Source organism: Malaclemys terrapin, chromosome 8 (assembly GCF_027887155.1).
Source record: "Malaclemys terrapin pileata isolate rMalTer1 chromosome 8, rMalTer1.hap1, whole genome shotgun sequence".
Taxonomy (NCBI): domain Eukaryota; kingdom Metazoa; phylum Chordata; order Testudines; family Emydidae; genus Malaclemys; species Malaclemys terrapin.
In genome coordinates, this window is record NC_071512.1 from 72,989,502 (window position 1) to 73,117,747 (window position 128,246).

General features: G+C 40.8%; 2 protein-coding genes across 4 annotated transcripts; both read right to left on the reverse strand.

Moving 5' to 3' along the window:
• Positions 1-450: 450 nt before the first annotated feature.
• Positions 451-46,957, reverse strand: LOC128842450 (putative ferric-chelate reductase 1). The gene is given in 18 exon segments (XM_054038473.1): positions 451-1,702; positions 2,711-2,736; positions 2,835-2,972; positions 4,877-4,935; positions 7,103-7,200; positions 8,543-8,629; positions 12,866-12,978; positions 16,683-16,796; positions 17,414-17,555; positions 20,488-20,589; positions 23,119-23,304; positions 25,088-25,189; positions 33,019-33,103; positions 33,556-33,647; positions 35,391-35,527; positions 36,482-36,680; positions 46,780-46,860; positions 46,862-46,957. Coding segments are annotated over 18 exon segments (1,908 nt in total). The 5' UTR covers positions 46,919-46,957; the 3' UTR covers positions 451-1,612.
• Positions 46,958-53,088: 6,131 nt separating this feature from the next.
• AGL (amylo-alpha-1, 6-glucosidase, 4-alpha-glucanotransferase) lies at positions 53,089-116,823 on the reverse strand. 3 transcript variants are annotated; one of them, XM_054036531.1, is made up of 34 exons: positions 116,715-116,823; positions 116,193-116,342; positions 112,208-112,418; positions 110,822-110,988; positions 109,455-109,658; positions 103,199-103,380; positions 102,854-102,965; positions 101,967-102,087; positions 101,634-101,736; positions 101,434-101,531; positions 99,718-99,857; positions 97,005-97,192; positions 91,303-91,426; positions 90,506-90,669; positions 89,797-89,898; positions 89,382-89,537; positions 89,150-89,300; positions 87,611-87,735; positions 87,401-87,513; positions 87,102-87,236; positions 86,134-86,264; positions 84,206-84,342; positions 79,300-79,433; positions 77,866-78,041; positions 75,394-75,496; positions 73,663-73,888; positions 72,992-73,103; positions 72,556-72,691; positions 66,091-66,203; positions 63,089-63,300; positions 62,467-62,564; positions 61,779-61,866; positions 61,549-61,682; positions 53,089-56,615 (listed from the first exon to the last, which is right to left on the reverse strand). In XM_054036531.1, exons 2-34 carry the CDS (start codon positions 116,272-116,274, stop codon positions 56,498-56,500), a joined length of 4,596 nt encoding a protein of 1,531 aa, XP_053892506.1. In that variant the 5' UTR covers positions 116,275-116,342; positions 116,715-116,823; the 3' UTR covers positions 53,089-56,497. The 3 variants fall into 3 exon arrangements, with proteins under 3 accessions (XP_053892506.1, XP_053892504.1, XP_053892505.1); XM_054036529.1 differs by lacking the exon at positions 116,715-116,823 and adding an exon at positions 116,421-116,592; XM_054036530.1 differs by lacking the exons at positions 91,303-91,426; positions 116,715-116,823 and adding exons at positions 91,795-91,918; positions 116,421-116,592.
• Positions 116,824-128,246: the final 11,423 nt, after the last annotated feature.

The following is a 128,246-nucleotide window of genomic DNA, read 5'->3' on the forward strand; positions in this document are numbered from 1 at the left end:
CTCTCAAAAGGATAATACATCATCCACCTTGTCTCTCTCATATCCTAGGACCAACATGGCTACAACACTGCATAAAACAGTTGTATGCAGTGATATTGCTTTATTATCTCAGCAGTGACAAAAGGGATAATATATTATTGCATAAAAGCTGCAATCCTATAAATTCCATAAAGCCATTTTTCATCCAAAGGCCTATAGCATAATAATCAATGGGTTCTTCTAAGTTTAAGGTACATTGTGTCATTCTTTTGAACACTGTTTTTAATATCTTAAGTGTTATAAATATATTTCAGCAAAAATTCAAAAGTAACCATCATGGGCCAAATCCCATTGAAGTTCAGTGGGACCATTCATATGAGGCAGGTGAGCAGGATTTGGGCCCTATATACTTTCTATCCAGTAGATGACTATATAATATGGCTACACAACTGAAGGTTATGGACTAGTTAGCCTGTTCTGAGACCTGCTTTATTATTCATCATATGTACATTGCATTATAAAAACTACAATCAATTAATAAAAAAGAAGCTTATATAGAGTACATCATGGGTTCTGGGACCTTTACAATTTTCAAAACATAGCTGCATTTTAAATCTCATGTTCCTGTTTTCAGACTAAAAAAGAAAGTTATGAGCATTTGAAAACAAGGAATTATATTAGAAATACCCATTAAATCTGAACAAGCATGAACACAGCCAGGCACTGACTATAGGTCGGATCCTGCACCATGTAAGTCAGAGGGAGTTTTTTGGTTGACATCACTGGGAACAGAAGCCTACAGTAGTCTGGGAATAGGTCTGCACAGGAGCTGGAAGGTTTAAATTCCAGCTTGAGGAGACTTAGCTAAGCTAGCTCTGAGTAAGCTAGCATGCTAAAAAAAAAAAAAAGAAGTATGGCCACTGTGGCATGAGAGACCAAGACCATATGTATGTACTCAGTGTAGCTACCTTGTTCTGCTGCTTGTGCAGCCATGATGATGCTTCTGTTTTTTTGAGTGCTAACTTGATCAGAGACAGCACAGGTCTATCTCCTTGAGCTGGAATTACACCTTCCAGCTCCTGTGTAGACATGCTCTGTGGCCCTGACCTTGTACTGGGAACCTTGCCGATGGACCTCTGAGCCTGCACTGAGCCTCACTGAAATCCTGAAGCCAACAGGACTCTGGTGGGCATAGAGATTTGCCTGTGCAGTTCAGTCTAAATTAGTCATATGAAAATCAGGTCCTCAACTTTTTCTCTATACAAACAAATCCTCTCTTGTTAAAGATGGAAACATCGACAAAGGTTAGAAAGGAGTGTAATATGAAACAACTGTGAACACCTAGCATTTATATATTGCCTTCTTACCTTTCATGTCAGAAATAATTATCTGTATCATACTATACTGTGTAGAACATCTCCAATAAGTAGCTAATGGAATCTCATTTATAAAAATTATTTTCAATTATTGTGTAGAAAATGATAATGTGTCAATTAGAGAACATAAAATATTATTTATAAACAATTAAAAACTTGCTAACACATCTATTCAGTGTTCATTTTTTTTGTATTTACTCTAGAAGTGTCTCAAGATAGGAATAATCTTCATTCCTCCAAGATAAGTTCTGTCCATTTTAGGATTTTCCAATTCCCACAAGCAGTGCTATTAAAAATGCCAGGTTTCCACATGTATATATTAAAAATAGAACCATTTCATTTTTTACCTAGAAAGGATAAAAACATTAAAAGAGAATTATTAAAAGAAATATAAAATTAAATTCTATTGGTACATCAGTTTTAGTAACAGCCCAAGTATGTACTAAGCAGCTGTATCAGTTTTCTGTTTGTTGATAATTAAATAGAATTGATAAGTTCAATACACACTTGGCAACACTAGAAGGAATTTAGAGAAGGAGTCACTCTGAAGAAGACTGGGAAAAGAGAAAAGAGCATAAGCTGTGTGTCTAATTGAAAATGCTTGAGGGTTTTAAGTACAGGTAACCAGATTGTAATTATCCAAATTAGAATTTGAACAGGGTACTGGGGTTAGAAACTCTACACTTGCAAAAAGTTTCAGAGGATATTTTGGGATCATATCACAGTTTGCCTCTCATCTGAAAGAGAGCACCTCTAGCAACAGTGTCCCCAGCTCTCACTGTCACTTATGCAGTGCCACTTCACTGCCACCAATTGAAAACTCAACCCAAAGAGAAAGTTAAGAGGTGACCTGACCACAGTCTAAGTACCTATATGGAGAAGATTTATGATAGTAGAGTGCTCTTTAGTCTAGCAGAAAAGATATAAGATCCAATGGTTGAAATGTAAAGCTAGACACATTAAGACTGAAAATAAGGTGCAAATTTGTAAAAGCGATTGTAATTAATCAATGGAGCAACTTACTAAGTGATGTGAAGGATTCTACATCACTTGAAGTCGTTAAATCAAGATTGGAGGTCTTTTGAAAATATGCACTAAGGGCCTGACGTAGGAGGCTAAACTAGGTGATCATAATTCAGGCCTTAAAAAAAATAAATCTATGAATTCATCTTCCTGCAGCACCCTGGATTTTGTGTGGTGGTTTCCCATTTGAGTATTGACTCAGCTTAACTCCAGTTAACTCAAGAGATCTGACAAGATCACATCCCAAAGTGATGCAAAATGTATTTTCAGTGGTATGAAAAATAAAACATTTTACACCTCATTAGTGTTTTAAAATGTGATATCAACATTACCTTCCTATGTGAATCTTCATATTTCTCTGAAAAATATAACCAAGAAAATTACGAGTCTTCATTTTACTTCTTGCCTTTGCTAAAAGAAAAACATTTCTTCATATGAATTGTGGCTGAGCTTTACCTTTCTTTTTCAACCAAGCATTTGCATCAAGCATTATGTACACTAATGCCTCCCATCCTACAAATCCTCCCATAGTTTTGACCATCCATCGGCTGGGAGATGGGTCAAGCATCTGCAGTCCCAGAAATATGACAGCAACTAAAGAGCAACAAAACAAAGCAACACACACTTGATATAAAACCATTTATCATTATGGACTCCATTCACAATTTCAATAGACATTTTCATTTTTTAAGTGTGATTGTTTGATCTGGAAATATTATTCAGAAGCTTGGAAAGCAGCATTAATAATGGTGATGTAACCCACTAGTAGGTGTATTTTACAGATCCTCTGTGCCCAACCTACAGAGGATATGAATCAGGTACAGCTCAAGCTGTATAAACTTCTGCCCCTGGCCCCCATTTAATTCCCTGTGTGTCAGCCAAGATGATATGCCCTAAAAGCAGATAGTTAACTCCTGACCTCAGTGCTTTGATCCTATGGAGACTGGGTAAGTAAATGCCACAAGTGGAGTAGCAGGGCATTGCACTTGGAAGAAAGAGAGAAGAGCTGATGAGAGTCTTCTTCATTCAGGAAAGCACTTAACCACTAAATGCTCTGAGTGCAGCATGTGGAGCCAGGGCTTGGGGAGTAGGATGGGTGCTTATTCAGCAATTCAGAAGTGCCTAGAGGCCCCCCTGTCACACACAGATACTAATGACTCTTCTATCTCCAGTTCATGGCACTCCCTACCACTCCTGACTCTAATGGCCCTGTGAGGATGATGTGTACTGGTTACTGTTAGAAAAGTAATCACTTCCATATGTAAAAGCATCCATATGCTCCAGTTTCATGCCAATGCAACATTTGGTAAAACAAATTCAATTAATGTTCTAAAAATGTGTAAGGTGTTATAATTTCTTTACTTTTGCTGAGTTTTTTGTGCTTAAAAATTCATGACTCAAGTTGAATCCGTGCATTACCTGTATGTTCAAAATATAATTAAGGCAAACAAAATAGAGAACATTAAGAATTAACTTTAGATGACACAAGAACCCACGTTAATTATTAGTCATAATTATAATCATCATCATCTTCACTATTATTGCACTTTACATCGGAAGACCTTTCAATGCTAATTAAGTTTAAATACTTGTGAAGTAAGAGCTTGATATAGCACCCATTGTCTTTCAATTGACCTCAGTGGACTCTGAATCAGGATCTTTGTAATATTTTAAGCAATTTGCAGTGGGGCAACTGAGAACAGAGAAATTAAGACACTTGCTCAAGGTAACACAGCAAATTGGTGGGAGAGCTGGGAACAGAATGCAGGAATCCTGACAAATGGACATCCCTCCTCCCCCATGGAAAATGTCAATGTAAATGACAAAAATTGTTTTTGTTGAAATTTTCCACTAATAGTTTTGACCTACTGGTGAAAACTGGCTGAAAACCACAATACTTTAATTTGGAAATGCACACCTCATTGAAGTTGTAGTTTAAGTTCATGTCCCCATTCTCCTCTCCAAACAGGATTCTTTGGTCAGACTGCATCTCCCGTGATGCACCAAAAATCTCTCATCTTGATGCATCAGTGGAGTCCCATGTCTGGTGTACCATGGGAGATGCAGTCAAGTTTGGGAGCTTAGCTGAAAGAGGAAAATGGGGACATTAGGTAACTGAACTACAACTCTGATGAGAACTGCAGTAGCATTTCTCAATTGAATTATTTCATATTTTAGCCAAAACTGACAACTGAAAACTTTCAAAGTGTTTAAATGAAAAATTCTGTAGGAAGCAGATGTTTTTTTATTAAACTACTTTTTTGTGAAAAGTAGTTTAATAAAAAACAATTTTGTCAAACACAGTTTTGATGAAATTTTTTCAACCAGTCCTTATCCTGACTCCCAGACCTGCCTCCTCTGAAAAATTGATCAATAAGATGAATATTAAAAATGGAATTATAAACTCAGTTCAATAGTTCTAGTCTGAATATATGGGCACTCCAAAGGGGAATCTATAGTAGTTATATGAACATTATTTAAATATTAAAACAACTCACCGGCCAGGACTTTTATGACAAAAGCATTTAGAGCATGAAACCAGTTAAAAATAAATCTCCTGTTGGTACAATAGAAATGATGTGTTAAATATTATTCTTTTATGAGACAGTAGTGTGACATAGTAAAATTTTATTTCAAAAACACAGACAGTGAATAATATGCCAGACTAGTTTTTCAAAACTCTTGAGATAATAAATCCCTCAGGGAAACACTGTAGGTTCTTAAGGGTGTTAGATGCCTTTAGATCATTTTTCAACTGAACGCCAGGAAAGAAATGGCAGATGGCTCACATAGGAGGGATTTCCCTGTAGAGAACTGCAAAAGGCACTTCTCATTAAAAAAAAAAAAAACACAATTGTTTTTGCAGTCTGTTACTGAATGCTTATTATGCTGTACACAAGAAGTAGCCTTTTCAAGATCCTCTCATCTTCTCCCACTTTTTGCAGTTTCCTCCTGCTGCCCTCCTCATCCTTCTAGACACTCACACTCTTTACCTCCCAAAGATTGCTCACTTGCCTTTTACAATCCAATTCCAAATTATAGTTCTTATCTGGTAGGTACCAGTAGAGAATGTCCAGAGTCTGATAAATCCATCACATATTACTTGTTGTGACCCTAAAACTTCAAGATTCATTGTTCTCTCAAATGCATGAAAAATATAATTAACACTCCCCAAATTTCAAGGGTGTCTGAATACGGAGTTTTGGCTCTGACTCATCTGTAGTAGAAAGATGTATTATCAAGAGTGGACTGGAAGAGAGCTATGCAATGAAGTGAGATGTCAATTTTTTGTAAGTGAAAATACAAGAGCTGATGAATCTGAGCTATCATTCCAATTTGTGGTTTAAGTGAACGAGCCAAACAACACACTTGAGTCAAAATCTTTTATGGATAACAAATAAGTTGTTGCCGATCCTAAAAGGCTCACAGAGCTCTTTGGTCTAAATGAAAACTAATATGACCTTGTATCCAAAGGTAGGTACACCAATGACTACTTCAGCTACCACCCATTAGCATTGCTTAAAACAGTGACAGCAAAATCTTGGGTAAGCTGCTTTCCTAACATCCAAAAGCAATCATCAGTCATGCAATAGCTTGTTAATTCTGCATGGGTTGGATTTATCAGAAGAAGGCCATGGGCAGATCATGTGCACCAGCTTGTCAAAGTACGCCACTTGTTCTAGGGAGAGGCCACTGTAGTAGCAATCTGGGTTTAGGGGTTATGTTCCCACAGCTCTTATCTGATCATGTAGAAGGGTGAAGGAGTGTCAGACCCACCTTAATCCTCTGTCATATTGAGACTCTGGCCACATTGGAGTGTGTGTGGGGGGGGGGGGGCAGGGCAAGCCTTCTGATATTGATAAGCAAGCAGGCATGGAGGAGCGGAAAGGTACACAGAATGGGACAAGCCACACTCACCAGACAGTGTGGTGGAGAGGAAGATCATCCTCAAATAGGGGGAAGTATCTTATTGCCACCACACAGACCCTGGGTGGAGCAGGGAGGATATTTTTAATTGGACTGGTTTCCTTTCCCTTCTTTTTAATATAGGAAGAAGGCTGGTAAGACTTAGTATTTGTTTCTGCTGCTTGGCTTTTAGGGTTATTTTGTTTGTTTACCATGTGCTAAGTCTAGCTTGCCCCCCTAGTTTGCTGGAGGACCTCCAGGCTGTATATGGAAAGGATTGGATTGTTGCATCTTTAACAAAGTCTCTTTCTCCAGAATAGTGAATTAGTTGTTGAGTTCTGTAGGTCTTCACAAAACCAAACAATAAGAGTTTTAAACAGTCTCAGTGAAAATCTCTTCCTTTCCTCATTGACTCTTGTGATAGCACCATTCCACTAGTTCTCCATTCAGTCTTCCAGCATAGACAGGATGTGAATTTCTAATAGCAAAAAGTAGCAGAAAACACCCAAACTCCAAGCATACAAAACTCTTATGTAGATTACCTTTAAAAGGGAGTGAAAGCCATAGTGACAACACTTATTTTTCTATTTTGTTGCAAAGAAGCCCTGCGTAAATCCCAGAAGTGAGCAGCTGGATTTAAAGGACTGTCTCCTCATGACATTGCACGCTTCTTTGCTCCAACTAACTTCCAGCAAATCATCACTTCATGATTTGGCTTTAAAAATCCTATATACAATGTGCGCTCCAACTTTGTAAGTCTTTTTAATAAATGCCCAGGTTTAAAAGTCCATTCTATTGGATCACTTAGATGTACATACCTTTTACTTTGAGGAGAAGGCCGAAAAAAAGCTATCACTGGTTGAAAGAAAGAAAGAATCATGACAATGCATCCGATGACAGCATGGGCTTCTGCATCCTATGGAAGAGATCAGCACATAGCATTGATGTCTGGGATTTGGTTTCTTAATCGCTACTTTTAAAGATGCTTCCTGACAACTTAGGGCCGAATCACGCTCTCAGTTATACCAGAATAAAACTGGAATGACTCCACTGAAGTCAAAGAAGTCACTCCAGATTTATTCTGGTCCAACTGGAAGTAGAATCTGGCCCTTAAATTTCACTGTAAATCCATCAAAGGGCCAGTGTATAGTAATGAATCTTTAAATTTATTTTTCCTTGCAGAAATCTATAGTTTTAGCTCCACATTATGTAAAGTATTGAAATAAGTTCCACACTCCCCCACAAAGATGGGGAAACAAAGCAGACTGATAATGCAAGTAATAATAATAATAATCAGAATCTCTTATCCTAACCCTTTTCCTCCAAACTTTAGGTAATACTGGTTATGCTGAGCAGCATTTTTTGTTAAAGGAAAACTGTGTTTTGATAGGAAAAAGTAAAAATAGGGTCATGTGTTACAGTATGTTACATGGTGAGATAAGAAACACATTACAGACAGGGAGTTAGGTAAGTAGCTATATGGCCCTGATCCTGTAAAGGGATCTGCACGTGCACACCTTTACTCCCACAGCAGTCCCATTGCCATCAGTGGCACTCTGCTCAGGAGAAAGGAGTGAAGTAATCCCTTTGCAGGATCAGGACCTGTAATTGCAACATGAATTACACAACCTGGATTCCAGAGCTGAAGCTTCACCAGGTTGTGAGAAGTTCTGATTCAGGGTAATTACATAGATAGCCCCGTCATAGATGTGATGTTTGGACACAAACTTTCCAAAAGTTTCAGGGCTTCAGAGGGTTTGGCTCTAAGCCTCTGATTCAGGCTGATCTCTGACAAGAATAAGGTAAGCAGATTTCCATGATAGGGAAAGAAGGCATGTATATAGCTGAGATGTGAAACAAACAAGGAGAGCTAAGAGGTGAAATGTTGAAGACAGAACAGATAGAGAAATTACTTTATCAGTTACTCAGTACATCATAATGGCAAGAAATAAAGGGGATCATAGAATCATAGGGTTAGAAGGTACCACCAGGGTCATCTAGTCTAACCCCCGGCCAAACTGCAGGATGTGTTGTGTCTAGAATATGACTAACATGACGAGAGATTATATTGCATAAGAACAATTTTCTTAAACTAGCAAAAGGGCATAACAATCTAACAGCAGTGGGTTGTACACTGGAAGGTCTTTAGTGAACACTCAGTTCTGTATTTACATTTGAAGACACAAAAATGAGAAGAAAATATTTTCTATAATGTGTTAACCAAGAAAGTTGGTGGGGAGAAACTGGGTAAAACTTACATTAGCCCATCCCATTACTGCTACAAAGGCCAGTACAAAGGCAGTTATTGTTTCTGCGACAGTTATCACCATCAGAGACAAATGAATCTAAGTAAAAACAGATTACAGGTTATTAAACTCATCCATAGTATATATTAATGTGTTTGTTATTTTGTTGCAATAGTACAAGTTGAAGAATTTTTATGTTAGTATATAACTGAAAAAGTTCAGTTGGTTAGATATTGGAAATTTGTAAGAGGTTGTAAGCCTGTTAACCTTAATATATATGGTTAGAGACAAAGTTGGTTAAGGTTCACTTAAAGAGGTGAAAAATATTATTCTACTTCTGCCTTTGATTATCCATTGATTAATGCAGCTTCACCTATCTGTGTGTCTTGTCTGAACATAGAATTTCTTTCATTTTTAATGGCACCACTAAAAGACAGTGTATTAGTTAGTGTTTGACAACTAGCTTCTTTATAAACAGTTTGCAAAATGTCTCTCTGCAGGTCAATGAATTAACTCCTTTTATTGCCAATATTTGAATTTCTAAAAAACTCCCATACAGCAGGTCACACGATTAAGTAGCAGAAATTGAATTCTTGGGTTTACCAGCCTATCCCAAACTATTAAAATATCTGTAACTAACATACTTATCAAACCAAGGGCTTACATTTAATTAATAATTTCAGAAATCTACATAAAGCAAAAGGAGAGAATTTTGCCTCTGAGGAGGAAGTAAAGATACTAAAAATGGTCAGCCTACTTTCTATGGAGACTTCCATTATGAGCAAAGGGGAAAAGAAAATAAAACTATGCCATGGAGTATGTTACATTCAAAACTAAGGTCAACATTTTCAGATCAATGGGAGTTGTGGAAGATCAGTTTTGAACCTCTGAAAATTGGGTCAGTAATTATGCAATAGATCCATAGCTGGTGTAAATTGTCGCAGCTCCTTTGATTTCAGTGGAGCTCTGATAATTTTCACCAGCTGAAGAACTGCCCCAAGATGTCCAACTCTGGGTACCAAAGGGCCTCACAGATTGTATACCCTCATGCCAAAGTCACTGGGACCATCTGGGTTGGTGCTTTCCTGGGTGAGTAAGGGTTGTACAATCTAGCCCCAAATTAGAACATTTTGCTTTAAGTGATCTCTGTGAAACTGAAAACTGTAGTGTGAGAAACCAAACAGCTTAGTCCAGCTGGTGAGAAGATAATCCCAGCAGCTGGGAGACAGGGAGGAATGGGGTACAGTTCAGCTGCTATGGTACTCTTTGTAAAGTTTATATATTCTCTGTCTCCATCTGCTGGTAGCACTATGTAACACCACCCTTGGTTAGCATATCAGGTTCTGAGGCAATTCAGTCTACTCAGCAAAAAACATAGCTAATGACGCTATACAACAGGGGTGGGCAAACTTTTTGGCCTGAGGGCCACATCACGTTTTGGAAATAGTATGGAAGGCTGGTTAGGGGAGGCTGTGCCTCCTGCAACAACCAGGCATGGCCCGACCCCTGCTCCCTATCCCCTCTCCCGCTTCTTGCCCCCTGACAGCACCCCCTGGGACTCCTGCTCCATCCAACCCTCCTGTTCCCTGATGGTCCCCCCCACCCAGGACCCCTGCCTCATCCATCCCTCCCGCTCCATCCCCTGACTGCCCCTGAAACACCCACCCCTGACTGCCCCCTGCTGCCCCATCCAACCCCCCCCCTTCCTGATTGCCCCTGGGGACCCCTGCACCCATTCAACCCCCTGTTCCCCGCCCTCTGACCACCGACCCTTATCCACACCCCCACCCCAAACTTCCCTGCCCTCTATCCAACCCCCCCCGCTCCTTGTCCCCTGACTGCCCCCCACCACCCCATCCAATCCCCCCCTCCTTCCTGACTGCCCCCCGGAATCCCTGCCCCCATTCAACCCCCCTGTTCCCTGACCACCCCAACCCCTATCCACACCCCAAACTCCCCTGCTCCCTGCCCCCTTACCGCGCTGCCTGGAGCACCGGTGGCTGGCGGTGCTACAGCCACACCACCTGGCTGGAGCCAGCCACGCCACAGCGCAACACAGAGCACCGGGTCAGGCTGGGCTCTGCAGCTGCGCTGCCCGGCCACCCAGAGCATTGCGCCAGCGGTGTGGTAGGCTGAGGGTGAGGGCTAGCCTCCCGGGCCAGGAGCTCAGGGGCCGGGCAGGAAAGTCCTGTGTGCTGGATGTGGCCTGCAGGCCGTAGTTTGCCCACCTCTGCCATACAATGTTCAAATTATCTTCATCTCCCTGTTCACATCATGTCATACATATATAACCCAAGCAATGCATTGGGCACCTTTATGGTTTCAAGATGTGTATGGTTTTCTAACCAGAGAAACACTTTTTGACTGCTATGTCAACTGCACGAAAATAAGCATATTTCTGTCTGCACCATTTTCCAAAAAAGGGAAAAATCTGGTTCCAATACACAGTAATAGCATGTAGAACGGGAGTGTCACATTCATTATACAAAGAAGGCTGAATTATGTTTAACTGTGCTCCACAGCAAGAGCCTACAAATTTAGGGTGATATATTGGCCTTGACTCATGGCAGAACTCCCACTGATGACAACTGACCACTTGGGTGTGCAATTGCTCAATTTCTATGATAATCATGGTAACTACATGTCCAAATTAGGCATGAGAGGGCATGGCTACATTTGAAAAATATGGCCCTTAAGTGCCATTGTTAAGCTTCAGAATCAACATAAGTTAAATAAATAAGGCAGTTCATGCCTGTCTTAGCTGCCATTTCAGGCTGAGAAGAACAGCACTACATTGTTCTGCATTGGGAAGGCTATCTTCTCAACCACATGGACTTGGGCTAGGACTTCCATAGACTCCTTTAAAAAAAGTTCATAACCTGGGATTTTTCAATGAAAGCTTCCTTTCTCAAGAACCTGAATCTACCATGATCATCAAATAAATACATTTAATGGTCAAGAGTCTGACCAACACCCCTGGGATTAAGAGATCCTCCAGGATAACAGCTTCTTGTGAATCATGTCAAGTAAATGCATCACTCTGAACACTCCGGGCAGCACAGTCACTGTGTATTAATTTTACTACACAGAGGTCTATTGCACCGAGAAGGAAACTTTCAATGAGACTTCCCATAGAAGTGTGTGACAATCTTTTGATAGCAGTACCTTCCATTGAACAGTTGTGAATAGCCATAACTTAGACACATGAAATACAAAATAACTTATAACAATTCAGCTAATAGCTGTGGTCGAACCACCAAATTAAGGCAATAAATTCAGAGCTTGTTCTTAACTTCCATGCTTGCGATGAGGCATTACAAGTCATGTGTCTATGATGACCCTCTTTAATTTCTTTAGTAATAGTGTGGAAATTCAAACAAAATTTCGTTAAGAGTGATTATTTTACAACTTTAGATCCAAGGTTGGCACCACTGCAGGAAGGGGAGGCAAAGGTGGTTCTAAGCCACCTGTTATACCTTCTCTAACCCTGAGAGCATATGGGTGCAAAAATGGTTCCCCGGCAAAAATTAGAGCTGCCACAGAGGTACTAGAGTGCACTGTCATCCAGCTCTACCCCCTCACACTATTGACATGCCTATTCCTTAGTCTGGAATAAACCCTACAAAAAGAGGAGAGCAAGAGGTGTAACCTGGCATTCTTTATATCATGCAAGAACTTTCCTGTGTTGGTCTTTTATTTCCTATAGCACATTGATCTCATTTTCTCCTTCTTGTTAACCAAAACAATGTCATGCATATGATTGTGATGTTCTGTGGTATTCAACATTGTTTAAATACTCTCTTCAAACATTAGAGCTGGTCAAACTATTCATAATGAATAATATTTGCTACACATTTAGTCTCTTTGTAGGCTAGTGAATCATTCTACTTTGTTTTGAGTGCTACCAACCCTGTTTTTTGTTAATATAGTCATTGTTCATAACCATTTACGGAATACAAAGGTTCCAGATGTTTTTTTCTAATAAATGGGATGACCTATGCATTTTGAGAGTGTGTGTACACATACTTCCCTTTGATCAGTTATTGTTTAGAAATGGCTTCTCCAGTTCCACTGCAAAATGATAGAAGAAATAGAGAAAACAATCTTATCAGAGTTTCTTTTTACTCGTTTGCCCATTGTATCATTTCATTTTGCCAGTGATGGTGTTATAGTCATTGATAAAAACAACGAGGCGTCCTTGTGGCACCTTAGAGACTAACAAATTTATTTGGGCATAAGTTTTTGTGGGCCAGAACCCACTTCATCAGATGAATGAAGTGAAAAATACACTCTGAAACTAGTAATTGATAGTTTTTGTTCCATTTATTTACATACCTGAAACCAAATATCTTTGCCAAGGAGAGTTTTTCCGATAGCATTCTTCAAATACCTAGCAAATATCATTCCTATACTTCCTGTGGTCATCCAGGCTATCAGCATCAGGGCCCCTTATGAAAAACCAAGACAATGAATAGATGATATGTTCAAATTCTAAACAGTAATTCCAATCCACTCCTAATTAAAAAAAAATTGAAATCATACCTTCAGGCAGTACTAAGCAAGTAGAAAACACGGGCAAGTGTATGTGTTAGCACAACAATAATGTTGCACTTCAAGCTTACAAGGTGCTGAGCACTCTTGCCACAATCCAGCAAAGCCTCAAGAATGTGCTTAACTAGGAGCATATAGGTAATTCCATTGACTTCAATGAGACTGCTCAAGTTTTCAAGTGCTTTGTTGGATAGAAGCCAGACTACTTAGGTCTTTCCCTAAAGGATTCTCTCTTTTAGTGTAATTAAGCTAGTGTGCTAACATTCTCTCTCTTTCTTTCAAACTAAATAATAAACACTTGTTTTTCATTGCTAAGAGGGAAGCTCCACAGTTCTGTTTCTTCCAGCAATAACATGACAGTACGCCTCTCCCCTGATATAACGCGCTCCGATATAACACGAATTCAGATATAACACGGTATATCTGGAGGGAGGAGGGCGGAGTTAGGGCGGGGCCGGGGCCGGGGAAATGGGTGGGGTCAGGGCCCCGTGGAGGGTCCTCTTTTTTTATTTGTTACATATGGTAACCCTATTTAAACCCCTCAGGCAGGAGCAGGGGAACCACCCTGTTACACATGGTAAGATTTTTTTTGGCTCTTGAAGACAGCGTTATATTGGGGTAGAGGTGTATTATTACGGCTGTTAGAGAGAGGTGTGTAATAGAACAAACTTTATTTTAAATGTTAATAATATTCCTTTAACACTGAAACTCTCACGCTAGGGGTTATCTAAACAAACAATTAGACTTCAGAAAGCTGTGGTTTGACTCTAGCCCTCACTAACCTACTACAGTGTAACTTCGTCTACTCTGGGGAGGCATATTAACAATTTGTTAGAGTGCTTTGATCTAGTCTTCTTTGAAACAGAACTAAATCAAAGCTCATGGGCAGATTGTTAGTTCACATCAGCAGGGTGCACACGAACAGTTACACTGCAGCAGGCTAGTGCAGCTAATGTCTCACCCCAGCTTGGAGTGAACTAAACATTTGCATAGACAAGCCAGAGGTCAAATGCAGATAGAAATGAGGCTTTACAAATTGTCAAAAACTCTAGTTCCTTTAGGCTGCACTTGTAGCCAAATGGCTTATTTTGCAAAAGTGGAAACACAGTTTGTCTCTAGGAGTCAGAGACTGGTATAAAACTTATCAGAAATTGCAGCCCTTGAAAAACTCATACAAATGGCAAGAACTCAAAAAGTTGCAGGATTGATGCAACTTTCTTTTAGTTACAGACTTTGCTATGTAATTGTATTTTATATACAAGTCTTTGCTGCTGGGGGAATTCTGCGCCACTGCGCAATGCAGGATTTTGCAGAAATTAACGTTGTGTATGTAGAAATGGGCTGCAGTGCTGCTGGCTGCCACTAGGGATTACTGGACCCAGCAGAGCCCAGCTGGCATGTAGAAGACACTGCCAGGGAGAGGGGGAGAGAGCTAGAGGGTTCCTGACAGCTGCAGTTCCCAGCATGTCCTGAGGGAAGGAGAGAGCGGTGCACAGGAAACTCCGTGCAAGCCTGGGACCGAGCATCAGGCTGTTTCTCCCTCTGGATCCCTGGGCTCTGGAGGGTGGCGGTGAGGAGGGTGAGTGTCTGGGCTGGGGGGCCTTGGCTGGGCTCTGTGGTGTGTGGATATCTGGGCAAAGGGGGGGCCCATGGCTGGGCTCTGTGTGTGTGTGGGGGGATGCGGGTATCTGGCCTGGGAGGCCCCCGTGACTGGGCTTGGATGGGGAGGGGATTCGGGTTTATTGGCTGCGGGGGGGTGTTCCATGGCTGGGCTCTGGGGGGGAGGAGTTGTGGGTGTCTGGCCCCCTAGCTGGGCTGTGGGGGTGGGGTGAAAGGGGCAGAGAAACAGGAGTTGTCATAGGGGTTTCTTTAACTGTCTACTCCTGGGGGAATTTTTATGTATTTCTGCATTGTTACAGACATACTTGTTGACAGGTATTTTGAAATAATTTACCAAGATAAATATTATGTAGCATTATTTTGACAAATAAAATTTGCAGAATTTTTAATTTTTTCACACAGAACTTTTAATTTTTGGGTGCACAATGCCCCCAGGAGTAACAAGTATAAGTGATAAATGATTCACCCACTGGGTCATTATACATTTCTAACCTCTCTTTCTCTCTCTCTCAGTTCTTTTCTCTAAACCTGTTTCTGAGCCTGAGTCTCTGTAGGGGGATCTCTCTCCTCTCCCTGGTACTCTCTTCTTTTCTAAGCCTCTCTTTATAGCCATCTTCTTTCCTACACTAGACATACACAGCAGTGATTTTTACTTGACAATGTCACAAAATGTGTCTCTTTGTTACTCTGTAAAAATGAAGATTTAATAACAAAAATCGAGGTGATTAATATGACCAGGTACATTATCATGAAAGAACCATATAATTTTCCTGAATTTTAATCCAGCTGTACAGTTAATGTCTAGAACTGTGCCATTCCTAGGAAACAGTTAGATATCCTTTGTTGTAAATCTGTTATTGTCATATTTTGTAACATATTGAAGATATTCTGTATAGAGAAATCCAAGTTGTCAAGATCAAAGCTCTCTGTGGAGCATAAACCAGAAAAAACAAATGTTCAAATAGATTTTGGAATATCTAAAATCCATATATTTCTATTTTGTATCGTTTAGTTAAAGATTAATCTTCTTTTTATCTTTAATGACTGCAACTGATCTTCCTTGAAACAGACTGGAAGTGTATTATAAACACCCTTTAAAAACTACTGTGCTCTATATTTCAAAATACTTTTCCCAGAACTAAAACTATCATGTTATTTTTGAAAGATCACACAAGAAAGATCAGATTATGAATGAGCTCTGGAAAATTAAAGGTAATTTGTTGTGTGGTGGAAAATCAATTTTAAAATTGTCTAGATCACTGTAAAATAACTCATAACTGATACAGAGGATTATCAACTATATAATATGAATTCTTTACTCTAAGTTTCTTGTACGAGTTCCTGCTCAACTTTATTATTATTTAGCCTTTTTTACTGTGTCAGCTACAGAAGATAATTACTTCCCATAGTATAGACACAGACCTTCAATAAAGCCATGCTAATTTACATCTGCTCAGGATCTGGTTCAGTGTGTGTGTGTGTGTGTGCAGTTTATACGCCCCCCCTCCCCCGCCCCAACATGTGGAGATAAATACCCATGTGATAAATTAGAGAATCATCTGATCACTTGCAGAACAATATAATAAATAAATTCATCGTGCACCTTTGGCTTCCTCTCCTATCCTCTTCCCCCTAACTCAGTAATCCATCTACTCTAAGACTTATTCTAGTAGTCCAATCCACTGAGCAACTTTAAAAAATGGCAGCGGTTTGATGTCCTCCTTCTCCCAAATGTGGAATTTCCCCATCGCACCCCTCTAAGATGGGTGAAATTCAGCAGCAGTGACCGATTTTCTATACATAAAAATAAATGACTTTAAAGTCCAATATGATTTGAAGCTGCAGGACTAGAAATGGGAGCCTTATTTCATAAGAAAGGATGTGAGTGTGAGCATATCTATGAAAAACCATACACTTTCCCCCTTACAAGGAAGGAATGGATAGTTGATTCATCCAGTTACTTTCTTTAAAATATTCTTACCATGAGCCTTAATAATAGAAGGTGTAGAACTGGTGCCACCTACTGCTTCATAGCTTGAAATGTTCACTTTCTGAGGAGTGATAAAGGGTGTCCTAGGATGCTTCTGTATCTGTCCTGAAAACATTAAGCAACCATTATTCAAGCTGTTGGCTCTTTAAATAAATTAAATTAATATTTCTTTATATTTTTGTACATATTTTAACTCAGTAGCATGACCCATTAAGTATGGCCAGGGAATGGGACTCAGGAGTCCTGGGTTCTATTCCTAGCTCTGCCACTGATTTCTGTGTGACCTTTGGTAAGCTACCAACTTCTATTTTCTCTCCCACCCTCTCTTGTTTATTTAGACTAAGCTCTTTGGTGCAGAGACTGTCTGTACAATGCCTATCACCATGGGGCTGTCATCTTGCAGGTGGTCTCTTTGTGTTGCTCTTATACAAGCAATAAAAAAAAAAGACAAATACACTTGGAAAGAATATATTTTTTTCCAATAGTGTAAGCTTCACATGTATCAAGCTGCTGCCATCATGTCAGCATGTTATCTTCTCAGACCAAAAAAAATCTGTTATCCTGATCACATTTCAAACCTCCACAAAATATATATGTGTGTGTGTGTGTGTGTGTGTGTGTGTGTGTGTGTGTATGTATGTATGTATGTATATATATATATGCGCACACCACCTCAATTGTTAGTCTTCCATTTGGACATTGCATGATAAGGCAACACTCACCAGCTGATGATGGTCCCTGGGCCAGAAATATGAAGTACAAATTGCTGGCAGCTTTTGACTGAGTCGATATGGGATTTCTTGTAATGAAAGAGCAGTTGATGATTCCATTGTTAAAGGAAGTCATTATGCTCTGAACATCACCCTAAAACCAGAATATCTGTAATTATTACATAGAACAGGGGTCGGCAACCTTTGGCACATGGCTCACCAGGGTAAGCACCCTGGCGGACCAGGCTGGTTTGTTTACCGGGCGCGTCCACAGGTTCGGCTGATCGCGGTTCGCCGTCCCAGGCCACTGGGGGCTGCGGGAAGCGGCGCAGGCCAAGGGATGTGCTGGCTGCCACTTCCCGCCGCCCCCATTGGCCTAGAGCAGCAAACCGTGGCCAGTGAGAGCCACGATTGGCTGAACCTGAGGACGCAGCAGGTAAACAAACTGGCGAGCAATGTCAGGGTGCTTACCCTGGCGAGCCGTGTGCTAAAGGTTGCCGACCCCGACATAGAACATTCATCATACAGCAATAAACAAATAGTATTCTTGCCAGCAAGTTAAAGAAGTATGGGCTGGATGAATGGACTGTAAGGTGGATAGAAAGCTGGCTAGATCATCGGGCTCAATGGGTAGTGATCAATGGCTCCATGTCTAGTTGGCAGCCGGTATCAAGTGGAGTGCCCCGAGGGTCAGTCCTGGGGCCGGTTTTGTTCAATATCTTCATTAATGATCTGGAGGATGGCGTGGATTGCACCCTCAGCAAGGTTGCAGATGACACTAAACTGAGAGGAGTGGTAGATATGCTGGAAGGTAGGGATAGGATACAGAGGGACCTAGATAAATTAGAGGATTGGGCCAAAAGAAATCTGACAAGTGCAGAGTCCTGCACTTAGGATGGAAGAATCTCATGCACTGCTACAGACTAGGGACCTAGTGGCTAGGCAGCAGTTCTGCAGAAAAGGACCTAGGGGTTATGGTGGACGAGAAGCTGGATATGAGTCAACAGTGTGCCCTGGTTGCCAAAAAGGCTATTGGCATTTTGGGCTGTATAAGTAGGGGCATTGCCAGCAGATTGAGTGATGTGATCATTCCCCTCTATTCGGCATTGGTGAGGCCTCATCTGGAGTACTGTGTCCAGTTTTGGGCCCCACACTACAAGGAGGATGTGGAAAAATTGGAAAGAGTCCAGCGGAGGGCAACAAAATGATTAGGGGGCTGGAGCACATGATTTATGAGGAGCGGCTGAGGGAACTGGGATTATTTAGTCTGCAGAAGAGAAGAATGAGGGGGGATATGATAGCTGCTTTCAACTACCTGAAAGGGGGTTCCAAAGAGGATGGATCTAGACTGTTCTCAGTGGTACCAGATGATAGAACAAGGAGTAATGGTCTCAAGTTGCAGTGGGAGAGGTTTAGGAAAAACTTCATCTAGGAAGGTGGTGAAGCACTGGAATGGGTTATCTAGGGAGGTGGTGGAATCTCCTTTCTTAAAGGTTTTTAAGGTCAGGCTTGACAAAGCACTGGCTGGGATGATTTAGTTGGGGATTAGGTCCTGCTTTGAGCAGGGGGTTGGACTAGATGACCTCCTGAGGTCCCTTCCAACTGTGATATTCTATGATTCTATGTTCAGCAGAAATAGCATCTACCTCATCAATTGCTAATTACAAAATTATGTGCTATTAGTAAAGAGTCATTTATGGATTTGCACCACGTTACAACTTTAAGTAAACAGTGATTCAACAATGCTGGGCTTTTTAGTTTTTCTTTACTAGTGCTCAAGGGCCTTATTCTGAATACATGCACCTGAGAAATTTTAATCAAGGGAGAAATCCCATTCTCTTCATTGGAAATACCCATGTGAATATGGGATTACTCATGTGAGCAGGTATTCACATGCACAAATATGTGCAGGATTAGACCCAAAACTATGATCATTTAGTTAAAATGTGTCATTTCTTTAACTTGACACAAATAAAATATGTATATTGCTCTTCCCCAGTGTGTTAACTATGACATCAGAGCTTAGAGCAGTGGCGGGCAACCTGCGGCCCATGGTCCGCAGATGGCCCATCCGGGTAATCCACTGGCGGGCCGCAAGACAATTTGTTTCCATTGACCATCCACAGGCACGGCCGCCCGCAGTTCCCAATGGCTGTGGTTCGTCAGTCCCAGCCAATGGGAGCTGCGGGAAGCGGCGTGGGCTGCAGGGGCATGCTGGCCGCTGCTTCCCGCAGCTCCCATTGGCTGGGAATGGTGAACCATGGCAACTGGGAGCTGCAGGTGGCCATGCCTGCGGATGGTCAATGTAAACAAACTGTCTCGCGGTCTGCTAGCAGATTACCCTGATGGGTCATGTGCGCCCGTGGGCTGCCCACCACTGGCTTAGGGTCTCATTCCCCTGGACACTCATATCAATGTAAATTAGGAATAACTAGAAAGAAGTCAGTGGGGTCAACTAGAGTATAGTTAATAGTAGATATTCATAACTGATATACAAAAGCATGAAATCTCTGATGTAGCCTATTCCAGAAGATATATTGATTATTCCTTTGCTAATAATTTTTTTCTGATATAAGTACTAAAAAAGTAAAACCAACATTTATACACTTGTCTTAATTTTTTTTTAAATGTACTTTTTCCCACTCTGCTGAAGGAGGCATAAACAACATGATTCTGTTTACTAGGCTTACATTTTTGATTACGGTATTTAAATATTTAGCAGACTATTACTTGATTTAAGTTTTACTGCATAAATCAATGGCTGATCCACTTTTTTTTCTCTCCTGTCTAGCTTGGTCTCTGACTAGCCATTAGTCTTTGCTAATACCAACTCAGAGCAGAGCCAGGAGAAAAGCTTATGTAGATGATCCAAATCAATTTTAAGGGATAAACTCTGTTCAGAGGAAAATTATATTGCTAGCTTTCGATACGATAGTTCACAGTTTGATTATCTTATCATCCTGTCTGGAATTCAGCTCTGATATTGTAGCTCAGCAACAACTCTGCAATAAAAAGCATGCAACAATAAAAAATATGAAATAGCGTTGTTCTACACATACATACAACATAATCTGAAATTAAATTACCAGCGACAAACCGTTGGGACTAGTTTGTCCAGTTGAAAAGGCATGTTGAACTTCTATTTGTCCTGTTGCATTCTTACCACAGATATAAATGTCGTCATTCCCCTGGAAAAGCACAGATTTGCCCATGTCAGTGGTGATTGAGTAAAGTTGCATGCAGATCTTACACAGGGAAATCTTACACAATCTTTGACTGGAGTTTCAGGTGCACCAAGACTATGGAATTTGAGCACCATCATAGTAATAAAATCAAAACCCAAATGATATTTGAGGGTACCACTACATTAGAGACAATTGGCATATGGTCCAGTAGCTTTGCACCTTAAATATAATCTTCCATTCAGTTTCTTGCAAAGGAGCAATAGTTAGAGCATGTGTATAGCATGTTCCACTCTCAACACACAAGCCTTTTTTCCACTGTAGCTCTAAAGAAGCCACTGCAACAATGATCTCCCTTTACAAATAACCTTTCATTCCAATCTAAGGCCCCTATGCTTTAAAAGATCTCTGTAACTAAAGTAAGTCAGTGTATCTGGAGGAACTACATCATCAGCTTTTCATTTTGGAGGAAAAAAATTTCGAAAAGATGTTTTTATATTTTTTTCCACCACTTTTCACATGTCTGTGTTAAAAATGCAATTTATTGATCAAGGCCAGATTTTAAACCATGACAGCTTAAAGTTAGGTTCCTAAATCCATATGTTGGTACTTATATAAATGGCCAAGCACCCAATGAATTCAATGGGAGGCAGCTCAGAACTTCTGAAAATTTGTCTACTCAGAACGTGATTTAGCAAAACACTTGAGCATGTTAACTTAAGTCCTTTGCTAAATTGGAGTCTTATTTAGGTGCATAACTTTAGACTCCTATTTTTGAAAATCTTGTCCCACAGCTGTTTGAGTTGCAGATGTCCATAACACTATACTTTAACAAAAAAAAAGAAAAAAAAAAAAAAGATTATTGGGATGTATCACTTAAAGGATGTAGTGCCACGTCAGCACACGGCAAGCACAATGGTAATCAAGTTCCCTAATAGTAAGACATTAGTTACGTTTAAAGGCCAAATTCTGTATTGACTCAGACTGATACCCCATTCAAATTGACTTCAGAGTGTAAGTGCTGAATTGGGTGATAGAATTATAACTATGGAGCAGAAAAAATATCAAGAAAAATGAAATCTCATAATGCCAATTAACTGGAATTTGTATCTGGGGTGCACAGAACTGTAATATTATAACAGTGTTTGTTATTCAGGTAATGTGCTACCGTGCTTCATGATTTCTTAGAATTTTGAAATATTATAGATGACAATTTCCTAACTCAAAAAAAGTGATGCATCCAACATGGGGGAATTCCATACTAGACCTTATAATGACACATAAAGAGGAACTGATCACAGAATTAAAAATTAATGGTAGCATAGGTACAAGTGATCATAAGTTGTGATCATAATGTGAAAAAAGAATAAAGTACAGACCAATAATACATATACTTGGTACTTTAAAAAGGCCAATTTCACAAAGTTGAAAGCAATTATGGGCCAAATCAGCTAGGAAGAAGAATGTTATCAGAAAAAGGTAAATGATAATTGGGAATTATCTGGATTAGAGGGGAAGTTAAGGCAGCGATAAAATCTAAAACAAATGGAAGAAAGGGGAAGTTGATAGTAATGAATATAAATCAGAAGCAAGGAATTATACAACACTGAAAAGGGAAACAAAGGGACACAGAAAAATATGTAGCCATTAGAGTTAAGGATAATAAGGTGTTTCGTAATTGAATTAGGAACAAAAAGAATCCTAACAATGATATTTTCCCATTGCTAGATGGAAATGGTAGAATTATCATTGATAATGCAGAAAAGGCAGAAGTGTTCAATAAACATTTCTGTTCTGTATTTGGGGAAAGAATAGCTGATGCAGTTATATTGGATGATGATGATGATGATAATAACAACACTCTTTCCATTCCATTGGTATCTAATGAGGATGCTAACAGCAGCTACTAAAGTTATACATTTTAAAATCAGCATGCCCAGATAACTCGCACCCAAGAGTTTTAAAAGAGTTGGCTGGGAACCCTGCTGGACCATTAATGTTGATTTTCAATAAGTCTTGGATCACTGGGAAGTTCCAGAAGCCTGGAAGAAAGCTGGTGTTGTGCCAATATTTAAAAAGTATAAATAGTATAACCCCAGTAATTATAGGTCTACAACGTCTGACACAATCAAATGACTAGACAAATTGAGACTGGAAATAAAGTGTAAATTTTAGGTTAATTAACCACTGGAACAATTTACCAAGTGTCATGGCGGATCCTTCATCATTGACATCTTTTAAATCAAGATGGAATGTTTTTCTAAATGATATGTTCTAGGAACTAATTTAAGGAAGTTCTATGCCCTGTGTTATACAGGAGGGCAGAAGAGATGATCAAATAGGTCCATTCTGGCCTTGGAATCTGAATAATCAACACTCTTACAAGCTTTGCTAAACATAGTGGAACTCTCCTGCTCTACAGGTCTCCCCTTTCTCTCCACTGTAATCACTGAATAGTTTGTTGTCAAGTTTCCACAGTTTGCAAAACAGAACTTTGTTGTTGTTCCAATAGTGTATTCAGTGATAGTATCTTACCATTTGTGTATCATCAGAAAACCCAATGGCTATATATCCATCAGAAAGGCCGCTCATTTCAAATTTAAAAGCATCACCACCTAGTGACTCAGAAGACATGAAATAACAATTTGGATCATCCAGATTACACCCAGCAGGACTGATGAAACAGAACTTCTGTGTGCCACAGCCTTCACGTCCAGAGGTCTGTAATTTGCAACAACATGAAAAACTATTAGATTGTAAATTAATTTACCAATATTAATTAGGCAATATTATCTAAATGAAGCTACAGTCTCCTATTTACCAAACCAAAACCTCACTTTCAACTCTTCAGCTGTTAGGAGAAAGAAAATAGGTGGATCTATATGTAGAACTCTTGCCATCTTAAAGAACATTAAATATCACCATATCCCCTTATGCTTATGCTTATGCGGGGGAGGGATAGCTCAGTGGTTTGAGCATTGGCCTGCTAAATCTAGGGTTATGAGCTCAATTCTTGAGGGGACCACTTAGGAATCTGGGGCAAAATCAAAATTGGTCCTGCTAGTGAAGGCAGGGGGTTGGACTAGATGACCTTTCAAAGTCCCTTCCAGTTCTAGGCAATGGAATATCTCCATTATTTATTTTATTTTATTTATTTAATAGGGAGTAACTGTGTATCTCAGATATTTTGTTGTTGTAACTCTGGGGAGATGCTGGCTTTTGGATTGCCTGCAACTCTTCAGCTGTTCGGAACATTTCCCTCTTTTTTATTCTTTTCTGCCTTGCCACTTCCTTATTCAGGGTTGGCATGACCATATCTATTGGACAAGCTCCATGTTTTATGAAAATATGCTTATGAGTGTGAATATAATGTAACTGGAATATGCTTTATGCAAAAGGTATCTTGTAAGGTGTCATTACAAAGCTTATAGTCTACTGACTGTGTTCACCCTATTGGTAGGTATGTATCATTCTTGTATCTGAAGCTAGAAATATGAAGTATAACTCTGAAGTCCTATTGTAATTATGCAAAGTGTGGGCCATTAATGGTGGTTTGGAAGCTTGATACAACAAATTGTCCTAGTCAATGGGAGCTAAATGGCTCTTTTTACTTGCAAACCTCCCTGGGTACGTGCGGGCCAGCCCTGGAAGAATGAGGTCTCACAGGATATGTGACCAGGTCACAGGATACCGGAATCCATCTTAAACCTGGTCCTTTTCCATTTAGAAGGAGGGGCAGGGATCCAGAGAGACAAAGGGTTCCTGTCTTGTGCCAAAGCTATAAAAGGGGGTGGAGCAGAAAAAAGGGGGCTGCCAGTCATGAGAAAACCCCTAGTGACCACCTGAGCTGGAACTAACAAGGACTGTACCAGGAGAAAGGATTGGACCCAGACTAGGAAGGACTCTAGTCTGTGAAAGAAACTTACTGGAACATCTCTGAGGGTGGGATTTACCTGTTACCAGTTTCTTAATGTATTAGGCTTAGACTTGTGTGCTTTTGCTTTATTTTGCTTGTGACTTACTTTGTTCTGTCTGTTATTACTTGAACCATTTAAATCCTACTTTTTATACTTAATAAAATAACTTTTGTTTATTAATTAACCCAGAGTAAGTGATTACTGGTATTTAAATATTTAGCAGACTATTACTTGATTTAAGTTTTACTGCATAAATCAATGGCTGATCCACTTTTTTTTCTCTCCCGTCTAGCTTGGTCTCTGACTAGCTATTAGTCTTTGCTAATACCAACTCAGAGCAGAGCCAGGAGAAAAGCTTATGTAGATGATCCAAATCAATTTTAAGGGATAAACTCTGTTCAGAGGAAAATTATATTGCTAGCTTTCGATACGATAGTTCACAGTTTGATGATCTTATCATCCTGTCTGGAATTCAGCACTGATATTGTAGCTCAGCAACAACTCTGCAATAAAAAGCATGCAACAATAAAAAATATGAAATAGCGTTGTTCTACACACACATACAACATAATCTGGAATTAAATTACCAGCGACAAACCGTTGGGACTAGTTCGTCCAGTTGAAAAGCCATGTTGAACTTCTATTTGTCCTGTTGCATTCTTACCATAGATATAAATGTCGTCATTCCCCTGGAAAAGCACAGATTTGCCCATGTCAGTGGTGATTGAGTAAAGCTGCATGCAGATCTTACACAGGGAAATCTTACACAATCTTTGACTGGAGTTTCAGGTGCACCAAGACTATGGAATTTGAGCACCATCATAGTAATAAAATCAAAACCCAAATGATATTTGAGGGTACCACTACATTAGAGACAATTGGCATATGGTCCAGTAGCTTTGCACCTTAAATATAATCTTCCATTCAGTTTCTTGCAAAGGAGCAATAGTTAGAGCATGTGTATAGCATGTTCCACTCTCAACACACAAGCCTTTTTTCCACTGTAGCTCTAAAGAAGCCACTGCAACAATGATCTCCCTTTACAAATAACCTTTCATTCCAATCTAAGGCCCCTATGCTTTAAAAGATCTCTGTAACTAAAGTAAGTCAGTGTACCTGGAGGAACTACATCATCAGCTTTTCATTTTGGAGGAAAAAAATTTCGAAAAGATGTTTTTATATTTTTTTCCACCACTTTTCATGTCTGTGTTAAAAATGCAATTTATTGATCAAGGCCAGATTTTAAACCATGACAGCTTAAAGTTAGGTTCCTAAATCCATATGTTGGTACTTATATAAATGGCCAAGCACCCAATGAATTCAATGGGAGGCAGCTCAGAACTTCTGAAAATTTGTCTACTCAGAACGTGATTTAGCAAAACACTTGAGCATGTTAACTTAAGTCCTTTGCTAAATTGGAGTCTTATTTAGGTGCATAACTTTAGACTCCTATTTTTGAAAATCTTGTCCCACAGCTGTTTGAGTTGCAGATGTCCATAACACTATACTTTAACAAAAAAAAAGAAAAAAAAAAAGATTATTGGGATGTATCACTTAAAGGATGTAGTGCCACGTCAGCACACGGCAAGCACAATGGTAATCAAGTTCCCTAATAGTAAGACATGAGTTACGTTTAAAGGCCAAATTCTGTATTGACTCAGACTGATACCCCATTCAAATTGACTTCAGAGTGTAAGTGCTGAATTGGGTGATAGAATTATAACTATGGAGCAGAAAAAATATCAAGAAAAATGAAATCTCATAATGCCAATTAACTGGAATTTGTATCTGGGGTGCACAGAACTGTAATATTATAACAGTGTTTGTTATTCAGGTAATGTGCTACCGTGCTTCATGATTTCTTAGAATTTTGAAATATTATAGATGACAATTTCCTAACTCAAAAAAAGTGATGCATCCAACATGGGGGAATTCCATACTAGACCTTATAATGACACATAAAGAGGAACTGATCACAGAATTAAAAATTAATGGTAGCATAGGTACAAGTGATCATAAGTTGTGATCATAATGTGAAAAAAGAATAAAGTACAGACCAATAATACATATACTTGGTACTTTAAAAAGGCCAATTTCACAAAGTTGAAAGCAATTATGGGCCAAATCAGCTAGGAAGAAGAATGTTATCAGAAAAAGGTAAATGATAATTGGGAATTATCTGGATTAGAGGGGAAGTTAAGGCAGCGATAAAATCTAAAACAAATGGAAGAAAGGGGAAGTTGATAGTAATGAATATAAATCAGAAGCAAGGAATTATACAACACTGAAAAGGGAAACAAAGGGACACAGAAAAATATGTAGCCATTAGAGTTAAGGATAATAAGGTGTTTCGTAATTGAATTAGGAACAAAAAGAATCCTAACAATGATATTTTCCCATTGCTAGATGGAAATGGTAGAATTATCATTGATAATGCAGAAAAGGCAGAAGTGTTCAATAAACATTTCTGTTCTGTATTTGGGGAAAGAATAGCTGATGCAGTTATATTAGATGATGATGATGACGATAATAACAACACTCTTTCCATTCCATTGGTATCTAATGAGGATGCTAACAGCAGCTACTAAAGTTATACATTTTAAAATCAGCATGCCCAGATAACTCGCACCCAAGAGTTTTAAAAGAGTTGGCTGGGAACCCTGCTGGACCATTAATGTTGATTTTCAATAAGTCTTGGATCACTGGGAAGTTCCAGAAGCCTGGAAGAAAGCTGGTGTTGTGCCAATATTTAAAAAGTATAAATAGTATAACCCCAGTAATTATAGGTCTACAACGTCTGACACAATCCAATGACTAGACAAATTGAGACTGGAAATAAAGTGTAAATTTTAGGTTAGTTAACCACTGGAACAATTTACCAAGTGTCATGGCGGATCCTTCATCATTGACATCTTTTAAATCAAGATGGAATGTTTTTCTAAATGATATGTTCTAGGAACTAATTTAAGTTGGGGGTCGTCTTATACGCCCAGTCGTCTTATACGCCGGAAAATACGGTAATACCTGGGGGAGCAAACAGCTGTACATCTCTCTCTCTCTCTCAGTGCTATAGAGGGCGGACAATTTATGAGTTTACCCTGTATAAGCTTTATATAGAGTAAAATGGATTTATTTGGGGTTTGGATCCCATTGGAAACTGGGTGTCTGGGTGCTGGAGATAGGTGACTTGCTGAGCAGTTTTTGGTTAAAGTCTGCAGTTTTGGGTGCGTGGATCAGACCTGGATCTGTGTTGCAGCAGGCTAGTGTGTCTGGCTCAACAAGGTAGGGTTCCGGAGTCCCAAGCTGGCAGGGGAAACAGGCTCAGAGGTAACTTCAGCACAACAAGTGACAGTCCCAAGGGGGTCTCTGTGACCAAATCCGTCACACAACCATATTTCCCTATGCTTAGAATAGGGAGTAACTGTGTATCTCAGATATTTTGTTGTTGTAACTCTGGGGAGATGCTGGCTTTTGGATTGCCTGTAACTCTGCAGCTGTTTTGGAACATTTTCCTCATTTATCTTCTTCTTCTTCCTTGCCACTTCCTTATTCAGGGTTGGCGTGACCATATCTATTGGACAAGCTTTCCAGGTTGGCTGTTCAAGGCTGACACCCTTGGTATGAAACTGGAGTTTCCCTGCTCCTAGGTGAGCTGCCTACCAAACTCCACTTGCCCCAGCAAGACTTGTTTTCAGGCAGTCTTTATTTGCCTTGATGTCTTCGTCATGGGACCTCTGTGGCATTTTATAGCGGTAGCCCCAGCACCAGCCATCCCACCACACCCTGTTCAGAGATGCTGCCAGTTGGTCTGCAACTTCTTATTGGATATTTGCAGCTGTCCTGCATCTACAGGATGTTCCCCTAATTGCTACCTGGGGACATGCCTGATGGGAGATGATTGCTTCTTCACAGGTTCCTACATTCTATCCGTAACCCCTAAAACAAATAATTTTTAGACAAGACTTTAACACACTAGAAGTGGTTTTGATTCACCTTTTAGTTTATGCTATAGATTTCAGTCTTGGCAAGGAGCAGGCATGGGCCAGGAACAGGCTGTCACAGCCTGCCAAAGAGCAATGGAGGCTCAAGAGCACCTCCATGCCCAATGCCTGCAGGATTGAAGGGGTTCCTGAAATAGAAGGCAGAGCCTATGGACCAGCTGCTAAGCCAGGCTACATCCTCTGGAACCCATCTACCCCCTGCCCTGGTAGAGGGGAATGGTTCTAGTCCTCCTTTAAATGAGGAAGGCTAATGGATCCAGGGGAGATGGTTCCCCACTCCCTTCCTTAATTTTTATTTCTTATTTTAAAAAGTATAAACATAAAAAGTTGTTAAACAGTAATGTGAATATTCATGTTAGTTTTATTTGTCTGCTGTTCTTTGGGGCCTACAGTATTATCAACCCCAAATGTTCAAAAATCATGAATCAGGCTCATCAAAAATCATGAGATTGGCTTTAAAATCACAAGATTACATAAAAATGATAGATCTGGAGTTCTTTTTATTTTCCTTCTGCTTTTTGAGTCTTTAGGGTGCACTGGGATCACATTACTCCATAGCCAAAAGAGCTAGAAGCAGGGCCAGTGCAACCATTTAGGCCAACTAGGTGGTTGCCTAGGGCGCCAAGATTTGGGGGTGCCAAAAAGCGGTGCCCCCATTTTTTTTTTTTTTACAGTGGCTGCTGCACTGGGAGGGAGAGGGAGTCTGAGCCGCCGGCAGGCAGCCCAGGGGTTCCCCTGGGTCAGCATGCCGCCGGCAGCCCAGGGGTTCCCCGAGTCAGAGCTGCTGCACGGATCCCCGGACTGGGGGGTGGGAAGCTGCCGCATGGCTCCCCAGGCTGGGGAGGGGAGCTGCCACGGGGGGGGGGCCTCGGCAGGGGGTGGAGCTACCACGGGGGGGCGCTTCTGGGGGGGGCAGGGAGCTGCTGCAGGGCTGAGGGGGAGGGCGCAAGGTGGAAGTTTCGTCTACGGGGCGAAACTTCCTTGCACCAGCCCGGTCTAGAAGCTTACTTTTTCTTTAAGGATGAATGCTGAAATAATCAGAACTGGGGCTTTAAAGAAAATAATTATCATGAGACTTGACAAAATCATGAGAGTTGGCAACACTGGGCCTAGAACACCATCTCCAACATAATTGCCCTGCATTACTGGAGAATGAAGATGGCTCTTAGCCACACAAGTTACAACTCTGTGTGGCTTCCATGTATAAACAACACTGCTGCCACATGGCTCATTTAGCGTCCTGCAGGGGCCTCCTTTCTGCTCCCTAACACTGTGTGATGCTGCTGCTGACTCCTGACTGCATACAGTATTCACTTGCATTGTGTGTGTGATATTACTGACACCCACAACTACTACACTTTGTTTAGAGTCTTTCCTCCTGCTTTGGCCCTTGGGGGCAGGTGTTCCCAATCCCTGCTCATCACTCCTTCATTATGCCCCCAAAAACAACTTAATGAAACTGTTCTAGAGCCAACCTCTCATTTTAAACACACCTTTGTTTTATTTAGGAAACTGATTTCTAAAACAACAAATAGGAAATTTCAACCATAAATTCTACTATTGATCATGGGCTCGTACAGGTGATCCAAAATCCTCCCAGTACATTGCACCCACCTACTCTGGGGTTTCTACACTGAAACCAGTGCCAGACCAGATGTGAGAGAAATTTAAAAAAAAACTGTGCTGACTTGTTCTATGACAGGCACTCACTGACTAATTAACAAATCTAATCTAGTGGGATCCGACCCATATGTGGTTTTCACATTCACTTTGTTTTTTAAATACAGTAACTCCTCACTTAACATTGTAGTTATGTTCCTGAAAAATGCAACTTTAAGTGAAACGATGTTAAACTAATCCAATTTTCCCATAAGATTTAATGTAAATGCAGGGGGTGAGGTTCCAAGGAAATTTTTTGGGGGCAGACAAAAGGCATTATATACTGTACTGTGGTGGGGAGGTGCCCCTGGCTTACCCCTGGGGCTCAGGGCTGGGAGTGCAGAGTCTGGGAGGGAGTTAGGGTGCAGGAGGGCGCTCAGGGTGGGGGTGCGGGAGGAGGCTCAGGGCTGGAGCAGGCAGGAGGTGCAGAGCACTTACCTGGGGCAGCTCCTGTTTGGTGCAGGTGGTGTGCAGATGGCTCTGCACAGCGCAGCAGCACCGCTCCCATGGCCATGATTCTGGGAGCTGTCCCCTCCTCCCTGTCAGGCATTGCCACCCAGAATGCAGGGGCTTTAGGGGCTGCAGGGCCCTGGGCTAAGGGGGCCCCGGGGCCCCGGCCTGCAGCTCTAAAACCCCTTTCGGAATGCAGCCCTGCAAGCACGGGCCAGAGGACTCAGGAGGAGCAGGGGCAGCCACACAGCCAGCGGCCGGAGAGAAGTGGCTCTTTTCCCTCAGGGTCTTCCCATCAGGATGTGCTTCTTGGGAAGCCAGTTTCTATTCACTTGGATGAATGATAGTCTCTCCTCATTCCCTGGGGAGAGTCGTGTACCTGTCAGAGACTATACTGCCCGGTGCACTGAAGAGGTGCTCCAAATGCCGGCATGATGGTGGATAGGAGAGGTGGGCGACAGCCAGCTGATGCAATGTTGGTCGCACATCCCTCTTCAACTGCCAGCAGTGAAGAGTGTCGGAGCCTCCTGGTGGGGATGATGCTGTGGCCTATGTTTTGGAGAGCCACAAGCAATGACTTCTGCCACCATGCTTCCCAGGTGATTTTTAAAGTAGGTTATGGCTGCCTCAGCATCCCTGTTATCTGAGATGAAGGAAGCCATGGTGCTTTCAATCAGGGGTTGAGACATGTTGCCATCAAATACTGCTGCTTTTTTTTGATGGCTTGGAGATGTCAATTACCCAGAAGAGCAGACAGCACGACTCCCCAGTGCTTTTGCTCTGTTGATGGAAGAGGGTCTCCATGTGTCAGTTCTCTCTCCAGCAGGCACAGCAAGGGAATTTCTTGGTTGATTCCCACATCACTCCCTCTGACCAGCTTTATAGCCTCACCAAAATGCCATTGGATGTTGATTAGCTTCTAGAGTAGTCAGCAGAAGGGTACAACACTTGCACAGCTTCTCAGTGCTTAAAAGTTGGGGGAGTTTGCCAGGGGTCAGTCCCTCGGCCAAAAATAAATAAGTAAATACAAATTGAGCCAGGCCACTTGAAGCACAGTCTTACCAAAACTGCTGCCCCCAAGATTGTGATGACTCCCCACTTTTAGCATGGCTTTTCTCTCTGCCCATACAGACATTCCAGCAGGTAAAAGATGGTGTTCCATCTGGTCATCACCTCCTGCTTCATCTGGTGGCCTGGCAGAAAGAGTGAGCCTGTGGCTGTGTAAGGTTGTGTCACACTTCCCAGAATCAGCTGATGTGGCTGCAGATCTTCCTGGTTGTTGAGAGCAGTGCCTGGACTGGGCATCCCCTTTCAGAAATTCCCTTACAAACCAGACTGAGGCAGAGAGCAAGGCAAGGAACATGCTGGAAACTACAAACATGCACAGCCTTTGTGATATTTAATTCACTGTTTGCTGCCACAACTTCAGCAGAGAGAGCGAGGGGCCTTAGCCACTCCTCTGAGAGAGCACACAGGTTCTCCATGTCCCTGCAAGTGTGCGGCTGTTCAAAATCACCCCCCTACAGTGAGGTATGCTGCTGACTGAGGGCATACCTGTTGCCTGTGCTGCTGCTGCTTCTGCTAACATAGTCAGTTGCCTGAACACCGGTCCACATGTCAATGGTGAGATGCAACCCCCTACCTTCAGAATTACCCAGGACATGCTGCATTAAAAAAAAAAGCAATGGAGACAGATGACTTGAAGCTTTAAAATTCAGCTTGTGTGACTATATGGTCACACTAAGTCCTGTATGTTTGATTGCCTTCTGAGGATTAGAGAGTAGAGAGAGAAGAGCCTTTAGCAGGGCCCGCTAATCTAGTTCTGTATTGGATGGATGGCATTGGTAGAAATGGACCGGAGGTTCCGCACATCAGCTCTGAGTATTAAGGCAGCAGTTTAAAGAATAGACCCTCCAGGTGGACAGTGACAGCGACAGAAATCTGAGGGAATGCCATGAGTGCAGACAGGAGGGTTTCTGTACATGAGAAGCTAATTTAATTGGTTTGAGATAGGTCTGTTTCAGACAGAGGCTATACAATCTTTCCTCATGCAACTCTATCAAATTACCTCAATCCTGGTCTACAACATCTCTTAAATTAAGACCGACAATTGCAGATTTTGCCCAAGAGGCAACTGCTATAATAGTTATATTTACAATTAAGTAATACTACCATCATTATCATAAAGGTATTTAAAATGGACTAAAAGCAAATTAAACATCTAAGTTTAAATTTAGTTTACAGTATTTGATTAGAAAACATAATAATCTTTGAAGGAGTTTAGCTCTAATAAAACCTCTAACCAAAAGTTTCCTGGAAAAATTGCCCCAAATTCATTCATATGATTCACTGTTATGTATATTTGTGAAACAATATATTCACAATAATATCAAAATGAAACAACTTACTGAGTCAACAGAGGAACTGGAAGACACAAGAGTTTGACTTCTGACATTAGTCCAGAAAACACTCACATTCTGAACAACAGTTGCTCTGGAAACAAAACAAACACCAAACACATCGTTTTGAACCATTATTTGGGGAAATGTTCTGATAAGGCACTAGTAATGTTTCTAGATATATGATAGACATCTTGCTGGCAGTAATCAATACTGACTTTTTCAAATAGATAGAGGCATTTACCTTCAGAGATGGAAGTGGGATTTAATTTTAAGGGTGTTCATTGTTCGGGAAAACATTGTTCAGTAACTACTTATGATAAGACAAAACTATGAAAAGATGAAACCTCATCTTGCCAGCATATCTTAAAAGTATTAGAAATGAAACATAAAGGCCAGGAGGTACTAAAAATGATGGGCAAATCTCAAATCACTGTCAGTACAATATTGCTAAGGGTAAATCCTTTGCAAAATCTAACAGATTTTATTCCTTCTGCAAATTAATTTGTTTATGAAATGTTAGTATATTAGGAATCATAAATGTACCTGAATTGTACATTTCCTGTGCCTGATGGTGCTACCCAAATTGCTGTTACATTTTTCTTGCTGTTGCGATCTGTGTGACTCACTGAAGAATTCTGCAATTAAAAACCAAGGTGAATGCTCAAGTGAAAGAAAGTAATGCACTTTTCCCCCTGAAATATCATGAGGTCCTCCTCTCATTGAAGCAGTGATCCAGGATATTAACTAGTTCAAGCTGGCTGACTTTTAGAGCTTCCACTCATCCTTTCATTCTGAGCCAGCTATTCCCTTTGAACAGTACAGTGTTCTTCCCATAGGGTGACCAGACAGCAAGTATGAAAAATCGGGATGGGGGGAGGGGGAAGGCAGGCAGTTTCCTCTGACACCATTATATTGCTGAGTGACCAGCAGCTATTGGGCTGGAAAGAAAAATACGAAGTCCCCTGTCCAGTGGCCAGAGGGGCAAGAATCCTACAGTGGCTCCCAAACATTTATCTCCTCCCTTGACAGTAAAAACATCTCACCCAAACTGCCTTCTCTTTGAAGATAATCCTTAAACTCTTTCAATTGCAATTGCCTGAAATCAAAGATAAGTAGGTGGAATCACAGGGGTATGTTCCCCATTAATGCTGTAACACCTATACCTGGTAGCTAAGTTCAAAGAAGCACTTTGAATCTGAATGGAGGCCACAGTGCTAGAAAACAAGACTAGCTACATACCTAGTAATTGTGCTTTTTCACAGAAATAGAAAATAACATGTGCAATTGTTTACACTCACTCTGAAACATGACAAAAAAAAATACTCCGCTTGATTCTCTGGGCCCAGATGATTTGCAAAGCTGGCTGTTAGAACAAACTAGGCACATTTGATGCAGAAATCACTGAGACACAAATCTGGATCTCCAAGATGCAGTTCTCAGGGCTTGTCTACACTTAGGGTACATCTATACTTACCTCAGGGTTCAGCGGTAAGCAATCAATCTTCTGGGATTGATTTATCGCGTCTTGTCTAGACGCGATAAATCGATCCTGGAAGTGCTTGCCGTCGACACCGGTACTCCTGGTCTGAGAGAGGAGTACGCGGAGTCGACGGGGAAGCCTGCCTGCTGCATGTGGACCCGCGGTAAGTACCTTGTAGATTGAACTAAGATACTTCGACTTCAGCTATGTCATTCACGTAGCTGAAGTTGCATATCTTAGTTCGAACTGGGGGGTTAGTGTGGACTAGCCCATAGAGTAATTATTCCTGAAAAAGTCCACGGGTCAAGTTTTTTCAACAATGACAAAAGGCTTTTCAAAGGCAAATACCAAAAGAATTTTTTGATTAAATGAAAAAAAATTAGTCTTGTTTTAAATCAAATAGTTTTGTACTTTGGTTTCATTTTCAACCCTCCTCCCATCAGTTTTTTTGTTAGTTTGTTTTCTCTCCTGTCCCCTTTTTTCCTCTTATAGGGGAAACCAAAAAGGGAGAGGGGGAAACCAAGAAAGAGGAGTGGGGGAGCACTCAAACCCAGAAACTTTCCTGCTTTTCAAAAACTGAAATTTCTGTTTTAAAATTTTGAAATATTTTGAAAACATTTAAAAAGTATTTCCCACAAAAATTGTTACCTTTGCAAACCAGCCCTATTTGTTATTACTTTCACAGACATTAGTCTACATCACAGAAAAACTAGCATATATCTTCTATTTTTAAAGTGATTTAGCACAATTAAACACTTTTTAGAAAACATGAAGCTGCCTCCAGATCACATTTAGTGTCACCTCTAATGCAAAAACAAAATATTTATCATGTCTTTTACACAATGCAAGGAAAATAACTTATGAGTTCAACAAACTAGTTTAAAATGTGACCACATACCTGAACTTGGTTACACAAAAGACCTTGCGTGTTTGGATCTATGATTTGAAAAGTACCAACAATACCATCTCCGCTAACTGCTTGGGCCTGCAGTAAAAATCCTTTAAAAGTGGAATTGTCAATTCCTTGTAGAGTCACTGAGGGAAAAAGATATGGAAGTTACTTAAAATAGTCAATTTAAATATTAGCTACTTGTCACTCACTCTCTGTCATGTCATTGTCTAATGATGATGATGACCTGAAGAAGAGCTCTGTGTAAACTCAAAAGCGTGTCTCTCTCACCAACAGAAACTGATCCAAAGATATTACCTCACCAACCTTGTCTCTCTAATATCCTGGGACTGACATGGCTACAACAACACTGCATACAACATAAGACAGTGAAAGTAATAACCACTTATAGCATCGTTCAGCTTCGGATCACCTTTCTAAGGAATAGTATGGCTTGCTTCCACACCTCTTACCAGACAGACAGACGGTTTGATTCTAGCTGAATTTTGTATTGTTTGTGAAAATGTGTATTGCATTCTGAACATATGAACCTTGATAATGAAGGAAATAAGAATTGCAGACTGCGGATTGGACCCCTTAATTCTGTATTATCAGTTACTTACAATAGCAGATTTCCTGCAAGCAGAATGTTTGTAATTTTGTGATCTACAAATACAAAGAACTATATATAAAGGCTGAGAGAGAGCTATGTGCTTTTACTTTAGTTATGTAAATACACCTAAAGACCATGAAAGGCACATTTTAAACCTATCTAAAACCAAAACCAAAAGCAATAAAATAGGACACATGGCTAAATCAAACAGAGATTAACTAGAGGCTTGCAGGAGGTTGTTGCACTGTGAACAGGGATCAGTCTTGTCTCATGTTGTTGGAATTCTGAAGGCTAGACTACTGGGGGAGAGCACAAGACATTGTAAAAACTACAGTGGTATTCTGGTTCTGCACAGCACAATGTAATATCACTGAAACAGCCACAGTCAGTGAGCTGAAATAACGAGCCTCTTTGATATTTCTTTAAAAATTTTACATTAATTTAAATCCCATCCAGACACTCCAAATTATTCAAAGTTCTAATTTACCTGTGATCTTGTTTCCTGGGTCAAATGAAGTGCTGGATATGGAGATCCTGTAAGGTGCTGAGGTAGTTTGGGAAACAAAGTTACCATGACTAGGTAACATAGAATCACAAGCTGGGTTGATTTTTCCATCTGGAAAACCAAGGACTCTTGCAGAAAACACCGCACAAAAAAGAGAGAGACAGTAAACCCAGTCTTCCATCTGTAGGGAAGAAGAAAACAATTAAAAAACAAACACACACAGGTACTTGCTGAAATTCTATTTGCATACCAATAGTCGCATATAGGAATTTTGCATATGCATGACATGTAGGGCCTGGTTCACTTGCTTTTAATGGAAGTCATTAAGAGTTTCATATTAAGCAAAAAACCCAACTTAATAACATTTTATCAATTTTTCACTCCTAGGTGGCTTCAGACTTCTGATCATACCTAAATAGGACAAACCTGGAAACACTTCCATCTCACAAGATGTGAGACAATATAGGACAATATTTTTAAACGATTAAAAATCATTATTCTAGAAAGGAATACAATTACAATAATAATATAAATATAAACTTGTTGAAGCAAGACCTTTACACCGACTAGATATCTCATTTCCAAAGTAGGCTTGGTAACACTCTTCAGTCTATATCCACATTCTCAAACAACCACTGAATACTATAATTGGTCCATCAGTTTGGTCAGAAACATATTCTACAGAAAAAGCCAACCAACCAATATTCTGTAAGCAGTCCTAAGTGAAGTGGTTTTTGTGACGAAGTGGGGGATTTTCTTATCTTTTCGTGGTTTTCCAATGGTTTGCATGCAGAGGGAGTGGGACTCAGTGCCCCTGGGTGTTATTGGTTTAACGAGGTGAGGGGAGAGGGAGTTTGTTGTTGCAGAGGACCGGAGAGAGAACTTGGGACCCAGCCGATGGCCTAGAGGAGGGACACCCCAGCGATGACCCTCACCGGAGACCCAGCTCAGGAGTCGCAGCCAGTTCTGGCCAGTGGAAGGACAATGGGCTGCGAAGAGAGGACCCCATGACCTAACCAGCCAGTTCCAGCCAGAGGGGGGCAGAGAGGAGAGGAGGCCCAGAGGACCCTGTTTACCTGGAAAGAAGACAATGGACAGAGGCGGGACCTGGGGCCAATGATATCAGATGCCCAGCTGGGAATCAGAGGGGTTCTGGGCTGGAGAGGGGGAGCAGGCAGAACCCACCTGGATGCAGGGGAGATTGGGATGTGCTGTGCTGAGCTGAGGGAGCCCAGGCCTGAGGATCAGAGAGTTTCCTGTGCTATGTTCAGTCGCTCAATAAACCCTCCTGTTTTACGCTGGCTGAGAGTCACTCCGGTCTAGAGAACAGCTGCTAAATAGGACACAAATACAGCTCATCGCACACACATCATACACAACTTAGACATGGCTTCACTCTTTGAGCCTAATGCAACCATCCCAAACTCAGGTCAATTATACGGTGGAGGGGACAAAGAGTCGATTCCAACAATGACCTTCATCCCATGACCTACATTTACATTGCTATGTCTCAAAATAATTACTTAAATAACACAATAAACTAGAGGATCTCAATGTGTCATTTCTCCATGCCAAGCTTATTGCACAAACCAGGGGCTCCTTGCACACCCCACAAGCTGCATCCACAACCCTCCCATCCCCCTCTATTTCAGGGACTCCCTGCAGCTCCCCCATATCAGATGCTCTGTTTTGTCTCCTATTCTTCCCTCATCCCCTACCAGGGTCCCCCATTTTCGCCTGTATGCTAGTGGCTCAGTGTGCACCCCCACAATTCCTGCGGTGCCCTCCATTTCCCTCTCCTGAATCCAAAAGAAGGGGTTTTATGTTCCTTCCCACCTTCTCCCCCCATGCCAGGGGCTCTGTGTGTCCCCCATTCCCTCTTCTGTGTATCAAGGTCCCACATTTCCTCTTACCATGAGTATTTGTCTGGGAGATAAGACATTCAAGGTGTCAACATGCTAAACTCTATTGGATGATGAACAGGGATATTGTTATGTTGGAAGGTGTTAATAGGTGCATTCAAGCGGTTGTTTATCTGTAGACAATTTCAGGGGTGCCTGAAGCTGTGGCTGTGCTAAACAGATGGCAGAGGCTCCATATGCCCCCCGCCCACATTTTGCCTCTTTCAGTTTTCCTCAAAGTCAACAGAGTTGTACTCACATGCCCTGAAATTTTGCAATTGATCAGATGCAGTGTTCAGAAGTATCAGAAGAGTAGCCGTGTTAGTCTGAATCTGTAAAAAGCAACAGAGGGTCCTGTGGCACCTTTAAGACTAAAGGTGCCACAGGACCCTCTGTTGCTTTTTACAGTGTTCAGAAGTTATTGCAATTACAGACAGAGAGAGAAATGCCAACAAGCTGAACGTAAGCCAATAATTAAGCCTTATAGGTGTGCATGTATAAATATACGTCAAACTGATTACCGATCTGTGTTTTCATAAAACACTTTTGTAGTATGTGTATTATTAGCAATAATATAAATATTTAACTTGCTATATCTCTAGGCTTGGTAGGATTAGAATTTTATTGGTAAATGTCAGGAAACATCAATTTCACCGTACATACACACAGTGATGAAAAAACATTTCCACCAGTAATAATCAAATTGTACATATATATAAAGTAATGCTGCTTGAGAACTTACTAGAGTTTGATTTAAGGATATTTACTTTGTATATCTTGATATGGGATGTTGACACTCAACCCCCATCACCATGCAGTATAGCTGCCCTGACGTGCAGCACACACTGCACAGCACACCAGACAGGACATACACAAATCTGATTGTACTGTTGCCCACTCCACTGTTCCCCTTTTTTCTTTTCAATAAATATTTTTTTTTCTTTTCAATAAATGGATTCTTTGGCATTGAAAATATTCTTTATTATTGCATAAAGTAAAAGACTCCTTAGCCCAGGAAATAAACAGGCACTGCAAGTCTGCTTGTCTGCTAAGCAGACACTGATTCCTAAAGATTGGAACTACTGCACTTCACTCCCGTGCAGGGCACCAGATATCACTGCTGGTTTTCAGCCTCAAATTGCTCCCCCAAGGCATCCCTAATCCTTGCAGCCCCGCCCTGGGACCCTGTAATAGCCCTGCTCTCTGGCTGTGCAAATTCAGCCTCCAGGTGTTGAACCTCGGAGGTCCATGCCTGAGTGAAGCTTTCACCCCTCCCTTCACAAATATTATGGAGAGCACAGCACGCAGATATAACTGCGGGGATGCTGCTTTCGGCCAAGTCCAGCTTCCCGTACAGAGATCGCCAGCGGGCCTTTAAACAGCCAACGGCACACTCCACAGTCATTCGGCACCGGCTCAGCCTGTAGTTGAACCGTTCCTTGCTGCTGTCAAGGCTCCCTGTGTAGGGTTTCATGAGCCACGGCATTAATGGGTAAGCGGGATCTCCAAGGATCACAATGGGCATTTCAACTTCCCCTACCGTGATTTTCCGCTCTGGGAAAAAAGTCCCGGCCTGCATCTTCCTGAACAGCCAAGTGTTCTGAAAGATGCGTGTGTCATGCACCTTTCCAGGCCAGCCTGTGTTAATGTCAATGAAACGCCCACGGTGATCCACAAGCGCCTGGAGAACCATAGAGAAATACCCCTTCCGATTAACGTACTCGGATCCTAGGTGGGGTGGTGCCAGAATAGGAATGTGCGTCCCATCTATCGCCTCTCCACAGTTAGGGAACCCCATTTGTGCAAAGCCATCCACTATTTCCTGCACGTTACCCAGAGTCACGGTTCTTCTGAGTAGGATGCGATTAATGGCCTTGCAAACTTGCATCAACACGATTCCGACGGTCGACTTTCCCACTCCAAACTGGTTTGCAACTGACCGGTAGCTGTCTGGAGTTGCCAGCTTCCAGATTGCAAAAGCCACCCACTTCTCCACTGGCAGGGCAGCTCTCAATCTTGTATCCTTGCGCCGCAAGGTGGGGGCAAGCTCCTCACACAGTCCCATGACAGTGGCTTTTCTCATCCGAAAGTTCTGCAGCCACTGCTCGTCATCCCAGACTTCCATGATGATGTGATCCCACCACTCGATGCTTGTTTCCCAAACCCAAAAGCAGCGTTCCACGGTGCTAAGCATGGCCGTGAATGCCACAAGCAATTTCGTGTCGTACGCGTTACGTGTCTCGATAGCATCGTCGGAATCCTCACCCTCACTCTCCCTGTCACTTTGGATCTTAAGGAATAGTTCGATAGCCAAACATGATGTGCTGGCGAGACTCGTCAGCATACGCCTCAGCAGTTCGGACTCCATTTCCCGCAGACAGATCGCGCTGCACAGAAACCGTTGAAGGATGGCGCCTAAGGTGGACGGAAACAAAGGGATTTCTGGGATGCAAAGCGATGCATCACGGGGCATTGGGACAGGACCCAGAATCCCCCACACCCACGCCCCCTTCCCACAACCCACGGCGGCAGAATGGGAAAAGGTGCTCTGTGGGATAGCTGCCCATAATGCACCGCTCCCAATAGCGCTGCAATTGCCACAAATGTGGCCACGATAGTGCGCTGGGCAGCTGTCAGTGTGGACAGACTGCAGCGCTCTCCCTACTCAGCTGCACGAAGTCAGGTTTAACTCACAGCGCTGTACATCTGCAAGTGTAGCCAAGGCCTCAGAGTGGTAGCTGTGTTAGTCTGTAACAGCAAAAAGAACAAGGAGTACTTGTGGCACCTTAGAGACTAACAAAACAGAAGTGGGTTTTAGCCCACGAAAGCTTATGCTCAAATAAATTTGTTAGTCTCTAAGGTGCCACAAGTACTCCTCGGTCTTTTTGTTTATAAACAGAAGCAGGGTGATTAAGATAACAAAAGGCTTGTCATTAAATTAAATTAAGGATCATTAGATGATCCTGAAAGCATTGCCAGGCACTCCAGTTAAAAGGTAGGAAATAAAGGGTAGGAATAAATGGTGAGAATGGAGAGAGGTAAATAGGGGTGTTCCCCAAGAGTCTGTACTGGCACCTGTGCTGGTCAACATATTCATAAATAGGATGACCATATTTCCCTATCCTGAATATGGGACACTGGGTAAAATTACTCATATTCAAGCAAGTTCAAAAGCAATCAATCAGAACTATGCAGTACAAAATTCAAATTAACATCAAGTTGACTGAGCCCGTTAAAAAGAAATACTGAGTGTGATGTTCCCCTGGTGTTATCTGGACCGGTGATCTACTAGGTCACTCTAATCTTCGATTCTGGGAGCCAGCATTATCCTGCTCTGCTGTGAGAACCCCCACTCCCGGGCTGTTCACGCACAGCCTCTAACATGTAAGCTGCTCCCAGCTACGTGAGTGAGCACTTTTGGCCAGCTGCTGCTTGGATTATGCAACCAAATGGTGCTAGCCAATATCTCCAGTCCCAGACACAACCCTAGGAACCTCTGTCTTGCAGTGTCCAGTTATGCCCACTGGACGTTGCAAGCTTATATGAGTTCATCAATTTAACAAAGAAATTGATATGTACCAAACTTGTTATCTCAACGGGAGTCTCTGACACACTTCAAACCAAATGCACTGCTTCAGGTAGAATAAACAAACAAATTTATTAACTATAAAAGATAGATTTTAAGTGATTATAGGTCAAAGTGCAACCAGTCAGATGTGGTTAAATGAAATAAAAGCAAAACGCATTCTAAGCTGATCTTAATACTTTCAGTGCCCTTACAAACTTAGATGCATCTCACTACAGGCTGGCTGGTTGCCCTTCAGTCAGGCTCTCCCCTTTGATCAGCGCTTCAGTCACTTGGTGGTGGTATCTGTAGATGGAGATGGCAAACGTCTCTCCCTTTTATCATGTTCTTTCTTCCCTCTTGGCTTTGCCCCCCACCCCTTCAGAGTCAGGTGAGCATTACCTCATCGTAGTCCCAAAGTGACCAAGGGAAGGGGGATGACTCACTCAAGAGTCCTACAGATCCTTTGTTGCTGTCTAGGCCAGTGTCCTTTGTTCCTGTGAGGCTGGGCTGGGTTTATCCCATACATGCCCTGATGAGCTGTGAACTGCCCCTCTGATCCTGGAGAGTTTTGCCTGGGCTTGTTTTAAGCCATGAGGACACAATTTCAGCTTCATAATTTACATAAATTACAACCTATAGCATTACTATAACAGTGGATCATGAGCCTTCCGAAGACACCCGACATGACAAACTTTGCATTGGATACCAGACAATCATATTATAAGGATGAACATGGGGGTACAGGGTATTCCCCTGAGGTACAGAGTGTCACACTGAGTAGTTGGATTCTTTTTATTTACCTTATCTTTTTATCTTTAAGGTTTTAGGGTTCACACGGGGAGGGGTGACACACACACATACTCCTATACACACACCTCTTTCACACGGGGGGGCTGACCAACTGACCCTCCCTTCCCAGCACTTTCCACCCTCCATGCCTGCCTGGGCCCCTCAGACGGATCCATCTCTCCTGGCTTCCTGAGGAGGTAGGGTGTGTGTGTGTGTGTGTGTGTGTGTGTGTGTGATCACATGCCCCCTCCCCAGATTTCTGTCAGGTTCAAACCAGAATGTCGCCAGCAGCAGCCTTTTGGCACTGTGTGGGAAGGAAGGGACAGGAGCTGCTTCCAGCTGCAGGGGAGGAGGAGGTGGAAGGGATGACCTGGCTCGTGTCTTTGCAGAGCTCATCTCTTCCCCCCCACCCCCACCCCCCTGTGGCTGGAAGCAGCTTGTCCCTTCCTGCCCACACAGTGTGGAAAGGCAGGTAACCCCTCCAGGCTGCTGCTGATCATCTCCTGTCCCCCAGCTATAGCATGGGCAGGAAAGGGTTAAGCCCTAAGGATGCATTGTACACTAGGGCTCAGGGAACCTGACTGCAGGGGCTTCAGTGAACTGGGGCAGAGAGATGGCTCAGCAGGTGAGGGTGCCTAGAGAATGGAGCAGTCCCATGCTCCCTAGAGGGCAGGACCCGGGGGTGTGTGTGTGTGTGTGTGAAGAGGGTGCTAAGCCCCTGCCCAGGGGCCTGCTGTGGAGCTTGCAAGTTCAGGGCATGAACAAGCTGGAAATCGCCCCTCCCCACCCATCACTCCAGAACTTAGCTGTGCCAGCGCTGTGTGGGGTTTGGCACATACAGGGCTCGCCCCCTCCTGACCAAAGGGTCTTGGGCTTTCCTGGGGTGTAAGCCCAGCCAGAGGCAGTGGAGGAAGGAAGGAGCCTGCCAGCCAGGCTGTTGGTGAGCTGAGCACTCCGACCAGGGGCCGGTTCTCTGCACAGCACTGGGAGCGGGATACGCTCCACCTGTGGGTGGGGGTGGGGGGATATGGAGGAGCAGCAGGGCTGGTAGGGGGGAAGGGGCAAAACAGGGAGAGGACAGCGAGAGGGGGAGCATGTAAAGGGCCAATGAGTGGGCAGCAGAGACGACATGTAACTGGCCCGCTGCCTGGTGCCTGCCCGCACTCATCAGCCACTGCAGCTCACAGCACGCAGCCAGTGCCGGCTGGAAACAGGACAGTGGTCAGGGCCCTGCTAGCCAACAGCCAGCATGCAGTGGGGGCTGCGCTCACAGACCAGCATGGGGGAGCGGCCAGCCCTATGTGCTGCATCTTCGCCCCACCACTAGCCTTGCACACCCACTCCCATCAGCATCCACTGGACCCGCCCCCCCCCCCACACACTCATTGCTAGTGGGCTGGTGAGCAGGATCCAGCAAGTAGCAGGATGCTCCAGTACTGATGGAGGGAGACAGAAAATACAGGACAAGTTGCCCGTTTTTAAGAAAGTCAGGACACCTGCAGAAGGGCTTAAATAAAGGACAGTCCCTTTAAAAACAGGACATCTGATCACCCTATTCATAAATTATCTGGAAAAAGGGGTAAACAGTGAATTGGCAAAATTTGCAGGTGATACAAAATTGTTCAAAATAGTTTAATCCAAAACTGACTGCAAAGAGTTACAAAGGGATCTCACAAAACTGGGTGACTGGGCAACACAATGGCAGATGAAATTCAATGTTCATAAATGCAAAGTAATGCACATTAGAAAATATAATCCCAACTATACATATAAAATGACAGGATCTAAATTAGCTGTTACCAATCAAGAAAGAAAACTTGGAGTCATTGTGGATAATTCTCTGAAAACATCTGTTCAATGTGCAGTGGCAATCAAAAAAGCTAACAGAATATTGGGAATCATTATGAAAGGGATAGATAATAAGACAGAAAATATCATATATTGGCTCTATATAAATCCATGGTATGCCAACATATTGAATACTGCATGCAGATTTGGTCACCTCATCTCAAAAAAGATATATTGCATTTAGAAAAGGTACAGAGAAGGGCAACACAAATGATTAGGGGTATGGAACACCTTCTGTATGAGGAAAGATTAAAAAGACTGGGACTTTTCACCTTGGAAGAGATGACTAAGGAGGGGGATCTGATAGAGGTCTATAAAATCAAGAATGGTGTGGAAAAATTGAATAGGGAAATGTTGTTTACTCCTTCATATAACCCAAAAACCAGGAGTCACCCAATAAAAGTAATAGGCAGCAGATTTAAAACAAACAAAAAATATTTCTTCGCAGTCAACCTGTGGAACTCCTTGCCAGGGGATGTTGTGAAGGTCAAAACTATAACAGGGTTCCAATAAAAACTAGATAAGTTCATGGAGGATAGGTCCATCAATGGCTATTACCCAGGGTGGGCAGGGATGCAACACCATGTTTTGCGTGTCCCTAGCCTCTGTTTGCCAGAAGCTGGGAGTGGGCGACAGGGGATGAATCATCTGAGGATTCCCTGCTCTGTTCTTTCCCTCTGAGGCATCTGGTATTGGCCACTTTGGGCTAGATGGACCATTGGTCTTACCCAGTATGGCCATTATGATGTTCTTATATAGAACCCAGATTTATCTGCCTTCTCCCCCTCCTCCCCTTCCCCGACTGTAACCCGCTAGACCCCACTCCCCTACCAGAGCTGAGAGAGACCCCAGGAGTCCTGATGGGGTCTCTCTCTCTCTCCAGAGTTATTAACAAAATAAGAATATACATTAACATTTTAAACCTAACCAGTGTCCCTTAAGTGACTTGCCACAAGATGTCAGAACATGGTAGTATTAGAGCTGAGTGGGTTTAATATTTATTTATTTTTCTTTCTTTTATATAGGAATTAGATACAGTACTCCTATCACCTAATTGCTAAGTTATCTGCCAAAAAACTAGAGTTTTCAAGTGCCTAAGTATCACCTGGAATCATGGTTAAAGTCTCCATCCCCCCAAATATGAGATGGAATCCCTGCCACAAGCCCTCTCCACTTTCACCATTCAAAAGAAACGGAGCCATGCATGGATTTGCAAAACTGCAAGTGACCCCTGAAGAGACAGCATCAAAACAGCTCTTAGGGTCAATCCAACTACAACCAAAGCTGTTCAGGAGCCCAGTTTTCCCCTCTCAGTATTGCCCCCACAGTGATTTTCCCACTTGCTATCAGCAAGTTTGCTTCCTTGCTTGTTCTGTTGTGTACTTGAACTTGCCTTGTATGACATCCTGGTTACTAAAGTGAACAATATAAAAGTTATAATTAGCCAGAAGTACCTGTACCTTACACCCAAGTAGTGTTTTAAAATTAATCTTTTTTTTCCCCATTAGAAGTGGACTTTGCCACATTGTAAGACGAATTTATTCCTTTGATCTCTGATGCACACAACTGCACTTTGATACAAACTGGAGACTCAACCAACCCATACACACACTTCAGTTTTAACATTTTAGTGAGCACAGGCCTGATCCTGAGGTACTGGGCACACTCAAGTCTCACTAAAGTCAACAGGTAAGGAGCGTCCTCACCTTCCAAGAGCCACTCAGGACCTCCCAGGATAGAGCTCTCAAGCATTCAGAGGAAAAGCCCACAAGCTCTGAAGCTGGCATCACAACACAAGACAAACCCAGCTCCCCATCCTCGAGGTTTAAACAAGACAAGCTGCATCTGCTTTCCTCACAGACCCGAAATGCGTCTCTGGCTGACAAGCACCTAGCCCGCGGCTGCTGCCCAAGCACACAACGCGTGCTCAGACCTACACCGGTTCATGGGCTTGCGTTCAAACCGGACGGTCTAGATGCGAATCCAGATGGGTGGACCGCTACTCATTCAGATCCCTGCTCCCTTCAGCAGCCCTCAGATACCACAGCTGTGAGGGATGGACAGACAGACCCCACTGGGTCTTAGCAGCCCCCCATGGTGCTGGACTGGCACTAACCGCCGGGGTTGCCACCAGCAGCCCCTCTCCTGCCCGGGGCTGGCCCCGCGCCTCTTACCCCTGCCCGGCTGCGTCTCTCCCCTTGGTTGCCGCGGGCTGCAGACTGGCACCGCCCGTCAGGGGAGGACAGACGAGGGGCCCCAGGGCGGCGGAAGCTCCGCGAGCGATAGGCGTGGCCGGAGCCAGCGGAGCCGCATTCCAGCCGGAGAGGTACTGCCCCGCCCGGCCGCAGGGACCGCAAGGAGCTGCGCCTCGTCTGCACAGGCAGCTCGGGGGTGAAGGGCGCACAGCATCGCGCCTTACCCCAGCCCAGCACGCCCAAGCCAGGGGAGGCGGGGACACCGAGCTGCTGGGAGCAGCGTCACCCCCGCAGGGGCAAATGTGGACCCGAGTGCCCTGCTTGGCGCGAGGAGAGACACAAAACCTCTAACCGGAGGGGACGGGGATAGGGTGACCAGACGCAAGTGTGAAAAATGGGGACGGGGTGGGGGGTAATAGGCGCGTATATAAGACAATGCCCCAAATATCGAGACTGTCCCTATAAAATCGGGACATCCGGTCACCCTAGCCAAGGAGCCAAGGAGGGGGGGAACCCTCCTGCACCGTACTGCTGCCGCATGGGGGCGCCACCACCCAGGGTAGAACCGCCCCTAGGGCTAAAAGCTAGTAGGAAGGAGGAAAGCACAACGATAGTGCAGAGGCCCTGTCCTCCAGCCAGAGGGGGCCCCTGCTGCCTTCATTCCAGGGAGCAGGGGAGGACCCCTCCCTTTCGGCCAGACAACCAGGCCGGGGATATAAAGGAAGGGAAGGGATGCTACGTAATAGTACAATACAAACAAAAGGGAAAACGCCTTAAGCTAACCTTGCCTCAGATTACAGTACGCAACCTCGAGGATAGACAATAGGAACGACTGATTAGAAAGGTAATTTCTCTAGTGAACTTGTTAAAACACGTTAGAATTTACATGGACAAAATTGCTCAATACTAAACCTAGCCATTATTTTGATGTTTATTACAAACTTAGCAGGAGCTGGACTATACAAAAATGATCTTTGCTCTAACCCCAGTTCCCCTCTTTGCTCCATCTGAGGCAAGTACTCTTATCAAGTACTATTAAGATAATAGGCAAACACTTTGAAATAGAATAGTTGATTAGTAGCTATTTATGAACTATGCCAGATTTCTCAGGCACCTATTTTCAGATTGCTATAAGCCTGTAAAAGGTTTAGGAGTGCTGCCACTCGTCAAGGTATAGCCTACACTAACTTAATGATAAGAGCGGGATAGACAGTTTTCTGATGGAAGATATTTAAAAGGGTAAGCATTCCACAGGAATGTGACAATTTTGTGAAAACCTGATGGGAACTAGGCAAGGTTTCCCTGCACACCTGCTAGGAGTCTGGGGTAGCATAGGGAGACTCAGAAAAGTTTCAGAAAGGTCAAAAAGTGTCACTGGCTTTTTCCAAAACAAAATTTTGAGATTTCATTCCAATTTGGAACTATTGTTTCTGAAATTTCAGAATTGCCCAAGGAACAGGAATTCCAGTTTCTGTCTGCCTTTCTAATTTACAAAGTGTCACTAATAGAGCAAACTCAGTTTGCTTAAAGTACTTGCTTCAGTACAGTTAGAAAGGACTGCGAAAAAAATCACCTTTATGAATTCACAGGGAGGGGGCAGAGTCCAAATAAAAACCTTGAGACATTGAGGCAGGCTCGACCTAAGTCAAAACTATCCACAATATGAAATTCCCCTTATCAAGACATGCAGGGGAATAAAATCTATTCCCATGTCTGTGTTTCAATGCGAAGGCCACAATTTTAGGGTACGTTAACACACCTTCCCCTGGCCCGCCGCCAAACCCCCCCCCCCCAAAAACAAAACAAAAAACCTCCAGGCATTACCACTATCTGTAAAATGTGGGTAATGATACCTTCTTTGGAGGAGTACCTGTACTTTGAGATCTACTATTACATATATTTAGGTCCACTGTGCTGTTAAAAGTCTCCATGTCAAATAACCAATCTTCAGGGTTGCCTTTCAGCCTAACGCCAAGGATTGAGCCCAACGCTGAGGCCAGGTCAACACTACAAAATTTTGGTGGCTGAGCAACGGCACTGGAGAGGCGGTGGGAGAGAGAAATCACACCGAACTCAGATAGGTATGTTGGCAAAAATCCTCATGTTGGCACAGCTTATAGCAGCAGAAATCTTTGTGCTGGCATAGTTTAGGGTAGTTGGGGAGATAGTTTAACTACACCAAATAATTCTTGCTGCTGGTATAAGCTGAATCTACACTAAGGGTTTTTGGCAGTATAGCTGTACTGAAAACTAGTGATTGGTCAGACCCACAGCATCTTAGAAACAGCTCAAACTATGTCTCGATTATTCAAGTGGGAGAGTGGGGCAACAACCACAACAGAATGGCTGCTGCCTCCCCTGAGGGCATAATATACAAGAATGGGGCATGAGTAGGGCCCTACCAAAGTCACAACCATGAAAAACATCAGAGAATGAAATCTAGTCTTTTGGGTACTTTTATCCTATACTATAGGGATTTCACTGAGGGAGACCAGTGTTTCTCAAATTGGGGGTCCTGACCCAAAAGAGTTGCAGGAGGGCCACAAGGTTATTTTAGGGGGTGTCAGTTTTGCCACCCTACTACTGTAGGGGTATGCTCCCCCCCACTCCTTTTTGGGTCAGGACCCCTATAATTACACACTGACGTTTCAGAGTTAAATAGGTGAAATTTACCATTTTAAAAATCCTTTGACCGTGAAATTGACCAAAATGGACCCTGAAGTTGGTAGGGATCTAGGTATATCAACTCTCCTCTCCCTCTTCCAACAGCCTCGTCATAGGTGGTCTTTCCCCTGCTGGTCCAGTTGAACATCCCCCCCAGGTGAAATGGGGAGGGGGGGGGGGAGAAGATAATGTATTGTCAAATGAAAGAGGGCTAAGTAAACCAGGTCACACAGAAATAGTTTTCATAAAATTAACGAGACTTTAAAAACTTTTCACTGAAACATCAAAAAGCTGGTTGAAACCCCTTCCCCAGCAAATTCAATTTGACTAGCTTTAAAACAGTAACAGGAATGTCACATGATTTACGTTAACACTGAATTTTTGGTGTTTTATAAGTAAGATTTTGATGGAAAGACTACTGAGTTCAACATCATCACAATAGGATCCAGTGCTTACTAAAAGAAAAGACCTCACTATTTATAGGGAGATCATGAACATATTAAGGCCTGCACAGGGGTTCTGTGGGAAACCGTTTTCTTGATCTTTTTGCAGGATCGGAGGCTTAGCTGAATAGAATTACTTTTGCAGCGCTGAGTGTTTTCAAGATTCCAGTCATCCATTCATAAGTGGTCCCATTCTTACTTGAAGTTATTCCTTGCATGTGTCCTCTGTTTAGACTGCAAAGTGATATTATTTATGAAACACTATTTTCCAACAGATATATTGCAGCTCTGTAGTGAATGCAATAATAAAAAAGTTGTAATATGAAATGGTCAGCACATTGGAATGAGTTAAGGCTGCCATAACCTTATTCTTATCCCTATTACTCTTGCCTTTGCAGCATACTTATATTTTGACTTTACAATGTATCCGTTTACATTGTCTCACTGCGAAGGTACACAATAAAATATGAATTTTAGTTGATCGGTTTCTATTAAGACAAAGATTTTCACAAGATAGGGATCTTAAAGATGTTCTCTCAGGGAGAGAAAGCACAGCTAACTACACCTATTGCCATAGTCAGTGGATGCGGAGATACAGAAAACATATACAAATGTTTCATCATGGAAAACAAAGTACTAACCCTGGTTTGAGTTTATGGTATAAGCGTGTAATCGCATGAGCATTTAAAGTGAACTACAGAGTGGCATATTTCACATTGCTTACTAACAGAACATGTAAACGAAAAAGAGCTCTAGTATTTATAGCTGATACAAAAGAGATTAGGTATTTGTTTCTTTTGGAGAGGCAAAAAAAATAAAATAAAAAAAAATAGTACTCTCGGCAAAGCTTTTGCCATGCCATACAATTTTTCCATCATTAAGGACCAAAGAATAATATTTTTACATTTGGTTCGAATTATAGTCACTTACATATTATGTATACTGTAAGCCACTCTCAACCACTACCTGTATATTCAAATGTGCAATAAAAAGTTATCTGCCCTTCTGAGTAGTATGCCCAAACTTTAGTCAACAATACAAAACTTACACCTATAATCAATTGTACACATTGTCCTTTGCTTGAACGGCACGCAATAGATATAATTATTTAAAAAAATGTGACCATTGAATTTTGTATTTCTCCTTCTCCCTTTTCCCTCTTTGCCCCCTACACCTTTCAACAAAATACCCCTCTGCCCCTCAAAAAAAAAAAAAAAAATACAAAGTGAGAGGCAAATACTCTCAGAAGCAAATGGTCATTTGTGCTATCTCCAGAAGAACTGCAAAGTATAGTTAAAGAAACCAATGCACAGCATCTAGCAGGATACAGTTCACAGGTTGGGAAATATTCAAGGAAGGAAGTACATTTACTGGAGAATGCCTAAAGGTGATACAACGAAGTCTGCATAGATGGCTCAAAAAAAAAAAAAATAATAATAAAAAAAAAGGACAAAACCCTCTTGATATTTAGCTTCAGTCAGGAACCAAAACTGTGAGGTTCTCATCAACCTTAAAAAGGGATTCTATTTCCATTCCTTTGCCTCTCCACTTCTCTGTTAGAGTTTATTAAATGGAGATAGTAACTTGTACCTCACAAAGCTTTGGAAAGCCATCTTTCTGATGGGCTGAGAAATAAGGCTGAAATGCAAGATAAACCAATGGCACATGTTTCATGTAGTCTTATTTCCATTTACTTGTGATTTAGGATTTAAATCACAAGTTTCTATATATGAAAAGACTAGTTAATAATTGTGCTCTTTTGAAAAACTGTATTAGTAACTGGATACCAATTCATACACAGTAATATGTTTTGACTATTGGTATAAGACTATTGTACAATATTTCCTGGAGTCTCACATTCTAGAAGTAGTCATGATATAAAGAAAACTGTCTCCCAATTTAGCTTAATTACCTTATGGTAATCTTGCTTAGTTTTAGGGAAAGCCCTCAGAAGGTTCATCTAACCTGTATCAGAATCAAAAACCCAAAGAGAAATTAGTTTTACCAACCATACAATTCCTACACTTCATTTTAATGGAAATCTTCTTTTCTTTAGGTCAAAAGCTTATGTGACTGGGTATTTTCTTCCTTGGCAAAAGAACCTGAAGTTAAACACCTTCATTTACCATTTGGGACTTCACACAGCAACTTACATGATGAAGATGTGTCCATTAAAGGGTTTTACAACAGCGTATGTTACAGATTGCTATCCTCATTGTTTTTTGGTAATTTGTAATAGTGTTGTTTCAATTTAGATATTTGGATACAGACTTAATGCACTTAAGCACATAAGCATAATGGGTCATTAGCTAGATATTCATACTAGCTATGTGTGAAAAAAGTGAACTACAGAATGATGCTTTATATCTTCAGCTTAAACAATGGAAATAAGCAGTTCATTTCTGCTGTTAAATAAGAGGATTTCAAGATTTTCAAACAGCAACAATTGTAAAAAAGATTTTCCATTAACAGTTTAAGATCTAAAAATTACTGTTGTGGAACGCCAGTGACAAAGTAAGAAAAACACAACTTTGTTAAATATTTTTATTTTATGCTCTTCACAGACAAATGAAGAATTACATTTTTCTAAATTCAGAAGTTGCTATGCTAAACAGACTCAATCTTTTTATTTTATATTACAACATGCAGTACTAGAATGATTCCTTGTTTTAAATATTTTCTCAAATTATCCATTTTTGATCAGTAAAAACCTATTAAAAGAATGAAAACATTAGAAATAATACAGATTACTTGAATTGACAAAAAAGATCTGGTGAAGCAATGCCAGTAGGTCTCTGCTCCATAGCATACAGACCAAGAAACAGATTGTGAACTTTGTACCTCTACCATGTACCATTCAGTTTACCTACAAAAATAAGTATTTAACTGACCGCAAGTTTGAGTGATTAAGTTTTACAGTATATTATACCACGGTGTTAGTGTCACGATGGTTCAGGATCAGTCAACATTTCTACAATACAGCCAGCTATTTTTAAAGGTGATTATAACTTGGGTGTATACAGTATCGGGGGTAGACGCGTTAGTCTGTATCCACAGAAACAACAAGGAGTCCGGTAGCACCTAAAAGACAAACAGATTTATTTGGGCATAAGCTTTCGTACGTAAAAAAACCTCACTGCATCTGAAGTGAGGTTTTTTACTCACGAAAGCTTATGCCCAAATAAATCTGTTTGTCTTTAAGGTGCCACCGGACTCCTTGTTGTTTTTTGGGCTGTATACAGTTTACTTGGTGCTGAAGCCCAACAAAATAAAATATTAGATCAACAGTTCTCTCTTCCCTCTACCCCCCAAAATTAAATACAAGTCATACACTATTCATTTTTAATATGTTCAGAAGAAAATTTTGACTTCCTCACTTCATTCTTAAGTTGTCCAGTCTGACCAAAAGCATCGAAAGTGTTTGAGATCAAAGCAAGAAGGATTGAATAGTAATTTAAAATCTAAATTTTCTTGTTTCCATGGGCAAAACCAGCCCATAATATATAATTTTACTTACTTTATTCTTAAAAGTATATATGTCACTAGAATTACATTTAGTTAATCAGTGCAGAAATAGCATTTTAAACATGCATCTATTTGCAAAATTCATAATTAGCATAATGTATATATCTGTGTACATCTCTGTGATTTCTCTTTTTAAATATTTTAATATTAAGTTAAAAATAAACTAGCAATGAGAAATGTGTATTATGTTCGTGTCAACAGTGCAATTCACAAAACTTTTTAAAGTTAGCCATGATAGAATGGAAAGTTTTGAAGCATCATTTCTCCCAAATATTTCTTACATTTAGAGATTGTTATTGCAGTTAATATAATCCCAATCTATTTAGAACAATAATAGCTCTTCAAACTTCTTTCCAATTTCAAGAGAGACTTACTGAATAAATCCCCCTCCCCCAAAGTTATCCCACTGTACACTTTCCAATTCTACCCACAGTAATGAAGAGCTAAACTAGAAATAAACCCATAATTTTATGGGAAAGCAGTAACTTCTTACGTTCCTTATGTATCATTATTAAATGTTTCAATAATAAAACTGTCTGAATTTCCTCAAATGCACACAGAAACACGTAAAATAGCATGCTGATTTATGACCGCATATAAATGCGGTCCTTTACTGGGCTGTTGCTGACTTTTCAACAAATACAGCTAGTCAAAAAACTGTACTTGAGAATGAAAATAATCTGGATCCTTATTTTGAAATCCTGATTATGAAAGGTATAAAGAATGAGATATTCTTTAAATAACAGAACAATGAATCATTTTCCTTTCAACTTACGTTTCTGTCTCATCTCTTATGCAATCTGTCAGGCTAGAAGACAAAGTTTCCTAAAGAATCCATTTCAAACTGCTCACAACCTGAGCACAATAGAAAATCTGAACGAGAAATTTCCTTTAAGCATCACTTCCAATTATTTGAACCCATATTAAGGAAAGACAATTATATAAAAATTTAAGAACAACACACTAATAATACAGAGTGACCTATAACCAATTACTAAACTATGAGTTCTATTCAACTAAAAACTCTGTATCGGGAAAGCATGATATTGCCTCATGTACCCGAACTAGCATGTCACACAAATAAAAAACAGTGGTTAGATTAAAGAAGTGAATATGACCAAGTGATCTGAGTAGTGCAACTGTAACCAATGAAGTACCATAAATTTAAATGATAACCTGAACAAAATTAAACTCTGGCTTCTAGAAAATAAATCTCTGAAATCCATCACAAATAAAACTGCACTGGACTTTTAGCTTTAATCCGTTTGCCTAAATGCTTCTCTCAACAGTTTTTTCTTAAATACACCTGTAACTGTATATTCTCATGAAGTAAGTAGATATGTGCCAACACCACATTTTAAATGTGTTGGGTAAATTTTAAAACATGAATGTAAAATATATATGAACGACAGAACAATAAGAAGTAGGGAAAATTTGTATTTGGGGGGAGGGATAACTCAGTGGTTTGAGCATTGGCCTGCTAAATCTAGGGTTGTGAGTTCAATCCTTGAGGGGGCCACTTAGGGATCTGGGGCAAAATCACTACTTGGTCCTGATAGTGAAGGCAGGGAGCTGGACTCGATGACCTTTCAAGGTCCCTTACAGTTTTAGGAGCTAGGATATCTCCAATCTGTATTGTCAGCCCATTTCTTCTACAATGTAATGCTGTACTTCCTTCTGTGATGTTGAGGACATTACTGGTCAATCTAGCTGTTGTCTATTCATTATTTTAGGGACCGACAGAAGATTCAAATGGATACATTTCCCACTCCATCCATGTACCCAAATTTTTGAAAAGGTTGGATTGAGATCAGGTAAAGGTATGTGTGTGTCTATATATTACAGAACAAATGCTTTTATGGAAGTAACATTCAAGGGAAGAATAGCAACAGGCAGCTGTCAGTACCCTTGCTCTTATTAGCATCACATCTGAAGACTTTGGAATCAGACTGCCCCCTTTCTGCAACTGGGGTGAAACCCTGACCCCGCTGAAGACAAAAGGAGTTTTTCAATTGACTTCAGTAGAGCCAGAATTTCACCCCCCCAGGGAAGAAGACTACTCGAAGCAAGGGCTGAAATATATTTACAATTCTTTCAAATTCATCATTAAGTTAGCACCCAACCCTGTGGGCTCCTGGATCCTTTGACCTCACCTGATATATGTACAGGCCATTGCATGATAAAGTCTTTCTTCCGGTTTCCTACTGGTGGAACAAATTTGTTGACAGATGTACATTATTTTAAACCAAATTAAATTCAAGAAATACAATTTGGCCATATGGTCCACAACACAAAAAATAACCTAAAAAGTATCTCACACAGGATACATCCACGTCATTGCTCAGAATTACAGTCTTCAAATTTCATTTAAAGTTTGTGAAGATATTAATTTACTACCATTATCTGTAAAGAGTGAAAACTTTATTTTTTTAATGGAGTGTTCAATTGAACATGGAAGAGAAGAAATTGTTAGGAAAAGCCACACAGTTCATCACAGAGGGACAAAACACTAATGAAAGTGCAATCTATGAAATGCATGACTGCGGCAGAAAACACATCATACTACCTATACCTGTACAATCTATTCTCCCCCATGATGAGCGTGCATAGCATCTACTGACTAAGAGAAAATATGGAAAAGAGAACCCCATGAGTTTAAACTCAGATTTTTGGAACCACTTGGCATTCATATTCTAATTTGGAACTAGACTATTCTTCTAACATCTTGCTATACAGGATATAGTTTAATTTAGTATGTGTACAAATCAAAAGCTATTTTAAATGCATTTGTGTACATTCTCCAAGTTGCTGCTTTATAAGCTTTTCTGTATCAAGTGTATATATATTCATACTAATGACTTGATTTACAGAAGTGCTGAGCAGCACTCTTAAATACCTCTTCTGTGAATGGGAGATACAGATACTAAGCACCTTTGAAAAAAATCAGACCATAGTTATTTAAGTGACTGTGCAAAACATTTTCACTACAGTATGAGCAAACTGTTCATTTGTACCTTTTGAATACAAGTACATAGCAAATTTTACCAAGTAATCAAAGCCAACTTTTACAAGTCATAAAGAACCTCAAGGATAACAGCAATTGACCAGGCTTGTGATTCACAGCTGAATGGACAATATTGCCCATTTTCATTTGTCAGCTCTGGAAGCCCCTTCCAGGATGACCTGACCAAAAAAAATAAATAAAAAAGTTAAAAAATCCCAGTGTAAAATATGATTAATACTATATTTCATAACAAATTAAAAGAACATTTCTCTTGTAGGATTATACTTCTAACATGTTTTAAAAGTATGAGTCAATTAAACCAAGTGTACAAAAGAAGAAATGCCAAACACAATGAAATAAATATAAGAGCATTAACATATGACAAGGTACACGGTAATACTAAAACATGCGTATGTTGCAGGAGCTTCCTGAGACTCCAGGCGGGGGAGCCTTCAATAACCTGAGAAGTACAGGTTATCCTTGCAGTGTGACTGAAATAATGAAATCAGCATGATTTTGTGCATGCACATAAGGTTCTTACTAGCCTGAGTGGTGTTTTTATCCATGCTATTTATGAAAGTGTATTTCAAGCTGTTATAAGATTTCCAAATTAAATGGTAAGTCTAGTTATTTTAAATAAAATTCTATTTTTCACTTCTCCCTTCAGTTTTTCATTAACTGAATGAAATAAAGCAGGGGTCAGCAACCTTTCAGCAGTGGTGTGCCGAATCTTCATTTATACACTCTAATTTAAGGCTTCGCGTGCCGGTAATACATTTTAACGGTTTTTAGACGGTCTCTCTAGAAGTCTATAATATATAACCAAACTACTGTTATATGTAAAGTAAACAAGGTTTTCAAAATGTTTCAGAAGCTTTATTTAAAATTAAATTAAAATGCAGATCTTATCAGTTTAGTGTGATCCTTGCCCTTGCTTTTCCTTGCTGAGTTTTCCAATATCTGGCACGTATTTGGATACTTTAAGCTGCAGACAGGCTTCTGAGTGATCAGTTGTTAACCGGCTCCGAGAGGGACAGAGGACAGATTTCAAGTGTGAAAATACCTGTTCACACAGGTATGTGCATCCAAATGCTGAAAGCATTGCAAATGCAGTTTTCTTCAAACAGTTAAATTTCACTGGCAGGGACGTCCAGCAGGTCAGAATAGAGAACCCATGATCTCTCTCGTTAGCTTCAAGTGCGTTCCGCAGATCCACAAACTTTGATGTCCACAATTCTGAGCTTTTTAACCGAATGAGTTGCATTTCAAAATCTTCAACACCCATCCCCTGAAATACAGACAAATCCAAGTCGCTTTCGTTGAACTTTTCAGATTTAATTAGAAAGAAAGCATTGGGCCAAATCGCTGGAAATCTTGAAATCTGTCAGAAAATTCGGATACCAGTTCTTGCATGTACTTTCCAATCTCATCGACACTGACAGTGCAACGTGTCGATAGCTCTTTTATGTGTTGAAAGTAGCGGAAAGTAGAAGTTTGAATATCCCTAGAAAAAACTGCTAGTTTCACAACAAATGCTTTCCAGGCTTCATAAAGATCCAGAACTGTTTGCCCTGCACTCTGGAGACAGAGGTTGAGTTCCTTCAGGTGAGCAGTGATATCAGTTAGGAACATGAGCTTACACAGCCATTAGTCATCATCCAGTTCGGGGTAGTTTTGTTCTTTTTCCTACAAAAAGGCCTTGATTGCCTCAAAACAGTTTACAAAGCGCACCAAAACCTTGCCACGACTTAGCCACCGAATGTTGCTGTGAAGTGGGATGTCATTATAAGCACTGTCCATCTCTTCTAGCAGTGCCTGAAACGGTCTGCGAGTCAAAGCAGATCGAGCAACAAGGAAATTCAAAATTTGCATCACTGTATTCATCACATTATTAAGCTCTGAATTAGAAATTTTTGCACACAGGTTTTCTTGATGGATGATACAGTGAAATTTGACTGTCGGATGGCCAATTTGATCTTCAAGTAACTTTACAAATCCCTTCTGTTTTCCAACCATGGCAGGAGCACCATCTGTTGTCACACAAAATATTTTTCTGATGTCAACTCCTCGTTCTTCAAAAAGGTTTACAAAACTTTCCAGTATATCTTCCCCGTTTGTTGTGCCATGCAGGGGTTTTAGGCAACAAAGTTCCTCTTGGATTTCATCGGAAGCAAAGTATCTTGCAACAATTGCCAAACGTGGAACATAGTTTGTATCCACGCATCAACTGCAACACTAAACACTGCTGTGTCTTTCAATGCAGTCGTCTGCTTTTCCTTAATGTTTTCTGCCATTTCACTTATGCATCTCTCAACTGTTCTGGCAGAGACGGGCAGTTCTTTTATTCTAGATATGATTGTATCTTTATTTGGCAAATCATTGAACAAAATCTCTGAACTGCTGAGAAAAACTTTTTATATATTCCCCATCTGTAAACGGCTTTCCGTTTTTTGCAATGCACTGTGCAATCTTGTAACTTCCTTCTGTAGCTTGATTTTTACTTACATTTAAACTTCTAAAAAACACTGCTTTGCTTCTCATAGGCTGCTACTGCCTTTTTGATTGATTCAGTCTTGTCTGCTTCATCAAGAAAGGTTCTTGTGCTTTGTTTCAAAATGTCGAACACTTGATGTGCGACAAACAACACTTTCATAACAGAAAGCACAAATAGCACTGTCCTTCTTTTCAATAAAACCAAATGCATCTGTCCAAGCAGGCTGAAATGATCGAACATCTAGCTTTGCTTTCTTAGGAGCTGCCATTTTGTCAAATGTTCCCTTCAACTCTCAGTGGGAAAAAAAATGGCAATAGAAGGCAGGCACAAGGTCCAAGGCAGTGTGGTCTAAGATAAGCAATTTTAAGATGGGGTGCTGAGCTGCACCCCCTCTTGCCTGGCGTGCAACCCTCACTGTCCCAGGCTGGGGACAGTGGGCCACAGCAGGGAGGCTGAAGAGGACTGATCCAAGGCCAGGAGCAGATCCCAGGGTGGCTTGCTGGGACTCCAGGCCCGAAAGCAGGCTGAGTAAGGGCTGGAAACCAAGGTTGGAAGCTGAGGTGAGTGGAGTAGGTGGCTGGTAGGCCTGAAGGCCTGGACCCTGCAAGGGAGCCTCCAACCGGAAGCAAGGTGAGTGGAGCTGCGCGGTAGGGACCCCTGCTGGCGAGGGGCCAGCAGCCAGAACCCTAGAGCAGCGACTGGCTTGGCCTGCCGCCACTCTGGGGTTTCTGCCCCCAGCTCCTGCTAGCTGAGGTCTCAGCCCGCTGCCAGCCTGGGGTTCCTTCACCCAGGCCGGCAACGGGTGCTGAGTGGGACCAGTGGCGGGACCCGGCTGGCAAGGGGCCAGCAGCGGGAACTCCAGAGCGGGGCGGGCTGAGCGTCTCAGCCCAACCCCATTCTGGGGTTTTCACCAGCGGCTCCTGCCAGCCGGGGTCTCAGCCCGCTGCCAGCTTGGGGTTCCTTCCCCCCAGGCCAGCAGCGGGTGCTGAGTTGAACCCGCGGCGGGTCCCGCAGGAGCCGGCAGGGAACTCCAGAGTGGGCGGCTCAGCCCACGCCGCGTGCCAGGAAAAGTCGGCTCGCATGCCAACTTTGGCACGCGTAACGTAGGTTGCCGACCCCTGAAATAAAGTATCTGAGAACCAAAGGAAATGTTGAGAGCTGCTTTTAGACATTAACGATAACACAGGAAAATAAAACCACAGATTGCCCATCATAGACATCCCAAGGCCACAAGTTTCGGCACTACCAATTCTACTTTTTGTTTGGTCATTGGATTTTGAGGTTGAGGATGGTGCTGGTCCTTTTGGCCTTTCATCTTCACTGGACGCTAGCCGTAAACTATGATGAATTAACCATTCCTACAAATTCCCAATATTAGATTTTTTAGGTGCTATTCCTAAGTAACCTAACTGCCATTATGATGCTATGAAAAAAAAACTTCCTAGGCCTCAGCTAATTTGGCCCCAATGTGAAAAATTGCTTCCTTCTCCCTAACACAGGCAATTGGTCAGACCCACAGTTCTTATACTACTATATGCTTCTATATAACTACAGGAAGAGTGGGTTCAAATAAAATGGAGTAAGAGGCTTGAGAAACCCCATGCAAGGGTTTGAATTGATAATGGTGGGGAACAAGGAGTCAGTTAACTCCCATCTCCCTCTGGCTGGCCAATGGGTGGCAGAGCACACATGGGGAAGGAGAACACTCCCCCCATTTTATTCTAAAACTGTCCAGAATGTTGCAGGTCCAATCAAGTCTCCCACCCATTAAACTGGGTGGGTGGCATATTGAAGGATCTCTGTATATCTAGAAATGCTTTGCGAGGGGTGAAAATGGGAATTATTCAGAATTATAGTGGAGAAGAAAAAGTGTATAGAGAAAAAATATTGCAGGAAGAACAGGGAAGGACTAAAGAGCGGACAAGAGAATAAAAGACCAGGGGGAAAATTAGGGAAAGCCATATGCACTGTAGGAGAGTAAATGCCTCTGTTTTCTTAATGAAGTAATATTTCCATTGTGCAGTGAAGAGATGAGTTTCTGAAATGCAGTTCTATAGTAATGATTAACTGGCACATTCACGTGACCTACCCAATCAACTTCAGAAGTTATGCAATCGTTAAATTGTATAAAATGGGGTTATTTCCTTACATTATTTAACCTGTTGTGATCAGCCCTCAGACTGTTGAAAAATATAGCTCGAGCAGTTTTGAAAGTACACATCCATATTTTTTCTTCTGCATCACATTTTTTGTAAGTAGTCTTGCAATTTAGACCTCAAATTCTGTTTTCTCTTAATAAATATTTTCTATTTATTCTTCTCCATGACTGATTTTAAAATTGCTCTCACTTTGTGATAGGGCAGATATTAAATATTTCAGATAAAAAAAAGCAGTAATGTTTAGCCTATTTTGAAGGCTGATGTAGGATTTAAATGGCACACTGTATAGTGGTGACTTTTACACTCAGAAAACACCAAATCACTGGTGCTTATTTTGTAGGTCTTAAATGCTCAAAAACATTTTTTGAAGAAAGTTTGTGTGTGTCTATATCTTTTATATGCAACTGGACATTGGACACCACTAGTTTGGATTAATATTTTAACTGTATGATGACCTACCTCTCAAGATGAACATAATGGCGAGAGAGAACATTCTTAATCAAAACCACAGTCTTTGCGTACATCTCTGGACCAATTAACCTGGAAAAGTACAACTTTGCACGAAGGAAATATCCAATAGGCCAGAGCCATTCCTAAACAAAAAGATACAAGAGATAATATAATAGCTATCAATTTCAGATATCAACAGACTTTAATTTAATGTGAAACTCAGGAATTTTAGAGCTTACAGGTCCCTGATGGTAATTAAAACCTTTGGCAACATTGTAGTGGTCACTGTCCAGGGCATTATCATATACTCCACAGTAAACCATATCACTGTAAGAAAGTAAAGGATTTAGACAAGGCAACAAGTTAAATAAAATTTATACAATGTATTAGAGAAATAACTCAAAATAATATGAATTCACATGGTTAGATGGTACTCAGCACAGCACAAGGGAGACAGTAAGGAAGGACCATTATATCGTGGCCCTAACAAGATAATTATAGAATTAATATTCTTCAGTTGTTAGTTTATGCAAGACCTATTGAACTCTATGTTCAGTCCATAACTATAGTATATTGGTCACAATTCTGTCATAACTTATGCTCAAAATTCTATGTGCTGCCTTTTTTCAAACTAATACTGTATTGCCAGTTTTATTAGAAGTTTTTGAAAATTTAATGACCAACTTCTAATGGGAGCAAAATAGTAAATAAAATTGTGATTTTGTAAATAACTAAATGAATCTGAACTGGCTTTAGAACGGCTAAATAATCTTGACTAAAATAAATATATTCTATACTGTAATTAGCTAGTGCATTTCTTGAGGTATTCTTAATGAATGAAACATATCAAAGTGAACTTTATACTGTTAGTCTGGTTACATGATTAAAACTATACATACTACACATAATGATCTCTAATATGCTTACTCTGGATCCAACGTTTTCATGCCCAGTGGGCCAAGCAACTTTTCCTCTGCTATCTCAAGAGCTTTCCAGGCTTTCTCAGGACTGAATATCTCAGGGGCCTGGCAGAATAACAGAGATTTAATCAATGAACTTTGCATTTAAAAAATTAGTATTGTTTATGAAATCAACAAACTGCATAGTGCATTTCAAACATTTCTATTACTTTTCAATATGCTCATGGAGAAAACTACAGCCCTTTATAATAGATATAAAATGTATCAGGACTCCTCAAAAATTCCATAAAGAAATTAAACAAAACAAAAAAGGCAATTTTCAGTAGCACCGTGCAAACGCATCTTCAATACAGGAAGTTCCTTTTTATAATTATCCTAATGACACATTAGTTAGCAGGCCTAAACATAATTAGGCAAGTCCTTTGGAAGAGGTTCTAGATGGGCTGATGCTGAAAGTTTATTTAAAAAAAAAAAAAAAAAAAAATCCACTACTCCATTAAAGATACAAGTGTATTCCAAGCAATGGGTCCCTCCTGGTTTACCCCATGCAAATGGGCCCCCTCAAGTTTAGTTCAATTCAATCAAAATAGTTAAAGGAGCTGTGACTATGAACATGTTTTTCCACTCACCACAACCATTGCTATAGTAAAATTTGGCCTGAGCTGGTAATCGCACCAAGGACTTGAAGCTCCATAGCTGTCCTTGTATATGCCACGCTTGTGAACCAGATTTGGATGTTTTTCATTAGCATCTGCTGGGTTCTCAGAGACAAAGAACAGCTTTTCAAAGTGCCCTTGAATCTTCCTGTTCCACTCGTCATATGTGATGGTTTCTTTTTTTCCTGAAAAATGTTAATATACAGGATTTGTTTTCTAGCAATAAGTCTACTCTTCTCCTTAGTTTTGTAAATATTACTGACTCTTGCATACTTGAAGTCTTAAGAAACTTCTACGGCTGCTGATAAAATAAGGAATGGCCATTATAATGTGTAGATTAGTACACCTCTACCTTGATATAATGCTGTCCTCGGGAGCCAAAAAAATCATACTGCGTTACAAGTGAAACCGTGTTATATCGAACTTGCTTTGATCCATCGGAGTGCGCAGCTCCCCTCCCCCCAGGAGCACTGCTTTACCGCGTTATATCCGAATTCATGTTATATTGGGTCGCGTTATATCGGGGTAGAGGTGTATAAAAGTGAAAACTGAAGGTTATGCCAATGGCCCCCAAAATGCTTTCAAGGATATCCAGGTTATCTAGATTCAAAAGCTGGTGTGGGAAATTCTTTTCCCTTTTCCTGAGATAGTGTGGATTGAAATCTTATCAATATTGGGAATAAAACAATATTAGGGGAGTAGATTTTAAACATGGCTTAATACTGGTTCAGGCCCAAAGAGTTTTGCCTGGCTAGTCTGGATGGGGAGTAGTCATTTTAAGAAATGGTGTAGTCAAACCAGGCTCTACTAGTTAGCTTGTTGTCTAGCACATGGTTATGCCTCATTCAGACTAACCAGAAAATAGTGTTTAAACTGTTATTATGAACTAGTTTTTAAATAGAATTTAGGTTTTTTTAAACTGTTGCATCAAGATGGACAAAAGCTAAGTGAATCCAAGGCCAGGGGCTGGGAGGGGGTAAATGTTGTATTTTTTGCTGAAAAATGAGATGTAAAAGATCTTGTTTTATATCGGTTTATGCCCAGTCTGTCTTCCTCTGGGGTGTGATTTAAACATAGACCAACTATGAATGCATCAGATCTGCTTGGTTTTTTAGTAGTAGTAGTAGCCTCTGTTATATAGAACAATTGTTAAACTGCTCTGTGAATAAATCTCTAGTTTTTCAGGACACATTTTGACATGGCAACAGACTACTTCTTTTACAACAACTAGCATAGATACCTGTCAATATTTAAGAGACTCCTTAAGGTTAAGTATTTATCATTTTCCCACCCTTGTCCCTCTAAAAATCTCAGTTCAATGAAGCTAAAAGGTGTTCCTATTCTCCACAAATATCCCTTTTAAAGCCTTTCAGTGCTGTCTGGTACCCACCGCAAACTGACTAAAGGATAGATTATCTGGTCTGCTTAGTGTTCAATGCAAAAGGTGCGGACAAGGCCACAACCTTCCACTTGGAGATTCTCCTGAGGTAAGGGAAAATAGAGTTTTGCTGAAGTAAGTACTACTGAATTTCGTTCAATGTCACTTTGACCATGTCACCCCTCTCTTTGCATCTCTCCACTGGGTCCCTCTTCTCTACTGTATCAAACATAAGATACTTGTTTTCACTTTTGGGGCCCTTCGCGGCCAACTCCCACCCTATCATCTCTCATTCAGTATTGAAATGTCAACTCCAATCAGCAGGTACGGGGCTGGGTTGGGGGAGGGGTGCCTCTCCCGTCGGTGGCAGGTCCAGGGCTGGGGGAAGATGCATCTCTCCCTGTCGCAGCCCTGAGCGCCTACAAGGCGCTTAATAGGCTGCTGCACAGCTGCGCAGCTTGGAGGGACTTAGAATGTAACACCAATAAAACTTTTCTCCCCAACTATGTGGTTTATCAAAAGCATGTTACGAATATAGTTGGTTGCTTTGTAGAAGATCTTTTACTTGTAAGAAATCAGCCAAAAGAAAGCAAAAAAACAGAAGGGCAACTGAAGCCATATGTTAGATTCCATCTGCAATATTTCTATTTTTGTAGTATTATGTTGTAGGCAATTTCTAGAAACTAAGCCTTGACATGAATTAAACAAGCAGACAGGCCAGAGATTGTGGATGGAAATTAAGGCTAATTTTAAAATAAATTTGTAGGTCATCAGGAGCTGCATGCACTTTAAGCTCTTGTCAGTGATTCAAGTTACCTACAGTAGGGTGAAGCATACAAATGAAACAAACTGGGCTCTGGGAACACAGCTATGTGTGGTACCTGAGGTAGCAAATCAGGGAAGGAGCTGCAGATATTATAAATCAAAATGGTAAGCAATTTTTATCAAGTACTGAATCATACACAGTCCCACTCAAGCCATGGATTAAAAAGTTTAAAAGAAAAATTAGTCATTAATTACATGATTAAATAAAAGCTGAAATATCTAGGATGACAGATGCTGATGGCAGTGTTTTTTCTGTATTTTGTAGTACTGCATAAAGGAACAGTTAAAACAGTTGCTTCCCAAGATTAATCATTATTTTGTTAAGAGGTTTTAAACAGCTTACATATTCAGTTTCAGTAATATGTACTGAATTCTCCCCAGAAACTATCGTGAGAAGAGCATACAGTACAAACAACTAAAAAATAATCTTTCACTTAACTCTTAAGAGGTCTTATAACTCCTGTCATAACCAGCTCAAACTAACAAGTGAATTCATAACCATATCGGTACCCTACAGAAGCAGAAAGCTGGGCTAGTGAGGTTTAGTTATATACTCTACAAAAAAGTGTGTTTTGTGGGCTTTGCATAGATTTTGCTACTTAGATGCAAAAACAACAATTAGCCTTATCCAGAGTTTTATGAACACCCATTCCCCAAACATAAATGTTTAATAAAATGTTCATAAGGTAGACAGATTGCAAGACAATATTGACCCTGGTTCAATTATTATGGTTCTACACCGATCACACATTTGTGAGATAAGCCTGCTTACCATGCCTTTTTATGTTGACTCCCTGATAAGGAAACACTTTTTTCTTTGACAACTCCAGCAGCCAACGAATAGTTGATTTACACAGGCCAACAATTTCCACAGCAGATCCATCTCTAAGATGAAAAAAGAACAGCTACTCATTTTAAGAAGAAACTTAAATGAAGATATTAGGTCACAGACTTTTTATGCAGATACCAACATTTGAGGATTTCCCCCCCCCATGAATATATTCAAATCTCTAAAAAACAAGGATTAATTACTGTCCAGTTTAAACTCACATTTAATGCTCTAGAAAGTGAAACTTCTTGACAAATCATTAACATATCCCCCTTCCATATACAGAGGCAGATACCATTCCTGATGTCCTTCCCAGACACTTTCCATTACCTCCCAGCATCTGTGATGAGCCCAACCCAACTTGCTCTAACTGAATACTTCAATCTTCAATTTCTGCCAAAAACTGGAAACACAAATGACTATTGTGGGCAAAAAGGAGATTTAGCTGCCAGTCATCCAAATATTGACAGCATCATATCACTTTCAATTTTCTCCTAGTGGCCTCATGTACGTATTAAAATAAGTTGGGATGGGGAGAGCAACAGTCTCACCAGACAGGCCTGAGGAAGAAAAACAAAATGACCAACATGATTCTCTGAAAAGCAGAGAGCTACTCAAATGGCATCCCATCTAACTCAGCGAGAGTCCATCTGTGGAAGGGCTTGATGCGCTCCAGGTAGAAAGCCAGGGTGCGCCTGATATCTAGAGTGTACAGCTGCCTCTCCTCATTGGTCATGTGAGGCTTTGGACAGAACACTGAAAGGAAGATATCCTGGTTGACATGGATGTGCGATACCACGTTTGGCAGGAAGGCCGGATAGGGCTGCAGCTGGACCTTGTCATTGTAGAATACTGTGAATGGGGGCTCCGAAGTGAGGGCTTTAATTTCAGAGACATCTCTCCGAGGTCATAGATACAAGGAATGCAACCTTCCATGACAAATGAGAAAGGGAACAAGTCATAGGCTCAAAGGGCGGACCCGTGAGCCTGGAGAAGACCAGGTTGAGGTCCCATTGCGGAACTGGATCCCAGATCAGCAGAAAGAGTCTTCCAAAGCCTTTCAGAAACCTGATTGACATCTTATGCGAGAACACTGATCTACCGTGGATGCGAGGATGGAAGGCTGATATGGCAACCAGGTGCATCTTGATCGAAGAGAAGGCAAGAAACCCTGATGCTTTTAGTGAAGCAGGTAATCCAGGATGGACTGCAGAGATGACCGGGTTGGGGAAATATTCCACTCCAACGCCCAGGAGGAGAAACGCTTTCACTTTGCCGGATACGTTGTTCTGGTGGAAGGCTTTCTACTCTTCAAGAAAACCTGCTGTACCTGACCAGAGCAAGCTTGTTCCTCTGGATTCAGCCACGCAGCATCCAAACTGTGAGGTGGTGAGAGGCGAGGTTTGGGTGCAGGAGTCAACCGTGATCCTGCAAGAGTAGGTCTGAGAAGCTGGGAAGTGGCCACAGGGCTGCAACAGCCATGTCCATGAGCACGCCGAACCAATGGTGGTGAGGTCATGCTGGGGCGATCATAATGACCCGTGCCTGGTCCATCTTGATTTTTCGAGAGGACTTTGCTGATGATCAGAATTGGTGGGAAGATGATCATCAGGTCTCCTGACCAAGACAGGAGAAAGACATCGGAGAGTGAGCCTCTGCCGAGGCCTCAAAGAGAAAACTGATGACCCTTTCTGTTCTGTCTGGTGGCAAACAGGCCCACGCGGGGAGCTCCCTACTTCTGAAAGAGCATTCTGACTACCTCTAAACACCTGCACCACCCGACCGGACAGCTGGGGCAGTGTACTGAGATGCGCTCCCCAACTGAGGTTGGACGCATCTGAAATCAGGGAGACAGTGGGTCGCAAATGGCACACCTTCCAACACCAGAACTGGGTCAGACCACCCGAGAGGCAGAACGATAAGTACACCTGGGGAGGGATTGTGATGACCTTGTCTAGGTGATGTCTGGCTGGGGAATAGAGCAATGCCAGCCACAACTGGATGAGACGCAGCCTGAGTCTCGCACGTTGGACAACGTAGGTGTATGCTGCCATGTGCCCCAATAGTCTGAGCCAGACCCTGACCATGGTGAGCGGATGGGCTGTGATGCTGGCAATCAGATTTGACATTGCCCTGAACCTGGCCTCTGGCAGGAATGCTCTGGCTCAGATAGATTTTTATCGGAGCAGTGCTCGACTCTATCTGTTGGACTAGGATCAATGTTGATTTTTGTTTATTAATAGGCCGAGAGCTTGAAAAGGAACGTCTCGATGCTGTGGTGGACCTGGACCCTGGAGCGGCCCTGGATGAGCCAGTCATTGAGGTATGGGTAGATCTGGATACCCCAATGTCTAAAGTAGGCCTCCACTACCGACATGCATTTAATAAACACCCTTGGCACCATTGCTAGGCCAAAAGGTAGCAGTGCAAATTGGTAGTGGGCAGTCTCAACTACGAAACGTAGGAACCATCTGTGTCTGAAATATCAATATGTGGAAGTAAGTGTCTTTCAGGTCGAGAGCGGCGTACCAGTCTCCCAGATCCAGGGAAAGAATGATGGAGACCAAGGAGACTATGCGGAACTTCAATTTCTTAAGATACTTGAGGCTCCACAGGTCGAAGATGGGGTGTAGACCCCCCTGGGCTTTTGGGATCAAAAAAATAGCAGGAGTAAAACCCTTTCCCCCCTCAAGTGCAGAGGGACTTCCTCCACAGCTCCCACCTGCAGAAGGCTCTGCACCTCCTGAGCAAGCAGATGCTCATGAGAAGGGTCCCTGAAGAGGGACGGGGAGGAAGGGTGGGATAGAAATAAACTGGAGGGCATATCCCCCTGCAACTGTGCTGAGGACCAATGTTATAGAGGCTCAGGCGGGGAGGCAGGATCCAGGACACAGGCAGGAAGGTCGCCCTCACGCGCACCCTCAAAATGCCGGCTTGTTATCCACTTGGTTACGGGTGAAGCTCAAGTGAGGTGAGGGTGTCAGCTGCTGGCCTTGCCAGTGCTTATAGCTTTTTCCTTCTTGCAGAAGGGCGCTGATCAAGGTTGGTTCCTAAACCTGTTGTGGCTTAAACCACTTCCTTGCCGGCCCTGGCATGAAAAGGCCCAGGGAGTGCAAGGTAACCCTTGAATCTTTCAGGCCATATAATTTACTGTCTGTTTGCTCTGAAAACAGTGCCAGGCCATCGAATGGGAGGACCTGGATGGATTGTTGAACCTCCATCGAGAGGCCTGATGACTGCAACCAGGATGCGCGCCTCACAGAAATGGCTGAAGCTACGATCCAGGCCACAGAGTCTGCCATATCTGAGGCTGTTTAGAGGGCTGCCCTGGCCACAGCTCTGCCTTCATCTAGGATAACCAGGAATTCCTTCCCGGGCTCTTCTGGCAGCAAATCTGCCAACTTGGCCATAATATTTGGCAGTCCATAATCATAATGACCAAGCAAAGCCTGACAGTTGGCCACTCTCAGCTGCAGACTAGACGTAGAATAAATTTTTCAACCAAAAAGATCAAGCCTCTTTGCCTCCTTGTTCTTAGGTGTCGATCCTGGTTGGCCCTGTCCATCATGTTCATTGGCTGCCGACAACCAGTGAGCTTGGGGCAGGGTGGGTATAAAAATACTCATACCCCTTAGCGGGGATGTAGTATTTTCTTTCCATCGGCTTGGAAATGGGGGCAGGGAGGAGGGTGTCTGTCACAGGGCCTTAGTAGTTTTTACCACTCCTTCGTGCACTGGCAATGCCACCTTGGGGAGGGCAGCTGCACTTAGAACATTGAACAGGTAGTCTCAGGATTCCACCAGTTCCTCAGCTTCCAGCCCCAGGTTTGAGGCGACCTTCCTCAAAAGCTCCTTGGGGGCCCTTGCATCATCCGAACTGAGTGAGAGGGCCCTGCTATCGCCTCATCAGGTGAAGATGATCAGGAAGCAGGTCTGCCAACTCCACTACTTCTGCTAGGAGAGCCTCGGCTGAGGCGGGTTGACCCCGACTCTGCATCTGAATCAGGGCAGGAGACTGTTGCAGATTGTCTTTGTAGATGTCCCAGAGACCGGACCAAGCCCTGCGATGGGTGGGGAAACCCCCAGGGGTTCCATAGTTGCAGGGGGCTGGCCACTGGCATTGGGGCCATGCTGCCACTGGTGGCCCAGAGGGAAATGCCAATGCCCTTGGTGGGTGGCTGTGGCCTGTTGGCAGGTTCTCCTCCTCGCTGTCCAAGGGAGAGACTTGTCTGGGGATCAGGACAATACCGAGGCCACCTGTCTACCCCGATCCCGTCGGCTCTGGCCATGGACCTCCATTGAGGACCTGTATGGGGGCAATGGCTCTCAGCGCCGTGAGCCTGGTGATCAGTGGCTCGTCCTTAGAGAGTGATGCCGCTCCATAGATCATGAGTAGGAATGAGAGCGAGAAGACCGACGTCATGCCCGCAGTGAACCATACCGGCGATCTGGCAACCAGTGATGGGGTTCCAGGGACCGACGTCTTGACCCTCCGGAATGGTGCTGTGAGAGCGGCTCTGGTGCTCCTGGCACCAGGGCTCTAGGGGTGTCACGCCTCTGTGGGTCTGCGCCAGACCGCTGGCAATTGACACCTACAGCCTGAGGAATGCTGCCTAGAGTCTGGGGTCAGAAACTGGCAGGTAACCTGACCCGGTGGCACTGTTCCAGTGAGCACTGGCTGGGCACCCTGTGCAGCAAAGAACAGTGCCGCAGTAATGGTGACCGCTGGAAGGGTCCCAAGGAAGGTTTATCCCTTGAATGGGGTCTCTCAGTGGCTGGCGTGGACAGCACTGGAAGGGACAGATGTCCTTAGTGGCCTGAAAGGCCTCTGGTGTAGACAGCACCACCAGGTGCTGAGTGCCTCTGCCCCTTTCCAAGGTGGTAGGTGGGTCTTGAAGTGGGCTTGACAGTTCAGTGGGAGTCTGAGCCTGGCCACTGTCCGGAGGGGAAGAGCTGCCCCGAACAGGTCTTTGCTCTCCTCCAGCTCTCTCTTTCCCTTTACAGGACATCGGAGAACACCCCCTCCCGGCCTTTCTTTGCTTTTTAGCTGGTACCGGGATGGGGATTGGTGCCAGTCGGAGGTCGCTGCTGGCAGCGCGTTCCACACCAAGGCCACAGTGCTTGGAGCAGAGTCCAATTTCGTCGGCTCCAAGGCCGGTGCGAGGGCCGACTCTGTAAGGAACACTCGGAGACGAATGTTCGGCTCCTTTCTGGTCTGTGGCCTGAAGATCTTGCTGATGTGACACTTGTCGCTCACGTGGGTTTCCCCTAAACACTTGCAGCTTCTATGGGGATCACTGACTGGCATGGGCTTTTTGCAACAGTCACAAGGTTTGAAGCCTGGGGACCAGGGCATGCCCCATCCCTAGGCTGAGTCCCATATGGGACTAATTATTTATAGTTTAACACTAAGGGAATCATTAACTATACAACCTTAAACAACTATATACAACAAATTCACTACTAGACACAATAGAGACAGGAAATCATGCCGAAGCAAGGAGATGTTCCAGCATCATCACTGGTGGAAAGAAGGAACTGAGGGAAGATGGAGCCCGCAGTGCTTCTTATTACTGGTGCAAATGTGTGCCACTCCAGAGGGTGCCAGAGCTGGTCCCCTACGGATATTACTGAGGGAAAAATATCTGGCACCAGTGAATGTAGCGAGCACACACACCAACAGTGTAATGGACATGAGCAAGGTCTCAAAGAGCCACCAAACAGACATTGTATTCGATTTTGTGGAAAGACACTGAAAGCTTTGCAATAATAGTTCAAATACCTTTCCTTGCCTTGCACAACTGCAACTGATCTGAGCAACCTTATTTCTCCTGTCCTGTGTCTGCATCAGTTTACAGGCATATAGTAACATTTTTTTAAAATGTTTCATCTATCTAAAATTGAATAGATGTCAGCAGAATACAGAGCTTTCACTGACAACATTTTAATATTAGCATTAGGGAAGGAGGATAAGAAAGAAACTTGCAAATATTTCAAGTTCTACATATGGTAGCACTCAAATCCCACAACAAGCATCAACATAGAATATTACTGGGTATTTTCTCAACATCTAAATAGTTAACTTTGCTAATTATTTAGTGCTACAGCAGTGTAATTTACATTAGACATGAAGAGTTAACATTATATTTGACTAGAATATTGAACAAAGTATGTCAACAGATTATATGTTTTGCAATGTTCTTTTCCTCTGAATCTGCATGATACACAGAAGGTTTCTGTTAATGTTTTATAATAGTCAAATAGAATTCAGAAGGGTCTGGAATATTTCACATATCACTCTTCATGTTTTATTACTGGTGGCATAGGAACCAAAAGCAAGGATCTCGCTATGCAAGAGGCTAAACTTTGACTTATTCTAAAGTTATACAATACAGCTTATAGTTTGTACCTTGGAGTAGCTGGAATTCCTTTGTTGCGAGCTCTATCACTCTCCCCCATTTTATCCATCCATGTGCCACAATTAAAGCGGTTCCCTCCAAAGACAAAACCAGTTTCATGGTCGACACCTACAGTCACATTAAAACCTACCCAGCAAGAAAATCAGAATGAAGTAAGCTTGTTTCTAAAGAACCACTGAAAGAAAAAGACGAAGGTCTTCCTAGAACCACCACGTACATTTTTGTAATGGATATGCTAATATTATTTACAGAGTACTCATGCCAGAATAGCTGAAATTAAAGTGTTAACATGTATATTTATAATATTACATTGTTAGATGCACTGAATGTAAAAATAGTTTTGCAGAAATTAGCTTAACTAAAAGAAAAAATCTGTACAACAATTTTACTCACATATAAGCAAGTTAAGTAACACGAGTTACTTACCTTCATCCCTCATATTTCGATCTAACTGCGGACCAGCATTCCTTTCTCGGAATTCTATGCCTTGCATGTGTTGTTGCATAGCTTCCTGTATTACTTCATACAGTGGTTGGTCCTGGTTTGTTTGTTTGTGTGACAAGGGAGAAAGACAAAGAGGCTGTATGTAATATTCAGATAAGTACTTTAACTTTTCAGATTACTATACTTTACAAACAATCCAACAGAAATTCAATCAGAGTTGGCCAATTTTTTTTTTAAATTGAAATTTCAAATGTTGAAAAATTGGAGAACACTAGAAATAAAACTGGTGACTTTATGCCCTTGTTTCAAAAAAGTTTTATTCTCCACCATCTGTGTGCTTGATACGAGTCATCAAACTGTGTGACAAATAACCAAAATGTGGAACATCCCTGTTTTACTGCACATTCCACCATAAATGAGAGAGAATTTTTATAGCTATATAATCTTCCATATAATGGAAGCCCTCCATTAATAAGCAAACACTGTCCCTCAAAATACTACGAATGCTGTCCCCGGTAAAAGCTAACCTCTGCAAAAATATTTCTTTGAGTGGGAGAACGTGCTGAATAGTGATTCTTTTGTTTTTTTGGGATTTAATTTACTTATAATTATGTTTGTAGTATGTAAACATCTTATCAGAAATTAAACTTTACCAATGTGCCTGCAGGCTGAGCAGGAGAATCATCTGTAGGATACATTCTGGAAACAGGACACTTGAGAATGTCTGTGCCATTTGGGACAATTTTACAGTAATCCTGTATACACTGAAGCCACCACCACACAGCATCACGGCAATTGAATCTGGCATGGGTCCCTTGGCCAAGCAGATTGGGAATAAGACCATGTCTCATGGTACTAGCAAATGCTAAAATTATGTTCCTTAAAAACAAAAACAAAAAAATCCGATATACACTGTATTGGTTTTCAAGGTAGTGAAAGTTCCAAGTAGTAAACTAAAAAATACAATATATTTTTATACCAAGATATGTTGGGGGGCAAATTAGGATTGAATGGCAAATGTCAACATCCTGGTGTTTCATGGCACAAAGGTGACTACACATAATACAAGCTTTTAACCGTCCATATACTCAGTAATGCCAACCAATGCAAACATGGCAGGATATATTTAAAGGTGTATGCTCAACCTTTCACCCCCCCCCAAATACCTTCATTATATAGCAGAGTTCTAAACAGAACTGTGTTTTGGAATGCTTAACATTTCAGCCGCATTTTATATCGACTTTAAAATTAATATTGAGTGCTTAATCCTAAACGTATTTTTCCTAATCTGTTGTTTTTTTACAAATACAGGAATCTCATAACTGAATAAAACCAAGTTCCTTAGCAAAGTTCAAAAGGAATGCCTGATCATGTATGTGACACTCCCAAGTGGTATTATCTTCTGATCCTTTCAAAAAGGGAAAGGAGGCAATGGGGGAAAAATTTATCATATATACGAGAGAATTTCTGATTACAGGGATCAGTCTCGGACTCTTTACATCAGGCAAAACCTCCATTGACTTTAGTGGGAGTTTTACCTAAAGGTATAATCTTGTAATGGCATTTAATACTACAGACCCTTACATTACTGGAATCCTATTGTCTTTAAGAGGAATTACAGGCTGGTATAAGGGACCATACTAGCAGATCCCTTTGCAACAACAGAATCTAAGAGTGCTGCAGAGTGAGGCTAGTAGTTACTTGACCCTTTCATTGGCTTTATATTTCCATAACCAAAAGTAAATACATACACAAGTCTTCATTGAGAATGAGTTAATTTGAGAAATCCATACTTTCATTCTCAGTTCAATTCAGTACCAATATTTCATTGCAAAAAATTAAAACTGACTAGTGGAAAAGACATGCCCACAAACTTATGTTTATTTGTTAGGTTTTAGACTTCCATTGCACATACAAAATTTAGTTTGCAATGATCCACAAAACACTGACTTCCAGCTTTGATAGCTGTATTAGGTATCTCCACAAAACACACCTCCCCATACCTCAAATCTGATTGCAAAGAGATTCTCAAATCCGCTGTTCTCCAATACTGATACAAGTATTTTATATCGAAATAAAAACCCGTAGCAGATACATTTCATTCAAACTTAGTATGAGCACTATAATGTGCTGGAGAAGTTATGCATATAAAAAAAATGGAATAGGTGCTTCACACCAACATTTAAAAACAACTGAGATGCATGGTAAGTATTTTGTAGTTCTATCTGCTAAGAATTCAAAAAAGGCCTAATGCCACAGTAAATAAGAGAGCATTTCAATTGTTTCAGAAAAAAAAGTAAGCTTTCTTCCAGTTATATATAGAAAGCGAGAAATCTTTCAAGATGGATTAATATCTATGAAGACTGTTATACATTCATTCTTACCTTGCTTCTAAATAACGCCCAGTAATCAACATTAGACCTCTCAGTGCAATAAAGGTATCCCTTCCCCAGCAGCGGAAAATGCCAGATGAAAAATGTGGTAAACCTAAAGAGTAAACATGATGAACTAAGTCATTAGACTGTTTAATATGAAAATTCTACACATGTGCACACACACACCCTGGGCCAGCAGCAGCAGTTTGGGTGTGTGGGAGAGGGCTCAGGGCTAGGGGTTGGGGGATGCTTACCTAAGGGGGGGGGGTGCCAGCTCCCATTGGCATGATCCTGCAGCTCCTAGGCAAAGGAGCCAAAGGGCTCCATGCGCTGCCCGTGCCCTCAGGCCCCACACCCGCAGCTCCCATTGGCTGTGGCTCCTGGCCAATGGGAGCTGTGCAGCCAGCGCTTGTGGCAGGAGCAGCGCGTGGATCCCCCATCCCCTCCACTGCCACGGAGCTGCAGAGACACATGGGGTAGGGAGCTCCAGCCAGCCCTGCCAAACCCCATCCCCCCAGAACCAGCAGGGGTCCTGGGCCACCTCCCCCAGCACCTATGTCACCCTGGACCGCCTCCACCCCCAGAGCACCACTGGGCCTCTGCCCAAGTTTTAGTTAAGGGTATACAATAAAAGTCAGGGACAGGTCACGGGCCGTGAATTTTTGTTTACTGCACATGACCTGTCCATGACTTTTACTAAAAATACCAGTGACTAAAAAGGTAGCCTTATTTATGACATATGATACACACTGTACAGCATGTGCTCACTTTCTAAATAATGCACTTTAAATGTGTGTGTGTGTAAACCACTCAGGATCAAAAATTCTTTAAAGAAAATTCACCTGCAGAACATTACAAAAATATATGTTATGTATAGTTTCATTACATGCAGAGTCCCATGCTTTCTACAACTGCCCTACTGAATGCTGGAGGTGGGGAGAGTGTTCCCTTTGCTGCAGGCACTTAGGGCCCCCCCATTTCAAAAGCAAATGGAAGAACAGTTGGGTAGAATTATGCGGACATGGAATTTTCAGTTCACAAAACAATTCAGGGATCGTTTGCCACAGAAGTCACGGGAGCTTGCTATAGAATTAAGGTCAGTATGAAGCAGGATACAAAGTTCTGAATATATCTTTGCTGGAAACAAAGCATTTTGAGTCTTAAAAAGTATAATGGTCATACTTTTGTTTTAACTTAATTAGGAAAAAAAAATCTTTCATTACTTGTTCTTCTAGAATGAAGAAAAACCCATTTCAATAAGGTTTAAAACCTATAAAATGTAGAGAGATGTAAAAAAGAAAACCCAAAACACTTTTATAAACAGAGGTGAAACTTATTGAAAGAAACAAAGGCAAACATATTTCCCAGAATAACTGTGTTTATATTTAGAAACTGTCAGATTTTAGACATTCTAAAATATACCAGACAGACAAATATATCTGGAAATATGTAAATTACATTCATTCAGGAAATTGCACATACTACTCTATGCTTTATTCTTCTGAACACGTATATTTTTAAAGATTGCTTATAACTGCAGCAAAAAGTGATCCAAAATCAGGAACAATTAATCTCAATTTAGTAGAAATTGCACTAAACAATCTGCCTCTGCCATTCAACCCTGGTCCTCTCTCTCAATTACTTTCTAGGCAGCTAACTAACTTAATTAGTTTGGAAACCACATACTTACTATCTCCTCCTAAAACCAGGGTTACTATCTTGTTGAATGAGTTTTCTGGAGCTGAATGCTGGATTCTGCCATGCTCAAGTTCTAATTTTTGTCACAGACCTGCAATTTCCGCATGACAATTTAAGGAGCTATTTTACCAAGAATTTCCATTTCTATTTCATGTCCAGCTGGGGAAAGTCAGTTCTCTAGATATTTGGTGGAATTAGTGACCACTTGAAGTCAAGATCAAATGTGGCAAGTTTTTAACAAAAGCGAATAAAGATTATACTGTTAGCAAGAATGTTTTTAGTTCAACAGGGATTAAAAAAAAGTTCAAGAGGTGACAGTTGCGGAAAATAAAAACATAGTTAAAGCGATAAACTAGAAATCTTATGGGAAGTGTTCCACAATGTATTTCAACTGCTGAAGAGTTACAGGGAAAGAGAACATAATTCTGGAACTCAAAAGGTCTCAGAATATGATAGAGTAGCTCAAGTTGCTTATAGTTGAAGACATAGCAAAAGTGAAATTCTTCACAAGCCTTCCTTCAACATCAATAGCAGAAACATTGCCTGGTTATGCTTCTCTCAGACAAACAAAACAAACCCAAGAATAAAAAAACCTTCACATTAAACAGAGCTGATTAATGCAGTGGAAAGTAAACAGCTACTGACAAAGAAACAGTATTTTTTATTTGGTCTCTAAACATCATGGTCCCGGCACATTGATCTTGCTGTCTACACATTTCTAAGTAGTTGCACTGTTTTGTAAGACAACCTGCTTCCACAATCATAGAATCAGTCCTTACTTACCAGCTGCTAAGGAAACACAGCATTGTTCTTTCTCTTTTGTGATTTCATTCATCCTATAGGGGACATCATGTAAAGCAGGAGACAGATTTGGCAGAGAAGGATATTTTCCTATCCCACACATCTGGACTGAACCCAAGGAAAGGTGTTTAACAAATGTTGATCCATTCTGAACAAAGCTGTAATCAAAGTAGTTGAATTGAAAAAAACAAAAACAAAATCTCTTTTCAAATTCAGCAACTTCACTGTTAAAAGTTCACCCATTTCCCCCCTTGCCTAGTTTAAAAACCCGCTTCATAAGGGTGCTCCAGTTGCAAAATACTGTAATGATTTTCAAAAGTGAGTTCCTAATATTAAGTCATAAATTTTTAATGCCAATGGGAGCTGCTGAGTTCATAGCACTTGAAAAATCAGGCCATTTATTTAGGTGCCTAAAGATAAATCTGAGCCCCTAATTTCAGGTACCCATTTTTTTTCCTTCCAAATCTTGGCCTTTACTTTTATGTTAATTTTAAAAAAATTATTTATATTGAAAGGAGACGATAAAACATTCTGGTATTTTATTACCTAGTTGATCCTAAAGCAAAGAAAAATCTCAACTCTACACAAAGTATTTTAAAATTCAACTATATTTAAAAAGATGATACATTTAAATTATTTTTATTAATTTGTGCCTGGGTCTACATGCTTGACTAGTACAACATAAACAACAACACCCCCCCACCCCCCGAAAAAATAACAAAACACCAATATCAGATATCAAAACTGTTCCAAGATGGAGAGGGTATCTGTTTTTACAGGAAATTAATGTTAGCCATGTTTAAAAACAGAAAAGAATAGAAACAAAACAAAACGAGAAAAGGGACAATTACAAAAAAATGAAGAAAAGGCAGCCTTTCAAGACTGGAAGACGGACACTTGTTTAATGTCTCATTCCCTATTATTGCACTGCCAGCATTAGCTGCAAATCCAAGTCCTGGAGCAACAATAAATTACTGACCTTCTAGTCCAATGTTCATAATTTTCCCTTGGTGAAAACTGTATGTACCTTCTATCAGCTTTATGCTTTTCCATTGGCCAACATGAATATTTATTTTTGCCTTACACCAGTGTATCTTCTTGTACATCAGTACTATTATGCAGGCGGCCATATAGTTTAGGAATTGTGTTAGGCAGCTGAGATAGACCTAACAGAAGACACTGCATTTGTGCATTTAACATTTGCAATGGATTGAAAGATTAATAAGGAGAGCACCTTTTTTTGGATTCTAATCAGATTATTGCAGTTTCAAGGAAGACAAAATTTTGGCCAGAAAACTTTTAGTGCCTTTTAAGTAAGCATATGTAAAGTGTTTAAAGGACTATCCTGATGCACAAATGATAATACAACATAATGTAAACATACACATACATTTCTTTCAACACTATTAGACATACCTAGACATCTGACTCCATGCCAGATCTAGAAGAGTTGTGTATGCACCCACTAATATGGCATCAAAGTAACATGGGATAAGATAACGTGGAATCTGCTTTAGGTAGACGAACATGGCCTTCAACCATTTACCGACCTATTAGAATAATATTTTTGTACGTTAACAAATCCTGAATGCAGTAAAGGCTACTTTCAGGGAATTAATACTATGGCAATCATGTTTTGCACTGGAAAACAGGTAGAATTCCTGTTACAGTTTGCTTACACTTTTCAGGCCCCTATTATGTTTTTTGTATTATAGGCAGGACTGGTAGCACCACCTATTCCAGTTGGCAGAAACTTCCCATTATAAATCCTGCTTTCAGTTGCTTGTAATTTTGCCACACTTTAACCATTCACACTGAAGTTTTCCATGCCACACGTCTTCCTCAGAATGAAATTTTTTTTGTATGTTTCAGCCAAATTGGTTCCGCTGTTTCAGAGAATGAGGCTAGGAAAAATTGTTGCTTTGTAATGTTTTAAAAAAAATTCTGGACACCTTTTATTTGAGATGCTTTAGAGACTGTGCTTTGGAGCAGGGACTTGAAATTTGGCAGGGAGTGGCCTTTCTGTCAGGGATGTGCCCTTTGCTGTTCCTGTGAAAAACTGCCCAAATTTGGCCAAGTTATAAGCCTTTGAAAAAAATCAAAGTTTGCACATGCGCACCAGAGATTAAGAATTTAGCAGTGTATCCACAATAAAGCATGCTCAGACCCCTCACAGGTCCTAGTTCTAACCAAACTACACATTCACCAGCCCACAGAGCGACTGAGAATGTTTCACAGCAGGTGTAGAGAGGTTCACTTTCCTTGTAATTGCTGCTCTGGTTCAGGTCAGGGCACTAGAACCAAGAGAAGGGAGTTTCTCTCTTCAGTGCTCTTAATGAAATCAGTTTAACTTCAGTATCCTGAAAGATTATGAAGCAAATAATCAACCAATTTGTAAACACCTAGAAGATAATAAGGTGATTAGTAAGTTAACATGGATTTGTCAAGAACAAATCATGTCATACCAACCCAATGACTTTCTTTGATAGAGTAACAAGCCATATGGATGGGGGGGAAGTGGGCACATAACTGGTTGGAAAACCATTCCCAGAAAGTAATCATCAGTGTTTCACAGTCAAGATGGAAGGGCATATCAAGTGGGGTCCTGCAGGGTTTGTTCCTGGTTATGGTTCTTTTCAATATCTTCATCAACGATTTAGATAATGTCAGAGAGTACACTTATAAAGTTTGTGGATGATACCAAGCTGGGAGGAACTGCAAGTGTTTTGGAAGATAGGATTAAAAATCAAAATGACCTGGACAAACTGAAGAAATGGTCTGAAGTAAACAGAATGAAATTCAATAAGGACTAATGCAAAGTACTCCACTTGGGAAGGAACAACCCCATTGAACACATACACAGTGGGAAATTCCTAGGGAGTCATGAGTACCGTGGAAAGGGATCTGGACGTCATAAGGGATCACAAGCTAAATATGAGTCAACAGAATTACTGTTGCAAAAAAAAAAAAAAAAAAAAAAAAAAAAAAAAAAAAAAAAAAAAGCGATCATCATTCTGGGATGTATTAGCGGGAGTGTTGTAAGCCAGACACGAAAAGTAAAAGTAATTCTTCCACTCTACTTCATGCTGATAAGACCTCAGCTGGAATAGTGTGTCCAGTTCTGGGCATCACATTTCAGGAAAGATGTGGACAAATTGTAGAAAGTCCAGAGGAGAGCAACAAAAATGATTAAAGGTCTAGAAAATATGACCTATGAGGAAAGATTGAAAAAGTTGGGTTTAGTCTAGAGAAGAGAAGACTGATGGGGGATATAACAGGTTTCAAGTACATAAAAGGTTATTACAAGGAAAAAGGGTGAAAAATTGTTCTCATTAGCCTCTGAGGGTAGGACAAGAAGCAATAGATTTAAATTGCATCAAGGGAGGTTAAGGTTGGACATCAGAAAAAGCTTCCTAAATGTACATGTAGTTAAACACAAATTGCCATGGGAGGTTGTGGAATCTCCATCATTTGAGGTTTTTAAGAACAGGTCAGACAAATAACGGTCAGGAATTGTCTAGTTATTACATAGTCCTGCCTTGAGTGCAGGGGACTGGATTAGATGACCTACTGAGGTCCCTTCCAGGCCTTCACTTCTATAATCCCCCTGCTCGTGCCCAGGCAGGATGGCAGAGGAAGAAGCTGACTGAATCAAATGTAGAGAGGACAAGAAACGAACTGGGGGAAGAGCCAAAGGGAGTAGATTGGGACAAGGAGCCTGGTAGAACTGGGACTAAAGACTGGGAGGGAGGAGAGAAACTGTGACCTAAGGGGGGCGGGGAGAAGAAGAGGAGGGCTGATTGGGCAAGGACACCAACGAGAGCCAGTCAGGGAAATGGGGTTGGGGAGAGGAAATAGATTGGTGAATGAGCTGTGGGGATGATCAAGGTCAGAGTAATGGGGAGACAAATCTGACAAGGAGCCAGGGGTTGAGGAGAGAACTGGACTGACTGAGCAAAGAGACTGGGCCTAATTGCATGAGACGCCTGGAATTGGGAGTCAGTGTGTGGGGGCAGAGGAGACACAGATTGGATAAAGGGACGGGAATGTGGCGGAAATAGATTGGGATAAGAACCCTGAGGATTGGAGACTAGGATTGGGTAGGAAAAGAGACTAGGACTGGGAAAGGGAAAGATTGGAGGGGATGGGGCGGAGTCAATCTTGTAGTGGTGCAGAAGGGGCCGTCACCACAAGAGCATGCTCTTTTCTAGAGCCTGGACTGAACTCAAGATTCTTGGGGCTCATCATTCCTCTGCGGTCAGCAAGTATCTGTGAAACCCACTGGCAGAGTGTCTCTCTCACTCCCCCTCTAATGCTGGTCAATACAAAGGATGACAACCTACTACTGCTATTAGTTACTCCATGAGCTCAAGTGGCAGAGGTTTGTGAAGTCGATCTAAAGGTTCCAGCCTTACAGATAAAAAACACATTGGTATCAATAGGATGCACATAATGGAATTTGTTTTTACAGTTGGCTTTTATAAAACTTTTGATATTAGGCATAACAAACCCTATGTTAAAACATTAAGGTTACAAAATCAAGCACTCAAAAGTTATGCCAGAATTAAGGTTATGTGTATGCATTATGATAGTCTTCAATTATATGATCATGTACTACTTTTTCAATGAAGTAAAGTGAAGGTTAGGATTATAACAGGGTTTAAAAGAGAACTAGATAAATTCATGGAGTTTAATTCCTTAATGGCTATTAGCCAGGATGGGTAAGGAATGGTGTCCCTAGCTTGTGTTTGTCAGAGGGTGGAGATGGATGGCAGAAGAGAGATCACTTGATCATTACCTGTTAGGTTCACTCCCTCTGGGGCACCTGGCATTGGCCACTGTCGGTAGACAGGATACTGGGCTGGATGGATCTTTGGTCTGACCCAGTATGGCCATTTTTATGTTCAATTGGACTACTAACTCATTCAGTGCATAGGATGGATAGTGGTCAGTTAATGAGCAGCTATTCAATATTTTATTTTCTCCTCATTGTTGAGTGTGTTGCCCTATACCTTATTTACTGCACACTATTCAACCTTGTTCTGAAAACAGAATTATTAATTTCCACTTGACCTTTTAATGATGCTCATCAATATGGTATCTGAGTATGTCACAAAATTATTTTCATAACACTCGTGTGAAATGAGGGGGATAGTATTATGAATTGAGTAACAGAGATTAAGGTAAAAAATATCCACTAATTTTGGGCATCCAATGATAGACACCTAGGATCTGATTTTTTCAGAGTACCTAGCATTATAACACTTTATATATTCAAAGCACAGGGGTCCAAATCAGACCCTAGGGTCTGAAGTCTGGAAACCAGAAAATGAGGCACACAATTGTGACCACTTGTTTGGTTTAAGTGACTTGACTAGCACCACATAGCAACTCTGTGGCAGAGACAGAGATAGATTCCAATTCCTCTGGACAATATTCAACTGTCCTACCCGTCCCTTTTCTTACTGCAATCCCCTGCCACATTCACTACATTTCTTTCAATTTCTCCAACAAATGAAGTAGGGATCCTACAGACGGCAGCCTCCTTTCACTTCACAAATTCGTTCACTGATTCATCCCCAAAGCAGGTCCCCTGTGTAACCTTCATTCTGGCATTTCTTATCCGTTGAGTGATCGACTTTGCCATGTTCTTTTAACTTAGTTTGTTTGTGTGAGATATTTATATATTCAGGCCCTGACCCTGCAGATATTTCCCTTTAGGCTTATGTTTAAATTTATTTTGAGGCAGAAGGGGTGGGGGGAACTTTCAGGCCTTCTTTATACAATAAAAAAGGAACAAACGTTTTCCACTCCCTCTTCGAAGATTTCCTTTAACTCGAATGGGAGAGACATATTAGTGCTCCATCTCCTCTGTGGTCTAAATGGCTACCTAAATGAAGATGCCTGCACCAGGAGTAGCTTTTAGATAAGTATGATTGATATCAGGGGTGGCCAAACCCTGGCTCGCGAACTGCACATGGCTCTTTTACTGTTAAAGTGCGGCTCGCAGAAACACTTCCCCATTCTCCACCTACCAGACTGGGGTGGGGTGGGGTGGGAGGGAGCTCAGGACCTCTGCCTTGCAGCAGGATGGTGGGGTAGGGCCTTTTGCCCAGTGGTGAGGGGATGGGGGGGGGTCTCGGGGCTTCAGCAGGAGCGGGGCTGAAGCCCCAAGCCCTGTAAGGTGTGCCCCGGCTCTTGAACTTCTGAAAATTGTCATATGCGGTTCAGAGGGTCAGTAAGTTTGGTCACCCCGATCTATATGGGAACAGTTACCTATCAATAAGTGAAAGGAAAATCATCACTTAATAAATGTACTTACTTCTGCACAGGCTCCTGCACGTGAAATTAGACGGTCACTGACGTAGTCAATCATCCAATCCCCAGATCTCAAATTACCACAAAAAGGATGACCCAAATCATTTTTTGGTCTAATGTCTGCCATCACTGACATTAATCCTGAAAATCAAAACATACAGCACACTGTATTACTGGCCACATGATTATCACAACCTGGAATTCCAGTTTCAAGGAGTAAATCCAACGTTGCAGGTCTGAACAATTATGAACCAGAGCTGGACCAGCAATACATTTTTTAACCTGATGTCATTTTTCTTCATATGTTCTAAAGGCTAGATGGAGCTTTAGGGCCCAATTCAGCAAAGCACTTAAGCATATGCTTAACTAACTTTAGGCATGTGCTGAAGTCCCACTGGAGTTCAAAAATATTCAAGCCTATGCCTAAGTATTTTGAAGAACTAGGTTTGTAAGCTGCTGTGCACTGCTTAGCAGAGACAGAGTGGGTGAGGTGATATCTTTTATTGGACCAAATTCTGTTGGTCAAAGAGACAAGCTTTCGAGCTACACAGAGCTCTTCTTCAGGTCTGAGAAAGGTACGCCAAATCTCACAGCTAAATACAAGATGTAACAGATTGTTTAGCATAAGTAGTTAACACAATATTCTAAGGCAGTGTTGTGCAAACTGTGGGGCGCGCACCCCCAGGGAACATTGGGGATGGGGAAGCAGAGATGCCAGACAGCTCATGCCAGCCCCACACGGCAAGGCCCAGGCCAGCCCCCTGGGGGGACAGGGAGGGAGCGTCACCACCACACCAACTCATCTCAGGGGGCTACCCAACCTGTGGGTTAGTGTGCTGTGCCGATTTACGCTCCCGGCAGCCTCCACACCCAACACTGCCTCTGTTCCCAGAGACCATCACACGCACCTTCCTCCACCCTGAAAACCTACGGGGGAGAAGGGGCAGGTATTGGCCCTGCCCTACTGGTGCAGCCTGGCTGTAAGATTCAAGCGGCCCACTGTTGAGAAAGCCTTGACTGTGCAGTAATGGAGGGGGAGCACAGACAGATTCTGTTAACGGGGGGGAGGGTGCGCAAACAGATTCCATTAATGATGGGCGGGGAAGCTTCTGGAAACATTTGTGCACCATTGTTCTAAAGGACCATTTAAGGTGAAGAGGCCAGTTAACACCCCTGAAGTCACAGGACAAAAAAAAAAAAAAAAAAAAAAAAAAAAGGAGGGGAGTTAGTGGGTTACAGATTGTTGTAATGAGACATAAATCCAGTTCTTTATTAAGAAGATGAGTTTTAGTTATGGATTAAAGCTCCCAGGCCAGTTAGCAGAAACGGGACATTCTGAGACAGGAAATAGATTGGTGGGCTCCTTCAGCTGTGCGGTAGCGACATGCAGCTCTAGCTTGATTGTACAATGAGAAGGAGCTATGGCTCACTGGACCCACAGTAAGTTTGAGACAAAATACTGTGTAATCACAGAGCCCATGCGTCTTTATGGCTTAAAATCTAAGTCAGATAATTATAAAATACATCACAATGGCATTCAGATGTTAAAATGACAGCTATTACTGACACTTCATGTAATAGGTAATATTTGTGGATTTTAGATAAGGTCGTTTCTGACTAGAGGTGTACTTAAACAGGTTTTAAAGTATTCCCAAAAGTCAGATTACCACAGTTTGACTGTAAATTAAATATTTTAACTCATCCTCTACCCCAATAGTAAAAGATGTTTCTTGATTCAGTATCTTGCCTCCATTTGCTTGTTACTCTCTTTCAAGTACATATTGCATAGACCAAGCAGAAGCAACTTGGTCTTTTCTATTTGAAAAGCAAACAGTGCACAAAATCTAACACTATTTGACCTTTTAGATCTAGATTGAGATGATTCATTCTCCTCTTTTTCCTCCACCCAAGAAAGCACACATGAATTTTTACCTTGCAAGCCTGCATACTTAAGGGGAGACCAGTTTGGTATGTTATAACATCCGCCACCATCCTCTTGTTCCTCAGCATCACACCGATACAGTACTTGATTCAAATCAGCCAAGGTTAATTTAGAAGCAATACTGGGAAAGGGAAAAAACCCAATACTGATAACTAACTGTATAACGGACATCAACTTCATGAAGAATTCTGGATTTGGTCTAGGCCAAGCTATTTTTAAAAAGGGATGCTTACAGTTAGACTCCATGTTTAGGCTCCTGAAACCAGGGCCTGATTTTCAAGGGTGCCAAGCACCTTGCAGCTATCACTGACTTTAAAAATCTGGCCACTTATTTAGTAACCATAGCATGGATTTAAGAGTAACTATGGGCTCCTTTTAAAAAGAAACAACAAACAAAACAAACCTCCCCTTTTTGTCCTTATTCTTTTACAAGATTTAAAATGAGCTTACTTCTTTCCACAATGTTAACTATACACTAGATCTCTTTTATCATTGCAAATAAGTACAGAAAACACTAAGTAAATGATCACAGATTTCAATATTATTCAACTAAAAGTGATAAATCTTTTCTCCACAAAAGCACAATGTAGTATCCACTGGTTTTTGGATTGCTATGCGAGTTTCTTTTAAGAAAGCCACTTAGATGGAATTAGTAACCTACGCAGCATGTTGACAACAAAGTCATCGGAACACCTTGCTGCAGGATGTAAAGTTTCCTGGTATAAAATCTACTGCCAGCAGCAAACACACAGAACTACTCATGTGAAAGAGGAGGACTTTTTAAAAGTCTGAACCACTACTTTCTGTATAGAGCAGTAAGATAGCTAAACAGTTGTTCATACATTAACCAAAACAGACGCAGAATTTGGCAAAGAATTGTCACTCATTAGCATTTGCAGGCTGATCTCTGCCTCTAATCCAGCTCTCTACTATATGTACTCTAACAAGGCACACTTACGAAGAAAAAAGATTTTTTAATATAGGTGCTGAACGGTCATCGGGAAGACTTCCAGATTTAAAGTGAGGACTGAACTGGATCAGGTGATTACGGAGTACACCGACAGCCTCTTGTGCCTTCGGGTCGAGACTAACTCTGTAAATATCAATGCACAAGTTGTAGAAGTTAGCACCTCCAACCACTATTTTTTGAAGTAACAGAATTAACAGACTGAAAAAAAAACACCCCTCCAGTGTATTTAATTTAGTGCAGCCAATTGACACACATTTAGTAAGTTGATAATCATCATCATCATATACCTGAATATTATCACACTTCCTGGTGTTAAGTTTTCAAATTCTATTTCTTGAACAAATTCATTGGGACCTTTTATGGCAGTTCCAGCTTGCTTTATAATTTTACTTTCTTGGATCTTAGAAAAGAAGAAACAGTTGAAACTATAATGAATTCAGTTTTCCTTCTCTGAAAAATTGTTGCATCTACTAATATAGAGAAAAGATTGTAGTTACCTGGATGTGTTCTCTGATTTCCACTGTGTAATTAGGTAATCCGTTGATAAAATGCTCATCTTTTTTATAAGGACTAACATTTCTCTCAATAGTTCTAGCCTCAAGTACTACCTCTTCAATTTTGCCTATAAACAGTTAAATCACATATCATAACTCTTAAAATACATACACGCAAACAAAATTATTGTTAGTGAATATAAATACATAAATAAATAAATAAAAGGTATTCTTGGTTTTAAAATAAGTTTAAATCTTGCTTGAAACACAAACTAAACAAAATTTTTGAGTTTAGCTATAGAAAATGCATGTCTCAATTACACAGTTAAATTACTAAATACATTTGACAGATCTGAAAGGAATTTTATATATTTATCTATCTATCTACTCTGTACATTACAGTGACTCAATCTTGATTGATTAAACATGTTCACTATACACTTATTGGCCATAATGTAATCTAAGATAGAACTTTCCTAACTCACAATGAGTTATGGGGATATATCAGTCATGAAATTACGAATAAGGGCTTGACCCAGCAGTATTAAACCCAACAGGTGACTTGCTAGATATGACTATCTATTTGGGGGTTCTGAATTGGGCAAAGCTCTGCACCACTTCCCAAACAGCAGTCACAGATCTTATTTTAAACAGAAGACATCAGTTTTTAAATACACAGAGCAACCACATTGACATTCAAGACCTTATTTGCTCTATCCATTCATGATCTAAAAACTAAGCCTTCAATGCTGCAACCACTTACACACGTGCTTAACTTTAAGCATTTTAGCAGTTCCATTGACTTCAGTGGAACTACCATGTGAGGAAAGTCAAGCAAGTGAAGAAATGTTTGCAGATTTGGGTCCTTACTAAAGGTTAATATGAAAAATTGCAATGGCTCCTTCAGAAATGTTACACCAGGTCAGATCAAATATCCACTTCAATGCAGAAGGCTCAATTATCTAATGCTGTCTACTGTAAGTCTTATGGACCTGCAAAAATACATATCTACAATTTATTGTGCCAGTTCTTACTCACTTGGATGCTTCTTTTTAAACTACCACTTTCCAACCAACTTAAACCCACACATCAAAAATTTTTTACCTATAACTACTAGTAACACTTAATACTGTAAAATGAGATATTAAGATTGCTGTATACGGACAAAAAAGAAAAAAGACACTTTTCATATAGTCAGTTCCAGTGGTTTTCTGCTTGAGTTAATTAGTTTTCCCTGTTTGTTTGGCTCATTCGCAAACAGCAAGAAAGGAAATGAAATCACAACATTTCCATGGGGATATTGGGGCAGATGACTCATCTTTTTTAAAGTCAAAAGTGATTTCTTCAAGTTGGTGTCCCTTTAACTATTTGTGATGCATAGATATTAAAGCATATAAAAGGTACCTAATGTTGCGTACTGATCACATAACTTTCAACAACTAGACTCATCCTGACAAGTATGGAGTCTGTCAATCACTCAGTTTCAGCTTTAAACTTAAATTTCCTTGATATTGTCAACTCTTCAAAAACAGGTTTGAATACCTGGGATGCACATTTGAGGCACTTCTTTGCTGTAGGAGGAGGTTTTAGGATCTCTGAAAGCAGTACGAGACACAGCCACTACAGACTGGTGTGTGTTAGGACAATGCCTAGTCACTGCTACTATATCTTCATCAACTTGATCCACAAACACCTACAAAATACATAAATTAACACACATTCTTATTCTGAAAATAAATTTAAATGAGTGAAACATTTTACTTCAATTTCTTGCCTGAATGAAGCCTTTGGCTCCCAGCTCTTGGTGCAGCCTGTTCATGGCCAGCCTTCCTGCTATAATTCCAGTTTGGAAATTAACTTCACCAGGAGTAGAGGGTGTTGCTGCTGGATTCCATTTGGCATAAAACCTCTCTTCAGAGACTACAGAAATCTACAAATAAATTAAACTTTAGCCATACATCAACTATTCTGAAAAAATAATTGGAAATACCATATTTTACTTACACACACACAATATTACAAATTCATTTTTCACTGATATAGTGAAATAGCTAATAAGATATCTACTTGAAATTTTAAATGAGTAAGTCACCCAAGTTATTGTATATACTTTAATATGTGTGTTCCAGTATTATAGTAGTGATTCACTTAAAAAAAAACACTTGAAGTTTTAAAGAGGAGAGACAGACCTGGTGTGGTACTAGCTCATCATAGCCTTTGGTGCTTCCTGTAGCACAGCATGCCATGGACACAATCATTGAGCTGGGAAGAGCATCATACTCAGATCGGTGCTATTGATAAGAATAAAGACAGTAAAATGAACCCAGTCTATCATCATCTTATTTCCTTCCAAACACATAGATACAGCACATAGAAAACCCAGTTTTACAGAAGAACTCATTGTTTATCGATGTGCTTATCACACTGTAATCACAGATTAAAACTTCAACAGGCTTTTATTTAAAACAAACAAGCAAATAAAATCATCACATGAGGCTTAAAAGAGCAGAGCTCCTAACAATGTCAACTCAATCCCCAGCAATCTTCCTTCGATCCTCCCACTATTACCCACTCTATCCTTCCCAGGATAAGTTTGAGAGAACAGGTGAACAGGCAAACATTATTAGGTTCATAATAACTGGACATGCAAGAGTCAAAACAGGATATATTTAGTAGCTTTTATTCTTCTCTCCCAAAAGGGACAGAAGGTTGAAAGGCAGTGGGAACTACTGTACAATTCCACTTATTTCATGCAACCTTTTAACTACAGTCATGTCTTTCCAAAACACCATTCAACAGTAATTTCATTTTACATAACCCTTATGAATTGGCATGACTGAATCACAGTACAAAAAACATGTATTTAACATGAAAATCTAACATAACTTAAGTGCTCACCTGAATAGGACATTCATTATCATGTGTAACATCCATGAACAGTGCATGTGCAATAGCTGGCATTAAAGGTCTCAAACGCGGCTGAACAAAAGACCCAACTGGTTCTCCTCCAAAGCGGTAAACTAATCTTCCCTCTTCATGACTGTTATATGCACTCATTGCCTCTACAGAACAAAACTTGCATGAGTGTTCACAGGAGAATTACTACCATAACTAAAGGATGTCCAATAAAGAGATTATAATAAATGGTTTTACATTTGGCATGTTAAATAATCAAAGATATTAACGGAGAATATGAATAGAACATTAAACTTTAATTATAGGCAGTGTGTCCATAATTTGAGGGCATCCACTATGTAGTTTATCATCGCGTGTTAGGGTGGAAGAGGGAATTTTTTTAAAAAAAAGTTAGGATCCCCTTTCCAAGGTCCACCAGGCTTCAGAGGAGGTGATCAACTAATTAAAAACAAAACAAAACCAAAAACAAAAACACCCACCAATCAGCAGGAAGTATGGGAAAGCTATGCCACAAATATCCCTACCTTTCCCGATTGAGATATATATATTACAATTCCTTTTAGGCCTCTTACACTTGGGATGCATCTTTCAGTTTATGATGCAATAACATACTTAAATAGATAAAACAAACCATAATATTAAATGCATCTTTGAGCACTTGTTAAATACATGAAATATGATAAATTGTGCACGTTCAATACATGACATTTTCTTCATAAATGGCATACCATACATGCAGTGTCAGAGGTGATGGGGAACCACACACATAGCAAGCCTACCTCTTATTAAGGAGCTAAGGCCCAATCTAGTCACAAAGATATTGTCCAACTCCTCACTTCCTGTGAACAGCTCAGCCACTACATACAAATCAGCACGCAGTTTTCTAGCTGTGTCCAGCATGTACTGCAAAAAGCACAGCCAAGGAAGCCACAGAAAAGGAAAAGGCAGAACAGAAAAAAGGAAAGGATACAAGGCTAGGCATGGATTGGGCAGCAGGGAAATACCATGCAGCAGAGACAAAATGGAAAGCCAAAATAGGAAGAAACCAAACAAGTTCAATTGTACAAAAGTTAACAAATTGAAAAAGCCGAATCAGGAATAGAAGGATACAACAGATGGAGGAGTTAAAAGAAAAAGGAAGAAGGAAAGATGTTTGAATTTGCAAAGGACAAACATACAAGAAGAATAAAAAACAAACCAATGTTAGTTTCACATTAAAAACTTTGAACCATATATAGCAATCCTATATGGCTTTCAGGTGTCTATTGTACCTCTAATAAGACTGGTAATTCCCAGGCGGTTGACAAAGACATTGTCAATGTGCTCACTGCCCGTGAAGAGTTCAGCTATCACATAAAGGTTAGGTCTGACTGACCTGGCTGCTGCTAGCATCTCCTATAGATCATAATAAACTTTTTAATTATCTTCATCGAAAGCCCCTTGAAACCTAGGCATATACCATAATATATTAATATGCATGCTAACCATACATAGTTGAGTTCTTAAACAATTTTGTTCAAGAAAACAAAAATATACTGAATTCAATAAATATACAATATTTATTGCAAAAAAGCCATGGTGTGCTTGTGAACATTTACAAGATCTGATATGGTTTTGATAAAGATTATTCGGAAAGCCTCTTTAACCTGGTGCTTTTCCAGTGGGTGGGGGGGGGGGTGGGGAAATCCAGAGGGACAGAACAAAGTGAAGAGAAGAGCCATCATGAAGAATCCCCTAGCTACCACCTAAGCTGGAGAAATGTGCAAAAAAAAAAAAAAATTCGCATCAGTTCTACCACCATTTCTACCACCATTTCAGCTAAACCAGAGGTAGGCCTGGTCTATGCTAGAAAATTAGTTCAGTGTAAATACATTGCTCAAGGTATGAAAAATTCACATTCCTGAGAAGTGCTGATAAGTCAACCTAAGATCCAGACTAGATAGCACATGGGGATCGATATGAAAATCCAGAGGTGGATAAGGAATTGGTTAATGGGGAGAATGCAGCGGGTCGTATTAAAGGGTGAACTGTCGGGTTGGAGGGAGGTTACTAGTGGAGTGCCTCAAGGTTCGGTTTTGGGACCCATTTTATTTAATCTATTTATAACTGACCTCGGGACCGATTGCAGGAGTGGGCTGATAAAGTTTGCGGATGATACGAAGGTGGGAGGCGTTGTAAATTCGGAGGAGGATAGGGATATCCTGCAGGGAGACTTGAATGAGCTTGTGAATTGGAGTATCAGAAATAGGATGAAATTTAATAGTAAAAAGTGTAAGGTAATGCATTTGGGGATGACTAATAACAATTTTAGTTACAAGATGGGGACGCATTGGTTAGAAGTAACGGAAGAGGAGAAGGACCTAGGGGTCCTCGTAGACCGCAGGATGACTATGAGTCAACAATGCGACGTGGCGGTGAAAAAAGCCAATGCTGTCTTGGGATGCATTAGGCGAGGTATATCTAGTAGGGATAAGGAGGTCCTGCTCCCGTTGTACAAGGCGCTGGTGAGACCTCACTTGGAGTACTGTGTGCAGTTCTGGTCTCCCATGTTTAAAAAAGATGAACTCAAACTGGAACGGGTGCAGAGAAGGGCCACTAGGATGATCAGAGGAATGGAAAACCTGTCGTATGAAAAGAGACTAGAGGAGCTTGGGTTGTTTAGTCTGACAAAGCGAAGGCTGAGGGGGGATATGATTGCTATCTTTAAATATATTAGAGGGATTAATACAAGGGAGGGAGAAGAATTATTCCAGCTTAGTACTAATGTGGATACGAGAACGAATGGATATAAACTGGCCGTGGGGAAGTTCAGGCTTGAAATTAGACGAAGGTTTTTGACCGTCAGAGGGGTGAAATATTGGAACGGCCTTCCGAGGGAAACGGTGGGGGCGACGGACCTGTCTGGTTTTAAGATTAAGTTAGATAAATTTATGGAGGGAATGGTTTAATGGTAAAACATAGTAGTCAAGGAAAACCAAACAATGGTAGGTAAATCGTATAATGGCTGACAGGGGTCAGGCTGGTGACTCTTGCCTATATGCTCGGGGTCTGACTGATCGCCATTTTTGGGGTCGGGAAGGAATTTTCCTCCAGGGCAGATTGGCCGAGCCTCTGGAGGTTTTTCGCCTTCCTCCGCAGCATGGGGCAGGGATCTCTAGCAGGAGGGTCTCTGCCGATTGAAGTCACCTAAAACAGGATTGGGGACTTCAACAGCAGAGTCCAGGGAAGGGGTAGGGACGGTTTTATGGCCTGCAGCATGCAGGGGGTCAGACTAGATGATCATAATGGTCCCTTCTGACCTTAAAGTCTATGAGTCTATGAGAATAATTTGAAAACTCTCACAGGATTTTTAGTCAAACTACTTCAAACTTTAGGGGGTTTTTTGCTTGTTTTTGTCAATACCTTTTAAACTCAATTGCATGAACAAACATTTGGGAGGAAAGATCTCTGTTTAAGATACAACACCAATACTTAAATTAAGGGTGAGAAAGTTCCCATTCTAGTCCTCTGCACCTTCAAGGACCAAAAGCAGAGAAAATGAGATTTCATATTTCTAAGGCCCAGTCTACAGCTAGAAACTGTACTGATTTAATTTAAATAATTTCTAAACTGATTTAAATCTGTGCAACACCTGTCTGTGGACATTCTGAAATCAGTTTAAGAGGGCCTCATATTAGTTTAGCTTAATTTACTAAGAAACTGCATTAACATCTAAGCATGTCACACAAAGGGGTTGCATCCGCTTAACTAAATTGATTTAGAATCTAATTTTGTTATATTAGTGCAGCTGTTTGTGTAGAAAAGTCCTAAGGTAAAAAAAGAAAGAAAAAAAAAAAAAAAAAAAAAAAACACAAGCAGAACCCTTAAAAATAACCTTTTCAAACTATATTGTTGTAGGTTATACTTTACCAATTGTGAAAGGCTACAATGAAACACAGTTTAGGTCGGCAACAAGAGTTTACATTATAGGAAACACTAACAGAACTATGAAAAGCTGCTGAAAACGAATTCATGGTCATTTGCACCCACTGTTGCTGAAAAATGACATTTGTGACACTCAGTACTGGACTTGATATATCCATGTCTACTCTGGAGAAATGTGCAAAAAAAAAAAAAAAAAAAAAAATTCGCATCAGTTCTACCACCATTTCAGCTAAACCAGAGGTAGGCCTGGTCTATGCTAGAAAATTAGTTCAGTGTAAATACATTGCTCAAGGTATGAAAAATTCACATTCCTGAGAAGTGCTGATAAGTCAACCTAAGATCCAGACTAGATAGCACTAGGTTGATGGAAGACTTCTTCTGTTGACCTAGCTACTGCCTCTTGGAGGTGGATTAACTACACTGATGGGAGAACCCCTCCAGTTGGTGTAAGCAGAATCTACAGAGAAGTGCTACAGTAGCGCAGCTGTGCCATTGTAGTATTTTAAGAGTAGACATACCCTTATACAAGAGTCTCATGGCTATGCCTTCTTTTATGAGCAGTTCAGTTAAACCTGCTGAAAAGCAGGTCTAATTCAAATGGTGTAACAGCACGTCTAGCTGTGGGAGGCTTGTCTGCACAATGGCTCCCAGGAGGGTGAGAACTGGTTTAACTGAATCAATATTTTGTTTCCCCAAATGCAGAAAAGATTTATAGATCTGCAATTAGTTTCAATCCTGCTTTGATACAGTCATCAGAAAAATAACTATTGTGAAAATATTCATTAACTAGACTTTAATTGGAAAAAATGCATCTGGGAGAACTAGTTGGATAGCCACTCACACTATGCTAGATCAGACACAGCTTTGAAAAAAAAAAATTCCATAGTAATCTAAAACAAAATAATTAGATTCAAGTGTCAAAATATTAATTCACTATGACGTTGTGCAGTCTATATGGTTTTATAAAAACATGATAAGTGAATATAATGTAACTGGATATGCTTCATGCAAAAGGTCTCTTGTAAGGTATCGTTACAAAGCTTATAATGTACTGAGTGTGATCACCCTATTTGTATAAATGTACCACTCTTGTATCTAAAACTAGAAATATAAAATATAACTCTGAGGGCCTACTGTAATTATGCAAAGTGTGGGCCATTAATGGTGGTTTGGAATCTTGATGACTCCGATTAACCAGGACCATTGTCTGCAGATGGCTGTGTTTTACCTGTGAGTCTTCCTGTATATCGGTGTGCTGGCAAGTGGGTAATGAAGTCTTGCAGTGACATGTGATGTCACCTGAACTGGAATCCATCTTTAACCTGGTGCTTTTCCAGTGGGTGGGGGGGGGGTGGGGAAATCCAGAGGGACAGAACAAAGTGAAGAGAAGAGCCATCATGAAGAATCCCCTAGCTACCACCTAAGCTGGAACAAGAGCTGTACCAGGGGAAAGAATTGCGCCCAGGCCTGGAAGGTGTCCAGTCTGAGGAAAAAAATTACTGAAGCATCTCTGAGGGTGAGATTATCTGTATTTAGTTTGATTAGACATAGATTTGCGCATTTTATTTTATTTTGCTTGGTAACTTTGTTCTGTCTGTTACTACTTGGAACCACTTAAATCCTACTTTCTGTATTTAATAAAATCACTTTTTACTTAGTAATTAACTCAGAGTGTGTATTAATACCTGAGGGAGCAAACAACTGTGCATCTCTCTCTATCAGTGTTATAGAGAGCGAACAATTTGAGTTTACTCTGCATAAGCTTTAAACAGGGTAAAACAGATTTATTTGGGTTTAGACCCCATTGGGAGTTGGGCATCTGAGTGCTATAGACAAGCACACTTCTGTGAGCTGTTTTCAGGTAAACCTGCAGCTTTGGGGCAGGTAATTCAGACCCTGGATCTGTGTTGGAGCAGACGGGAGTGTCTGGCTCAGCAAGACAGGGTGCTGGAGTCCTGAGCTAGCAGGGAAAACAGGAATAGAAGTAGTCCTGGCACATCGGTTGACAGCTCCCAAGGGGGGTTCTGTGATCCAACCCGTCACATTCACAAAGGACAACACCAATTACAATAAGTTACATAGGAATAGCCTATATTGTTTAAGAATGATTTTGTCTTGAGGAGAGAAGGCACTCATCAGAAAGTAGAAAAAAAATAGACAAACTTCAAGGAATTTCATACCACACCTAAAACAATATTCTCTGACATAAAGCTCTGTGACTGGAGATACAGAGGGTATGGCTCTAAAACACTTGAATCCAGCTAGCACAAGTAACAATAATAGTGAAGACAGTACAATCATAGGCTTCAGCACAGGTAGTTCAAGCCTGGCATAGACCCCAGATATGCACTCAGCTCACTAGCCTGTTGTGAACCCTGTGCTGGCTTTCATTGCTATTGTTATCTGCATTACCTGGATTCAAGCTAGCTTGGATAGGCTAATGCATGAGCAATTTTTGCTATGCGGACATACACAGGCTTCCATCACAAACAGCACTGTGAATCTTATTTCACAGACAAAAACAACTTTTTGATAAAAATGCCTAGTCTTTCCACACCTCAGCTACATGAAGAGGGGTTGAGTGACAGTTGTCAAGACGTACTCCATGGAAATATTTGGCAGTAATTTCAGTGTATTTTTTCATATGTGCCCACAGATAAGGGCAGTCTTCTGGTTTATTTCCATAGCGCAGTTTGACACTATCTCCCCAGCAAATAAGTTCTCTTCTTAGGTAAACATTTGAACCTGTAAAGAAAAGAAATTCATTTAGCTACAATACACCACTGGTACCACGTGCATATGACACATTGAGTTTATGGCTAGAGAAATAAAAAAATTAATATTAAATCAAGATTCTTAACTATACCATATCAACTCCCAAATTATGTACTGTACACTAAATTACAGCTCCCCATATCAGATTATATTAAAGGTGCATTTAAGATCTCTACTGATATTTATATAGTTCTATAAACAAACCAATTTGTATTTTAAATTTCAAATAAGGTACAACAATGGTACATTAAATGGAATAAAAGAAAACGGTACACTGGGCATTAAAATTAATAGCACTTCAAACTCCATGAAAGGTCTCCCTTTCTCTTCAATCTTTTCCATATTTTCAGTTATCGACAAAACAATAATTCAAATACTGACAGCAAATATTGACAGTGAACAGGTTCATACTGACATCTCTGTGTGTAATATAAACAGCCTCAATTTTAAAATTTAATCTATTTTAGCAGCAGTTTCTATTCCTATTAATCTAGAGTTACATTTTGAAAAAGCATCTATGTCACTGAGATGACTTTGAAAATTGTACTCCTAACCTGTTTCATTTATTCACTTATTGCAGTCTTTCAGATGTGATCAGTATAAGTTTTAAAGTCACAATGTATCTGTAAAGGATGCTCCACTCCAATGCAAAACATGCGATTTTCTACTATTTTAACAAGGCACAGCCCTTGAAGATTTAATTACAAGTATTTTGTCAGAGTCAGACAAGGAAAAAGGTATTTATGATCTATTGAAGACATCCAAGAAGGCTACAGAAGCTACTTTGATATTCAGTATTGGCTGTCAAGTCAGTTGGGTAATTGCTTACAATCATGCACAAGGAACATATTGTTTGTCAAATGCAGAGTCATTTGAAATAAGGAGTTCTGATGGTCTGATGATTGCTTTCATTCTACAATAACCTCTTATTCTCACTGTTCTACTCAGTTAGCAAAGTCAAAAATGTTGAGTCATGAACCATAAGGAAAACTTTCTGCACACACTTGAGAAACTAATGCTGCGTCACTTCAAACATCTCCTTCTGCTATTTCTGTGGTTGTGCCTCATTGTGAATTTTTTCCCTCCAAACATTTCGGTCCTAGCAAGTACCTGTTAACTGCTATCACAGAAAAAGGAGAGCTATGACACACTGACAGCCTGCACTGCAGTTACCTGTGCATCACCACACGATGTCTGATCAATGGAAGTGTGCAAGTCATGGGGTTAGTGGCCCCTTAAGGCAAACTGGTTTAATGGAGAATACAAAGGTTTGTCATATATTGAGACACAAGTATCTTAAAACACCCGGGTGAAATCCTGGAACCCCCAAATTCAATGGTAAAACTCCCATTGATTTCAAATGGGGCCAACATTTCACCCATTTAGTGAAAACTAGACAATGGGAGACAACTGCACTAGCCAAATACGTGTATATTTGCCAACAGGAAAGGTCAGCCAACTGAAGAATGAGTAAAAAAAAAAAAAAATATTAATTCCACACTGGACAAACATGTATTATCTTCAGCTATGCCTTGACTTTTAAAGAGAATATATACAGAAAAAAAGGAAGTCAATTATTCTGCAACAATTAAGAACTACATACTAAAAGTGCCTATTGGCAGAACTCTGACAGGCACTCAGTAAATTTATGAGTCTCCCTTTAAGAGTGAACAGTTGCCAGCTAGATTTACGGAGCTTCCCCACTCCTTCCTTTAGCACTGACATCAATGTTCTCAGTTTAGTCGTTAGCAAAACTTCCAGAGGGGGTAGGGAATAAGAGAATCCAAGATCAGAGACCAGACTGTGCAGGTGAAGATACAGTTTGGTTCCTGAACTGGAATTAAAACTCCACTGCACTAGACAAAAACTTTCACTGCTCTGAGTTTTCTCCAAATAAATTCTCCGATCACCTGTAGCTTTTATTTTAAGACAATTGTGGGGTGGAGGGTATCTTGAAGGCAAAACTGAGGATCTGGCCCTCAAAGTTTGAATGTATTTGAGTTATCTATATAGAAAAATGCAGTGAGAATAAAAAAGTGGGGGAAAATATTATGTTCAGTTCTCCTATCTCAAATGCCAGGAAAGACATGTTTAAACTTAAATTGCATCCCTTCAAGTAGAGACATTAAGCATAGAAAATTTCATTTAAAAAAAGTGAAGGTCTCAGAAAATCACGATCATAACGTAAGCCCATTCTTACCTATTCCGAAAGTAAAGTGTTTTGCAGCTTAAACTATAGTAGGTACTACCAGTGTTTGCTATAAACATGGAAAGATAACTTTTCATTCTCTGGATGCTGTTGACTGTTATCTACATTGAAAGACTCGTTCTCTAAATCTGGACAAATTTTTAGTGTCACTACCATGCTGAATGGGAACACAAATGCTATATACTGGCACAATTTTCAATTAAAATTTGGAACTGTGTTGAGATAGATCCAGAAAAATGCCCTTTTTGCTTTGTTTATAAAGTGATTTGAAGTTCAGTTCACAAACCTGGTTCAGCAAAGTTTCTCAGAGGATCGTCTCCCATTACCCAACCGTTATGAGCCAAGAAGTGACAGGCTTTATCAGGCTGATGCATCAGAAGTTCTTCTTCTTCCAAGGTCATTTCTTTAAATGGGTAAGTAAAGTATCTAGAGATTGCACAAATACTTATTTTAAAGTGCATTTTAGTTTGTCTTAATTTTTGAAGACAACTGAAATACCTCCTCCCTTATATCAACCAATAAGTTGCATGAAGACCTAGTTTTTATTCATTGTAAAAAGTATCTGCTATTGCTAAAACATAAATGAAGGGCTGTTTTCTGTTTTGCAACATAGCTGGATAACTTGGGATGACAAGATAAACTGCTGAAATGTGATCGTCTTCAAAATATCAGTGAACTAAGGCCCATATTTTTAAAAGTATGTAGGTGTTTACAGACAATGGAATTTAGGCTCCTAAATGCCTAGCTCTCTTTTGAAAATTAGATTTAGACACCTAAATCAGTTATGGATTGCACCACTGAGCACAGCAATGCCTAAATACCTTTCAAAAATCTGGATTTAAGATCCCAAACCTGCAAACACTCATGCATATCCTTAATTTTATGCATGTAAGCAGTTCAATTTAAGTTTTATTCCATATTCCAAATTATGCGCAATAAGTAGGGATTTTGGGTCATTGTATCCTCTCTACTGTACTGCACTGTACAGCAGGACTGCACTATTTCCACACTAATGCAAAGATCTAACAGCACCACACAACGGATCCCCTGCACACCCGATTTCCCTCAGGCTGCACTTCACACCCTTGCAAAGCTCCACTATGCAGCTTATGTGGCAAGGGCAATGTTGTGTAATTTTCCTTGGTCCCCTCAGATGAGCGCTATATGAACACCATGCAAAATCCCTTGGATTTCAATGGAGTCCTGAACACTATACTGTCTTCTATAGAGACATCTGATGCCCACTATTTTGGGGGTAGGATTTTACCCAAAATTCTTATCAAGTTCAGTCATTGCTAACGAAGTTGCTAACAAAGCTTTATCAGTGCTTAGTCTTACTAAGTGACCATTTGTCCATCTGTGTGGGTAAGGGAGGAGGGGAAAGATGGGGAAAGAGCTGCGAAGGCTTAAGAATTAGCTCAGAATGTGAACTACTGGCCTGCAGAATTTCATTTTCAAAACAGAAGATTTTAGTCTTAAAATTAGAGTAGCTATGAAGCCAATTACTATAAGTAAGGCATATGATGTGGTTATGATAAAAAGGTGAGGTTTAGTTTTTACTGAATTTTGCATTCACCTCATCAGAGATGGTCTCTCCTCCATAAGTGCAACTTGCACAAGCAATTTACAAGAGAAACACTAACCCTCGCTGAAATAAAGCTGAAGTTCCAAATTCATACTTCCTCAATTAAAATAAGTTCCACATAGTTTGGTTTCTAAGATATAAGGCCTGATTCTTCTCTTCTTACACAGTTGTTACTCCATTGACCTAAGGGGAGTTACTCCTAACTTATATCAGTGTAAAGGTCAAATCCTGCAAGATGTTCAGCAGGACTGCTGAAGTTCATGACAGTGATCACTTCCATGTAGGACCTGGCCTTAAAGATGATCAGAGTCAGGCCGATAATATTGTATATAACATCAAATCTAAAAGTTCTAGTAAATCGAAGAAAGTAGAACATTTTTTAAATGGGTTTTTGAGAGGAAGATAAAGACATAATACCTGGTAACTAAAGGGTATTTCCTACTAACAGAACCCTGTTTAGGACCATGGTCAGCCAGTCTCTCATAAACCACAGTCTCCAGAAGACAAGTGACTGCCTAGAAGTACATTAAATTAAGTGTTATTTCAATAAAATATAATAAATTATTATTTATAATAGAAAGCAAGAATTCAATATTTAAGTGCAACATTAATAAGACCTGCTCTTGATGGTAGGCAGTTTGCTGGAACTGCTCAGCATTTAATTCTTCAATTTTCTTTTGGAACCAGTTACAGCATTCTTCTATTGCAGCTGGCCCATTGCTAAACAAGAGAAAAAACAGCAATTAAAAGCCATTAGGTTCAGATATCACTATACACCTGTCTAAAGCTCCTAAATTTTAAAAATACATATATTTATAATCAAAGGTAACTCAAATATTGATGAATGAAAATTCTAATTCCCTCCCCCATTCAGAGCATATCATCATACTGGATTTTTCAGTTTAAAGTTAAGGTTCAGTTTCTCTTGTACAAACCCAATATTACAGTACCTATGTGGTATGAATGTTGCCAATGCGATATTCATGTCTACAGTACAGCCAAGTCGCTTATATTCAGGATCCTGAATTATTTGAAGATGTTGGTTTGGATCAGATTTAGTTTTCCTGTTACCTGAAGAAAAAAATTGAGAACAAAATGTTGTAGAGTGGAAGTTTACAACACACAGAATAAATCTTAAAGAATACAGTTTTTGCTGTTCCAGTTTACCTAGAAACTGAAATATAGACAATAAGGGAGAAAAAACAGGTCTAATGAAGTTAATTGCAAAAACACGCATTGACTTCAGTCGGGTCAGGATTTCAGCTCAATTCTTAGACAAAGTAGTCTTTAAAGTACTTGTCAATTGTGAATATTGATGAAAGATACAAAAATAAAGTTTGTCAGAATTGATAGTGTTCAAGATGAATACATGCTCAGATGCAAACCAAACAGAAAACCAACACCAAAAAAACCCTCCCCCCCCCCCACCAACAAAATCAACTATACTCTGTGGGTTTCTTGCAATACTGTCCACTAACTACTACTAACCTGTCTCATATGTTGTACTATTTTAGATATTTGTATTGTAATATGGAGACTATTTCAGAAGAATTATATATCTAATTTTCCATGCTCTAGCATGAATTAAATTGTGGAAAACACACACACACAAACACAAACATACGTTTTCAATTCCTACTTTCTTCTACCAAAGCTTTTTTGTAGATGAATGAGCTGACAAACTATTGCCTTCAACACATCGTCTAAGTTAAGACTTCCCACATTGTTTTTTCCTGCCCATTGTGTTTATCGTTTACATACAAGGTTTGCCCAACACCAAATAAACATAACACACTGAAGTATAAGGATTACTTATGTGTAACAGGTATGTTTTTACCTTGAGTCAGAAGGGTTTTAAATTGCTGCACAGCTTTGTTAACATCTACTTGGAAAAATTCCCATAGTTTTATCTTGGGATAAATATCCTCCCAAATTATTTTACGGATACACTGTTAAAAAAAAAAAAAAAAAGTTACTTTTATAATACGCAAGTCCTATAAAACTATTAAATGTTGCCATTAAAAAAATAAGCTCTTCAGGGCAGGAACTGTCTTCCTATATGTTTGAAAAACATCAGCACATTTTAAGCACTACCACAATATAAATAACTAAACATTTCTTCATCCAGTTACATTGTTTATTATTATTACAAAGTAAAATGCTATATTTCTCATTTACTTACATTCAGGTGATGGTCATTTTCAATTGAAGGAGGCAGCCCCTTATCTCTGTATTTCCCTTCAGCCACACTACAGCTTAAATGCCAGAGAGCCCTGTCTAATATCCAGGCTGGTTTCAGATGGGGAGAATTTACAAGATTATAACCACATTCTGGATGCACCCTAATCCATTCGCTGTTAGCAGCTTATTTAAGAAGAGGAGAAAAAAAATAATTAAACAAGATGAATTATTTAACTGTTTCATACAAACATCTTAGGACCAAAACTTTAGGATAGCACAGGAGGTAAAATCAATTCCTTTTCCAATGGAAGGTCTGACTTCAATTAATGCAGAATCAGGCCATGTGAAAGCTTGTATTCCACTAACATCTTTGATAGGACTATAAAAAGTCAGTAGACAAACAGGTATCACTTCTAGTATAGCAGAGAGAATTTTACACTTTTTGTTGCAAAATAACACACAAAGTGGTTGCTGGGCATTATTTCTCTCAGAATAGCCCCCTTGATATGTTTAAGATCAAGAATATCATTTCTCCCCAAGTACGGTGCTAAAAATGGCCTAAAGATACAAGATGTTCCAAAGGAACAGAACCTTTAGAGTAGTGATTTAGATGCCTGGGAGGGTAGAGGAAAGGTGAACCCAGAGTGGAGGATTTATATATGACCCTATGCTGTAAATAAACTTATCAGGCCACTGGACTAGATGAGGTGATGGGAAGGGAGACAAATCATAAATCTTCACTACAGAACACTGCTACAGAGTAATAAGCACATCCTTCCCTCTGGTGCATGCAGCAAGCTGAATGACAGTTCAAGTAAGACTCCATCACCACTCCTGTTTTCTAAGACAAAGCTATGCAGTAGCATTCTGTGGCAGCATAGAAAAAAACACTGATTTTTCTTTTAAATAAAATTAAAAATGAACACAATACAGAAATCAAGGAGTCCTTATCACAGAATTTGAGTACAACCCACTGCAGTATACACAGGGCTACGCCTGTAGTAACAGTGGGTACACTTAAAGGGTGGAAGAGATTATAAATCACTGGGGGAATATGGAAGAGGAGAAAAGAAAGCATCTAATTCCCATTTCTTCATTTCTCTTTCCTCATGGAAAAGTCCTAGTCAGAGTTTCATAGAAAATTATTATTTTCATGGGATCTTTTGAACTAGTCTATGTAATTTAATAGAGCATTATAATTGCCATAGAATGGCTCAACAACCAAACAAAAATTATCACTATTAAATTCTACAGGGTTTTTCTGGGAGCAATTTCATTCAACATTATTGGTTTAACCTCTGTATAATTCTTACAGGACTTTTAGATATGGGTTTTCTTAGCACTGAATTGTTTTAGTAGAGTCATGGGAGACTGAAGTAAATCAAATGTGGTACCTAACTCAAAGAAAGAGGAAAAAGGGATGGTGTCAGTTACTATCCACAAGTAATTTTCTAACCTTGGTAAACAAGTGGAATAAATATTAAGGAAGAGTCAAAATCCCCTACATCACAATGGAACCACAAACATGGGCTGATTAATAAAAACTACTAACTGTTTTTGAGGATTTGTTGGGGGTTTTTTGGGGAGGGATGACCTTGCACGCCCTAATGCTTTATAGAAATACGCTTATGAAAGTAAATATGACATAACTGGAATATGTTTTATGCTAGATGTGACGTTGTGCAGTCTATATGGTTTTATAAAAACATGATAATAAGTGAATATAACGTAACTGGGATATGCTTTATGCAAAAGGTCTCTTGTAAGGTATCATTACAAAGTTTATAATCTACTGAGTGTGATCATCCAATTTGTATAAATGTACCACTCGTATCTAAAACTAGAAATAAAAAAATATAACTGAGGGCCTATTGTAATTATGTAAAGTGTGGTCCATTAACGATGGTTTGGAATCTCGATGACTCCCATTGTCTGCAGATGGCTGTGTTTACCTGTGAGTCTTCCTGTATGTGTGTGTGCTGGCAAGTGAGTGATGAATCTTGCAGTGACATGTGATCATGTCACCTGAGCTGGAATCCATCTTTAACCTGGTGCTTTTCCAGTGAGGGGGGGTGGAAACCCAGAGGGACAAAGGGTTCCCGCCTTATGCAAAAGATATATAAAGGGGTGGAAGAGAACAAAGGGGAGAGAGGAGCCATCATGAAGAATCCCCTAGCTATCACCTGAGCTGCAACAAGAGCTGTACCAGGGGAAAAGAATTGTACCCAGGCCTGGAAGGTGTCCAGTCTGAGAAAAAACTTACTGAAGCATCTCTGAGGGGGAGATTATCTGTATTCAGTTTGATTAGGCATAGATTTGCGCATTTTATTTTGCTTGGTGACTTACTTTGTTCTGTCTGTTACTACTTGGAACCACTTAAATCCTACTGTCTGTATTTAATAAAAATCATTTTTTATTTAGTAATTTACTTAGAGTATGTATTAATAGCTGGGGGAGCAAACAACTGTGCATCTCTCTCTATCAGTGTTATAAAGGGCGAACAATTTATGAGTTTGCCCTGCATAAGCTTTATGCAGGGTAAAACGGATTTATCTGGGTTTAGACCCCATTGGGAGTTGGGCATCTGAGTGCTAAAGACAAGCACACTTCTGTGAGCTGTTTTCAGATAAACTTGCAGCTTTGGGGCAAGTGATTCAGACCCTGGGTCCGTGTTGGAGCAGATGGGAGAGTCTGGCTCAGCAAGACAGGGTGCTGGAGTCCTGAGCTGGCAGGGAAAACAGGAGCAGAGGTAGTCTTTGCACATCAGGTGGCAGCTCCCAAGGGGGTTTCTGTAATCTAACCCATCACACTAGATATGCCATGTAACATATCTTTGCAAAGGTTAGGATCTACTGAATATATTCATCCTATTTGTATGCATGTGTCATTTTTATATTTGAAGTTATGAAGATTGGCTATGTATTTGTTTACTTCTAAGTAGCCTCAGTGAAGCATTTGGTCAGCTTCTTGAGAAAGGACTATTCTCAGTAAGTGCCCAGTCAAGAAACACTTAGCTGACATTGGACTTTAGGAGACGCCAATCCACATCTGAGTTTTCCTGGGAACGTTCAAACTAACATGTAAACAATGATTCAGCTTTTTGCAGGCCAACGCCATTCAGACACATGTGATTTGCCCAGGTGGCTACAGACTCCATCCTGTTACTATGATTTAGTACAGGAGAACAAAGGGGTTTCCGCCCACAAGAGATAGAATATAAAAGGCCCTGGAAACCCCTCCATTTTGTCTTCAGCTGGCTCTCCACTCCAAAGAGATGCTTGAAAGAAAATAGAACAAAAGACAATAACTACGGGGAGGGGGGAGTGATTGCTGGACCCAGACTAGGAAGGAGTCTAGTCTGTGAAAGAAGCTTATTGGAAGATCTGAGGGTGAGATTTACCTGCATTTAGTTTCCTACTGTATTAGGCTTAGACTTGCGTTTTTTGTTTTATTTTGCTTGGTAATTTACTTTGTTGTATCTGTTATTACCTGGAACCACTTAAATCCTACTTTTTATACTTAACATTACTTTTTGCTTATTAACCCAGAACAAGTAATTAATACCTGGGGGAAGCAAACAGCTGTGCGCATCTCTCTCTATTAGTGTTACAGAGGGCAAACCATTTATGAGTTTACCCTGTATAAGCTTTATACAGAGTAAAATGGATTTATTTGGGGGTTTGGATCCCATTGGGAACTGGGTGTCTGGGTGCTAGAGGCAGGAGCACTTCTTAAGCTGTTTTAAGTTAAGTCTGCAGCTTTTGGGGGATGTGGTTCAGACCTAGGTCCATGTTTGCAGTAGGCTAGCATGTCTGGCTCAACAAGACAGGGTACTGAAGTCCCAAGCTGCCAGGGAAAATGGGCTCAAAGGTAGTCTCAGCACATCAGGTGGCAGTCCCAAGGGGGTTTCTGTGACCGAATCCGTCACAGGGGGTTGGTTTCTTTTTTATATCAAAGGAAAAGAAACAGAACTACTGCTCACCCTATAGTATGTATAGTTCTTTCTTGTTCAAAGTGACCTTTACCATTTCATCTCAATATCATTTAGAACTTGGCATTGACTATTTGACCTTTATAAATATGGAACTCTGCCATCCACAACTAAAAGCAGCCTGCTCACTTGAAAGTACCACAATGCAACATTACCTCGGGCCTTTAAAAACTTCACTTGTAAATATTTTATTCGGGGTTTTATTCAATATATATACACATACTACCTCAGACATCTGTATGAAAAAAATTTTTTTTTTCTTTAAAAAGCGAAGTTATCCTATTCTGCATAGATGAGCAAAAAGCATGATAGATGCTTCTAAGAAAGACTTCTCCTTTTGCCTCAGAAATGGTTGATTCTTTCCAACAAAATATAAGGCAGCAAAAGGACAACTTTTCACTTGATTCTGAGAAACTGCCTTTCTAGCCTACAGAGGGGAAATGAAAACATTTCTAATCACTGCGATAAAGGAATTGCTTTGAAGATTAATCCTCTCAATAATTGGAATTTAGTGAGAGAAACTTGTTTCTAGAGAAACACTAGACATACAGCATTATGCTTGACAAACTATTCTTGTTTTGTGAAATGAAATAGATGGGAAAATATATGTACATCTGATTAGACAAATTCACAGATGTAGTAGTATATTCACCATAATATAAACTTCATTTAAAAAAAAAAAAAAAAAGGAAGGAAGAAAGAAAAGAAAAGAGGAAGGAAGAAGTTTACTAGCCCATTTTGTTGTGAAGATTAGTTTCAGAACTGAAATTAATGCAATGTTGTCTTTTTGAGTGTGAAGCCAGATGCACAAACAATAGCACTCAGACTTTTCCCTTTCATCTCAAATAAGTGTTGACTCTGATGAATAGTTTGATTTATCACAAAAATTTAAGTGCTACTGAAGACATTCTGGTTGTTTCCCATTTCCCTAAACTGTAATGCACATACACGCTAGGCAGCGAAAGACGACAGAATTGATAAACAGGGCTGATAGCTAGAGAATGGTGCAGGAGAACTGTGGTTACAGCTGTTAAAATATAAAATTTTCATCTGGTGTTGTGAGGACATTATAAGGCCCCAGTCCTGCAAACACACAAATTACACACATGCATGTGAAGTTGTAGAATCAGGGCCCAAATTTTTAATCTATATTTGTAAAAAAAGCTTATTGTGACAAGAATACCAGACTAGGCCAGTAGCCTTTGTTGTGTGCGAGAATAGCTAGCTCAAAAGAAATAAACTGCAAGTTTTGTTTGCTTTACACGGAGCTGCATTTCATTTAAAAAAAATGATTGTGACACTAACATGTTTAACCATTTTATTGCTGATCCTGTTATCAGACATTCAATTATTTAAGAGTACTGCATGGAACTAAGCCTGCTTTTTTGAATATGCAAACGGCTAAATAGTCTATCAAAATTATTTTAATTAGTCAAATAATTATTAAGAAGCTTCCTAAAAGAGGCTTAGAATTAAAAATATTCCAACTGAAATCTTTTTCACCAACTTATATAAAAAAAGAACCACCACCAATATTAATTTATCAGCAGCAAACAAAATAAAATCATGGAACCTTTTAAAATGCATGAATATCTAACCAAGCAGTTTTTAATGGCTGAGAATATATGATCTATTTTTGCACTATTATGTGGAATAATTAGACTTCATAATTATTGGGATACAAAATTGATCCTGTTACTAATGTCGAGATCATATTTCTTGAACGTGTCTTCTTTTAGAAGTATTATATGGACCTGTTCCATACCTTCTCTCACCATCACCCACATTCACCCCCACTTCTGCTTTTCTTTCTTCCTCCCTCCCTCTGATAATAGTATCCTAAAGTTGGTGTGTTTTTTTTTTAAAACAGCGAAGAACATTACATTTGTTACACAGTGTAATCCAGTGAATTTATGCCTGAACAATGACCTGCGCTATATATAAATAGTTAGTATTATGAAAATATAGACATGCATATTGGTGTTCTATAAATAGAAACAATGTATGAGGATCTCCTTAGATTTTTAATGCTTTAAGCACCGAAAAAGAATTCTCATTTTAATAGACAACTCTCCCTGACAGACACAAGAGATACCCTAGACTTAAGGGGTTCAGAAGACAGATAAAGAACAAATTCCTTAAAAAGCCTTTTAAAAGGTCTATTCAAGGGAAAAAAATCATGGAATAGTGGAATAACCAGAATAGCTTTGACTGTGTTACTGAGTTGGCAATAAAAAGCACCAAGATAGTATAACAAAAATCATACCAGTATGATTGTAGACTACATCTGTTATACAAAGCATATTCCATTCATTTTTCATTTTTTCCACTAGGTTTCCTATATTGCTCCAAGTACACTTTTTATTTGGGCTTGAAAAGTCAGGATTTACTTCTAACTGATCAGCCAGAGAGTAACATGATCTAGATAATCCAAGTTTTTGCAATGGTGTAAAATGAATCATGTTGTAACCTACAAAAATGACAAGGAAACCATTTGTTAATACAAGAAAAACGTTACAATGAAGATGAGGAAATTCTATGATAAACTGTATAATCACAGTATGTACTGAAAACAAAAAACTTTTCACATAACTAAGGAAAGGTGTTTTTTTTTTGGGGGGGGGGGGGGGGGGGCGCAAACTACGGCCTGTGAGCCACATCCGGCCTGCAGGACCGTCCTGCCCAGCCTCTGAGCCCCTGGCCTGGGAGGCTCGGCCAGGCCCCTCCCCCGCAGCCTCAGCTCGCTCACACTGTTGCAATGCTCTGGGTGGTGGGGCTGTGAGCTCCTCGGGCAACGCAGCTGCAGAGCCTGGCCTGACTCTCTGAGTTGCGTGGTGGCAGTGGGCAGCGTGGCTGTAGTGCTGCCAGCCACCGGTGCTCCAGGCAGTGCGGTAAGGGGGCAGGGGTTGGATAGAAGGCAGGGGAGTTTGGGGTGGTGGTCAGGGGGCAGGGGTGTGGATGGTGGTCAGGGGGAAACAGGGTGTTGAATGGGGGTATGGGTCCCGGGGGGCAGTCAGGAAGGATGGGGAGTTGATGGGGTAGCAGGGGGCAGGGGTTCCAGGGGCAGTCAGGGGACAGGGAGAAGGGGTGATTGGATGGGGCAGGGGTCCCAGAGGGGCCGTCAGGGAACGAGGGGGTTGGACGGGGCAGGAATCCGGGGGGGGCCCCCGATAGGAGTTGGGGACCAGGCCATGACCCCCTCCCTTAACCGGCCCTCCATACAATTTACGAAACCCAATGCGGCCCTCAGGCCAAAACGTTTGTCAGCCCCTGTTTTAAAGGTAAGATTTAAACCACTCTTCCCAGCTCAGATTTAGCCCCACCTCCTGTCCACCGTTCCAATCAATTCTACAAACTTCACATCTATGTGAAACAAATCAAACAAACAATCTAAAAATTTAGATCACGTTTTTAAAGGTAATTCCCAAATACTTGTTTTTCAAAGCAAATATTTTAGTAAATCAGACTGGTTTGCACTATTATATGTTTAACATTGAATTCAGTTTCATAACTATTTTCATAACTTAAACTGCAAACTACAAAAAGATATGAACTGATACTGGTAGAACATAAACAGTATAAATATAAGCTGCATCCCTTAAAAATTACCTTTACAGAGTATGTGGTTATTACCTGATTCTTTTGCAACTTTAAGACGATCTTCCCATTCCTCAAATGGTCCCAGACACTTAGCTAGGAATGTCTGGAGTGTAACACAGTCCAAATGCAATACTTGATTATCAGCTCCAACACGCAAAATAGGGTCCACAACTATGTAACCTCCGCCACTTTTCTCATTTCTAAAATAAATTGAGTCTATTAAACACTGGAAAAGCAAATGCCCATTGCACCAGCCATTTCTAACACCAGAAGCCAATCCACAATCTGGTAGTTTAAAATCCTATTTTAGCCACAAAACAGTTACCAATCTTTCAAACTCAGAGTAGTTCCCACCATTTCCCCAATGTATGGATGCATTTAGACTCAAATGTACTTCATGTTCTGCCCCTGAAATTTACAACAAGGCCTTTTTCTGGAGAAAGAACACACAAAAGACCTCAGGCCTGCAGTTGGATCCATGCAAGTAGACCTTTAGGACTGTTTGAAGACCTATGGATTCCAATGTGTCATATATTCACAAAGCCAATCAGCCTGCATGGATTGGATGGGGTCAAAAACAGTGACTGAACCTGTGAGGTGCCAAGTATTCTTAACCCCTTCCCCCATTCCTCTACTCAGCAACTTTTTAATAGAATGAATATGAGTATTCTTAAAACATGATTAGAGGAAATATAGCCAATGGTGAAAAATTATAAACAGGGATCAAAATTTTTCCTCGGATTACTGGTCTAGGCTGAGAACCTGGAAGATTTTGATGGTCCCAATCAGCCACAATGGTCTCAAAGCTATCAGCTCTTAAACAATGGTAATAGGTGAGGTACTATACACTACAGATTGATTGCATTAGACTTAATAAAAGATGGTAATCAGAATTCAGGTTTTTTTTTTTTATATATATACTTACACTATCTCAAGACCTCAAAAAAAAAATATCACTGAAGTTAGAGATGAATGGGTTAATGTTGCATAGGTTCTGAACATAATGATTTCTAGCTCTGGTAGCAGCTATAGGTCAGAACTGAGTGGAACAAAACCTGAAGATATGTAAGAAAGACTACTTATTTTAATGTCTGATCTCTCACAACCTTCCAAGTCTATTAATTAATTATTTGTACCATTAGAATGCTGACTTTGAAACCTTGCAGGCATGGATTGCCTTTCCAAAATTCATAAACAAATAGATGATTAAATTTGTTCCAAGTACTCCCCAAAACACTGCAGCATCAAAAACTACATCTTGCATCCTTTGTGGGCAGTCCTCTGCAGAAGCCAATGACTGCACTGATATGGAAACTGAATTATCCTCTTACACCTCATAGTTCTCCTAGGTCAAGACTGAGATACATGGAGTAGTGAGGGGAAGACTGCAGTTTTTCATATGTAAAAAACTCCACTTACTCATGACTGAAATAATACTGGTATGATCCAGAAATTTGGAGATCCAGTTTACAGTATTTGTCAGAATCATCTTCTCTTCCTGTTGGGTTGTGCCATGATAGTGCCCTGAACTTGCGGCGATAGAATAATTCTCCAGAAGCTGGGTAATTAGTGTACACTGTAACATGCTTGCCTTGCAATGTTGGGCCCAGTCGGAATTGCAGTTCAAAACCTCAACAGAAAAGAGAATGGGTTTAAAAAAAAAAAAAAAAAAAAAAAAAAAAAAATCTCATTATTAAAATTAAAGACTAAATCTTTTGGTTTATTATTGTGATTCACAATATGAAGATTTTAAGTTAATAGATGGGTACCATAATTCTAAATAGGTGTATTGGGTGTAAAGTTAAGAGAACGTTTTTATTTTACTGCCATTTCTCATCAACAGATAATGATGCTGTAATAATTATTTCTGCTTCTCTGCTAGTGTTACCATTCAAAACCAACCAGAACCCTGAAATGGGAAACTAATTATCCCACTTCAGAGCACTTTATTTCTATTTCTGCTCAAATACAATACAGTAACAAAAAATGCCTGGGAAAAGTTATTTATTACAGTTTTGGAAGAATTGTGAGGTGACAGGAGTACTACAATCTAAACAGTTACCTCATTTTAATACATAATATATAGAGATGGGGTACACACATTTTTTATTTAATTTAAATGTCAACTTAAAACTCATATTTTACCTATTTTTGTTATGTGTAACACCCAACATTACTATAATTGACATGAAAAACAAAGTGAGGGAAAAAAAGCTATTTTTCCTCTAGTCTGTTTCTCTTTGTGCACTTGAAAACATTTTCTGTCTTGTCAGTTTCTCATTTTATGTGAATCTTTCACATAACAGAGAAAGAAAATAATTCTTAAATATAAAAGCACAACAGGAAAATATGACTCAAACCACATACACTGGCACAGGAACTTGGGAATACATAGCACCTGAATTTAGTTTTTAACCTTTTTTTTTATTATTATTATTAAACTGACAGGGTTCTAAGTTGAACTGGGAAAATAGGTATTTGTGGAAAGTAGAAGACCAAACTTGAAAATGAAAATATTTTAGATATTTTTACATTTCATGGAATATTCAACTAAACAAATCCAAAAACCTTTACATTTTTTGAAAATATAAATGAAGTTACAGACCAAGGCCCCACTCTTGCAATTTACAGCTATACTTGCATGGAGCCCCACTGACTTCCATAGGACTCTTCTTGGGTGCAACAGCTCATCCACAAATTGTAAATTGCAAGATTGAAGCCTTAATACCCTAAAATGAAAACATTCGTCCTCAATTCTATAATCTAATCCACTTGTTCACATGGAATTTCATTTAATTCAACAGGTCTCAGTGCATGTGTGTGCCTGAATGAATCGGACTGCAGTATCATGGCCTTAAAAGCCTGGTCTGCTCACATGAGTAAAACTGGACAGATGCACTTGCAAGGCAACAACCATTATTGATTGAGGCCTCAACCTTGCAACTGCCTACACCCACATACAGCCATGCAATCCTGCAGGGCCACAGTGACTTCAACGGACAGTCAACTGCAGAACCAGGATCTTAGAACTCATGACTTTTTTTAAAAAGTGCTTTTTTATTCATTCTTCAGTTAAAAAGCAAAATACTCTTGGCTGTCTTGTCTTCCTGGTAAGAAAGTTCTACATGTAGTCTAAAGAACAGATAAACCAATCGTGTATCAGAAAAAGAGTTTAAAATTGTGCTGTAACATGTAAAAAAGTTAGACAACTGAATCACACTATCCTGATTAAATAAAAAAGTTGCTCAACAAATGGAATTGTGCCAGCACAACCAAATATCAGAGTCCAGCTATCCAAGTACATTTAAGTAGCCTATGCCAATTAAGTTTACAGTACATTACTTACCCTATCATCCAATAAACATTAAAAAAAAAAAAAAAAAAAAAAGAGGGGGGAAAAATACCCTCCAAACACATAATAGTGCAAAGGCTTAACAATACACCTCTACCCCTATATAACGCGGTCCTTGGGAGCCGAAGTCTTACTGCATTATAGGCGAAACCGCGTTATATCAAACTTGCTTTGATCCGCCGGAGTGCGCAGCCCCGCCCCACCGAAGTGCTGCTTTACCGCTTTATATCTGAATTTGTGTTATATCGGGTCACGTTATATTGGGGTAGAGGTGTAGTTTCAGGATTTGGGTGCCTATCAACTAAAAACATAACTAACTTGGTTGCAAAAATTGAACACAAAAGTCACTCTTGGGGCTTGCCTACACTGGCATTTTACAGTGCTGCAACTCTCTTGCTCGAGGGTGTGAAAAACACCCCCACCCACCCCCCGAGTGCTGCAAGTTTCAGTGCTGTAAAGTGCCAGTGTAGACAGTGCACTTGTGCTAGAAGCCACGCTCCCGCACTGGTAGCTATTCCTCTCACGGAGGTGGTGCGACTACACAAGGCACATTAAAGAGCTGCCGCAGCAGCGCTTTCACATTGCTAGTGAAGATGTGCCCTCAGAAAGTTCAGGCAATTTCTCCTCACTATAGTCTTGACATTTCCTTATGCAGTCTGCTAAAATTAGATCAGGCTACAGGGTTATAGGCCTTAGATATCTTACTCCCTATAGCAACAGTACTGATACCAGGAATGCCTTGCCTAAATTAGCTACTCTCTCCCTCAACTAGCTATCAACGTAGGCAATTTGAAATGTATGGCTTTCAAATCTACAGCAGCCTCCAAACGAAGCTTACATAGCCTGAAGAAAACTTAATAAGGAGGTCAGAACTGACTCTGCACTTTATTCATTAATGGTAAAAGTTCCTGGTAAAAATTCACATACTAACCATTCAGCAAATTCTGAAATCTAAGTATTTAAGCAGACTTCTAGTTTTATAGAAGGGTAAAAAAAAGTTGTGCTGTTCTGAAAGTATTTTGAAAGTATGGTAAATTCATAAATCAACCATTCTTGGACAATGTTTTTTAAATCTTCCTGGTGAAAGTTAAAACTTTTACTGCTGCCCCTTTAAAAAAAAAAAAAAGCAGTATGCAAGAAAGAATAAAGATATCAGATAACATTTTCATCTTAAACAGTTCATTGGCTGAGATTGCTGACCAAGGTGATACTGGGCCAAATATACCTTTTCACTAACAGGTTGATGGGTATATTAAAAATAAAAATAATTCCAAGTACTTACTAACATGAGAAATCATTGCAAATTACAGCATTGCTGTAATGAATTTAGTACACAAATATGTCTTTCCAAATCTTACCTGTGAGCCAAAAAAAAAAAAAAAAAAGGATTGAAGACATAAATATAATTCATATCCCTACAACTAAGACATGGGATTTGTACATAATAGATTTAGTACTGCACAAAAAAAGCTGGATTATGAAAACTTTTATAAATAGCAAAGACAGGGACTGAAGTAGTGATGGATATGGGAGTGCTATAATTATACCATCCTTCAGGTGTGGTCTGAAACTAAGCTCATATTTAATTGGAACAGTGATTTTTCTTTTTCTTTTTTTCCAAATATATACAATTTGCCTTTCAGCCTGAAAGTGTTTTACAACCCACACTGACAGGGTGACCAGACAGCAACTGTGAAAAATCAGGATGAGGGTGGTGGGGGGTAATAGGAGCCTATATAAGAAAAAGCCCCATCAACAGGGCAATAAAATTGGAACATCTGGTCACCCACTGATCCATGATTGTGGTCTCTAAAGCTATCACCATACAAACAATCAACACCATACAAAGAGCACTACAGTGCCAGAGGACAGCAACTAACCTGAACACAGTGCGAGTGTGTGAGAGATGATGGGGGAGGGAAAAACTACAGCTCTCCACATTAATGAAAATGATCGAATGTCAATGCTCGCTTACTGAAGAGCTGCCTGGACTCTCCGTGCGGTTACCAACCAGCGCTGCGCACAGCAGAGCCGTTACATGTCAGCACTGACCTTGCTCAAGCCTGAAGAGGGTCTTCTCCCGCTTTTCCATGGCGTTCAGAAGCAAAACTCGAGTCTGGTTACTGGGAGGCATTTTTGCTGCCCGGTGACTTGGCCTCTTTCAAGGGGGGACACTTAATGTCGGAAATACAGGAGCGACCCCTACAAAAACAAACAGCCCCCCCAAGTCAACAGCCACGAAAGCAGGAAGGAGTCCGAGCCCGCGGGAGCCAGACTTACATTGCCCAGCCTGCAGAGCGCCCGGGGAGAAGCGCGGAGGGACGCAGCCCCTGGGCAGGGGGACGAGGGAGGCAGCCCCGGGAGCTGGGGGAGTCCAGTCCCGGCGCGCAGGGCCGAGCCGCAGGCAGAGAGCGGCGGCGGGGGTCGCGCTGCAGCGCAGGTGGAGGGGCTGCGCCTGTCACTCTCGCTGTGCAATGCGCCCTCGGCCGGGGCGCGCAGGGGGCGGGGGAGTCGCCTGGCAGCGCGTCCCACCCCAGGGGCTATATAAATAGCGGCCGGCGCGGGGCTACTCACGGGCGGCTCCACCGCACCGGCTGCGGGCACTAGGGGCCTCCGTCTGCCACAGGCCGGGCGGCTCCTCACCTCACCGGCACGCACCGCCCAGGCCCTGCCGCCTCGCAACAACTTTATTGGTTCCGCCGCGGCCAGACACTGACAGGGCGGGGGGCGGCGGAGCTCCCGCGAGAGGAGCGGCTGAATGGCCGGAGGGGGGGGGGGGTGTATGGGGCAGGATCGCTGCTGGGAGATGGGATTTGAAATGGGTGATTTTAAATGCTGTGCAGCTAGCTACTGTATTTATTTACTAACAGACGCCCGTGGCCGAACTCTCTCCGCCCAGCAGGTCGGGAGGGAGAGCTGACAGGTCAAGCTAGGGCGCATCAGCTTCACTCACTACTAGAGGAGACGTTACCCCAACCCTACACTTTTAATCAGCTGTGTACCCGCCCCAACAGCTGTACCCATTCCACAGTTCTGTCTTCTTCCACCGCGTGTAATTCACTCTAAGGGCCCTGTACACGAAAAGCTCTCAGAGATGGGGGTAGGTAATGTTACCGTTATTCAGTTTTTCTAACTAATACTTCGTTACTAACTGTGCTGGTAAATTTAACATGTTGTAGGTGCATGCATGTTATACAAATTAAAGCATTCACCACAGATTATGTAGCAGCTGTAATTAAAGAAACGTTTCTGGTAACATAATCGGTCCTTAATAGCAAAATGGACACAAGTTTAAATTGACAAGTTTTTTTAAACTTGTTTCAAAACCACATCAGAGTTCTCTTACCAAAGGCCTAATCATTTAATGTTCTGTACTCCACCAACTCTCCACAAGCTCTTTCAGCAGAAAGAGGGACAGCATACAGTACACACAGATAAAGTGACAGTGGACAGAAGCTGTGGTAAATAGGCACACTGCTCCATGCTTCCTGGGGACAAAAGTCATCTATAGGTTCTAATTCTTCTGCTATACTCATGGTAAAAAGGTGATGTCAGCTGGTGTATATACCACCAGCAAATAACAATAAAGTATAAGGATCTCTACTGAGCCAGAATGTAAGGAAAGAAACCTTAAATGTCTACTACATATACAATACCTAATCTTGCTTTTGTAAACTGCACCACTTCTGTTAAGGCATTTTCATGGTTTTCTGAAGAATACTGTAATCTGAAATATGGTCACCTAGCCTCTCTGATCAGTGCCTTAGCAGCCTAATATTGCAACAAAATAGTTAGAACAGTTGCTACAAGCATCTCACCACTGATCTATCATTAACTGACACCACCAAAAAGGTCAATCTTGCAGCTAGGGAAGGTCAGTCTATTTTCATTACCTAGGACTATAAAAAACATACTTCTCAATTTACAGTCACTGTCTGACTGTTTATTGCTTTTTATGTTCACACAGGCAGCATGTTGCTGAGTGAAATGAATAATAAGTAAAAAGCTAGTGAGAAGAGAAAATGGAGATATTGTTGAAAGGTTTCTTCCTCTACAGAGATTGTACCTCACAGAGCACACAAAGCAGCAGAGAAGCAACTATTCTTGTAGTAATTAAAAGCAGTTACAGTTGTGTCTGAATGCTTTCACCACTACAGGAAAGTAAAGGTTTGTGTGTTGGGAGTAGGGTGACCAGACAAATGTGAAAAATTGGGATGGGGTGGGGGCAGTAATAGGAGCCTATATAAGAAAAAGGCCCAACTGTCCTTATAAAATCTGGACATCTGGTCACCCTTGTTGGGAGATGTGAATGAATTCTAAAAATAGTGTAAATAAGCATTTTTAATTCCATTATTCAAATGTTTATTTTTGTAACAAGCTAAAAAAGACTAGTATCCTGTTAAAATGATAAATATATTACTTTCTCCTAAAGTTCACCAAGACTCCTCCTAACTTTATATACCACGTTTAATATTTTTCAAAATAAATTTGAAAGCTTAATGAATTTTAAAGATTTTGTTCTCTATAAAACCACCATTAGAACAACTTTTTTTCCCCATACATAAGCACCCCCAAAAGAGCAGAAGGAAGTCATACAAGACTATAGAAGAAATATTTTGAATCCTAAAGGAGGATTAGGACATAAGCAGATAACATTTCAATACTTTTCAAATTGGAAAAGACACACCCCCCCCCCCTCAGTAATACAGCATCTGGAAAGATATACTGATCAAGAAACTACCCTGTTCATCTAGCACATGTTCAGTGAATGATAGAAGGCAAAGCAGCTAGCCATTACTGGACATACAGCAAAAGTCCTTGTGGGTCTGATTCTGCAAAATACCAAGCATCTTCTGAAAGGTGATGACCAGCCTCAAATTCCAAAATCCATTTCGCAGGATTGGCCCTATAGTCCACATCTGTAATACATTTAAAATAAAATCCAAATATAGAAGTGTGGAGTTACTTAATGCAAGATTCCAGTGCTTGTAATCTTACTTGAATACCAAACCAGATTATTCCCTTGGGTAGACTTTTTCGCACATTAGAAGTCAACAGGAATTGCTGGGGAAGATTTTTCCAAGCCTGTATGGGGTTTAGGACTATAAATCTTGACCTGTCTCTGATGTCATCTGGTGCATGTCTAATAGTCAGCTCAAGCTCAATGTGGCTAAAACAGTGCTCACAAAAAAAAAAAAATTACACCCCCCCCCCCCAAACCTCCCTGCTACCTCAACATGAGCATCATGATTGTCACTCAGGCCCATAACCTGGGCATCATCATTAGCATGGACCTCTCTGCAAGTTCTCATATCCAGGTTATGTCTAAATCATGCAGATCCTTTTTGCATTGCATCTATAAGAGAAGGTCTTTCCTATCCATCTACACAACTAAAACTCTTGTTGCAGTAATCAAGACAAGTTGAAAGCCTGGACATCTCTCTGGCCTCGACAAACATGATCTTGTCCTGCTCATACACATTCAGAATGCTGCTGCGAAGATCATTCTTCTGAGCAATTGCTTTGACCATTTCACACCCCTATTTGCATCTGTCCACTAGCTCCCTCTTCTCTACCATATCAAACATAAGCTACTTGAATTAATTTTTGACCTATCCCCATCCTACCTATCAGTTCTTCAGTATAGAGAGGTTGACTTGTGCTTCTGATTGGCTCATGATGCAATTCTCCATCAGAAAAAGAAATCTGATGAGGTTCAACAAGGACAAGTGCAGAGTCCTGCACTTAGGACAGAAGAATACTATGCACTGCTACAGACTAGGGACCGACTGAGTGGGTAGGCAGAAGAGGACCTAGGGGTTACAGTGGCCAAGAAGCTGGATACAAGTCAGTGTGCCCTTGTTGCCAAGAAGGCTAATGGCATTCTGGGCTGTATAATTAGGGGCATTGCCTGCCGATCACAGGACATGATCATTCTCCTCTATTCAGCATTGGTGAAGCCTCATCTGGAGTACTGTGTCCAGTTTTGGGCCCCACACTACAAGGAGGATGTGGAAAAATTGGAAAGAGTCCAGCAGAGGGCAACAAAAATGATTAGGGTTCCAGAGCACATGATTTATCAGGAGAGGCTGGAGGAACTGGGATTATTTAGTCTGCAGAAGAGAAGAATGAGGGGGGATATGATAGCAGCTTTCAACTACCTGAAAGGGGGTTCCAAAGAGACTGGATCTAGACTGTTCTCTGTGGTACCAGATGACAGAACAAGGAGTAATGGTCTCAAGTTGCAGTGAGGGAGGTTTAGGTTGGATATTAGGAAAAAAAAAAATTCACTAGGAGGGTTGTAAAGCACTGGAATGGGTTACCTAGGGAGGTGGTGGAACCTCCTTCCTTAGGAGTTTTTAAGGTCAGGCTTGAAAAAGTCCTGGCTGGGATGATTTAGTTGGGAATTGGTCCTGCTTTGAGCAGAGGGTTGGACTAGATGACCTCCTGAGGTCCCTTCCAACCCTGATATTCTATGATTGCCCACTTATTAAATTTTCCAAAACAAGCATTTGTGTGCTCTCTCCCCTGCTGCCCTTCATGTTTGGGAGGTATTCCCAGTAATGTGAAAAGCCACTTTGTTGTTCTCTTTCAAATCCCCCTTAAAACTCTTTTCCATGATGCCTACAACTGTTATGATGCTGGAGTGTTGAAACCACAGTCATGCCAACAAATACGGCCTCTTTTCTCTGTGTACCCCTAGCAGGCTGTTATCTCATCTTATATTTGCAATGGTCAGATCTTTAGGGAAGGAACTCTTTGTTTGGGTTTGTATGATATCTAGTACAGTAGGATCCTGATCCATGATTAGGGCTCTTAGGTATCGCAATACAAATTAATAAATCCATGGTATTTGTGCTCCTAAATCCCTTAGGCCAGTGGCTCAATCTTTCCAGGTTACTGTACCCCTCTCAGGAGTCTGATTTGTCTTGCATACAAGACTCCTCACTTAAAAACTACTTATACCAGACACGAAAACACAAGAATCTCAGCACTTGTTACTGAAAACTTGCTTACTTTTTCATTTACCATATTCTAAATGGTAATATAAATACTGTACTTATATTTCACTGCATAGTATACAGAGCAATATAAATAAGTCATTGTCAACATGAAATTTTAGTTTTAGTGACTTTGCTAGTGCTTTTTATGTAGCCTGTTAGAAAACTACGTATTCCTGGTTGAGAGCCACTGCCTTAGGCTATTAGAAAAATCTCCTTTGCATGCTTGTATCTAAAGACATTTGGCCTTAAGTGGCCAGGTTACCTGGAGAATTAGGCTGAAATGAAGTCCTTTTGTGGCGTTTATGTAGAGGTTGATGTAGACTCAAATGGCAGGTAATTTGATTTTCTTTTGATACGTGCTGCTAGTTAATCTGTGTTAAGACATATTCCCTTGAAACCTTGCACAGCATCTATAGGATAATCTCTCAACATACTTTACCAACCAAGAGATTAGTTTCTTCTTGTGTCCCCCATACCAGCTTCTGCATGCCCCATACACACATGACTTGTTTGAGACTCTTCTCCCCCCCATCCCCCCCAATGTTGCAAAGTTTTCTTTGCCTTTGTTGAGCACTTAGACTATAGTACCTTCACTGTTCATCTCTGCTGTGATTATCCCTTAGCATTGCAGTCAACACTTCTAATCTGAAAGAAATCAAGCTTATTTAGCATACAAAATAAAGGAAAAATAAAAATTAAGCTGAATATAAAAAGTCTAACATTGTGAAACATTTAGCTAACTAGGCTGGATCTTTTAGTTACAGCACATTGGTTATACAAAAGCTACCATATCAAAATCCCATTGCGCACATTCTCTCTCATATGTACCTGTCTGCATGTATGCGAGACAGAGGGTTTTATGCTATGGCAGATTCTCTTGTGTGTGCAGAACAAATAAAGTCACCTGAACCTCCTGTCTCATGGCTTCCTCTAATGAAGATTGTTTAACCCAAGAGCACCTTTTTATAGTTCTTTAAGCTGTGTGATGCCAGGTGTAAAAAAGTCTCTCATTACCTTGTTAGAGGTTTATCAGACAGCAATGCATGATTAACATGCTTGCAGTTGTGTCACCATGTATTTAAGGTCATCTTATTAAACTCAGAGCCTGATCTTAAACCTGTTGAAGGTGATGGAAAGACTCCCACTGACTTCTGGGGTTTTGGACCAGCCTCTAAGCTCATTACCCCAGCTAATGAATCTCTCTCCTCATTTACACACACTGGACATGTCAGAGTCCTTTTGCTCCTGGCCCCCCTTCCCAGGATTCCTTTTGCTCCTGCATTATGCTTATCCAAGCAAATATCCTCATGACCCGCTCACATATTTTGAGAGAGAGAAAGGCAGTTCAGGGAGATAATATTCAAGAAGAGTTCCCCCTCACATTGGGGGGGTGGGGGGGAGAGAGGGAGAATAGGAGGTGAGACTCCGCAGCTCAGAGTAGCTGCATGTCAGGGAAGGGAGGCCAGTTTTCTATGTGGCCACTGTTCCCTGTAACACCCCTAAAGGTATCTTATCTTTACCTAGGAATCTCCATGGGTCCAGAAGGATGACAACATGCGCCACTCCTCCCCACCATCCCGCCTATTCCTTAGCCCAACCCAGTAATGTGTGCTCTGATGTACAAGGCACATTTGAGTCCTTGCATGGTGTAATCTCACCCTGGGTTGAGAAAACAATGAACATCTTACACATGCTTAAGTTCTAGGAGGAAAAAAGTGCTTTGACTTGAGTGCAGAAAACTATACAATTTTGTCTACTGCTTGAAAACAGTGTCTGAGTGTGATGCTCCCAATGGTGAGCAGAGCATGACTACCAACCTCTGGGTAAACTGTTAAAACTCAGGGCAGTATCCCTAAATTGGTTGGGAGGTCTCAACTTAGATTTCACCAACCAGCTGCACCAAATGCAAACTCCTGAGTTGCCTTAACACATACTCCAGTCTATCTTGCTACCCAGGTGAATGCATCTCTGTGATGGATGACCCTTTACACCAAGCTTCACAGAAATACTCACGTTACTTCTAATCCCGAAGAATCAGTCACTCACCCCAGGTCAATTATGTTTTAGGTCTCACACCCAAGACAAAGCTTGTTGCCAATCCTATAATAAGCTACATGAAGATTAATTTCCTTTTCCTATTTAATAAGAGTTATTTACAAGAGTAAAGCCAGAAAACAGACATGCATAAGATACAATTTTGTGTTTCCAAAGGTAATGTAGAAGGAACAGGAGTACTTGTGGCACCTTAGAGACTAACAAATTTATTAGAGCATAAGCTTTCGTGGACTACAGCCCACTTCTTCGGATGCATATAGAATGGAACATATATTGAGGAGATATATACACACACACACACACACACAGCGCATCAACAGGTGGGAGTTGTCTTACCAACTCTGAGAGGCCAATTAATTAAGAGAAAAAAAACTTTTGAAGGGATAATCAAGCTAGCCCAGTACAGACAGGTTGATAAGAAGTGTGGGAATACTTACAAGGGGAGATAGATTCAATGTTTGTAATGGCTCAGCCATTCCCAGTCCTTATTCAATCCTGAGTTGATGGTGTCTAGTTTGCATATCAATTCCAGCTCAGCAGTCTCTCGTTGGAGTCTGTTTTTGAAGTTTTTCTGTTGTAATATAGCCACCCGCAGGTCTGTCACTGAATGACCAGACAGGTTAAAGTGTTCTCCCACTGGTTTTTGAGTATTAGGATTCCTGATGTCAGATTTGTGTCCATTAATTCTTTTGTGTAGAGACTGTCCGGTTTGGCCAATGTACATGGCAGAGGGGCATTGCTGGCACATGATGGCATAGATCACATTGGTAGATGTGCAGGTGAACGAACCCCTGATGGTATGGCTGATGTGATTAGGTCCTATGATGATGTCACTTGAATAGATGTGGACAGAGTTGGCATCGGGGTTTGTTACAAGGATAGGTTCCTGGGTTAGTGGTTTTGTTCAGTGATGTGTGGTTGCTTGTAAGTATTTGCTTTAGGTTGGGGGGTTGTCTGTAAGCGAGGACAGGTCTGTCTCCCAAGACCTGTGAGAGTAAAGGATCATCTTTCAGGATAGGTTGTAGATCTCTGATGATGCGCTGGAGAGGTTTTAGTTGGGGGCTGAAGGTGACAGCTAGTGGTGTTCTGTTATTTTCTTTGTTGGGCCTGTCTTGTAGGAGGTGACTTCTGGGTACTTGTCTGGCTCTGTCAATCTGTTTTTTCACTTCAGCAGGTGGGTATTGTAGTAGGCTTCTATAATCAGCAAACTCCAATTATCCTTTAAGGCTAACCCAGCCTAAGCATCTGGAGATCTCTTGCTTATGCCTAGAAACATTCCCCCCTCCCCACATATCCTGAGTCCAGGCAGCATAGAGAGCCTTATTCCCTTTGGTTTGGGGTTTTTATCCCCCCCCCCCTTGCCTTGTGCGCCGAGCTGCACATTCAGCTGATGGAGGAGTTTATTTGCATGACTCCTCTCCACAGGAAGCAGAGCAGAACAATAAGTCTTTAGTTCTTTTGCTGATGGTTTCTACTTGTGAGATCCAGTATAGCTCATCTAGTATTCATGGGTCTCCTCATTCAGAAGGGACCATTTCTGTAGGTGAGCAGCTCTTCAGACTAATGTCCCTCTCCTGTATGGTGATTCAGGCAGTCAGAGGTTCACAATGCAATTGCTCAGATATTGATTTTCTGTATTGTAATGTGATATGCCAAGAAAGATTGATTAATTAATGCAGCAACTCAAGCAAGCCTAAACACTTCTGTAGAATTCTTATACTGATCCTACCCATATCAACCCACAAGTGAGCCAGATAGACACATAGCTAGAATCTGTCCAGGTCTGGTTGGGACATGGGGACCTTGGTGCAAGTTGGCACCTGGCCTGCAGTAGTCACAAACATAGGTACTTTAGTAATAGATTTCTCTATTACATTTTATGTTTTCAAAAAGTACTCTGTATTTACTGTAGGTAGAAAGATCTTTGGTTTTAAGACAGTTTCCCCCACTGTGACAGGGTTCCCTCACCATTCATTGCACCTCCTATTAGCCATCCTGGAGATTAGTTCTTCCAGGTACAGTACCCTCCACAGCACTCTCTCAACATACCTTCTTCTCTCAGTCTGCAGTCTCTTTTACTCACAGAGCAACAGCAGCTTCCAGTTCATGTCTCAGTCCTCTGGCCAGATCACTAAGTTCCTCCATTCCAGAGGAACCACAGTCCTTCTGGACCAGCTACTTAGCTGACACCTGTGCCACTACCCAGGGGCTGGCTGGGGAAACACAGAACCATCCTTTACAGTGGGTTCCTGCCCAGGATCCCTATAACATAGGACCAAGGCCTGTACTATCTTAGCATTTGCTGCTATTTGCTTAGGTATCTTCCTACATAACTTGCTGCCTTGCCTCTCTGGGTTTGTCAGTCTACTCACCTACCTCTTAGGAAAAGGCTATAAATTCCTCCCCTACAATCCCAACTACTGGTGGCTCCTGGGCTTTATAGAGGCACTGTCTGTTCCTGTGCAGCTGAGCCTGTTTCTAATTAGTGGCCTCTTTGTAACCTATATCTCTCCCCAACTTAATTGGTTAATTAGGCCTGTCTGGCCTAAGGTACCCTCTCATGGCCAATGTGAGGAATACACTCCATCACACTCACAACATTTAATATGGGATTTGCTATTTCAGGAAATAGGCATTTAATTTGCTTTTTTGAAACTAGTTTAAAAAGAATTTCAGTATTTATCTAAAGTACAGTGAAACAGAAGTGGCCCTCTCCATAGAACAGAGTTAAGCTTGATACAGCACCTTCATACTTGAGTTGCTTCCAATCACTTTACAAAATAATGGGTTAGATTCCAGCAGTGCAGTGGCTGAAACCAAACACTACCCTCATTAGACAGACATTGTATGTTCAGTGAAAGTTCACAAACAGCCTTTGGACAGAACCTACAATTGAGAAAGACATCATTGCACAGATCACCAGGGTTATCCCCTCTAGCCTATATTGTTCTAAAAGAGTCACAAAGATCTTCAGCTTCCTTCTAAACAGCCAGGTAAACTGAAACAGCCAGATAGGCACATTTAGTAATGTAGGCAAGGAGTCATGGTTTGAAGGAGTTAAAAAGCCATTTAGGTGAGCTACAACAACACTGCATACATTTAGGTGAGTTATCAGATGATATGTAGAGATCTGGAGCCTGGCTGATGGTATGCTAATACAAGTAAATGCCTTTTACTCTGGCCACCTGACAATAGCTCTTTGACCTTTGAAATCTGAATCTTACATTGTTAAAAATATTTGGATCAAAGAGGCTTTTTCTAATCCTAGCTCTGCCACTATTTGTGTGGCTTTGGGCAAGTCATGCTATCTGTTTGCTTCAGTTTCCCTATATACAATCTGGATGACAATAATTACTTCACAACGAAGTTGGGAATTTAATTAGGTTATGTTTGTTCAGCTTTGGTCATGTAATGAACTAGTTAAATACTAAGTATAATTATTATAATTTTCAGTACAGTTGCTGAAGACGTATTTGTCTGAGCTTCAGCTAACAGCATCAGTTTGACTAATTTTGTTATGAATATTCTTAGGGGAATGTGATGGGATGGCAAAAAGAGCTTTTAAAATTTAACCATAACATTCTTACCTGCACAACTTAATTTAATGAAAAAGTGTAAAAATGAAAAAAAAATCCTGTTTTCTCTCTTATTTACATATCATACAGCACCTGTTTTCACTTACAAAGTGAAATATGGTATGTTCATGTTCAGAACCTCTCCCATAATTTCTGCTCTTTTGGTTCCTATGCATACTTGTCAGATATGCCAGTCCTTGAGATTTTTTTAAAAGCCCTGTTTCAGAAGGAACTCAGGTATTATTTCACTACACTGAACTGTGCTTTAGCCATCTGAACTTCTTTCTCAAAAAGAAATGTTGAAAATATGCCAGTGGTTCTTGTAGCTTTGCCATCACATTTCTACAAGAGCCTTCAGATCACTGAGCCAATTTATGGTCAAAACATAGTGAAAGAAATGGCCAATAAAAATAAAAGATCCTTTAATTTCATCTGTGTAGCTCTTAATGGAATTCACAAACTAAATAATTGAATAGTCCTGATGCTATTCTATCCTATGAACACATGATTGTTCACCAAAAAGTACAACATGTTCAGGTAGGGGCAAAATCTGCCCTGATATATGACATTCTGCCTTACTGAAGTCAGTGAGGTTGTACAGGGTGTCAATGCAGGCAGAATTCAGACCCTAATATTTTGAACAGTCTGTGTACAGGGTGCCAAAAATGGGACATTGCATATGTTGTGGTGGGACAGTAGGCTGTACATCGTTAAGAATGTAACTAGCTTTAAATTATAAACTCAATTTTGATCTCTTCCTCATCTGACTTCCTCAAAACAAATCCTTTGTGGTATCACGCCTTAAAAGAACTGACATTGCTAAATTTGCAGTGAGTTGGGGTGAGGTGCTTTATAGAGTTTCAGGCATTTGAAATATGGAAGATTTTTGTTACTGTGGTCTAACATTTGTTAGAACTTCACGTCCCAGGAATGGCTTGGCGTAGAAACTCCAATTTTTTTATGCATTTATCTTAAATAACTTGCCCTTATGAGTATTTTTGAGAAACTGGTCCTCAATTGTTGATTGCCAGATGATCTTAGTTATGTGTTAACTCTCTTCTCAAACTTTACTGGGCATTTCAAATGCAAAGATACAACAGTGATGGCACATATAATTATAGTCTGGTCTGGTAGCACCACCTATTATTAAGGTTGCCCGACACTTCCTATTATAAGACCCTGTTTTCAGTTGCTCATAACTTTGCCAAACTTTAACTATTTGGACTGAAATTTCTTATGCTGTATGTCTGCCTCAGTCTAATATCTCTCTCTCCCTCCCCCCAAAAGTATTCAGCTATTTCTGAGAACAAGATTGAGGGGAAATATATTGGTTCACTCATGTTAAAAAATTCTTGAGACTTTTTTTGAAATGCTCTAATGCCCCATATTTTGGAGCAGGAGCTTGAAATTTGGCAATTGGGTGGCCTTTGTGTTCGGGATATACCTTTTGCTATCCTGGAGACAATCCACCC

Bases quoted from the DNA above. Each gene is read 5' to 3' on its own strand.
- AGL (XM_054036531.1), bottom strand. From the start codon at position 116,274: ATGCCTCCCAGTAACCAGACTCGAGTTTTGCTTCTGAACGCCATGGAA. The intron at 103,381-109,454 runs GTATGATTTTTG...TTCTTAAATAAG, and splicing joins TGTAGTCTACAATCATACTG to CTGCTAACAGCGAATGGATT. The intron at 73,104-73,662 runs GTAAAGTTTAAT...CAAACAAACCAG, and splicing joins CTCAGCCTGCAGGCACATTG to GACCAACCACTGTATGAAGT.